Here is a 144,179-nt window from a genome sequence, read left to right as displayed (position 1 = left end):
AATCTCAAAAACGATAGAATGATCTCTGTTCATTTCCAAGGCAAACCATTCAATATCACAGTAATCCAAGTCTATGCCCCGACCAGTAATGCCGAAGAAACTGAAGTTGAACGGTTCTATGAAGACCTACAAGACCTTCTAGAACTAACACCCCCAAAAGATGTTCTTTTCATTATAGGGGACTGGAATGCAAAAGTAGGAAGTCGGGAAACACCTGGCATAACAGGCAAATTTGGCCTTGGAGTACAGAATGAAGCAGGGAAAAGTCTAATAGAGTTTTGCCAAAAGAACGCACTGGTCATAGTAAACACCCTCTTCCAACAACACAAGAAAAGAGTCTACACATGGACATCACCAGATGGTCAACACCGAAATCAGATCGATTATATTCTTTGCAGTCAAAGATGGAGAAGCTCTATACAGTCAGCAAAATCTAGACCAGGAGCAGACTGTGGCTCAGATCATAAACTGCTTATTGCCAAAAAAAAAAAAAAAAAAAAAAAAGGGAAGTAGCTCAGTCGTGTCCGACTATTTGCGACACCGTGGACTGTTGCCTACCAGGCTCCTCCGTCCATGGGATTCTCCAGGCAAGAATACTGGAATGGTTTGCCATTTCCTTCTCCAGGGGATCTTCACGACCCAGGGATCGAACCCAGGTCTCCCGCATTGGAGGCAGATGCTTTAACCTCTGAGCCACCAGAGAAGTCCTAGCTTATTGCCAAATGCAGACTTAAATTGAAGAAAGTAGGGAAAACCACTAGTCCATTCAGGTATGACCTAGATAAAATCCCTTATAAGTATACAGTAGAAGTGACAAATAGATTTAAGAGACTAGATTTGGTAGACAGAGTGCCTGATGAACATGGACAGAGGTTCGTGACGTTGTACAGGAGACAGGGATCAAGACCATCCCCATGGAAAAGAAATGCAAAAAAGCAAAATGGCTGTCTGAGGCGGCCTTACAGATAGCTGGGAAGAGAAGAGAAGCGAAAAGCAAAGGAGAAAAGGAAAGATATTTCCATCTGAATGCAGAGTTCCAACGAATAGCAAGGAGAGATAAGAAAGCCTTCCTCAGTGATCAATGCAAAGAAATAGAGGAAAACAACAGATTGGAAAAGACTAGAGATCTCTTCAAGAAAATTAGAGACACCAAAGGAACATTTCATGCAAAGATGGGTTCGATAAAGGACAGAAATGGTATGGACCTAACAGAAGCAGAAGATATTAAGAAGAGGTGGCAAGAATACACAGAAGAACTGTACAAAAAAGATCTTCATGACCCAGATAATCATGACGGTGTGATCACTCACCTAGAGCCAGACATCCTGGAATGTGAAGTCAAGTGGGCCTTAGAAAGCATCACTACGAACAAAGCTAGTGGAGGTGATGGAATTCCAGTTGAGCTATTTCAAATCCTGAAAGATGGTGCTGTGAAAGTACTGCGCTCGATATACCAGCAAATTTGGAAAACTCAGTAGTGGCCACAGGACTGGAAAAGGTGAGTTTTCATTCCAATCCCAAAGAAAGGCAATGCCAAGGAATGTTCAAACTACCGCACAATTGCACTCATCTGACATGCTAGTAAAGTAATGCTCAAAATTCTCCAAGCTAGGCTTCAGCAATACGTGAACCGTGAACTTCCAGATATTCAAACTGGTTTTAGAAAAGGCAGAGGAACCAGAGATCAAATTGCCAATATCCGCTGGATCATCAAAAAAGTAGGAGAGTTCCAGAAAAACATCTATTTCTGCTTTATTGACTGTGCCAAGGCTTTTGACTGTGTGGATCACAACCAACTGTGGAAAATTCTTAAGGAGATGGGAATAGCAGAACACCTGACCTGCCTCTTGAGAAACCTGTATGCAGGTCAGGAAGCAACAGTTAGAACTGGACATCAAACAGCAGACTGGTTCCAAATATGAAAAGGAGTATGCCAAGGCTGTATATTGTCACCCTGCTTATTTAACTTACATGCAGAATACATCATGAGAAATGCTGGGCTGGAGGAATCATAGGCTGGAATCAAGATTGCTGGGAGAAATATCAATAACCTCAAATATGCAGATGCTGCTGCTAAGTTGCTTCAGTCATGTCTGACTCTCTGTGATTCCATGGATGGCAGCCCACCAGGCTCCCTCATCCCTGAGATTCTCAAGGTAAGAACACTGGAGTGGGTTGCCATTGACTTTTCTGCAAATATGCAGATGACACCACCCATATGGCAGAAAGTGAAGAAGAATTAAAGAGCCTCTTGATGAAAGTGAAAGAGGAGATTGAAAAAGTTGGCTTAGAGCTCAACATTCAGAAAACTAAGATCATGGCATCAGGTCCCATCACTTCATGGCAAATAGATGTGGAAACAGTGGAAACAGTGGCTGACTTTATTTTTCTGGGCTCCGAAATCACTGCAGATGGTGATTGCAGCCATGAAATTAAAAGACGCTTACACCTTGGAAGGAAAGTTATGACCAACCTAGACAGCATATTAAAAAGGAGAGACATTACTTTGCCAACAAAGCTCCATCTAGACAAGGCTATTGTTTTTTCAGTAGTCATGTATGGATGTGAGAATTGGATGGTGAAGAAAGGTGAGTGCCAAAGAATTGATGCTTTTGAACTGTGGTGTTGGAGAAGACTCTTGAGAATTCCTTGGCCTGCAAGAAGATACGACCAGCCCATCATAAAGGAGATCAGTCCTGGGTGTTCGTTGAAAGGACTGATGTTGAAGCTGAAACTCCAATACTTTGGCCACCTAAATGCAAAGAGCTGACTCATTTGAAAAGACCCTGATGCTGGGAAAGATTGAGGGCAGGAGGAGCAGGGGACGACAGAGGATGAGATAGTCAGATGGCATCACCCACTCAATGGACATGGGTTTGGGTGAGCTTAGGGAGTTGGTGATGGACAGGGAGGTCTGGCCTGCTGCGGTTCGTGGGTCGCAAAGAGTCGGACTCAACTGTGTGACTGAACTGAACAGAACTGAAGCTAATGTTATTTCCATTTAATATATATGATTACAGAGAACATCAACCAACTTCAATTTTAACTTAATTGAAACATTGTTCTGACAAACTGATTTCAACAGTAATTATATTTTGTAATTTGTAAGTTGTATTATTACTTTCCAAGATATTTAAATATGATAAACTCTTGAATTGATAGCAAATTGAGTAGATTAACAATTATTTCTTGAATTAATATATTACTTTTAAATAAAATAGAATATGGATACACAAATTACTAAACATGATTTTAATATTATACACTTTCACTTTAAATTTTTATCAATTCTATGCTACTTAAAGGTAATATATGTGGTCTGTTATTGATCATTTTCACGGCACTTTGAGAAGTGGTAAAAGAGTTAGCTTTTACCACTTGTGTAGCTGCAGAAAACTGTGTTCTCTGTTTTAATGGCCTCTGCAAAAATCCTGGTAGGTGACAGTTGACAATTATGCATTTCTCTGAAAAATAGAAGATGTATTAGTCAAAAGTTATAATTAATATGAATGATTGAGATTATATATTCAGAGCAATAGTGGCAGGGAAGTAAATTGTACATGTTTCTGCTTTTCAAGGCAAAACAGTTGTTCCATTGTTACAAAACATAAGTCAGATTTTCAAAGGTTTATTATTGTTATTATTTTATTGTTAGTGGTGTCCAGACCTCATTACATGCTGAAGTTTTACTGAAGACACCAACATGTTTTCCTTTATGTGATATAAAATTATGAATAAAAATAATAATTTTATTACTGAATCAATTAAAAAAATATTATTATTATTCTATCCATGCCATTTTACCACTTTTTTTGGCTGTACTCTATGGAGCAAGTGGGATCTTAGTTCCCTAACCAGGGCTCCAATCCCTCTACCCCTGCCCCTTCATTTTTAACTACTGGACAGTGAGAGAAGTCCCTTCTGAGTCATTTTAAACATAAACACATTATGTGGGGTAACATATGTAAAATATTATGTAAATAACATCTTGAAACAAATTATTTTGAACACCAGTATCAATCGATGGCTCAGCAGTAAAGAATCTGCCTGCTGTTGCAGGAGACAGAGGAGATGTAGGATCTATGCCTGGGTTGAGAAGATTCTTTGGAGGAGGTGTGGCAACCCACTCCAGTATTTTTGCCCGAAAAATCCCATGAACAGAAGAGTCTGGTGGGCTACGGTCCATCGGTTCATGAAGAGTAGGACACAACTGATGCAACTTAGCAGGCACACCAAGTGAGAGAACACTCAGGACTGATCTCCTTTAGGATGGACTGGTTGGATCTCCTTGTACTCAAAGAAACTCTCAAGAGTCTTCTCCAACAGCACAGTTCAAAAGCATCAATTCTTCTCCACTCAGCTTTCTTTATAGTCCAACTCTCACATCCATACATGACTACTGGAAAAATCATAACCTTTACTAGTGGACGTTTGTTGGCAAAGTAATGTCTCTGCTTTTTAATATGCTGTCTAGATTGGTCATAACTTTGCTTCAAAGGAGTAAGTATCTTTTAATTTCATGGCTGCAATCACCATCTGCAGTGATTCTGGAGTCTCCAAAATAAATTCAGCCACTGTTTCCACTGTTTGCCCATCTATTTGCCATGAAGTGATGGGACCAGATGCCATGATCTTAGTTTTCTGAATGTTGAGCTTTAAGCCAACTTTTTCACTCTCTTCTTTCACTTTCATCAAGAGGCTCTTTAGTTCTTCAATTTTTTGCCATAAGAGTGGTGTCATCTGCATATCTGAGGTTACTGATATTTCTCCCAGCAATCTTGCTTCCAGCTTGTCCTTCATCCAGCTCAGCATTTCTCATGTACTCTGCATATAAGTTAAATAATCAGGGTGACAATATACAGACTTGACGTACTCCTTTTCCTATTTTGAACCAGTCTGTTGTCCCATCTCCTGTTCTAACTGTTGCTTCCTGACCTACATACAAATTTCTCAAGAGATAGGTCAGGTGGTCTGGTATTCCCATCTCTTTAGAATTTTCCACAGTTTATTGTGATCCACACAGTCAAGGGCATAAAGACTTAAATTTCTGAAATGAGAAACGAAGTGGGAACACTACTACTGATTTTATAGAAATAATGTTATGACTGAACAGTGAACAACTCTACACTAATAAATTTCATAACCAATGTTAAATGTACAAATTCACAGAAGCACTCAATTACCAAGACTAAATCATTAAGAAATTGATGATTAGAATAGACATCTTCTAATAAGAGAATTGAATCAGCTATCAAAAACGCCAAAGGAAGAAAAACTTCGCTACTGAGTTCTGTCAAGTCTTTCAAAAGAATCAGAACCGATTTTTCTCAATCTCTTTCAACATCTAGAAATGCAATATTTCTTGATCAACTTTAGGAGGCTAGCAATACCTTGATACACAAATCGGGTAAAGATAGTAGAAGGAATGATGGAAGAAAGGAAGGAAGGAAGAAATGAAGAAAGGAAGGTAGTGAGGGAAGGAAATACCTGTTATCACTACTTCTATTCAACATAGTGTTAGAAGTCTCAGTGAGAGCAATTAGGCAAGAAAAAGAAGTAGAAGTCATCCAACTTGAAAAGGAAGAAGTAAAATTATCTCGATAAGCAGGGAGTATGATCTTAAAGAGACTAGAAAAAATCCACAAAAAATCATTAAACTAAGAAATGATTTCAGCAAATAGGAGGATACTTAGAAAAGAAAGCTAATAAAACTTAGCACATTTATGTAGTTATAAAACTATCACCCATAATCATCTCTGCAACATTTTCACATTCCAAACTGAAACTTTGAATAAATTAAAGAAAAACTTCCAATTGCATACTCCACATAGCACCAGAATATCACTCTTTAACTTTTTGTTTTCATGGGTTTAATTATTGTAGAAACCTCATGTAAGTGATATCCTATAGTATTTGTTTTTTGTGTCTGGCTTCATTACTAAGAGTAGTGTTTTCAAGGTTCATCTATGTTAAAAGATACATGGAACTGTTATAAGTTGTTTTATGGCTGACTATGTGCACATATATTGTATTACATTTTGGTTATTCATTCAACCATTGATAAACTTTTGAATTGTTTCTACACTTTGCTAATATGAATATGCTGCTCTGAACATGAGAATGCAAATATTTGTTTGAGTCAAACAAATATTGAACTGCTGTCAGTTCAATCCCAGAAGTGAAATTACCAGAGCATATTGTTGTTGGATACAGATTTTCAAGGAAATAACTTACAAAACATTTTACTGAATACACCAATTTTTAACTTTTCTTTTTTTATTTATTTATTTTTATTTTAATTGGAGGCTAATTATTTTACAATATCGTGGTGGTTTTTGCCATACATTAACATGAATCAGCCATGGGTGTACTTGTGTTCCCCATCCTAATCCTCCATCCCACCTCCCTCTCCATCCCATCCCTCAGGGTCATCCCCGTGCACCAACCCTGAGCACCCTATCTCATGCATCGAACCTGGACTGGCACTGTATTTCACATATAATATACATGTTTCAATGCTATTCTTTCAAATCATCCCACCCTTGTCTTCTCCCACAGAGTCCAAAAGTCTGTTCTTTTTTTTTTTTTCTTTTTTCCTTTATTTTTTTATTTTTTATTTTTTTATAAATTTATTTATTTTAGTTGGGGGCTAATTACTTTACAATATTGTAATAGTTTTTGCCATACATTGACAAGAATCAGCCATGGGTTTACATGTGTTCCCCTTCCCGGACCCCCCACCCACCTCCCTCCCCCTCTCATCCTTCTGGATCATCCCATTGCCCCGGCCCTGAGCCCTTGTCACATGCATCGAACATGGAATGGTGCTCTGTTTCACATATGAAAATACACATGTCTCAATGCCATTCTCCCAGAACGTCCCACCCTCACCTTCTCCCTCAGAGTCCATAAAATTGTTCCATGCATCTGTGTCTCTTATTCTGTCTCGCATATAGGGTTATCGTTACCATCTCTCAGATTCCATATATATGCATTAGTATACTGTATTGTTGTTTTTCTTTCTGGCTTACTTCACTCTGTATAATGGGCTCCAGTTTCATCCATCTCAGTAGAACCGGTTCAAATGTATTTTTTTTTTAATGGCTGAGTAATATTCCATTGTGTATATGTACCACAGCTTCCTTATCCATTCATCTGCTGATGGACATCTAGGTTGCTTCCATGTCCTGGCTATTGTAAACAGTGCTGCGATGAACATTGGGGTACACGCGTCTCTTTCAATTCTGGTTTCCTCGGTGTATATGCCCAGCAGTGGGATTGCTGGGTCATATGGCAGTTCTATTCCCAGTTTTTTAAGGAATCTCCACACTCTTCTCCATAGTGGCTGTACTAGTTTGCATTCCCACCAACAGTGTAAGAGGGTTCCCTTTTCTCCACACCCTCTCCAGCATTTATTGCTTGTAGACTTTTGGATAGCAGCCATTCTGACTGGTGTGAAATGATACCTCATTGTGGTTTTGATTTGCATTTCTCTAATAATGAGTGATGTTGAGCATCTTTTCATGTGTTTGTTAGCCATCTGTATGTCTTCTTTGGAGAAATGTCTGTTTAGTTCTTTGGCCCATTTTTTGATTGTGTCGTTTATTTTTCGGGAATTCAGCTGCAGAAGTTGCTTGTATATTTTTGAGATTAATTGTTTGTCTGTTGCTTCATTTGCTATTATTTTCTCCCATTCTGAAGGCTGTCTTTTCACCTTGTTTATAGTTTCCTTTGTTGTGCAAAAGCTTTTAATTTTAATTAGGTCCCATTTGTTTATTTTTGCTTTTATTTCCAATATTCTGGGAGGTGGGTCATGGAGGATCCTGCTGTGATTTATGTCGGAGAGTGTTTTGCCTATGTTTTCCTCTAGGAGTTTTATTGTTTCTGGTCTTACGTTTAGATCTTTAATCCATTTTGAGTTTATTTTTGTGTACGGTGTTAGGAAGTGTTCTAGTTTCATTCTTTTACAAGTGGTTGACCAGTTTTCCCAGCACCACTTGTTAAAGAGATTGTCTTTTCTCCATTGTATATTCTTGCCTCCTTTGTCGAAGATAAGGTGTCCATATGTGCGTGGGTTTATCTCTGGGCTTTCTATTTTGTTCCATTGATCTATATTTCTATCTTTGTGCCAGTACCATACTGTCTTGATGACTGTGGCTTTGTAGTAGAGCCTGAAGTCAGGCAGGTTGATTCCTCCAGTTCCATTCTTCTTCCTCAAGATTGCTTTGGCTATTCGAGGTTTCTTATATTTCCATACAAATTGTGAGATGATTTGTTCTAGTTCTGTGAAAAATACCATTGGTAGCTTGATAGGGATTGCATTGAATCTGTAGATTGCTTTGGGTAGAATACTCATTTTCACTATATTAATTCTTCCAATCCATGAACACGGTATATTTCTCCATCTGTTTGTGTCCTCTTTGATTTCTTTCATAAGTGTTTTATAGTTTTCTATATATAAGTCTTTTGTTTCTTTAGGTAGATATATTCCTAAGTATTTTATTCTTTTTGATGCAATGGTGAATGGTATTGTTTCCTTAATTTCTCTTTCTGTTTTCTCATTATTGGAGTATAGGAATGCAAGGGATTTCTGTGTGTTAATTTTATATCCTGCAACTTTACTATTTTCATTGATCAACTCTAGTAATTTTCTAGTAGAGTGTTTAGGGTTTTCTATGTAGAGGATCATGTCATCTGCAAACAGTGAGAGTTTTACTTCTTCCTTTCCTATCTGTATTCCTTTTATTTCTTTTTCAGCTCTGATTGCTGTGGCCAAAACTTCCAAAACTATGTTGAATAGTAGTGGTGAAAGTGGGCATCCTTGCCTTGTTCCTGACTTTAGGGGAAATGCTTTCAATTTTTCACCATTGAGGATAATGTTTGCTGTGGGTTTGTCATATATAGCTTTTATTATGTTGAGATATGTTCCTTCTATTCCTGCTTTCTGGAGGGTTTTAATCATAAATGGATGCTGAATTTTGTCAAAGGCTTTTTCTGCATCTATTGAGATAACCATATGGTTTTTTTCTTTCAATTTGTTAATGTAGTGTATTACATTGATTGATTTGCGGATGTTAAAAAAACCTTGCATTCCTGGGATAAAGCCCACTTGGTCATGATGTATGATCTTTTTAATATGATGTTGGATTCTGTTTGCTAGAATTTTATTAATGATTTTTGCATCTATGTTCATCAGTGATATTGGCCTGTAGTTTTCCTTTTTTGTGACATCTTTGTCTAGTTTTGGAATTAGGGTGATGGTGGCCTCATAGAATGAGTTTGGAAGTTTACCATCTTCTGCAATTTTCTGGAAGAGTTTGAGTAGGATAGGTGTTAGCTCTTCTCTAAATTTTTGGTAGAATTCCGCTGTGAAGCCGTCTGGTCCTGGGCTTTTGTTTGCTGGAAGATTTCTGATTACAGTTTCGATTTCCGTGCTTGTGATGGGTCTGTTAAGATCTTCTATTTCTTCCTGGTTCAGTTTTGGAAAGTTATACTTTTCTAAGAATTTGTCCATTTCTTCCAAGTTGTCCATTTTATTGGCATATAGCTGTTGGTAGTAGTCTCTTATGATCCTTTGTATTTCTGTGGAATCTGTTGTGATCTCTCCATTTTCATTTCTAATTTTGTTGATCTGATTCTTCTCCCTTTGTTTCTTGATGAGTCTGGCTAATGGCTTATCAATTTTGTTTATCTTCTCGAAAAACCAGCTTTTAGTTTTGTTGATTTTTGCTATGGTCTCTTTTGTTTCTTTTGCATTTATTTCTGCCCTAATTTTTAAGATTTCTTTCCTTGTACTGACCCTGGGGTTTTTCATTTCTTCCTTCTCTAGTTGCTTTAGGTGTAGAGTTAGTTGATTTATTTGATTTTTTTCTTGTTTCTTGAGGTACGCCTGTATTGCTATGAACCTTCCCCTTAGTATTGCTTTTACAGTGTCCCATAGGTTTTGGGTTGTTGTGTTTTCATTTTCATTCGTTTCTATGCATAATTTTATTTCTTTTTTGATTTCTTCTGTGATTTGTTGGTTATTCAGAAGCGTGTTGTTTAGCCTCCATATGTTGGAACTTTTAATAGTTTTTTTCCTGTAATTGAGGTCTAATCTTACTGCATTGTGGTCAGAGAAGATGGCTGGGATGATTTCAATTTTTTTGAATTTACCAAGGCTAGATTTATGGCCCAGGATGTGATCTATCCTGGAGAAAGTTCCATGTGCACTTGAGAAAAAGGTAAAATTGATTGTTTTGGGGTGGAAACTCCTGTAAATATCAATTAAATCTAATTTGTCTATTGTATCATTTAAAGTTTGTGTTTCCTTGTTAATTTTCTGTTTAGTTGATCTATCCGTATGCGTGAGTGGAGTATTAAAGTCTCCCACTATTATTGTGTTATTGTTAATTTCCCCTTTCATACTTGTTAGTATTTGCCTTATATATTGTGGTGCTCCTATGTTGGGTGCCTATATATTTATGATTGTTACGTCTTCTTCTTGAATTGATCCTTTGATCTTTATGTAGTGTCCTTCTTTGTCCCTTTTCACATCCTTTATTTTAAAGTCTATTTTATCTGAAATGAGTATTGCAACTCCTGCTTTCTTTTGGTCTCTGTTTGCATGGAATATGTTTTTCCATCCTTTCACTTTCAGCCTGTGTGTGTCCCTAGTTTTGAGGTGGGTCTCTTGTAGACAGCATATATAGGGGTCTTGTTTTTGTATCCATTCAGCAACCCTTTGCCTTTTGGTTGGGGCATTCAACCCATTTACATTTAAGGTAATTATTGATAAGTATGATCCCGTTGCCATTTACTTTGTTGTTTTGAGTTCGTGTTGAAACATCCTTTCTGTGTTTCCTGTTTAGAGAAGATCCTTTAGCATTTGCTGGAGAGCTGGTTTGGTGGTGCTGAATTCCCTCAGCTCTTGCTTGTCTGTAAAGCTTTTGAATTCTCCTTCATATCTGAATGAGATCCTTGCTGGGTACAGTAATCTGGGTTGTAGATTATTCTCTTTCATTACTTTAAGTATGTCCTGCCATTCCCTTCTAGCCTGAAGGGTTTCTAGTGAAAGATCAGCTGTTATCCTTATGGGGATCCCCTTGTGTGTTATTTGTTGTTTTTCCCTTGCTGCTTTTAATATTTGTTCTTTGTGTTTGATCTTTGTTAATTTGATTAATATGTGTCTTGGGGTGTTTCGCCTTGGGTTTATCCTGTTTGGAACTCTCTGGGTTTCTTGGACTTCTGTGACTATTTCTTTCCTCAATTTAGGGAAATTCTCAACTATTATCTCCTCGAGTATTTTTTCATGGCCTTTCCTTTTATCTTCTTCTTCTGGGACTCCTATGATTCGAATGTTGGGGCGTTTCATATTGTCCCAGAGGTCCCGGAGGTTTTCCTCATTTCTTTTGATTCTTTTTTCTTTTTTCCTCTCTGCTTCGTTTATTTCCATCATTCTATCTTCTACCTCACTTATCCTATCTTCTGCCTCCGTTATTCTACTGTTGGTTCCCTCCAGAGTGTCTTTTATCTCCTTTATTTCATTATTCATTCTATATTGATTCCTTTTTATTTCTTCTAAGTCCTTGATAAACATTTCTTGCATCTTCTCAATCTTTGTCTCCAGGCTATTTATCTGTAACTCCATTTTGCTTTCAAGATTTTGGATCATTTTTATTATCCTTATTCTAAATTCTTTTTCGGATAGATTCCCTATCTCCTCCTCTTTTGTTTGGCTTTGTGGGCATTTCTCATCTTCCTTTACTTGCTGAGTATTTCTCTGCCTTTTCATCTTGTTTAGATTGCTGTGTTAGGCGTGGCCCTTCTGTATTCTGGTAGTATGAAGTTCCTCTTTGTTGTGGAGGTTCCTCACTGCGGTTGGGGTTGGACAGGTGGCTTGTCAAGGTTTCCTGGTTGGGGGAGCTTGTGTCGGTGTTCTGGTGGGTGGAGCTGGATTTCTGCTCTCTAGAGTGTAATGGAGTGACCAGTATTAATTTTTGAGATGTCTATGGAGTTGGTGTGCCTCTGGGCAGCCTGTATATTGATGCTCAGGTCTATGTTCCTGCGTTGCTGGAGAATTTGCGTGGTATGTCTTGCTCTGGAACTTATTATCTCTTGGGTGGAGCTTGGTTTCAGTGAATTTATGGAGGCTATTGGATGGTCTCTTATTAATTAATGTTTCCCCTGGCTTTCAGTCTTATTCTTGCAGTAGCCTCAAGACCTCTCCTTCCATACAGCCTCAATAATAAAACTTTTAGGTTAATGGTGAAAAGATTCTCCACAGTGAGGGATACCCAGAAAGGTTCACTGAGTTACATGGAGAGATGAGGTGGGGGTGGCGGGGTGGGTTGAGGTGACCAGGAGGGGAAGAGGGGAATTCAAATGTGGAGAGAGCAATCTAGCCAGTAAGCACTTCCCTCTGTGCTTTCCACAGTTTGGAACCCTCAGAGTGATTCACAGAGATACATAGAGAGGGGGGAGGAAGGTAACAGAGGTGAGCATGAGTAGAAAGGGAGGAATTAAGAGGGGAGAGAGAGATCTGGGCAGTATCCTGTTCCTGAAGTGTTCTCCGGTACCCAGAACACCCTCAGAGATTCACAGAATTGGGTTGAGAAGAGAAGGAGGAGGGTGGGAGATAGAGGTTCCCTGGGGGAGAAGAAAGAGCATCAATAGGGGGAGAGAGTGATCAGGCCAGTGATCACACTCCTGAGTAAAAATGGGTCCTAAAGATTGGGTTCTTAAATGTACAAAGTTGATATCAAATATGTAAAACACAGATTAAAAATCTAGAGTAGAGGTTAGACTCTTATAAAACTTACAATCTAAAAAAAAAAAGAAAAAAAAAAGAAAAAAGGGAACAGTGTAAAAATAAAAAAAACAGTAAAACAGTAAAAAAAAGAAACAGTAAAAAAAATGTAGAACAGGAAAAAAAGCATTAAAAAAAAAAGAAAACACAAAAGGTATAAGATATATGTATGTAGTTTGCTTCAAAAATAGGGTTTTTTTTTTTTTTTGCAAGTTAATAGTGGGTTATGAAAATGAAAGTTAAAGGTGTACTAGAGGACTTGAAGAAAAAGGAAAGAAGAGAAAAAAAATTTTTTTTAATTAAAAAAAAAATTTAAAAAAAAAAAATAATAATAATAGTAAAAAATATATATATCCCGGACTTTCTCTGGAGCTGTTGTGAGCAGTGTGGGATCTGCTCAGTTTTAGATAGATCCTTATTCCTGCTTATACTTTTCAAGATCTGTAGGTCCTTTTTAATGCAGTCGGTATTAACTACAGGGATCTTAATCTGCTGGCCTGTCCCTTCCAAAGCACTTCCCTCTGTTTATTTGGCTTCTGTTTGGAGATCTCTTCAGTATCTAATTTCCGCCCTGCAACAAAGCGGTGGAGGTGATCTCTTTAGGTTCGCTTGTTCAATCGTGCTGTGGGGAGGAAGGAACACTGCAATTCTGGCGTGTGTGTGGTAAGCTCGCAGTGTCTCGGCCGCACTGGGTTCGCCCCCGCTCACGGCGTGTGTGCTTTCCCCGTCTACCCTGCTCAGGCTTCAGGTTACTCGGCCGGGGAGCGGGCCCTGAGCTGCGTGCACTTCCCAGGTCTAAGCCGCTCAGGTTCAGGCTCCCGGTTACTCCACAAAGGCGCAGACTCGGTTTTGCCCGCGGCTTGTGCCGTTCCCGGTCGGAGCTGCCCAGGCGGCCAGGAGTTTGGCGAGGGCGCTGTCCCCTGTTGGGGCGGTGCGGCTTATCACCTCCCTGGTCCCCGCCTCGGTTTACGGGCGCGCCCGGCTCCGGTGTGCTTTGTGTCGGTTCTGGGGAGCTGGTCTCTGGCTGCGACCCTCCCGGCTGCTGTCGACCCTCCGGGATCTCAGGCAGTCTTTGCTTAAAAACTGGCAGCCTGTTTGCAGTTTGGTAGGGGGTGCCCTCTCTGGAGCCGAGTTTGCCCCTTTCCGGCTCTGGCGGGCCCCGCCTGCCCGCTGTGTCCGGCGGGGGATGGGGCGGTCCACAGCCGGCTAGCTCTCCTCTGGTATCGCTCAGTCCTTTGTTCTGTGAGCGGGCCGGCAGTGCCTTAGAGTTGGGCTTTTCGCGGGATAGTTCTCTCTCTCTCGCTGTCCCACAGTTTAGGTTACTATCTCACGTTAGCTCCCTCAGATTGCCCTCGGGGCACTCGGGCCCGGTCCTTACCCTAGGCAATGCCGCCCGCTCCTCTCCGTTCAGCCCCCACTTGCTGGTGGCGGATGATGCGAGCGTCTGGGGTTCTTTGCTGGGAGTTGCTTTAGGCACGTAATCTGTGGATTTTATTTATTTTTTCCTCCCAGTTACGTTGCCCTCCGAGATAAAAACTCCTCCCCCACACCCGCCGGTGAGAGGGTTTCCTGGTGCTTGGAAATTCCTCCTCTTTTACGACTCCCTCCCCGGGACGGGTCTCCGTCCCTAACTCTTTTGTCTCTCTTTTTATCTTTTATAATTTCTCCTACCTCTTTTGAAGATAATGCGCAGTTTTTGTGAAAGCCTGACGTCCTCAGCAAGCCTTCAGAAGTAGTTTTGTGAAGTTTGGTCAGCGTTCAGATGTTCTTTCGATAAATTTGTGGAGGAGAGAGTGGTCTCCCCGTCCTATTCCTCCGCCATCTTAGCCCCGCCCTCCCAAAAGTCTGTTCTTTACATTTGTGTCTCTTTTGCTGAATGCACCATTTTACATTGCCACCAACAATGTACAATTTTCTCCATATTCTTGTTAATACTTGTTATTTTTTCATTATGATTTATTTGTGTGGGGGGTTGTTGATAATTATCATCATAGTAAGTGTTTCATTAAGGTTTTGATTTTATTTTCTTAATGACTAATCAAGTGGAGCACCTTTTATATGGACATTCTTTTTTTTTTGTTTTGTTTTTGTTTTTTTTATTTTATAAATTTATTTATTTTAGTTGGGGGCTAATTACTTTACAATATTGTAATAGTTTTTGCCATACATTGACATGAATCAGCCATGGGTTTACATGTGTTCCCCTTCCTGGACCCCCCACCCACCTCCCTCCCCATCCCATCCTTCTGGATCATCCCATTGCCCCGGCCCTGAGCCCTTGTCACATGCATCGAACATGGAATGGTGCTCTGTTTCACATATGACAATACACATGTCTCAATGCCATTCTCCCAGAACGTCCCACCCTCACCTTCTCCCTCAGAGTCCATAAAATTGTTCCATGCATCTGTGTCTCTTATTCTGTCTCGCATATAGGGTTATTGTTACCATCTTTCAAATTCCATATATATGCATTAGTATACTGTAATGAAGCAACAGACAAACAATTAATCTCAAAAATATACAAGCAACTTCTGCAGCTGAATTCCCGAAAAATAAACGACACAATCAAAAAATGGGCCAAAGAACTAAACAGACATTTCTCCAAAGAAGACATACAGATGGCTAACAAACACATGAAAAGATGCTCAACATCACTCATTATTAGAGAAATGCAAATCAAAACCACAATGAGGTATCATTTCACACCAGTCAGAATGGCTGCTATCCAAAAGTCTACAAGCAATAAATGCTGGAGAGGGTGTGGAGAAAAGGGAACCCTCTTACACTGTTGGTGGGAATGCAAACTAGTACAGCCACTATGGAGAAGAGTGTGGAGATTCCTTAAAAAACTGGGAATAGAACTGCCATATGACCCAGCAATCCCACTGCTGGGCATATACACCGAGGAAACCAGAATTGAAAGAGACGCGTGTACCCCAATGTTCATCGCAGCACTGTTTACAATAGCCAGGACATGGAAGCAACCTAGATGTCCATCAGCAGACGAATGGATAAGGAAGCTGTGGTACATATACACAATGGAATATTACTCAGCCATTAAAAAAAATACATTTGAATCGGTTCTACTGAGATGGATGAAACTGGAGCCCATTATACAGAGTGAAGTAAGCCAGAAAGAAAAACAACAATACAGTATATGTACATTCTTTAGAGAAATATCTTTGCAAACACTTTGCCCATTTTCAAATCAGATTCTTTTCTTTGTTGTGGTTGAAGTGTAGGCATTTCTTTTTCAAAGAATAATTATTCTTTTTATTTGATTGAATCAGGCCTTAGTATTGCATGCAGGATCATTGATCTTCAGTATGGCATATAGGATCTTTAGCTTTAGTGTCTGAGATCTTTAACTGTGGCAGGCTAACTTTTACTTGCAGCATGTGGGTTCTAGCTCCCTGACCAGGGATTGAACATAGGCCCCCTGCATTGGTAGCACAGAGTCTCAGCCACTGGACCAGCAGTTAAGTTCTTGTAGGCATTCTCAATGTCCTTTGGATATTCATCCATTATCAAATATGATTTGCAAATATATTCTACTTTAAGAGTTTATTTTCACTTACTTTATAGTGTCCTTTGATGCACAATGGTTTTTAATTTTTATGAAGTCCAATTTACTTATTTTTCCTTTTTCCACCTGTGCTTATGGTATCAGTCTTATTAGTGATATCCTGGAAAGTGCAGTGCTGTGTCCATACCCTAATCCTCAGAGAGTTCCTCATCTATTATTGCCTCTCCCTACACAGATAAATATGAACCATCATTGAAGAGTCTCAGATGTTCTTGATTGAGAATTCTAGTTGAGTTGCTGCTATTCATTGCATGTTTATGAGGTGCCCACCATATCCAAAGTTAACCAGTGTTCTATCCCAAACACCTAGGATCCTCCTGAGAACCAGAGGACCCTGGTCTGTCCAAGTGAATCTTCTGTAGTTCAAGTGAGCCCTCCAATACCTGGAGTCCAAGTCCAAACCTGAATAAGAGAAAATGAATAAGCAAGAGGGATTGTTTGTATTCTGGATAAAACACCACAGTTCCAAAGATGAGTGTGTCAGTAGGGTGGTATTTCCATTTACAGGGAAGGGAACACACACCTTACCCATGGAGCAGTAACAGCTGAGGCTGATTTTGTTTTTATGGTAAGAATTAAAGAGTTAGCCTACAGAAAATGTTTTTCTCTAGGTTCTCTTTGTCTTATTGAAGTTATGAGAAAGACAAGACAAAGAATCTTACCCAAGGAATACAATGGTAATTGATCTTTATGGTTTAACAATTTTTCAGAATATAGAATGGTGAGAGATTTTTTTGTAAATTTTCTGTAAGAATTTCTTTTTTATAATTAATTTATTTTAATTGGAGGCTAATTACCTTACAATATTGTAGTGGTTTTTGCCATAGATCGGTACAAATTAGCCGTGAGTGCACATGTGTCCACCCCAATCCTGAAACCCTCTCCTACCTCCCCTGGGTTGTCTCAGAGCACCAGCTTTGAGTGTCCTGCTTCATGCATAGAGCTTGCACAGGTAATCTATTTTACTTTTGGTAATATATGTGTTTCAATGCTATTCTCTCACACCATCCCACTCTCACTTTCTCCCATATAGTCCAAAAGTCTGTTCTTCACATCTGTGCCTCTTTTGGTGTCACCCATACAGTGTCATCATTAGCATATTTCTAAATTCCATATATATACCTTAATATACTGTAGTGGTGGTTCTCTTTCTGACTTACTTCACTCTGTATAATAGGCTCCAGTTTCTCCCAACTCATTAGAACTGACTCAAATTTGTTCATTTTTATAGCTGAGTAATATTCCATTGTGTATATGTACTACAACTTACTTCTCCGTTTTTCTGCCAGTGGACATCTAGGTGGCTTCCATGTCCTAATTATTGTAAGCAGTGCTGCAGTGAACATTGCCATACATGTGTTTCTTTCAGTTCTGGTATCCTTTGTGTGTATGCCCAGGAGTGGGATTGCTGGGTCATATGTTTTTTGGGAATCCCCCACTGTTCTTTAAAGAATCTCCATATTGTTCTCCATAGAGGCTATACTAGTTTACTTTTCCACAAAGTGTAAAACGGGCCCCTTTTCTCCACACCCTCTCTGGAGTTTATGTTTGTAAACTTTTTGATGGCAGCCATCCTGACTGGCATCAGATGATACCTTATTATGGATTTGATTTGTGTTTCTCTGATAATGAGTGATACTGAGCATCTTTTCATGTGTTTGTTAGCCATCTGTATATCTTCTTTGGAGAAATGTTTGTTTAGGCCCACATTTTGATTGATTGTTTTTCTAGTATTGAACTGCATGAACTGCAGGTATATTTTGAAGAATAATTTATTTCAGTTGTTTCTTTTGTTATTATTTTCTCCCATTCTGATGGTTTCCTTTTCACCTTCTAGTTTTCTTCCTTGTGCAAAAGCTTGGAATAGGTAAATATCACACTGTTGCTGGAATCTCAACTGAGAATCAAAGGATATTCAATTCAGTTCAGTGCAGTAGTTCAGTTGGGCCCAATTCTTTGTGACTCCATGGACCGGAGCATACCAGACTCCCTCTCCATCACCAACTCCTGGAGTTTACTCAAACTCATGTCCATTGAGTTGGTGATGCCATCCAACCATCTCATCCTCTGTCATTCCCTTCTTCTCCTGCTCTCAATCTTACCCAGCATCAGGGTCTTTTCAAATGAATCAGCTCTTTCCATAATGAGACCAAAGTAGTAGATATTCAGCTTCAGCATCAGTCCTTCCAATGAACACCCAGGACTGATCTCCTTTAGGATGGACTGCTTGGATCTCCTTGCAGTCCAAGGAGTCTTCTCCAACACCACAGTTCAAAAGCGTCAATTCTTTGGTGATAAGCTTTCTTTATAGTCCAACTTTCACATGCATACATGATGACTGGAAAAACCATAGCCTTGACTAGATGAACCTTTGCTGGGAAAGTAATGTCTCCTTTTTAATATGTTATCTAGTTTGGTCATAACTTTCCTTCCAATGAGTAACTGTCTTTTAATTTCATGGCTGCAGTCACCATCTGCAGTGATTTTGAAGCCCCCCAAAATAAAGTCTGCCACTGTGTCCCCATCTGTTTTGCAATGAAGTGATGGGACTGGATGCCATGATCTTAGTTTTCTGAATGTTGAGATTTAAGCCAACTTTTTCACTATCCTCTTTCATTTTCATCAAGAGGCTTTCATCAAGATTTCTCAAGAGGCAGGTTAGGTGGTCTGATACTTCCATCTCTTTAAGAATTTTCCACAGTTTATTGTGATCCACACAGTCAAGGTTTTGGCATAGTCAGTCAAGCAGAAATAGATGTTTTTCTGGAATTCTCTTGCTTTTTTGATGATCCAGGAGAAGTTGACAATTTGATCTCTGATTCCTCTGCCTTTTCTAAAACCAGCTTGAACATCTGGAAGTTCATGGCTCATGTATTGCTGAAGCCTGGCTTGGAGAATTTTGAGCATTACTTTATTGATGTTTGAGATGAGTGCAATTGTGCAGTAGTTTGAGCACTCTTTGGCATTGCTTTTCTTTAGGATTGGAATGAAAACTGACATTTTTCAGTCCTGGGGCCACTGCTGAGTTTTCCAAATTTGCTGGCATATCGAGTGCAGCACTTTTACAGCATCATCTTTTAGGATTTGAAATAGCTCAACTGGAATTCCATCATGTCCAGTAACTTTGTTCGTAGTGATGTTTCATAAGACCAACTAGACTTCACATTCCAGGATGTCTGGCTGTAGGTGTGTGACCACACCATCGTGATCATCTAGGTCATGAAGATCTATTTTGTACAGTTTTTCTATGTATTCTTGCCACCTCTTCTTAATTTCTTCTGCTTCTGTCAGGTCCATACAATTTCTGTCCTTTTTTGAGCCAATCTTTGCATGAAATATTCCCTTGGTATCTCTGATTTTCTTGAAGAACTCTCTAGTCTTTCCCATTCTGTTATTTCCTTCTACTTCTTTGCACTCATCATTGAGGAAGGCTTTCTTATCTCTCTTGCTATTTGTTGGAACTCTGCATTCAAATGGGAATATCTTTCCTTTTCTGCCTTGATTTTCTCTTCTTTCCTTTTCACAGCTATTTGTAAGGTCTCCTCAGAGAGCCATTTTGCTTTTTTGAATTTCTTTTTCTTGGGGATGATCTTGATCCCTGTCTCCTTGTACAATGTCACAAACCTCCGTCCATAGCTCATCAGGCACTCTGTTAGGTCTAGTCCCTTAAATCTCTTTCTCTGTTCCACTGTACAATCATAAGAGATTGGATTTAGGTCATACTTGGATGATTTAGTGTTTTTTCCCTATTTTCTTCAATATAAGTCTGAATTTGGCAATAAGGAGTTCATGATCTGAGCCACAGTCAGCTCCCAGTCTTGTTTTCGGTGACTGTATAGAGCTTCTCCATCTATGGCTGCAAAGAATATAATCAATCTCATTTCAGTGTTGGCCATCTGGTGATGTCCATGTGTAGAGTCTTCTCTTGTGTCGTTGGAAGAGGATGTTTGCCATTATCAGTGCTTTCTCTTGGCAGAATTCTATTAGTCTTTGCCCTGCTTCCTTCTGTACTCCTAGGACAAATTTGTCTGTTACTCCAGGTATTTCTTGACTTGCTAGTTTTGCATTCCAGTCCCCCATAATGAAAAGGACATCTTTTTTGGCTGTTAGTTCTAAAAGGTCTTGTATGTCTTCATATAACATTCAGCTTCAGCTTCTCCAGCATTACTTGTCAGTGCATAGATTTATATTATCGTGATATTGAATTGTTTGCCTTCAAAATGAACAGAGATCATTGTGTCATTTTTAAGATTACATCCAAGTACTGCATTTCAGACTCTTTTGTTGGCATATAATAAATAAGTATTTGTGAAATTATATGAACAGTATACAACAGAAGTCAAACAAGCACCTTTTTTATATGAAGTATAGGGATATTAGGAATATATCTACCTAAAGAAACAAAAGACTTATATATAGAAAACTATAAAACACTGATGAAAGAAATCAAAGAGGACACAAACAGATGGAGAAATATACCGTGTTCATGGATTGGAAGAATTAATATAGTGAAAATGAGTATACTACCCAAAGCAATCTATGGATTCAATGCAATCCCTATCAAGCTACCAATTGTATTTTTCACAGAACTATAACAAATCATCTCACAATTTGTATGGAAATATAAGAAACCTCGAATAGCCTAAGCAATCTTGAGGAAGAAGAATGGAACTGGAGGAATCAACCTGCCTGACTTCAGGCTCTACTACAAAGCCACAGTCATCAAGACAGTATGGTACTGGCACAAAGATAGAAATATTGATCAATGGAACAAAATAGAAAGCCCAGAGATAAACCCACGCACCTATGGACACCTTATCTTCGATAAAGGAGGCAAGAATACACAATGGAGAAAAGACCATCTCTTTAACAAGTGGTGCTGGGAAAACTGGTCAACCACTTGTAAAAGAATGAAACTAGAACATTTCCTAACACCATACACAAAAATAAACTCAAAATGGATTAAAGATCTAAACGTAAGACCAGAAACTATAAAACTCCTAGAGGAAAACATAGGCAAAACACTCTCCGACATAAATCACAGCAGGATCCTCCATGACCCACCTCCCAGAATAGTGGAAATAAAAGCAAAAATAAACAAATGGGACCTAATTAAAATTAAAAGCTTTTGCACAACAAAGGAAACTATAAGCAAGGTGAAAAGACAGCCTTCAGAATGGGAGAAAATAATAGCAAATGAAGCAACAGACAAACAATTAATCTCAAAAATATACAAGCAACTTCTGCAGCTGAATTCCCGAAAAATAAATGACCCAATCAAAAAATGGGCCAAAGAACTAAACAGACATTTCTCCAAAGAAGACATACAGATGGCTAACAAACACATGAAAAGATGCTCAACATCACTCATTATTAGAGAAATGCAAATCAAATCCACAATGAGGTATCATTTCACACCAGTCAGAATGGCTGCTATCCAAAAGTCTACAAGCAATAAATGCTGGAGAGGGTGTGGAGAAAAGGGAGCCCTCTTACACTCTTGGTGGGAATGCAAACTAATACAGCCACTATGGAGAACAGTGTGGAAATTCCTTAAAAAACTGGGAATAGAACTGCCATATGACCCAGCAATCCCACTGCTGGGCATACACACCGAGGAAACCAGACTTGAAAGAGACGCGTGTACCCCAATGTTCATCGCAGCACTGTTTACAATAGCGAGGACAATGGAAGCAACCTAGATGTCCATCAGCAGACGAATGGATAAGGAAGCTGTGGTACATACACACAATGGCATATTACTCAGCCATTAAAAAAAATACATTTGAATCAGTTCTACTGAGATGAATGAAACTGGAGCCCATTATACAGAGTGAAGTAAGCCAGAAAGAAAAACACCAATACAGTATACTAATGCATATATATGGAATTTGAAAGATGGTAACGATAACCCTATTTGCGAGACAGAATAAGAGACACAGACGCATAGAACAGTCTTATGGACTCTGAGGGAGAAGGTGAGGGTGGGACGTTCTGGGAGAATAGCATTGAAACATGTATATTATCATATGTGAAACAGAACACCATTCCGTGTTCGATGCATGAGACAAATGCTCAGGGCGGGGGCAATGGGATGACCCAGAGGGATGGGATGGGGAGGGAGGTGGGTGGGGGGTCCAGGAGGGGGAACACATGTAAACCCATGGCTGATTCATGTCAATGTATGGCAAAAACTACTACAATATTGTAAAGTAATTAGCCCCCAACTAAAATAAATAAATTTATATATAAAAAAAGAATTATGTAAATGGCTTTTCTATGGCTTTTATAACAAATCACCACCAAATAAGTTTTAAAACAACAGCCGATTTATTCTCTCACAATCCTAGAGGCTAGAAGTCTAAAATGAAGGGATTGATAGGAGTATTTCATTCTATGGCTTCCTCTGAGGGAGAGCATTTTTCATGATTTCCTCATAGTTTTCAATGGTTTGCTGGTAATCTTTGCTTTTTTTTTTGGCTAGTACTTATAGGGGAAAGTGTATGAAAATTCTACTTCACAGATTCATTTATCCTATGAATTAGAAGTATTTTATATCACTGTAAAGCAATAAAGGGATACAATTTAATCACCTAGAAGAGTGACATTTAAACATTGCTTAATTTTACATTGAAGACATCAGGAACTTCTTGTTTACCACCAATGCTCTTGTTGCTTGAGAAACTTAATTGGCAATAGTGTAACAGAAAGAGGTTCAAAATATTAGGTTGTTCTAACTGCCTCTTACATTTGTACTAGATTTGCAAAGACTTATTTATTTTTATTTTCCTTTCTTTAAATCAGTAAATGACTGCATTTTCCCAGAATAATGAAGACTAAACATTGATCAGAGTGAAGTCAAGAGGTTAGGCCACGTTTAAAAGTGGTTTCATATATTCTGTCTTCTTGTCATCGGTGGTACAGTCAGTATGGAGAACAGTGTGGAGATTCCTTAAACTACTGGGGGTAGAAGTACCATATGACCCAGTAATCCCACTGCTGGGCATAAACCCCAAGGAAACCAGATTTGAAAGAGACACATTAATCCATTGTTCATTGCACCACTATTTACAATAGCTAGGACATGGAAGCAACCAAGATGTACATCAGCAGATGAATAGATAAGGAAGTAGTTGTTCATATACACAATGAAATGTTGCTGCTGCTGCTGCTAAGTCACTTCAGTCGTGCCCAACTCTGTGCGACCCCATAGACGGCAGCCCACCAGGCTCTGCCATCCCTGGGATTCTCCAGGCAAGAATAGTGGAGTGGATTGCCATTTCCTTCTCCAGTGCGTGAAAGGGAAAAGTGAAAGTGAAGTCGCTCAGTCATGTCTGACTCTTAGCGACCCCATGGGCTGTAGCCTACCAGGCTCCTCCGTCCATGTGATTTTCCAGGGAAGAGTACTGGAGTGGGGTGCCATTGCCTTCTCCAATGAAATGTTACTCAGCTATAAAAAAGAACACATTTGAGTCAGTTTCAATGAGTTGGATGAAACTGAAGCCTATTATACAGAGTGAAGTAATTCAGAAATAGAAAAACAATTAATGTATATTAATGCATATATATTAGAAAGAATTTAGAAAGATCATATTGACAGTCTTATGTATAAGGCAGCAAAGGAGATGCAAACAGAAAGAACAGAGTTTTGGACTCTGTGTGAGAAGGCAAGTGTTTGATGATTTGAGAGAATAGCGTTGAAACGTGTGTATTAACATATGTAAAATAGATGACCAGTGCAAGTTTGATGCATGAAGCAAGGACTTCAGGTGCTCTGAGACAACCCAGAGGGATTAGGTGTGGGGAGGGGGGAGGAAAGGGCTTGAGAATGTGTGGAAGACATGTATACCTGTGGCTCATTAATGTTGATGTATGGCAAAAACTGTCACAATATTGTAAAATATCCTCCAATTAAAATAAATTGGAATAATTTAAAAAGTGGAAAAAAAAGAGAAACATATGTGAAGTCTACAGGGTGATGCAACTATTCTCATGTTAAATATTGAATATATAATGAGATTTACCAGTAGGTTTCAGGAAGCTAGTATTACTCACTGAACTTGGTTGGAAGCCAGGTAAATTAATCTCCTCTGCCCTCACCTGCTGTAAAGGCCAATGTCCTCAGTTAACCCTGAATCCTTTTCTGAGTTCTCTGTGAGACTCTCAGTATACTCTTCACCAAAACACCCAGCAGCACACATTTTAGGTAGTTTGTTCCACAGCCTGGAAAAGCAGGAACTGTCTCTTTCAACTGTTTCTATTCACCTAATGCAGAGAGAATAATTCTAAAGCAATCCAGCAGACAGACCCTCTGCTATGCTGCAAGAGGTTTATGGTCTGTGAGTCACTTAACCCCTGGAGGGACAGCAGCATTAGTCATAGGGTGTGTGTATGTGAGAGTACACCTTTGATAGACAGGTACATAAGTGTTTTGTTAGCATATGTTTCCCTTTCTCACTAACAGATTTTCCCCAGGGTGGGTGGAAACCCAATTGTGTGCTCCTGGGTGTCAGTAGCAAACAGTGCAAGGAGACTGTTTTAGAATCCTGAGAGATCAGTATTCACAAGAAGAGTCCAGTTTTGCATGTCTTTATACATCTGTTTATTCTAATTTTGTAGGATGAAGGGTCTCAGCAAGGAAGAGAGTCATAAAGAGATGTATAATGGTGAAGTTAGCAGTGCTAGAACTCCAGGCTGTGGAAATTCATGGGCTCTGCCTTGAGGGACCTTGAGGTTCAGAACTTCTCTAAATGCCTAATACTGGTTAGACTTTATCCTGTCCAGTCAGAAATCCATCATTTCTGGGTTTGGAAGTCATTAGACCAGGAGACTGAAAACCTCAGACCCCTGAGGTATGGTGTGAATCTGTATAATTCCATTCAGCAGAGGATGGCAAACTAGGAATTAAACTTCAGAGATTTATGGGTAAAATGGATGCCCTTTCCCTGAATACCAAGCACCCCTGGGCTTGATAACTTACTTTCAGTTCAAGGCATGAATAGTAGAAACTGTCAAAGTGCTGACAAGCTGTTAGAAAGGACTATCTCAGAATTAGGGATTTACTGTTATAAATCCCTATCCTGCTCAGATCTTTCCTTATCCTGAGGACGTGCTGGGACAGTAGCCACCTAGCACACAAATCTGTGCCAACTGCCACCATCTTTATGGAGAGACTGTGGCCTGGCTTTGATCTAGCTGCCAGCCCCTGGGAGATAGTGTGCCCACTGCACCTTGGGAGGAGGACTTTATAGCCTTTCTTATAAGTGTTCCTGGTGTAGCACACAGCATGCATGGGGCACATGTGTAAGGGGAAGCAGTGCAAAACTCAGCACCTCAGAACCAGCTGTCCCTACCTTATACAGAGAGCTGGAATTTTACCTCAGATTCTTGGCAGAGATGCAGTTTGACTGCCCAGGGTGGGAACGGTGAAGGAGTCAGTGAAATGGTAGAATAAGATAAGAAAGTTTTCAGTAGTCTAGCCAAAAATGACAGCCAAAAGCTAGATAGGTGGTGGGTATGATGGTGACTTGTGGATGCAGGGCAGTGGGGAAGGTATGGAAAGGAGTTCTTTTAAAGACTTTCCCTGACATCTCCTTCACTAAGCAAGAGGCTCTGAAATTTATCTTTACCAAACTAAGGGCTAAATACGAAGTGCTCTAGCTTATTAAATTGGCTAACTCTTTTTTCAGGGATAATTATTTCACAATGTTGTGTTGGTTTCTGCCATCCATCAGCATGAATCAGCCATAGGCATATATGTATGTCTCCTCCCTCTTGAACCTCCCTTCCACCTCCCTCCCTATCTCACACTTATAGGTTGTCTCAAAGTTATGTTCCAGTTATTCTGATTGAAGTATCCCTCCAGACTTCTCAGTAATTGAGCACCCAGCTCTGGAGAAACAGTAACCAGAGGCATCCAGATTGGTAAAGCATGAAGTAAGATTGTTTCAAGACATACTCTTGTATATTGAAACTACTAAAAATCATGAAAAGACATGATTTTATAAATGAATTCTGTAAAGTGACAGTAAGGGATGCAGCTCAGCCAGATTGCAGCTCCTGTTGCATATTAATTCAGGACAGATAAACAGCACTCAAAATTTTAGTGAAGGGACCAGATTCTAGACAAGTGTTGAGGCTGGAAAAGTGAAATTCCGAAAGATATACACACTTGTTTTTGGCAAAGTAGGAGAGATTCTCAGAAATTCTACTTGGTTTGTTCTGGGGCACTTTAATAAAATGAGTATTGCAATACAGCAAGTCAGACACTTATTTTTATTTTTTGATTTCCCAGTGTGTATAAAATTTGTATTTCCGTTATATTGTAGTTTATTAAATGCAATATCACTACATCTAAAAGTCAATGTGCAACCCTTAATTAAAAATTATTTATTGGTAAAAACTTCCAACCATCAAGTGAGCCTTCAGTAAATTGTGCTGTAACATCAAAGATCCCTGGACACAGACCACCATAAGAAAGGTAATCATGAACATTTTTGAAATAGTTTTGAGATGAAACAGACTCCCAACTGCTTCTCTAGCACAGATAAATTTACTCAGGATTAGCAAAGAATTGATAATTTAGAATCCGCAGTTGTGTTTAAGCCAGATGTAACGCCCCCAAAGCAGAAGGAGACGGCAATTATAAAATGCAGAGACCAGCTGCCAGGCAGTAGAACACAGGATGCCTGAGGTTTCATCCAGAGTCTTTGCCAGGAAATAAAAGGTTGCTGGTCTGCTTGTGGGAGGTGTGCCGTGGTCTCAGGAAGTGAGGTTCCTTCTGATTGCCCCAACCTATTTAATTGAGGTGTCTGTTTATTTATTTTTTGCACAGGAGGCAAGAAGTGAGGAAATGACGTTGAAAGATGTTAATAATGAACTTGCAAAGTGGAGAACTGCCACAAACCTTCAATCTGCAAAAAGATGCAGTAGCTGTGAAATGCAATGAACAAGGTATGCCTGCACTGATGCTTACTCTCAATCATTTCAGTATAACACCGAAGTCCCTACCAAGGATAAGGTAACAAGAACAAACAACGAGTTATTACTATTTTCACCTGATCTTGAACTCGTCTTTTTAAATAGCAGAACATTTTCAAAGTTGCCCAAGTACTTTATTGTGATATTGCCCCTAGAAAACCACAATTCCCATTAAGCTGCACGCACAGCACAGTGAATATTCTTCCCTTCTTATAGCGCGCCCAGTTCCGTCCTAAACCCAAACACGGAGTGCAAACTTCGGCGGATCAATTTGCTAGCACCAGCAGTTCTTTCCACAGTGTCTGTCCTCTTCCAGGCAAAGTCACTGAGACGTTCTATTCTCTTTTTGACCCTGAAGCCGGGTTTAGCCTCAGACAATCCTCACTCTGTCGTCCAGGTTTATCCAGTAGAAGCAAACCACTCACTTGTCACGTGGAGAGCGCCGGATCAGCGATTGGCTGCTGGGGTTTGGAGGTTTGCTAGGTCCTGCGAGCTTCCGTCCTTTGGGTCAAAGGTGAGGGTTTAGATGCTTGCGTCACTTCTCCGCGACGCGTGCAGGCTAGGCAGCGCGGGGCAGAGACGTTGGCACCTAGGCTGAGAGAAGGTTGAGCCCATTCCGGACAGTTGACTGCACAGCCAGCAGCCCGAAGCCGGTCAGTGCTGGTTGCCACCGGGTGACGGGATTGGGGTGTGAGAGAGAATTTTACGTTTTGCACGTTTTCCTGTTCACTATCTTTGGTTTCTTTTAGTTAACTTTTCCTTCAGAGGGTGACAGTAGGAGGAGGATGTACGTGTGGGAGTAGTCGGGGGAGGAGGTTCAACTAGAATAAATGGAGTAGAGGGACCGCTGGGCCTTTGGGCGGTGTGCGCCGGTTAATTAGAGGAGGCGGTTCGGAACTGTCTTGTTTGTGGGGAAAGAGTGTGGGGCGCGGGTTCACCACATGTGACAGCCGCCTGCGGCGGATGCCTCGGAGTCCTCTGGGTCCCGTGAGGCATATATCCTCTTTCCCAGCCACTGATTTTCCCGTATTTCCTTCCTTGGCCGCCAGCCTCGGTCGACTGGGAACAAGGACTGCTTCTCAGCTTTCCGCTAGTGGGCGGGTCTTCGCCCTTCAGGGTGTGTTGCGGCAGCGTAGGCAAGGCTGTTGCGTACTTGGATAATGGCGCCGAGTCAGGGCTGCGTTGCGTGGTGTGTGTTTTCCGGTTCTCCTTTGCTGTCTGCCGTCAAGCGGATAGTAGGCATCGGTGGCATAACTATTAGAGTTGCTTGGTTTCGTGACCTGGGCTGTTGGCATCAGTCATGTGGACTACACTCGCGGCTTGGAGGGCTTCCCTCCTGGCTCGGAGCTAACGAGTTTGTGTGTTTTTTGCAGGCAGTTCTAATAATAGTAGAGTATTCTCTTAGCTCTTGTGTATTTGGGAATGTTTTAATGCCGTCTCTTATTTGAAAGATGGTGTTTGTGTTTATCCTACTTAAAAGTTAATTCATTATTTAACTCATGGGATGTATAGACAAATGGTTTTCATCAAAGGAGAGGAGGTTTTTTTTCCTGTTACTTCTTACAGTATTCTTGCCCTCTTCTCTCCTCTTCTGTGACTTACATTATATGTATGTTAGTATCACAAAAGTCTCTTAACTTCTGTTCATTTTTATTTATTCCTTTTTCTTTCTGTTTCTCAGATTATATTTTCAGTTGACCCGTCTTCTAAATTGCCGGTTTTTCTCCCTTCTAAATTCAGTTGTCCTACTTTTCAGTTCTGAATTTTTGTTTGGTTCATTTAGAAATAATTTCTATTTGTTTATTGATGGCTGTTATTTTGTTCATTCTTAGTTTCTTTTATTTCCATGACTTGCCTGTAGTTCTATTTTTCATTGCCTGACTTGTGACTTTATCATTTTCAACTGAATGTTTTGAATTTTGTAATGTAACTGTTGAACAAAAATGAATCCTGATTTAGATAACAAGAGACCTTATTCAAAGAGACTACTCTAATAGAGTACAATATGGAATGGTACATTCTCATACTGATTTAAGAAATGTAAAAATGTGTCAGAATCAGACAGTGACTTATTGAGAAAGGTAAGTAGGTTAATAGAAACTTCAGGGGAAATGAAACAAGACAGCATAATTGGCATGGTTGATGAGAGTTGTGTCTCAACTGATTCTTAGATTCTTTGGATGAGTTGTTAATAGACATGCTTTGCATTTTTCTGCTTAATCATGGATAATCCAGTATCTAGAAGTGTGGGAACAAAGAACCCTGCCCCTGGAGATAGAAGTTCAGTTTATACAAACCAGTGAGTAAGAAATGTGCAAATGTGAACCCTATATTCTGAAAATCATATTCTTCCTATATTCCTAGGGTTTATTGTTGCTTCTTTTATGAGTTGTAAATGTTTGTTTATTAATTTTTTTTTTCTGGTTCATATGGTGAGCTGTTTCGTAAAGATCATATTGTTTCTCCTGTGTTGTCTCTGAAGTCTTTTGTGGTAGCTTAGAAGACAGCCAGAAATTTGAAAGAGATTTCCTCAAAAGCCTGAACAACAAAAATAATGAAAAGTACACTCTGAGTTTTTGCAAATTGACTTTGTTTGGGGAACTTGCTTAACACTTAGGCAAACTCAGCCTAAATATGAACCTCCTTGCACACAGTCAGATACAAAAGTATATGGTCTCTGAAGTCTTTTCTGAACAGATATCCTGTCCTGGACATGCATGTGGCCTTTTACATTCTGTGGTATACCTGGCACCAATCCAGATCCATTATTCTTCCATGTTTCTTCTTTACTAGCCTCCTTTATCAGTCAGTCTGCTGCTTCCCTTGTCATTTGTTCCTTAGCCCATGTAGCTGTGACTGTTTCAACATTCCATACCAAGAAGTTATACAAACCCTGGCGATGTGAAAGCTTATTCTTGAGCTCCCCCTGGGGATCTGTCATATAGCCAGTTATCAGAACTCCTAAGAACAAGTTCTCTTACCCACTGTTCCTCCAGTGTGCCACACCAGATATGCTAACTGTTTCCAGGGTAGGGATTAGGGGACTGTAGGTAGGTAGAATAAAAAATTACAATATTCCTTAAGTAAAATGTAGCACCTTGCTTCCTAGTTAAGCTTTCTTCTGGTTGTTGGTTTTAATTGTTTTCTAGTTTCAACACAGTTTGGACAATTTTTGCCAGTGTAATCATTGTAATCATTGTGTAGTGTAGAAGTGGTGGTTTGGAGGTCCTTCCGTCACCATTTTCCTGAATTTTTTTTTTCGTATGGTATAATCAGTATACAATGTAATATAAGTTTCAGCTGTATGACATAGTGATTCCAAATTTTTAAAAGGTTATTCTTGTAGCTTATTTATTTTACAGCTAAGTAGTTTGTACCTCTTAATCCTTCAGCCCTATCTTGCCCCTTCCCTTTTTGCTCTCTCCACTGGTAACCTTTAGTTTGTCCTCTGAATCTGTGAGTCTGCTTTTTCTTTGTTTTATTCACTAGTTTTAATTCTAGATTCAACATATAAGTGACACTATGTTTTTCTCTTGATTTATTTCACTTTGCATGTCCTCTAAGTTCATTAGTGTTGCAGATAGCAAAATTTCATTGATTTTTTGGTTTGAGTAATATTCTATTGTGTATGTGTGTGTCACATCTTCTTTATCCACTCAACAGTTGATGGATACTAGGGTTGTTTCAGTATCCTGGCAGTTATACATAATGCTATGAAGATTGAGGTGCATGTATATTTTTGAATTCACGTTTTTTATTTTTTTTGAATATATACTCAGGAGTTGAATTCTTGAGTCATATGAGTCCTATAGTTTGTTGAGAAACATCCAAACTATTTCGTACAGTGGCTGCACCAGTTTACATGCCCACCAACAATGTAGGAGAGGCCCTTTTTCTCTACATTTGTTATTTGCAATTTTTTGATGATAGCATTCTGGCAGGTGTGAGGGAATGTTTCATTGTGCTTTTGATTTTCATTTCCTTTTCTGTGGTGCTGAGTATCTTTTCATGTATCTGTTGGCCATCTGTATCTTTGGGAAATTGTATATTCATGTCTTCTGGCCATCTTTTCACTAGGTTGTTTTACCACAACTAATAAGTGTGGCCAGACAGTTGAGACTCTCCTGAATCCCATCTGTTTATCATTTCAGCTGAAGTTGTGAAGAGATTTCCTTCTTTTATTAGTGAGCAACTCCAATTGGTGTGATAACTACCTGTCATGTAGTCATACACCAGGAATCCAGTGTGTTTCTTCAGGAAACCAAAGTAGCATCATTTTGGAGAGCATTTTGTATTTTTCTGATACTCCCTTGACTTCCTGATGAAACAGTTGATAATCTCTTATGACCTTTGCCCTGACCAGTAACGCCGAAGAAGCTGAAGTTGAATGGTTCTATGAAGACCTACAAGACCTTCTAGAACTAACACCCCCAAAAGATGTCCCTGTAATTATAGGGGACTGGAATGCAAAAGTAGGAAGTCAAGAAACACCTGGCGTAATAAGCAAATTTGGCCTTGGAGTACAGAATGAAGCAGGGCAAAGTCTAATAGAGTTTTTCCAAGAGAACGCACTGGTCATAGCAAACACCCTCTTCCAACAACACAAGGGAAGACTCTACACGTGGACGTCACCAGATGGTCAACACCGAAATCAGATTGATTATATTCTTTGCAGCCAAAGATGGAGAAGCTGTATACAGTCAGCAAAAACTAGACCAGGAGCAGACTGTGGCTCAGATCATGAACTGCTTATTGCCAAATGCAGACTTAAATTGAAGAAAGTAGGGAAAACCACTAGTCCATTCAGGTATGACCTAGATCAAATCCCTCTTGAGTATACAGTAGAAGTGACAAATAGATTTAAGGGACTAGATCTGATAGACAGAGTGCCTGATGAACTATGGACAGAGGTTCATGACATTGTACAGGAGACAGGGATCAAGACCAACCTCATGGAAAAGAAACGCAAAAAAGCAAAATGGCTGTCTGAGGAGGCCTTACAGATAGCTGGGAAGAGAAGAGAAGCGAAAAGCAAAGGAGAAAAGGAAAGATATTCCCATCTGAATGCAGAGTTCCAAAGAATAGCAAGGAGAGATAAGAAAGCCTTCCTCAGTGATCAGTGCAAAGAAATAGAGGAAAACAACAGATTGAGAAAGACTAGAGATCTCTTCAAGAAAATTAGAGCTATCAAAGGAACATTTCAGGCAAAGATAGGCTTGATAAAGGACAGAAATGGTATGGACCTAACAGAAGCAGAAGATATTAAGAAGAGGTGCAAAAATGCACAGAAGAACTGTACAAAAAAGATCTTCACGACCCAGATGATCACGATGGTGTGTTCACTCACTTGGAGCCAGACATCCTGGAATGTGAAGTCAAGTGGGCCTTAAGAAGCATCACTAGGAACAAAGCTAGTGGAGGTGATGGAATTCCAGTTGAGCTATTTCAAATCCTCAAAGGTGATGCTGTGAAAGTGCTGCACTCGATATGCCAGCAAATTTGGAAAACTCAGCAGTGGCCACAAGACTGGAAAAGGTCAGTTTTCATTCCAATCTCAAAGAAAGGCAATGCCAAAGAATGCTCAAACTACCGCACAATTGCACCCATCTCACATGCTAGTAAAGTAATGCTCAAAATTCTCCAAGTCAGGCTTCAGCAATACGTGAACTGTGAACTTCCAGATGTTCAAGCTGGTTTTAGAAGAGGCAGAGGAGCCAGAGATCAAATTGCCGGTATCCGCTGGATCATCGAAAAAGCAAGAGAGTTCCAGAAAAACATCTGTTTCTGCTTTATTGACTATGCCAAAGCCTTTGACTATGTGGATCACAGTAAACTGTGGAAAATTCTGCAAGAGATGGGAATACCAGACCACCTGACCTGTCTCTTGAGAAACCTGTATGCAGGTCAGGAAGCAACAGTTAGAACTGGACATGGAACAACAGACTGGTTCCAAATAGGACAAGGAGTACGTCAAGGCTGTATATTGTCACCCTGCTTATTTAACTTCTATGCAGAGTACATCATGAGAAACACTGGGCTGGAAGAAACACAAACTGGAATCAAGATTGCCTGGAGAAATATCAGTAACCTCAGATATGCAGATGACACCACCCTTATGGCAGAAAGTGAAGAAGAACTAAAGAGCCTCTTGATGAAAGTGAAAGAGGAGAGTGAAAACGTTGGCTTAAAGCTCAACGTTCAGAAAACAAAGTTCATGGCATCTGGTCCCATCACTTCATGGGAAATAGATGGGAAAACAGTGGAAACAGTGTCAGACTTCATTTTTTGGGCTCCAAAATCACTGCTGATGGTGATTGCAGCCATGAAATTAAAAGACGCTTACTCCTTGGAAGGAAGGTTATGGCCAACCTAGATTGCATATTGAAAAGCAGAGACATTACTTTGCCAACAAAAGTCTGTCTAGTCAAGGCTATGGTTTTTCCAGTGGTCATGTATGGATGTGGGAGTTGGACGGTGAAGAAAGCTGAGCGCCACAGAATTGATGCTTTTGAACTGTGGTGTTGGAGAAGACTTTTGAGAGTCCCTTGGACTGCAAGGAGATCCAATCAATCCATCCTAAAGGAGATCAATCCTGGGTGTTCATTTGAAGGACTGATGTTGAAGCTGAAACTCCAATACTTTGGGCACCTCATGCGAAGGGTTGACTCATTGGAAAAGACCCTAATGCTGGGAAGGATTGGGGGCAAGAAGAGAAAGGGACGACAGAGGATGAGATATTTGGGTGGCATCACCAACTCGATGGACATGGGTTTGCATAGACTCTGGGAGTTGGTGATGGACAGAGAGGCCTGGCGTGCTGCAATTCATGGGATTGCAAAGAGTCGGACACGACTGAGCAACTGAAGTGAACTGAATGTGGGAAACTTTTTCTACAGTAATGTAAGTTCATGCCCGGCTTCCATCTGAGAAGGGGCACACATGGTACCTTTCGGAATGAAATATGGATTATAATTGTTCAGGTTCCTAAAGTGAAACTTACAGTTGTGTTTTCCATTGGGCACAGATTTAAAGTGATTTGCAGTATGGCTCCCTAGCCAACTGGTAACACTAGGGTTTGCAGGTGACTAACTGATTCACATCCTTCTCTTCTAAAGACCTTCCTAAGGCCACATAGTCCAACTTATCCTGTCTGTGTCTGACACCAGGTAGATGGTGTTTGTCTATCCTTGAAATGACTTAGCAGTGTCTAGAGAAGCAAGGGTCAGAGAGATATAAGGTGATGATGGTAAGCATTTTGTTTAGGAAATGCAGGAGCTGGGACTTTCACTGCTGTTTCCGTTTGAGTGATAGATTGTCATCTGAGCTGTCAGAGAGCTACAGAAGGGTACATCTTTTTGTGATGAAGACTTTGAGGGTAGTTTTTAACCACATTGGATGGTTAATGTTAAATTTGTTAACAAAGTCTATATTTCCAGTAGCTATAATTTCAGTTTTTGTCCAGTCGTTTACCTACTCATGACGTCCCTTTTCCCACAAGGCTAGGTACTAGAGGAGGGAACTTTTATAAACCTTGCAGAGATCCATTGTGTCCTCCTCTTTGACTTGTAGGTCACCAGAGCAAGATTCCTTAGGCAGTTTACTTTATTAGTGGTCATTATCCACTTGGTTCACAGGTACACAACTATTTTAGTCTCACAAGACAGTCCAGGTAGCTGAAACCAAGTATGAATCTTCTAGGTACCAGTTTGGGTAGAGTATGCCACTTGAGCTCACATGGTTATGCTGTTGGGAGAAATAAAGAAGCAGCAGCCTAAAAGTGACAAAGATTCTTTGAATTTCTTTCACATTCAGTGCTGATTTTTTAAAAGCAGATTTATGTAACCCAGCACCTCTTTTGTACTGATCAGTGGCTCAGCATGCTTTCCACAGTGTGTAAATAAGATAAATGTGAGGGAGTTAACATCAGAATTGTTTTTTGCATCAATTTTTGAGAAGCAAGCCTAGTGGTCAGTAATTCCAGATGCCTGTGGATGACAGGGAGTATGGATGAAATAGCACAGGTACCTTGACTATCACCTTATGTTGATGGCTTTTGTGCTAAAATGTGTACCAGTTTTGTTGCAGGAAGGGGGACTCCTTCCAGAGCCTGCAAGTAGGCTCTTGTCTAATGCTTGGAAATGAATTGTCCAGGGAGACACACATTCTGACAAAGCAAGAGATTTTACTGAGAAGGGGAGTCTGGGCAGAAAGTGGAAGGGTAAGGGAACCTAGGAGAACTGCTGTGCCACATGGCTGGCAGTGTCTGATTTTATGGTAATGGAATTAGTTTTTGGGTTGTCTTTGGCCAGTCATTCTGACTCAGAGTCTTTCCTGGTGCTGCATGCATTGCTTAGCAAATATGGATGCCAGCAACAAGGACTCTGGGAGGTGGTCAGACATGCAGGGTCTCCCTTTAACCTTCTTCCAAATTCTTCCATTGGTGGTGGCTTATAGTTCCATGTTCCTTACCAGGACCTCTTGTTGTAAAATAACTTATGCAGATAATTACTTTGGTGCCTGGCGAGGATGGGCGGTTTCAGTCAGTGTGCTTCTCTTAACAGTTTCAGACTGCAGATTATCCAGGAGTCTGACCGCATAACTGTTCATGGGGTTGTCAATACTTTGGCCACCTGATGCAAAGAATTGACTAATTGGAAAAGACTTGATGCTGGGAAAGATAGACAGCAGGAAGAGAAGTGGACGACAGAGGATAAGATGGTTAGATGGCATCACCGACTTGATGGACATGAGTTTGAGCAAACTTGGGAGTTGGTGATGGACAGGGAAGCCTGGCGTGTGGCAGTCCACAGGGTCAAAAAGAGTTGGACACGACTGAGCTGACCACATGACAGATCATTTCAAGGGCTGTAGCGATGTAACCAAAATCAAGTGATTGGTGTGGCACATCAATCCCATGACCTGAAAAGGTTGTTAACTGTGGGTCACCCATGACCAGTAGATCTAAGGAGCCGTAAAGGCTGGATGCATTTAAGACTTTTCAGAATGAAGGGAATCAAGGCCCTGTGTGTCATGGCTTTCCCAGTCTGGAAACAAGTGGGTCAACTTTTTGTGTGTATCATATGTCTAACAGGCAGAGGCAGCCTTTGTATTAGGAAAGAATCCTTTACTTGGTGCCATTTATATGAATATGGGCACATAGCCACACTCAGTACAGACTGAAGTCCAGCCAACAATCATAGCCATCTGGGCAGTGCAGTCTTGATCAGTAGCTTGATTTTACTCAGTGTAAACATCTATGTGAGTAATCCACATGATTCTTTTAGTAGCTGTGATTTATTCCTACAGTTTGTGGTACCAAAAATGGAGTTCTTTTATATGCTTCTTCAGGTATTCCCAGTGAATTTAAGGTTCTTGCCTCATTGCAAAAAGAATTTGAGGACATGGCAGAAAGGTTAAAAAAGTGAGAATTTATTTGAGGAGAAGTATGTTCTCAGGGGGCTTTTCCACTAGCTCAGCAGGTAAAGAATCCACCTGCCAATGCAGGAGACTTAAGAGATTCAGGTTTGATCCCTGGGTTGGGAAGATCCCCTGGAGGAGGACGTGGCAACCCACTCCAGTATTCTTGCCTAAAAAAATCTCATGGATGGAGGAGCCTTTAGGGCTGTAGTCCATAGTGTTGTGAAGAGTCGAATATGACTGAAGCAGCTTAGAAGGCATGCACTTGGAGGGAGACCAGGCAAATAGGTGAGGAAGTGCTACTTGGGGTTTTTTGGCAATTCAGCTGTGAGGAGCATACAAAGGAAGGGGCAGAATACTCACAGGGAAAGAAGGAGTTTGAGGGTCCATATTCCCTGATTTTCATCCCAGCTCCAGTTTTCTGAGGTGGGGGTAGGGATTGCTGTCTGTATTTAGCTTATATCAACAGTGTCATGGAGTTGGTGTGTGACGAGTGCTTCTTTTCTGCAAGGCTGATTATATTGTAATGAAATCATTATGAGCAACATGTTACATTTGAATGCAGAAGATTCCTGCCATTTCCAAACCTTTCTTTGCCTTTGGGACACTTATCATCTAAACTGTATGATTTACTGTCAGTCTAGACATTCTTGCTTTTGTCTGCCCATGGACCCTTGTTGTTTATAAGATGTTTCATTTGTAATGGATGTAGGTATAGGCATTTGTACTGGGCTTAGATATGTAAGCAACATCTGGTCAGCTTGAAGCTAATTGATTGAGCTTCCTTGATGGACTGTGAACCCTGCCCCAAGCCTCTTCAGTTGAATTCAGACACCTCTTATCCCTACAGAACTAGATGGGACAGTGAGTGATTTGAGTAGCTGTTTCCAAAGAGCCATAAAAAATTGAGTTGGATTGCTCTTTTCTCCACAGTGACCCAGCTTACTTGGATGGGCTTCAAGTGGGGGTTGGAGAGAATTTGTCCCCGACCCTAGCCACCTTTCTGTGCAAGATAGCTAAAGTCAGAGTATTGCAGGAAGAGGGACCTGTTCTTAGGGCCTGAGTGTGGGCTCTTGTCTGATACTCAGAAATGTATTGTCCAAGGAGACACTTTTGCTGACAAAGCAAGAGACTTTATTGGTTTGGGGCACCCAGATTGGAGAGCAATATCGTAAGGGAACCAGGAGACTGCTGTGCCACATGGGTCGCAGTCTCAGGTTTTATGCTGATAGGGTTAGTTTCCAGTTTGTCTTTGGCCAGTCATCCTGACTCAGAGTCCTTTCTGGTGGTGCACACGTTGCTCAGCCAAAATGGATGCCAGCAGGGAATCTGGGAGGTGGTAGGAAACTTGACGACTCCTTTTGATCTTTCTCAAACTCTTCTGGTTAGTGATAGCTGATTAGTCCATGTTCCTTACCAGAATGTCCTGTCATAAAATAACTACTGTGAATGGTTACTATAGTGCCTGACCATGGTGGGTGGTTTTAGTCAGTGTGCCTCCCTTGACAAGGGGACACCCAGATACCCATGGACAAATCAGTGGATATGAAGAAAGATAGGTTCATGTCAGTACACAAGACATGTTTTCTTTTGTACTTTTGAGCGGCTTAGAGTACTTAGCCAGGGTCTTTACAGCTTGGCCTTAGCCTTTGCTTTTGCTTGAAGGTCAGACTGAGGGCCAAGCAGAGATAGTAAGATAAGTCTAATGTGGGACCTTTAAAATACTTGTATTCCTCTCCTTTCCCAGTTTCTCTGTGCAGATTTTTCTGTCTTGTTGGTTTTTCCTGGTCTTTGTCCCATATCTCAGGCTGCTGAGGTCAGTACTCAGGCTTTTTATACTTGTATCTAAAGCCTTCCCCAAAGCTTCTCTAGTGTTGATATTGTAAGAAGTGGGGTCCCCCTGGAGGGCTCCAAGAGTGTGCTCTTGTGTAAACACTTGGGAAAGAATGGTCTGAGGAGACATGTGATGACAAAGCAAGAGACTATTTTAAAAGTGCACCGGGGCAGAGAGCAGCAGGGTAAGGGAATCCAGGAGAACTGTTCTGCCACATGGCTTGTGGCTTGCAGTCTCCGGTTTTATTGTGATGGGGTTAGTTTCCAGGTTGCCTTTGGCCAATCATTCTGACTCAGAGTCCTTCCTGGTGGCACACGCATTGCTCAGCCAAGATGGATGCTGACCAGAGGGATTCTGAGAGGTGGTCAGACGTGGTGTTCTCTTTTGATCTTTTCTGAGCTCTTCTGGTTGATGGTGGCTTATTAGTTCCGTGTTCTTTATCAGGACATCCTATCCTAAAATAATTCATGCAAATAGTTACTGGGGAGCCTGGCCAGGATGGGTGGTTTCAGTCAGTGTGCATCTCCTAACACTGAGATAACGCTCCCAAGGGATAAACAGAGGCAGACTCCTATACAGGTTTCTTAGGGAACTGCCTGAAAGGTTGAAAGAGACTACAATCCTATGAAAATAATGTCTGCATTGTACCCACCGGCACTGGTAGCATCACTGAGCATGGGCCGCTGTTCTTACAGTCATTTCTGACCAGGAGTATGGAGAATGACAGACAGACGTTTAAAATCACATGGTGATCTCCAACTTTTATTTGCTAAGCCTTCCATTTGGGTTGTTGATTTTAATTTTCTTCTGTAGGCTTATAGGCGATTCCAGAGTTCTGCAGAAGTTGATTCTGATAGATTCTGCCAGCATATTTATTACTTATTAGAAGGTCAGAACCTAGGATTTTTTTCTGTTCCATGATTACAGTAGTTACTTCCTCTCCCTTTTTCTCCTTTGATTCTAACAAGCATTGTCTTTTTGTAAGTCACTGTGAAAGGGGGTAAAAAACTGTCATGATCATCTGCCAATTGATTGTACCATGTACACAAAGTAAAAACTACTTTTAAACGTGAGCAAAGTGGGAAGTTCCTTGGTGGTCCAGTGATTAGAACTCCACACTTCCACTGCAGGGGGGGCTTTGGTTCTTGATCCATTGGGAACCTAAGATACAGCATACCGCTTGGTGCAGCCAAAAAAAAAAAAAAAAGAGAAACCATGTGTGATTCCACTCTTAAGAAAATGAGCAAAGTGGGGTGGAAAACAGTGTTCTACAGCCTTGTTTTCCTCCCTTGACTACATTTGGTTTAACTCCTTCCTCCGTATTTTTTTTTTTCTGCTCTTTTCCTCTAGCTTATGGAGAATCACAATGGAAGAATCTAGAATTTGCCGAGTAGGAGTAAAACCAGATATGTTGCATCACTGTCAATCAAATGATATTCCTCAGTGTAATGACTCAAATTATGGTAGCACATCTAACAAGCATTCAGTGGAAGAGGATGAAAGCAGTAACATTACAACAAAGAGCAGGGATTTACTGAGCCCAGTGTACTGCACACAAGAGTCAAGAGAGGAACTTCCAGGGCCAGGAGCTGGAGCAGATCCCTCTGGTGGCCAACAAGATTCAGAGTGCCACAGAAACAAAGAAAAAATTTTAGGTAATAATCTCTGCTCAGGAGTTGGACATTTTCACATGGTGCTTGTTAAACTTATATTTTTCTGCAGCACTAGTAATGGTGGAACATGACCAGTTTTGAGATAGATGTTTAGCTAATACACCTGGTTTCTTTGGTCAGTCAGTATGCTTCACTCCAGCAATTACATGTGGGAGGTGAAAATAGCAGAGTAGAAAGCACAGTTCTGTATGCCTTTGTTCCTTCTCTCTGACTAAGGATTGTTTTCCAGAAAAATACTTGTTGCCAGTTTGGCAGAAGTAGTATTTGATTTGCCTTGTTGCTTGATCATTCAAAGTAATCTAATAATTACTATGAAAGCTGTATATTTGCTCACTTTATTAGAGAATATCCACTAAAATTTGGAAATGATATGTTATTTTACAGCTTAGAAAGTGTGTTAATAAGAGTAGTTTTACGGTTTGTCCTATAACTGCTTAATTTGACAGTTAGGATTAACAATGTAATATGTTAAATTTCATGAATGAAATCTGAAGCCCTTACTTCATCTTACTGGGTAGCTCCTCAGTTTTTCATTCCTGTTGTATCTAATGTTTACCTTGTTTAATTAGTGATTTGTGCATAACATTATAACTTGAAATTCTTTCTTAATCAACTTTTTGCTACTTTTTAAAGACTTTAAAATTTATATGAATATGCAAAGTATTTATAATTCCTTGCAAACAAGACAGATACCTGCCGAATCAATGACCCTAACACTTGTGCATAAAATACAGCTTCAGGTAGAAATCATTTAAATAGTTTAAAATATTCATAAAGTTGAAGTATATGTTACTGTTATGTCTACACATTGAAACATAGTTCCTTTTTTTTTCTATTATTTTATCTTGAACTGCAGGGAAAAAGCTTTCAGTACTAAAATCTTATCTGAATAAGATAGTCAGCTTTTTGACGTTGGACTGTTCTTCCTCTCTCCCACCTCCATAGCAGTCTGTAAAGTATATGAAGTATCAACTTTAGATTAAATACTAAAGAATTAGGTGAATACCACTCTGTTTGATGAAATACTCTACATACAAGGCTGAACAGTTTAGAAAATAAAAAGTTTTCTATCCTCAGGGTAAGAAATAGAATATTACTTCTAACGTTAAAGCATCATTTGCCTCCACCTATCTTAGTAACTTGTTTCCTCTGCTAAAGTTGTTAAGGCACTCCTGAAGAACTCTTGTTTTTGCTGTTTTAAGTGCTTAGTATTTAAGAGGTAGCAGTGTTGGTAAGTATAGAAATGTGGATGATAGTGAGGCTAATACATCAGTTTGAAAATAGCTTCTTTAATTTAGTAGGCGAGTCTCTGTCTCTATTTATAGCCTTAAGTTATAAATATAAGTTTTATGTAGAATTTCCGGACTGAATTAATGTCATCCTTCTGCTACCTTTTTTCTTTTATAAATCATTAGGAAAAGAAGTATTATTATTGATGCAAGCCTTAAACATTCTTTCAACTCCAGAGGAGAAGCTGGCAGCTCTGTGTAAGAAATATGCTGATCTTGTGAGTATTAAGGGAGTGAGGCACATATATAGCATAGCAAAATTTGTGTATATGCTTCATAAACTTTGAAAATGTAGTTTTGATATAGTTTTATGTTTAAAATTATATTACAGAATTGAGGGGAAGGGTCAAATTTCTTCGGAGTTACGCTGATTGTATGACTTAGTATTATGATATACTACTTAGAATACTATAATGCTTTTTGAGATGTATCCTGAAAGTCAGTCAGCCTTGGCATTTCCAGACTAGCTTTTTTTGTTTATATGTGTAATGCCTCTCACTTGAAAGAGACTGGTTCTTTTGGTTAAATTCAGGAGTTCTAGACTTGAAAGGAATGTTAGAGATAAAGGCTTTTGCCATTTTGATTGAATTTTTTAGTAACATGACAGTACTACATCTTAAGAAATATTTACTGAGAATATTCTGTTTGCTAGGTTGTATTCCTTTTTCCTTCTTCCAAAGAAGTTCACTCATGGGGTGTTTGTTCTAATTATGTTTTTTCAACTAGCACTCTTTTCCTGGAATTATGAGAGCACTCTCAACATGGAAACCTTGGTAGCCCCTTAAAATTTAAGAATGGAAAAGGCATAGAACCTTTGAAGAATAGTGGTGGGAAATTTTTGGAATAGTTGGTTCTAATGTAAATGCCAAAATCGTCGCATTTTGTGAAGCACTTAGGTGAATTATCACTGATAAACTATACATTTTCATCTGTCATTAAAAGTGACTATTCTGTATCATTCCTTTGTTTTGTCAGTAAGGACAGAGCTGAAACAAATCTTGTTAGTGTTTATTCAAGTGGCACATCTGTATCTGATTTTACACCCTGGTACCCTCTGATAGTTTTAGAAGTGGAAATGTCCAAGAATCAAAGAAAATGAAGTACCATCAAAACCAAAGATTCCGGCAGTCACTGTTGTTGCATTGCTGGCCTCAGAAGGAAAGTTTCCATTGGATACCAACATCTCATGGCATAGTGAATGATAGAAATCAAGAAATAAGTGGTAGAAAATAAGGCAGGGACATAAAAAAAAAGAAAGATGGAGAAAGAAATTTAGGGAAGAAAAGCAGCAAGAACAGTTTAGGTTGACTTACTGATGTGACAGCAGCAGCCAGCCATGAAAGGATTAAGGGGAAAAGAGCAAATTGAGTAGCATAGTGAGCTAGGCCAGTCTTTCTTAACCTCATACTCGTCACCCAGTGATCTTGTCAGATTGTCAATGCTGAGTCAGTAGATGTAAAACACATTTTACAGTAGATTTTAAGTGGTGATGGAGAAGATCGTTAAGATAGATTGCATTCTAACAGGTTCCCAGTTGGTGATCAAAACTACCAGTCCAGGGACTAAACTTTGAGAAATAGGAATCAAGTTATTTATTTATTTAGATATTTTCTGGAGGTGGAAGGATTTGGCAAGTGAGAGTTACTGCAATTAGTTGCAGAAGTGACACATTGGAGACTTGTCCAAGGAGTATATTCTGTTTGATGTTGTTTTATCCTTGTGGAGATCAGTAGTTCTCATGAATGATAAAAAGTAGATATATTTTAGGTTTAAGAATATGTTCAAAAACTGTCTCTTAAAAAACTTATTTTGTAAGTGGTTAAACCACCTTCGGAATATAACATCACTGTCACATTGAAGGATACGAGAGGCTGAGTCAAACTCCATCCCCACAATGGTGAACTACAATCAAAAGGGAACTAGAAAACCTGGATCTAGGGTTTGAACCCAACATCATTAATACCCAGCTTTTAAGGCCTGTACCTGAGAGAATACCCCCAAAATCTGAGTTTGAAAAACAACAGGGGGATTGCACTCATGTAACCCAAAGGGCTGTTGTAAACTGAGTAATGCCTCTTAAAGGGCTCCTGCACAGACTCACTCTTGCCATGGCTGAGGCCAGATGTAGGTGTTTAAAAAGCACCCTGACTTTATGTGAAAACCATTCATTTGCTAATCTTAGAAGGTAGGCCTGAAGAGTATGGGCTGGTTTTGATAGCTACTTTTTTTAATCTCTCGACATTTGTCTTCTCCAAGGGAGGGTGCCATTTTTGTACTCTATAAATCTTGCTAAAGCCAGTGGGAGGCATTTTCATGCTTTCCTTCTGTCACATTGTATAGTACCAGTACCTGTAGTACCTATACCTATACCAGTACCAGTACCTATAGTACCTCCCGAGGGAAACTTATTACATGTCTGGTGCTCTGGTTTTGCAACTGCCACTCAGGGGATTCTCTCTGACCACTTGGCCCTGCAGGGTAAAGTTTTGCATTCCTGGGTCTTGCGGGACTGTAACTGACAGTTGGATAGACAGCTCTTAGGATCCTACCACTTGCAGGGCACTGCACAGACAGAAGACTGAAACAAACCCTTAATCTTTTCAAGAAGGAGGATATTCTTAGAAAGTCCTGTCTGCTTGACCAGGAGCTTTTTTAGCTTGAGGGCCAGACTTCTGTTGTAACATACCTGTGAAGTTGCTCTCAGGGAACAGAAACTAGAAGACAGGAACTTTGCACGTTCCCTCTGCTTTGCATTAGCATGCTGCTGCCTTCCCCAAAGGTCCAGATCTGGTGCCTCAGTGTTTTTATCTTCTGCCAGGAGATGCATCTACATTGCTTTGTTCTGGGGACCACACTGATTATGTTTTTCTTTAAGGTTTTATTTTACTGTTTCACTCACATTTCTCTTTTCCTCATGTTGCTTGAGTCTCTGTGTTTGCTTATATACATACATACATGTGTACACATGAACATACAAACACGTGAACACACAAATTAGCCAACCCTGCCAGTCTTGGAGGAGTGGCCTCCTTTAGGAAATGAATCTTATTCAAACTTTGATGACTGCCGTCCAAGGAGATTACTTTAAATTGTTCCCAGTCGTTGAGTGTTTTCTAAGACCAGTCAGTGTCCCAAAGAGGGTAGCCAAAGTGGCTAGTGGATCACACAAGACTGTAATAATCACCAAAAAATTCTTAAACAGCTGTTGCCCCAGAGCACAACAAGAGGCAGTGAAACAGATAGTTAGGTCTTTCTGTGAAAGAGGCTGATTGATTAGCACATGTTCATAGCTGTGGCCTGAGGGCAGACTTCTGAAAAGACACACATCAGAGGCTAACCAAAACCTTTCAGAGACCTTGGAAGGGAAGGTCTTTTCTTTGTGCTTTCCTTTTGATGCTCCAAAATGCTAGATTCTGCGAGCGGAGAGTTCTTACATGTGTCTGGGACACTGCTTTTTTGGCTGCTGCATGTGGAATCTCCCCGGTGAAGACCTGGCTCTTTCCCAGGGAGGCTGGTGTTGCTGGGCCCCATGGGACACCAAGAGTCAGAGAGACAGCTGACTGCCACACCCACGGTACTGCACAAACAGCACACTGAAATAGCCTCTTCTTTCTGTGAAAGACATTGTTTGCGTGTCTCAGAATTTTGGTCCAAGGGCAGGCTTTTGGTTTTGCCCACCTCTAGAGGCCTACAGAATTGTTCCCTGGGGAAACAGACTGAAGGATGCTATCGTTGCCCTCTTGTCAGTGCCTCTCTACATGTTTCCAGTATCTCCAGAAAGGTGCTTATCCACTCTTATGGAGGCCTGAGTTTTACAACTGTTACCAAGGGGACACCAGCAGATGGCCTGTCTGAGTGGTCAGCACAGCTTAGCTTACCAGTGTACAGGACTGTGCATATTTGCATTCTCTGAAAGCTGCTGCCTTTCAGGGTCAGGCTTCTAATCAGCCTGAATGTAGGGGATGGTGAGATATCGGGCTACCCTCTTTGGGACACTGACTGGTCTTAGAAAACACTCAACGACTGGGAACAATTTAAAGTAATCTCTTTGGATGGCAGTCATCAAAGTTTGAATAAGATTCATTTCCTAAAGGAGGCCACTCCTCCAAGACTGGGAGGGTTGGCTAATTTGTGTGTTCACGTGTTTGTATGTTCATGTGTACACATGTATGTATGTATATAAGCAAACACAGAGACTCAAGCAACATGAGGAAAAGAGAAATGTGAGTGAAACAGTAAAATAAAACCTTAGAGAAAAACATAATCAGTGATAACCAATGGAGAATGGAGATAGATAATCTTCCTGATAAAGGGTTCAAAGAAATCATGGGAGAGATGCCCACTTGAGCTCAGAGACAGGTGTGTGAACACAGTGAGAAGAACTTCAGCAAAGACTGAAGATATCAGAATCACAGAACTGAAAACCTAAAAACACTGAAAACACACTAGAGCAGTTCAGTGGCACAGTAGATGGTATGAAAGAAAGGCCAGTGAGCTCTAAGCAAGGGCTGTGGAATTCACCCAAGCAGAGAAGCAAAGGAGAAAAAAATGGAAAAAGTGAAGGCAGCTTTAGGGATATGTGGGACAATATCAAGTAGATTAATGGTGGTCTTATCAGGGACCCAAAGACAGAATACTTTAAGAAAGAATGATTGTATAAATTTTCTTAACTTACGGAAGGAAATAGGCCAAATCCAAAAAAACTCACAGAATTCCAAATAAGGTGTACTAGAGGAACCTGCAACAAGACCCAATGTAATTAAAATGTCAAAAGTTAAAGACAGAGCAAAAGGTAAAGACTTAGGGCAGCAAGAGAAAAATAACCCATAGGCAGTCAGCAGATATTTCAGCACAAACTGCAGCTAAGAAGAGAGTGGTGCAATATAATCAAAGTCCTGAAAGAAAAAAATTCCAACCAAGAAATCTCTATCTGGTAGTAAAGGACAGAGAAAGAATTGTGCATGCAAAAAATTCTACAGGAGTTCAGTACCTCTAAGCCAGTCCTAATAGAAGTGTTAGAGGGATTTCTTTAGGTTAAAAAGAAAGGGCACTAATTATTATAAACAGGAATACATATGAAATTAATTGTATTCAACCATTTGAGACTGAATTTAAACATCAGCCTTCAACAGCATATCCAACTGCATAGATTTATCACAATTATGCAGAACATTCCATGAAAGAAACAGCAGAATCACACATTCTGAAGAATGCCTGGAACATTCTGGGGAGGAGAGGTTTTTTTTAGGCCACAAACAAGTCTTAATGAATGTAGAAAATTCAAATGTATCAATCAGGTTTCAGGTATAAAAGTAGAAATCAATTATGAGAAAAAAACTAGAAAATTCACAGATGTGTGAAATCAGAGGACACAAATAGATGGAGAAATATACCATGTTCATGGATTGGAAGAATCAATATACTAATGAAAGAAGAATCAATATACTAATGAAAATGAGTATACTACCCAGAGCAATCTATAGATTCAATGCAATCTCTATCAAGCTACCAACGGTATTTTTCTCAGAACTAGAACAAATAATTTCACAATTTATATGGAAATACAAAAAATCGAATAGCCAAAGCAATATTGAGAAAGAAAAATGGAACTGGAGGAATCAACTTGCCTGACTTCAGGCTCTACTACAAAGCAACAGTCATCAAGACAGTGTGGTACTGGCACAAAGACAGAAATATAGATCAAAGGAACAAAATAGAAAGTCCAGAGATAAATCCACACACCTATCGACACCTTATCTTTGACAAAGGAGGCAAGAATATACGATGGAGAAAGGACAATCTCTTTAACCGGTGGTGCTGCGAAAACTTGTCAACCACTTGTAAAAGAATGAAACTAGAACACGTTCTAACACCACACACAAAAAAAACCTCAAAATGAATTAAAGATTCATAAGACCAGAAACTATAAAACTCCTAGAGGAAAACATAGGCAAACACTCTCTGACATAAATCACAGCAGGATCCTCTATGACCCAGCTCCCAGAGTATTGGAAATAAAAGCAAAAATAAACAAATGGGACCTAATTAAATGTAAAAGCTTTTGTATGACAAAGGAAACTATAAGCAAGGTGAAAAGACAGCTATCAGAATGGGAGAAAATAATAGCAAACGAAGCAACTGACAAAGAATTAATTTCAAAAATATGCAAGCAACTCCTGCAGCTGAATTCCAGAAAACTAAACGACCCAATCAAAAAGTGGGCCAAAGAACTAAACAGACATTTCTCCAAAGAAGACATACAGATGGCTAGCAAACACATGAAAAGATGCTCAACATTGCTCATTATCAGAGAAATGCAAATCAAAACCACAGAGAGGTACCATTTCACACCAGTCAGAATGGCTGCTATCCAAAAGTCTACAGGCAATACATGCTGGAGAGGGTGTGGAGAAAAGGGAACTCTCTTACACTATTGATGGGAATGCAAACTAGTACAGCCATTATGGAGAACAGTGTGGAGATTCCTCAAAAAACTGGAAATAGAACTGCCATATGACCCAGCAATCCCACTGCTGGGCATACACACCAAGGAAACCAGTACTGAAAGAGACGTGTACCCCAGTGTGCATCGCAGCACTGTTTACAATAGCCAGGACATGGAAGCAACCTAGATGTCCATCAGCAGATGAAGGGATAAGAAAGCTGTGGTACATATACACAATGGAATATTACTCAGCTATTAAAAAGAATACATTTGAATCAGTCTAATGAGGTGGAGCCTATTAGCCAGGGTGAAGTAAGCCAGAAAGAAAAACACCATATATAGTATACTAACGCATATAAATGGAATCTAGAAAGTTGGTAACGATAACCCTATATGTGAGACAGCAAAAGAGACACAGATGTATAGAACAGTCTTTTCGACTCTGGGAGAGGGTGAGGGTGAGTTGATTTGGGAGAATGACATTGAAACACGTATATTATCGTACGTGAAACAGATCCCCAATCGAGATTCAATGCATGAGACAGGGTGCTCTGGGCTGGTGCACTGGGATGACCCAGAGGGATGGGATGCAGAGGGAGGTGTGAGGGGGGTGCAGGATGGGGAACACATGTACACCTGTGGCGGATCCCTGTCAGTGTTTGGCAAAACCACTGCTATATTGTAAAGTAATTAGCCTCCAATTAAAATAAATAAGTTTACAGTAAAAAACACCTAGTGAAGTGTCAATAGATCAGTGAAGAAGTCAAAAGACAGATCTAAACAGGAACAACCATGAGAAAATGAGAACATAACCTAAGAGATTTATGGTCTGCAGCAAAAGTAGTTATAAGAGCTAGGTTCTTGGTGATAAAATGCCTAACTCCAGAAATAATCTAACTTTACACTGCAAGAAACTAGAAAAAGAAGACAAATGAAACCCAAAGTTGTTATAAGGAAAGAAGTAACAAAAATTGGAATGAAAATAAATTGAAGAGACTCAGAAGACCATAAAAGACATGAATAAAATTAAGCTTTTATTTAAAAAAAAAAAAAAAAGATGAGCAAGTTGACAAATCTTTGGCTAGATTCATCAAAAAAAAAAGAGGATTAAATAAAATCATGTGAAAATGGAGACATTGCAACTAACATTACAGAAACAAAGGATTTTAAGAGATTGTTGTCTTCTGAAAACAAAAATGCTGAAACTAAAAGTTGAGAATTATGTTGAATTTGGTGGACTTTCTGAGAATGATACCCTGAAAGATTGTCTCTCACGTACTGCTGAGGGACTGCTTCTAAGAGCTATATGGGTGGAGCCAGGATGTATAGGAGTTTTATAGCAAAACATAAAAAACAACAAAAAATACCGAGGTCGTCAAAATATAATAAGAGTACAGTTAGTTAAAGAAAAGCATGCTTCTCAAGTTAATGAATTTAGCACTTTTCTATCTTTGGGAATAGGCATGAGCCTGGGCTGATTGAAATCATTCCTTTGTTAGGTACCTTAGCTATCTAGGATCACTATTCTGTGATCTATTTCACAGTCCCCTCAGGGTTCACTTTTAGAGGTGGCTGCAGTGGAGAAGGAAATGGCAGTCCACTCCAGTATTCTTGCTTGGAGAATCCCAGAGATGGCGGAGCCTTGTGGGCTGCCATCTATGTGGTCTCACAGAGTCGAACACAACTTAGCAGCAGCAGCAGCAGTGGCTTATGACTTGATGGCTTTTGTTTACTGATATGGTAGCATTCTTAGTATATTCTAAGTATATAGAATATACTTCTTAGTATATTCTAAGTATATAGAATATACTTCTTAGTATATTCTTAGTATAACCATACCATTATAACCAGTTATGTATTAGTAAATTGTATAGTTTAGAGGAAACGGATAAATTCCTAGAAACGAACCAACAAACAGAATAGGATCGTGAGGGAACAAAAAATTGAACATACCAATAACCAGTAAGAAGATTAAATCAGTAATCAGAATACTTTCCTACAAACAAAAGTCAAGAATAAAATAGTTTCATTTGTCAATTCTACCAGCCAGAGAAGTTTTAATGCCTGTCTTTTTCAAACTCTTCAAAAAAAGTTGTAAAGGAGGGAACTTTTATTTTTAAATCCAGGTCTGTAGTTACTGATGTTTTTTGGTATTTTTTTTATTGTTTTGCTTATTTTATTTTTGACTTGGTCTTCGTTGCTGCATATGTATTTTCTCTAGCTTCCACATACTCTCTAGTTGCCCTACACAGCCTTCTTGTTGCAGTGGCTTCCTGTGTTGCAGAATAGAAACTCTGGGGCACATGAGCTACAGTAGCTGCCACATGGGGCTCACTGCTGCTGTTGTGGAGCATGGGCTTAGTTGCCCTGAGGCATGTAGATTCCTCCTGGACAAGGGATTGAACATGTTTGCCCTGCATTGGCAGGTATTCTTAATAAATAGAACACCAGGGAAGTCCCAACGATGGAACACTTCATACCTAATTTTCTTAAATATATGCAGAGTATATCATGAAATACTAGGCTGGATGAATCCCAAGCTGTAATGAAGATAGCAACAACCACAGATATGCAGATGACATCCCATATCAGTAAGTGAAGAGGAACTAAAGAGCCTGTTGATGAAGGTGAAACAGGACAGTGAAAAAGCTGGCTAAAACCAAACATTCAAAAAAACAAAACTGGTGGCATCTGGTCCCATCACTTTATGGCAAATACGATGGGGAAAAAGTGGAAACAGTGATAGACTTTATTTTCTTGGGTTTCAAAATCATTGCACATGGAGACTGCAGCCATGGAATTAAAAGATGCTTGCTTCTGGGAAGAAAAGCTATGGCAAATCTAGACAGCATATTAAAAAGCAGACATATTACTTTGCCAAAAACGGTTCATCTAGTCAAAGCTATGGTTTTTCCAGTAGTCATGTGTGGATGTGAGAGTTGGACCATAAAGAAGGCTGAAGAATTGACGCGTGTGAACTGTGGTGTTGGAAAAGACTGTTGAGAGTCACTTGGACAGCACAGAGACCTAACCAGTCAGTTGTAAAGGAAATCAGTCCTGAATATTCATGGGGAGCACTGATGCTGAAACTGAAGTTGCAGTACTTAGGCCAGCTGATGCAAAGAGCTGACCCATTGGAAAAGACTCTGATGCTGGGAAAGATTGAAGGCAAGAAGAGTAGGAAGTGGCAGAGGATGAGAGGATTGAATGGCATCACCATCTCCATGGCTACAAGTTAAGAGCGCTGAAGCTGGTGAAGGACAGGGAAGCCTGGTGTGCAGCAATCTATGGGTTTTCAAAGAGTCAGACACAACTTGGTGACTGAACAACAAGCAGCACTGCCTTGTTACCCAAACCTCACAAGAACACCACAAGAAACTACAAGTTGGAAATTTTGAAAGTTGAAACTACAAGTTGAAATTTCCTGTGCAATAGGAGTAGATGAGGATGCTCATTCTCATCACTTACTCAGAACAGTACTGAGAGTCCTAGCCAGGTCTGTTAGGCTAGAAAGAGAAACAAAATGCAGAAAGATTGGAAAATAACCAAGGTAAAACTCACTATTTGCAAATGACATTATAATTAGATTGTACAGAATCCACTAAAATCCACTATCATAAAACAAAAGAAACCTCTCAGAACTAACAGACCAATTCAATAAAGTGCTAGATAAAAAAATCAACTTTTAACAATAACCCTATATGTGAGACAGAATAAGAGACACAGATGCATAGAACAGTCTTATGGACTCTGTGGGAGAAGGTGAGGGTGGGACGATATGAGAGAAGAGCATTGAAATATGTATATTATCATATATGAAACAGAACGCTAGTCCAGGTTCCATGCATGACACAAGTGCTCAGAGCTGGTGCAATGGGATGACCCAGAGGGATAGGATAGGGAGGGGGGGAGGAAGGGGGTTCAGTATGGGGAACATATGTAAACCCATGGCTGATTCATGTCAGTGTATGGCAAAAACCACTACAGTATTGTAAAGTAATTAGCATCCAACTAAAATAAATTAATTAATTTAAAAAATGAACACCCCCCCACCAAAAAAAGAAAATCAGCTGAACTTCTCTACAGTGATAAACCATTAGCAAGAGCTATTAAGAAAATAACCCTATTTAAAGTTACATAGGAAAAATAAAAGATCTTGGAATTAATGTAACCTAGGAAGTTATAATTTGTACACTGGAAATTGTAAGATAACTGACAAAAGAAATTCAAGAAGATGCTCATAAAAGGAAATAATTGTTTCATGATGTTGTATTGGAAGAATTAATTAATTAATAAAATCGGAATACTGCTCAAAGCAGTCTCCAGCCTTGTGAAAATCTGTATGAAAGTATCAATAACATTTTTAAAAATAAATTAATTTTAATTGCAGGCTAATTACAATATTGTGGTTTTTAAAAGGCAATGCCAAAGAATGCTCAAACTACCACACAATTGCACTCATCTCACATGCTAGTAAAGTAATGCTCAAAATTCTCCAAGCCAGGCTTCAGCAATATGTGAACCATGAACTTCCAGATGTTCAAGCTGGTTTTAGAAAAGGCAGAGGAACCAGAGATCAAATTGCCAATATCCACTGGATCATCGAAAAAGCAAGAGAGTTCCAGAAAAACATCTATTTCTCCTTTATTGAGTATGCCAAAGCCTTTGACTCTGGATCACAATAAACTGTGGAAAATTCTGAAAGAGATGGGAATACCAGACCATCTAACCTGTCTCTTGAGAAGCCTGTATGCAGGTCAGGAAGCAACAGTTAGAACTGGACATGGAACAACTACTGGTTCCAAATAGGAAAAGGAGTACATCAAGGCTGTATATTGTCACCCTGCTTATTTAACTTCTATGCAGAGTACATCATGAGAAATGCTGGGCTGGAAGAAACACAAGCTGGAATCAAGATTGCCGGGAGAAATATCAGTAACCTCAGATATGCGGATGACACCACCCTTATGGCAGAAAGTGAAGAAGAACTAAACAGCCTCTTGATGAAAGTGAAAGAGGAGAGTGAAAAAGTTGGCTTAAAGCTCAACGTTCAGAAAACTAAGATCATGGCATCTGGTCCCATCACTTCATGGGAAATAGATGGGGAAACAGTGGAAACAGTGTCAGACGTTATTTTGGGGGGCTCCAAAATCATTGCAGCCATGAAATTGAAAGACGCTTACTCCTTGGAAGGAAGGTTATGGCCAACCTAGATAGCATATTTAAAAGCAGAGACATTACTTTGCCAACAAAAGTCTGTCTAGTCAAGGCTATGGTTTTTCCAGTGGTCATGTATGGATGTGAGAGTTGGACGGGGAAGAAAACTGAGCGCCGTAGAATTGATGCTTTTGAACTGTGTTGTTGGAGAAGACTCTTGAGAGTCCCTTGGACTGCAAGGAGATCCAGTTAATCCATCCTGAAAGATATCAGTCCTGGGTGTTCATTGGAAGGTGTGATGTTGAAGCTGAAACTCCAGTACTTTGGCCACCTCATGCGAAGAGTTGACTCATTGGAAAAGACCCTGATGCTGGGAAGGATTGGGGGTGGGAGGAGAAGGGGACGACAGAGGATGAGATGGTTGGATGGCATCACTGACTCAATGGACATGGGTTTGGGTGGACTCCGGGAGCTGGTGATGGACAGGGAGGCCTGGCGTGCTGCAATTCATGGGGTTGCAAAGAGTCAGACACGACTGAGCGACTGAACTGAACTGAATATGCTGTCTAGGTTGGTCATAACTTTGCTTCCAAGTAGTAAGCGTCCTTCAATTTCATGGCTGCAATCACCATCTGCAGTGATTTTGGACCCCAGTAAAATAAAGTGAGCCACTGTTTCCACTGTTTGCCCATCTATTTGCCATTAAGTGATGGGACTGGATGCCATGATCTTAGTTTTCTGAATGTTGAGCTTTAAGCCAACTTTTTCACTCTCCTCTTTCACTTTCATGAAGAGGCTCTTTAGTTCTTCACTTTCTGCCGTAAGGGTGGTGTCATCTGCATATCTGCGGTTATTGATATTTCTCCTGGCAATCTGGATTCCAGCTTCTGCTTCCTCCAGCCCAACGTTTCTCACGAAGTACTCTGCATATAAGTTAAATAAGCAGGGTGACGTATTATACAGCCTTGACGTATTCCTTTACCTATTTGGAACCAGTCTGTTGTTCCATTTCCAGTTCTAACTGTTGCTCCCTGACCTGCATACAGGTTTCCCAAGAGGCAGGTCAGGTGGTCTGGTATTTCCATCTCCTTCAGAATGTTCCACCATTTGTTTTGATCCACACAGTGAAAGGCTTTGGCATAGTCAATAAAGCAGAAATAGAAGTTTTTCTTGGAGCAGGCAATGGCACCCCACTCCAGTACTCTTGTCTGGGAAATCCCATGGTCGGAGGAGCCTGGTAGGCTGCAGTCCATGGGGTCACTAAAAGTCGGACACGACGGAGCGACTTCACTTTCACTTTTCACTTTCATGCATTGGAGAAGGAAATGGCAACCCACTCCAGTGTTCTTGCCTGGAGAATCCCAGGGACGGGGGAGCCTGGTGGGCTGCCGTCTATGGGGTCGCACAAACTCGGACACGACTGAAGCGACCTAGCAGCAGCAGCAGCAGGAGCAGAAGTTTTTCTGAAACTCTCTTATTTTTATGATGATCCAGCGGATGTTGGCAATTTGATCTCTGGTTCCTATGCCTTTTCTAAAACCAGCTTGAACATCTGGAAATTCATGGTTCACATATTGTTGAAGCCTGGCTTGGAGAATTTTCAACATTATTTGACTAGCGTGTGAGATGAGTGCAATTGTGTGGTAGTTTGAGCATTCCTTCGCATTACCTTTCTTTGAGATTGGAATGAAAACTGACTTTTTCCAGTCTTGTGGCCACTGCTGAGTTTTCCATATTTGCTGACATATTGAGTGTAGCACTTTCACAGCATCATCTTTTAGGGTTTGAAATAGCTCAAGTGGAATTGCATCACCTCTGCTAGGTTTGCTCGTAGTGATGCTTCCCAAGGCCCACTTGACTTCACATTCCAGGATGTCTAGCTCTAGGGAAGTGTGAGTGACACACCATCTTGATTATCTGGGTCAGGAAGATCTTTTTTGTACAGTTCTTCTGGGTGTTCTTGTCACCTCTTCTTAATATCTTCTGCTTCTGTTAGGTCCATACCATTTCTGTCCTTTATTGAGCCCATCTTTGCATGAAATGTTCCTTTGGCATCTCTAATTTTCTTGAAGCTATCTCTAGTCTTTCTCATTCTGTTGTTTTCCTCTATTTCTTTGCACTGATCGTGGAGGAAGGCTTTCTTATCTCTCCTTGCTATTCTTTCAAACTCTCAATTCAAATGGGAATATCGTTCCTTTTTCTGCCTTTGCTTTTCACTTTTCTTTTCACAGGTATTTCTAAGGCCTCCTCAGACAGCCATTTTGCTTTTTTGCATTTCTTTTTTTGGGGGATGGTCTTGATCCCTGTCTCCTGTACAATGTCACGAACTTCCATCCATAGTTCATAAGACACTCTTGTGTATCAGATCTAGTCCCTTAAATCTATTTCTCACTAGCACTGTATAGTCATAATGGATTTGTTTTAGATCATACCTGAATGGTCTAGTGGTTTTACCCACTTCAGTTTAAGTCTGAATTTGGCAATAAGGAGTTCATGATCTGAACCTTCCTCAGCTCCCAGTCTTGTTTTTGCTGACTGTATAGAGCTTCTCCATCTTTGGCTGCAAAGAAAACAATCAATCTGATTTTGGTTTTGACCATGTGGCGATGTCCATGTGTAGAGTTTTCTCTTGTGTTGTTGGAAGAGGGTATTTACTATGACCAGTGCATTCTCTTGGCAGAACTCTATTAGCCTTTGCCCTGCTTCCTTCTGTACTCCTAGGCCAAATTTGCCAGTTCCTCCAGGTATTCTTGACTTCCTACTTTTGCATACCAGTCCCCTATAATGAAAAGGACATCTTTTTTGGGTGTTAGTTCTTGAAAGTCTTGTAGGTCTTCATAGAACCGTTTAACTTCAGCATCTTCAGCGTTACTAGTTGGGGCATAGACTTGGATTACCATGTTATTGAATGCATATATATTTTGGTGATATATATGTATAATTGTTTTATCTTCTTGAATTGATCCTTTGATCATTATGTAGTGTCCTTTTTTGTCTCTTTTTATGGCCTTATTTCAAAGTATTTTATCTGATGTGAGTATTGCCACTCCTGAATTTTTTTGGTCTCTACTTTAATGAAATATCTTTTTCCAGTCATTCACTTTCAGTCTCTATGTGTCCTTTCGTTTGAGGTGGGTCTCTTGTAGATACACTATATAGGGTCTTGTTTTTGTATCTATTCAGCCTGTCTTTTTCTTTTAGTTGGGGCTTTCAACACATTTACATTTAAGGTAATTATTGATAAGTATGATCCCGTTGCCATTTACTTTGTTGTTTTGGGTTCGAGTTTATAAACCTTTTCTGTGTTTCCTGTCTAGAGAAGAACCTTTTAGCGTTTGTTGAAGAGCTGGTTTGGTGATACTGAATTCTCAGCTTTTGCTTGTCTTTAAAGCTTTTGATTTCTCCTTCATATTTGAATGAGATCCTGTGGGTATAGAAATCTGGGTTGTAGGTTTTTCTCTTTCAAAGCTTTAGGTATGTCCTGCCTTTCACTTCTGGCCTGAAGAGTTTCTGTTGAAACATCAGCTTTTATCCTTATGGGAATCCCCTTGTGTGTTATTTGTTGCTTTTAATATTTGCTCTTTGTGTTTGATCTTCATTAATTTGATTAATATTTGTATTGGGTTGTTTCATACTGTTCATGGGGTTCTCAAGGCAAGAATACTGAAGTAGTTGGCCATGCCCTTCTCCAGTGGACCGCATTCTGTCAGACCTCTCCACCATGACCCATCCGTCTTGGGTGGCCCCACATGGCATGGCTTAGTTACACAGAAGAACTGTACAAAAAAGATCTTCATGACCCAGATAATCACGATAGTGTGATCACTCACCTAGAGCCAGACATCCTGGAATGTGAAGTCAAGTGGGCTTTGGAAAGCATCAGTACGAGCAAAGCTAGTGGAGGTGATGGAGTTCCAGTTGAGCTATTTCAAATCCTCAAAGGTGATGCTGTGAAAGTGCTGCACTCAATATGCCAGCAAATTTGGAAAACTCAGCAGTGGCCACAGGACTGGAAAAGGTCAGTTTTCGTTCCAATCCCAAAGAAAGGCAGTGGCAAAGAATGCTCAAACTACCGCACAATTGCACTCATCTCACATGCTAGTAAAATAATGCTCAAAATTCTCCAAGCAAGGCTTCAGCAATACGTGAACAGTGAACTTCCAGATGTTCAAGCTGGTTTTAGAAAAGGCAGAGGAACCAGAGATCAAATGCCAATACCCACTGGATCATCGAAAAAGCAAGAGAGTTCCAGAAAAACATGTTTCTGCTTTATTGAGTATGCCAAAGCCTTTGATTCTGGATCACAATAAACTGTGGAAAATTCTGAAAGAGATGGGAATACCAGACCATCTGACCTGTCTCTTGAGAAACCTGTATGCAGGTCAGGAAGCAACAGTTAGAACTGGACATGGAACAAGTGACTGGTTCCAAATAGGACAAGGAGTATGTCAAGGCTATATATTGTCACCCTGCTTATTTAACTTTTATGCAGAATACATCATGAGAAACGCTGAGCTGGAACAAACACAAGCTGGAATCGAGATTGCTGGGAGCAATATCAATAACCTCAGATATGCAGATGACACCACCCTTATGGCAGAAAGTGAAGAAGAACTAAACAGCCTCTTGATGAAGGTGAAAGAGGAGAGTGAAAAAGTTGGCTTAAAGCTCAACATTCAGAAAACTAAGATCATGGCATCTGGTCCCATCACTTCATGGGAAATAGATGGGGAAACAGTGTCAGACTTTATTTTTTTGGGCTCCAAAATCACTGCTGATGGTGACTGCAACCATGAAATTAAAAGACGCTTACTCCTTGGAAGGAAGGTTATGGCCAACCTAGATAGCATATTTAAAAGCAGAGACATCACTTTGCCAACAAAAGTCCGTCTAGTCAAGGCTGTGGTTTTTCCAGTGGTCATGTATGGATGTGAGAGTTGGGTGGTGAAGAAAGGTGAGTGCCGCAGAATTAATGCTTTTGAACTGTGTTGTTGGAGAAGACTCCTGAGAGTCCCTTGGACTGCAAGGAAATCCAATCAATCCATCCTAAAAGAGATCAATCCTGGGTGTTCATTGGAAGGTGTGATGTTGAAGCTGAAACTCCAATACTTTGGCCACCTAATGCGAAGGGTTGACTCATTGGAAGAGACCCTAATGCTGGGTAGGATTGGGGGCAAGAGGAGAAGGGGACGACAGAGGATGAGATGGTTGGATGGCATCACCGAGTCGAAGGATATGGTTTTGGGTAGACTCCGGGAGTTGGTGCTGGACAGAGAGGCCTGGCGTGCTGCAATTCATGGGGTTGCAAAGAGTCGGACAGGACTGCGTGACTGAACTGAACTGGGTTGTTTCACCTTGGGTTTATCCTATTTGGCACTCTCTGCGTTTCTTGGACTTGGATGGCTGTCCTTCCCCATTTTAGGAAGGTTTTCAACTATTATCTCGTCAATATGTTCTCATGCCCTTTCTTCTTGTCTTCTTCTTCTAGGACTCCTGTGATTTGAATGTGTTTAACATTGCCCCAGTGGTCTCTGAGGTTGTCCTCATTTGTTTTAATTCTTTTTCCCTTTTTCCTCTCTCCTTCATATTTCCACCATTCTATCTTCCACCTGACTTATCCTGTCTTTGCCTCAGTTATTCTACTGTTGGTTCCCTCCTGAGGGCTTTTGATCTTAGTTATTGTATTGTTCATTGTTGATTGACTATTTTATTTCTTCTAGGTCTTTGTTAGAGATTTCTTGCATCTTCTCAATCCTTGTCTCCAGACTATTTACCTGCAACTCCATTTTGTTTTTAAGATTTTGGATCATCTTTACTATCATTCTTCTGATTTCTTTTTCAGGTAGACTTCCTATCTCCTCCTCTTTTGTTTGGTTTGGTGGGCATTTATTGTGTTCTTTACCTGCTGAATATATCTCTGCCTTTTCATTTTATTTAGATAGATGTGTTTGGGGTGCCCTTTCTGTATGCTGAAAGTTTGTGGTTCCTCTTTATTGTGGAGATTGCTCCATGTGGTGGTACTGGACTAGTGGCTTGTCACGGGTCTGTGTTCTCGTGTGTGGAGCTGAATCTCTTCTTTTTGAGTGCAATGAAGTGTCCAGTAGTGAGCTTTGGAGTGTCTGTGGGTTAGGTGTGACTTTTCACTGCTTGTATTTTAATGCTCAGATCTATGTTCCTGCATTGCTGGAGAATTAGCATGGTATGTCTTGCTCTGGAACTTGTTGGCTCTTGGGTAGAGCTTGGTTTCAGTGTAGGTCTGGCAGCTGTTGGATTACCTCTTGTCATTTAATTTTCCTTGGAGTCAGGAGTATTCTGGTATTCTGAAATTTTGGATTTAAGCCTCCTGCCTCTGGCTTTCAGTCTTACTCTTACAATAGCCTCAAAACTTCTCCATCCGTACAGCACAGATGATAAATCATCTAGATTAATGGTGAAAAGATTCTCCACAATGAGGAACACCCAGAGAAGTTGGCTGTTACATGGAGAAGAGAAGAGGTAGGAGGGTGATAAAATGACCAGAAGGAGAATAGGGAGATTCAAAAGGGAAGAGAGCAATCTAGACAGTAATCAATTCCCTATGAGCTCTCCACAGTCTGGAACACTCAAAGAGGTTCACATAGTTACATAGAGAATAGAGGGGAGGGAGATAGACGTGACCGGGAGGAGAAGAGGGGGAAACAACAGGTGAAGAGACCAGTCTAGCTAGTAATCAATTCCCTATGTGCTCTCCATAGTCTAGAACACTCAGAGAGGTTCCAGAGCAGAGAAGACTTAGGAGAGAGATAGAGGTGACCAGGAGAAGAAGAGGGGAAGTCAAAATGGGAGACAGTAATCTAGACAGTTAACAGTTACGTAAGTTTTCTCCACAGCTCGGAACACCCAGAGAGATTCACAGAGTTAAGTAGAGCAGAGAAGGGGGAGAGAGGAGATAGAGGTGATCTGAAGGAGAAAAGGGAGAGTCGGAGGGGAGAGAGCAATCAAGCCAGTCAGTAGTCACACCCCTAAGTGAAAATGGATACTGAAGATAAGATTCTTAATGGTACAAAATTGATAACAAATACCAAAAAGCAAAAACAAACAAACAAAAACAAACAAACAAATACCAAAAAGCAAAGATTAAAAATCTAGAGTAGAGGTTAAACTCTCAGAAATACAGTATTAAAAATAGAAAACAAAGTCAGTTCTATTCCCAGTTTTTTAAGGAATCTCCACACTGTTCTCCATAGTGGCTGTACTAGTTTGCATTCCCACCAAGAGTGTAAGAGAGTTCCCTTTTCTCCACACCCTCTCCAGCATTTATTGCTTGTAGACTTTTGGATAGCAGCCATTCTGACTTGTGTGAAATGATACCTCATTGTGGTTTTGATTTGCATTTCTCTAATAATGAGTGATGTTGAGCATCTTTTCATGTGTTTGTTAGCCATCTGTATGTCTTCTTTGGAGAAATGTCTGTTTAGTTCTTTGGCCCATTTTTTGATTGGGTCGTTTATTTTTCTGGAATTCAGCTGCAGGAGTTGCTTGTATATTTTTGAGATTAATTGTTTGTCTGTTGCTTCATTTGCTATTATTTTCTCCCATTCTGAAGGCTGTCTTTTCACCTTGCTTATAGTTTCCTTTGTTGTGCAAAAGCTTTTCATTTTAATTAGGTCCCATTTGTTCATTTTTGCTTTTATTTCCACTATTCTGGGAGGTGGGTCATGGAGGATCCTGCTGTGATTTATGTCGGGGAGTGTTTTGCCTATGTTTTCCTCTAGGAGTTTTATAGTTTCTGGTCTTACGTTTAGATCTTTAATCCATTTTGAGTTTATTTTTGTGTACGGTGTTAGGAAGTGTTCTAGTTTCATTCTTTTACAAGTGGTTGACCAGTTTTCCCAGCAGCAATCCCACTGCTGGGCATATACACCGAGGAAACCAGAATTGAAAGAGACGCATGTACCCCAATGTTCATCGCAGCACTGTTTACAATAGCCAGGACATGGAAGCAACCTCGATGTCCATCAGCAGACGAATGGATAAGGAAGCTGTGGTACATATACACAATGGAATATTACTCAGCCATTAAAAAAAAATACATTTGAATCGGTTCTACTGACATGGATGAAATTGGAGCCCAATATACAGAGTGAAGTAAGCCAGAAAGAAAAGCACCAGTACAGTATACCAATGCATATATATGGAATTTGAAAGATGGTAACGATAACCCTATATGCGAGACAGAATAAGAGACACAGATGCATGGAACAATTTTATGGACTCTGAGGGAGAAGGTGAGGGTGGGACGTTCTGGGAGAATAGCATTGAAACATGTATATTATCATATGTGAAACAGAACACCATTCCGTGTTCGATGCATGAGACAAGGGCTCAGGGCCAGGGCGATGGGATGACCCAGAGGGATGGGATGGGGAGGGAGGTGGGTGGGGGGTCCAGGAAGGGGAACACATGTAAACCCATGGCTGATTCATGTCAATGTATGGCAAAAACTATTACAATATTGTAAAGTAATTAGCCCCCAACTAAAATAAATTAAAAAAAAATAAAAGAAAACAAAGTCAGTCACAAAAACTATAGGAAACATATATATGAAACTTGCTTTAAAAGTAAGGTCTTTTTTTTTTTTGCAAGATAATAATAGGTTATAAAAGTGAAAATTAAATATTAAAGAACTTAAACTAAAAACTTCTAAACAGTAAAAAATTATAGTAGTAAAAATACATCTAGGAATTTCTCTGGAGCCTTTGACGGCAATGTGGGGTCAGTTCAGTTTCAGATAATTGTTTTTTCCAGCTTATACTTCTCCAGGTCTATGGGCCCCTTCCAGTGCTTAGTCAGTATTAACTACAGGGTTTTAATCTGTTGCACCTGTCATTTTCACAGCAGTTCTGTCTTGTTTGTTTATTTTGGCTTCCTCTGTTTGCAGGTCTCTTCAGTGTCTAATTTCTGCCCTGACACAAGGAGGTGAAGGTGGTCACTTATTTAGGTTTACTCGTTCAATTGTGTTTTGGGAAGGGAGGAACCCTGCAAACATATCACTGGCGTGTGCTTTTCCCGTCCACACTGCTTAGGCTCCATGTTGCCCGGCAGGGTCCATAGCGGGCCCTGTGTTTCATGCATTTCCCAGGTCTAAGCTGCTCAGGTTCAGGTTCTCGGGTACTCCACAAAGGTACAGACTTGATTGGGCATGTGTTTTGTGCCCTTCCCACGTGCGAGCAGCTCAGGTGACCAGGTGCTTGGCGAGTGCACACTCCCAGGTGAGCCGTGCATATTAATCATCTCCTTGTCCCTGTGGCTCAGTTTCCCGGGTGCACCGTGAGAATGTCGTCACAGGTGTGCTATGTGTCTTCTCTGGGAGGGGGGGGGCGGGGGGAGCTGAGCTCAAGATTGCAGCCCTCGTGGCAGATGTCAACTGTCTGGGATCCCAGGAAAACTTGGTCAGCAACTGGGAGCCTGCTCACAGTTTGGTGGATGATGCCATCTCTAGGGCTGAGATTGCTCCTTACCTTCTGGCTCTGGCTGTTAGAGGCCTGTATCTCTGCCTCTGGTGAGGGAGGGGCACGTCTGCAGCAGGTTAGCTCTCCTTTGGTATTTGCTCAGTCCTTCGTTCTATGAGTGGGCCAGGCTGCGTCTTAGGTTAGAGCTTTTCTCAGGAAAGTTCTCTTTTTTTTTTTTTCCCCTCTCTCTGGCTGTTCCACAATTTGGGTTGATATCTCATTTTAGCTCCCTCCTGTTGTCCTCAGGGCGTTCAGGCCTGGTCCTTACCCTAAGCATGCAACCTGCACCTCCCTGTCTAGACCCTGCTCATTGGTGGCTGGCACAAGCATCTGGGCAACTTCTCCACTGGGAGTTGCAGTTAGGCACGTGTTTTGTGGGTCTTTTTTTTTTTTTTTCTCCAGGTTGTGTTCCCCTCTGAGATTCCAAAACTCCCCACAGATCTGCTGGTGAGAGGATTTCCTGCTGTTTGGAAACTTCTCCTCCTTTAAGACACCCTCCCCAGGATGAGTGTCCATCCCTAACTATTGTCTCACTTTTGGTCTTTTATATTTTCTCCCACCTCCTTTCGAAGAGAATAGGCTGCCTTTCTGGGTGCCTGGTGTCCACCACCAGTGTTCAGTTGTTTTGTGGAAGTTGCTCAGCGTTCATATGATCTTTTGATGAATTTGTGGGGGAGAAAGTGCTCTCCCCATCCTGTTCCTCCACCATCTTAGGACTGTCCTCCCAGTGTATTAATTTTATATCTGGCAACTTTACTATGTTCATTGATTAGCTCTAGTAATTTTTTGTAGTGTCTTTAGGGTTTGCTATGTAGAGGGTCATGTCATCTGCAAGCTGAGAGTTTTACTTCTTTTCCCATCTGGATTCCTTTTATTTCTTTTTCTTCTCTGATTGCTGTGGCTACAACTTCCAAAATTATGTTGAATAGCAGTGGTGAGAGTGGGTACCCTTGTCTTCTTCCTGATTATAGAAGAAATACTTTCCATTTTATGCCATTGAGGACAATGTTTGCTGTGTTTATCTTAGATGGCTTTTATCATGTTGAGTTATGTTCCTTCTTTGCCTGCTTTCTGGAGAGTTTTTTTATCATCAAAGCATGTTGAATTTTGTCAGAGGCCTAATCTGCTTCTATTGAGATGATATGTTTTTTATTTTTCCATTTCTTAATGTGGTGTATTACATTGATTTGAGAATATTGAAGAATCCTTGCATCCCTGGAATAAAACCCCCTTTGTCATAATGTTGATCTTTATAATACGTTGTTGGATTCTGTTTGCTAGAATTTTGTTGAGGATTTTTGCATCTATGTCCATCATTGATGTTAGCCTACAGTTTTCTTTTTTTGTGGAATCTTAGTCTGGTTTTGGTATTAGGGTGATGGTGGTCTCAGAATGCGTTGGCAGTTCACCTTCCTCTGGCAGTTCACCTTCCTCTTGAGAAGGATTGGTGTTAGCTCTGCTTTCAATTTTTGGTAGAATGTAGCTGTGAAGCCATCTGGTCCTGGACTTTGGTTTGTTGAAAATTTTTTGATTACAGTTTTGATTTCTGTGCTTATGATGGGTCTGTTTTATGTTTTCTGTTTTTTCCTGGTTCAGTTTTGGAAGGTCATACTTTTGTCAGTTTGTCCATTTCTTCCCGGTTATCCTTTTTATTGGCATATAGTTGCTGACAATAGTCTCTTATGATCCTTTGTATTTCTGTGTTGTCTGTTGTGATTTTTACTATCTTTATTTCTAATTTTATTGATTGGATTCTTCTCACTTTAATCTGGCTAATGGTTTGTCTATTTTGTTTATCTTCTGAAAGAACCAGCTTTTAGTTTTGTTGATTTTTCTATAGTCGTCTTTATTTATTTTTCAGTTATCTTTGCTCTGATTTTATTCTTTCCTTACTTTTAACTTTGGGGTTATTCAGTTTTTCTTTTTCTAAAGTTGCTTTAGGTGTAAAGTTACGTTATTTATTTGATGTTTCTTTTTTTCTTTAAGTATGCTTATATTGCTGTGAACCTTCCCCTTCACACTGCTTTTACTGATTCCCATAGGTTTTGGGTGTGTTTTCATTTGTTTCTATGCATAATTTGATTTCCTTTTTAATTTTTCCATGATTTGTTGATTAATCAGAATCCTGTTGTTTAGCCTCCATATGTTTGTATTTTCAAGTTTTTTTTTCCCCCTGTAGCTGACATCTAATCTTACCGCATTGTGATCAGAAAGGATGCTTGAAATGATTTCAACTTTTTTGAATTTACCAAGTGTAGATTTATAACCCAGGATGTGATCTGTCCTGGAGACTATTCTGTGTGCATGTGAGAATTGGTGAAATTCATTTTTGCGGGGTAAAATGCCCTAGAGATATAAATTAAGTCTAACTGGTTCATTGTATCATTTAAAACTTGTATTTCCTTGCTAAGTTTCTGTTTGATTGCTATTTCCATAGGTGAGAATGGGGTATTAAATTCTTCCATTATTGTATTACTGTTAATTTTCCCTTGCATACTGGTTAGTATATGCCTTACTTATTGAGGTGCTCCTGTGTTGTGTGCATGTATATTTATAACTTTTATCTTCTTTTTGGATTGATTCTTTGATCACTATGTTGCGTCTTTGTGTCTTTTCATAGTCTTTATTTCAAACTCTGTTTGATCTAATATGAGTATTGCTACTAGTGCTTTCTTTTGGTTTTCATTTGGATGGAATATTTTTTTCCTGTCCTTCACTTTCAGTCTCTATATGTCCCTTGGTTTGAGGTGAGTCTCTGGAAGGCAGCATATATAGTGGTCTTGTTTTTGTATCCATCTGGCCAGTCTTTGTCTTTTGGTTGGGACATTTAAGCCATTTACTTTTGAGGTAATTATTGATAAGTATGAACCCACTACCATTTACTTTGTTGTTTGGGGTTCAATTTTATAAGCCTTTTCTGTGTTTCCTGTCTGGAGGAAACTTAGACATAAACTTAGGCATTTGTTGAAGATCTGGTTTTGTAGTGCTGAATTCACTCAGCTTTTGCCTGTCTGTAGAGCTTTTAACTTCTCCTTTATATTTGAATGAGATCCTGTGGGTATAGTAATCTGGGTTGTAGGTTTTTCTCTTTTATCACTTTAAATATGTCTTGCCATTTCCTTCTGGCCTGAAGAGTTTGTATTGAAAGATCAGCTGTTATCCTTCTGGGGCTCCCCGTGTGTGCTGTTTCTTGCTTTTTATCTTCCTGCTTTTAATATTTTTTGCTTGTGTTTGATATTCCTTAGTTTGGTTAATGTATTCAGTGCCGTTCAGTCATTCAGTCGTGTCTGACTCTTTGCGACCCCATGAACCACAGCACACCAGGCCTCCCTGTCCATCACCAAGTCCCTGAGTCCACCCAAACCCATGTCCATTGAATCGATGATGCCATCCAACCATCTCATCCTCTGTCGTCCCCTTCTCCTGCCCCCAATCTTTCCTAGCATCACGGTCTTTTCCAGTGAGTCAGCCCTTTGCATCAGGTGGTCAAAGTATTGGAGTTTCAGCTTCAACATCAGTCCTTCCAGTGAACACCCAGAACTAATCTCCTTTGGGATGGACTGGTTGGATCTCCTTGCAGTCCAAGGGACTCTCAAGTGTCTTCTCCAACACCACAGTTCAAAAGCATCAATTCTTCGGAGCTCAGCTTTCTTTATAGTCCAACTCTCATATCCGTACATGACCACTGGAAAAACCATAGCCTTGACTAGACGGACCTTTGTTGGCAAAGTAATGTCTCTGCTTTTTAATAAGCTATCTAGGTTGGTCACAGCTTTCCTTCCAAAGAGTAAGCGTCTTTTAATTTCATTGCTGCAATTACCATCAGAAGTGATTTTGGAGCCCAGAAAAAGAAAGTCAGCCACTGTCTTTGGGTATTTCACCTTGGGTTTACCCTGTTTGGGACTTTCTGGGTTTCTTGGATTTGGAGCTGTTTCCTTCCCCATTTTAGGGAAGTTTTTGACTATTATCTCCTCAAGTTTTTTCTCATGCCCTCTCTTTTGGTTTTCTTCTGAGACACCTGTGATTTGTATGTTGGGGCTTTTAATATTATCCCAGACGACTCTGAGGTTGTACTCGTTTGTTTTAATTCTTTCTCTTTTTTTCCTCTCTACTTCATTTATTTCCACCTCTCTTCCACCTCATCCTGTCTCCTGCCTCAGTTATGCTATTGTTGGTTCCCTTCAGAGTGATTTTGATCTCAGTTATTGCATTATTCATTATTGATTGACACTTCCTTATTTCTTATAGGTCCTTGTTAACGATTTCTTGTATCTTCTCAATGCTTGTCTCTAGTCTTACTTACCTGTAACTCCATTTTATTTTCGAGATTTTGGATCATCTTTACTATCATTCTTATGATTTCTTTTTCAAGTAGACTCCCTATCTTCTCTTCTTTTGTTGGTTTGTGGGTTTTTATCATGTTCCTTTACCTGCTGAATAGTTCTCTGCATTTTCATTTTGTTTAGATTGACATGTTTGGGATGCCCTTTCTGTATGCTGGAAGTTTGTGGTTCCTCTTTGTTATGGAGTCTGCTTCCTGTGGGTTGGGTTGGACTAGTGACTTGTCAGGATTTTCTGCTTGGGGCATCTTGCATCTGTGTTCTCATGTGTGGAGCTGGATGTCTTCTCTCTGGAGTGCAGTGAAGTGTCAAGTAGTAGGTTTTAGGGTGTCTGTGAGTTTCGCATGGCTTTGGGTAGCCTGTCTTTTAATGCTCAGAGTTGTGTTCCTGTTTTGCTGGAGAATTAGTTTTGTTGTCTTGCACCAGAACTTTTTGGCTTTTGGGTGGAGCTTTATTTCAGTGTAGGTATGTAGTTTTATGTGAGCTATTGTTTATTAATGTTCCCTGGAATCAGGAGTTCTCTGATATTTTCAGATTTTGGAGTTAAGCTCCTGTCTCTGGCTTTCAGTCGTTCTCTTACAGTAGCTTCAAGACTACTCCATCAATACAGCACAAATGATGAAACATCCAGGTTAGTGGTGAAACAGTTCTCCACAGAAAGAAACACCTAGGAAGATTCAGTTACACAGAAGAGAGAAGAGTGAGGAGGGAAATAGAGGTGACCAGGAGGCGAAGAGGGGGAAGTCAAAAGGGGAGAGAACAGTTTAGCCAGTAATCAGTCCCCCAGGTGTTTTCCGTGAACACTTAGCCATAAACCTCCACAGATTCAGAGTTAAGTAGAGAAGGGAAGGAGAATGAAGGTGATGGAGGTGACCTGGAGGAGAAAAGGGAGAGTCAAAAGGGGAGAGAGCAATTAAGCCAGTAAACAAACCCCTAAGTGAAAATGGATCTGGAGATTAAATTGTTTTAGGTAAAAAATTGATAAATAGGAAAAAGCAAAGATTAAAAGTCTAGCCTAGAGGTTAGACTGTCAAAAATTCAAAAAAGACAAAAAAAAAAATCAGAAAAATTAAAAAAAATATATATATAGGAAATTAGCTTTAAAAATAGGATATATTTTTTTTGCAAGGTAATTGTAGATTCTAAAAATGAAAGTTAAAGAAAAGTAATAAAGAACTTAAATTTTTTTTCAAAAAAGTAAAAAGTGATAATAGTAAAAATATATCTAAGAATTTATCTGGAGCTGTTGTGGGCATTGTAGGGTAAGTTCATTTCGGATAGTTCCTTGTTCCAGCTTGTGCTTGTTCTAAAGGTCTGTAGGTCCCCCTCCAATGCACAGTGAGTATTATTTGCAGGGTTTTAATCTGTTGCCCTGGTTACTACCAGAGTGGTTCCCTCTTATTTATTTTGGCTTCCTCTGTTTGCCTGTGTCTTCAGTGTCTTTAATTTCCTCCCTGTCACAAGGGGGCGACAGTGGCCATTTATTTAGACTTGCTCACTCCGTTGTGTTGAGGGAAGGATGGACACTGCAAACAGATACAACGAGCATGTGTGAGTAGTGCTTAAAGTGGATGGATCTCACTGGGTTTACCACAGCCCAAGGCAATGTGTGCTTCCCAGGTCTACACTGCTTAGACTCCATGGTGCTCTGCAAGGGCACTGTCCCAACTGGGCCCTGTGTTTCTTAGGGCCCTTTTTTCTGTGAGTTCACCAGGGGTCACCCTACTGTGTTAGAGCCTTTCAGGGGAAAGGCCTTTTTCTTGCTGTCTTCCAATTCCAGGGTTTGTATTCAGTTCAGTTCATTTGCTCAGTCATGTCCAAATCTTTGTGACCCCATGAACCGCAGCACTCCAGGCCTTCCTGTCCATCACCAACTCCCTGAGTCCACCCAAACCCATGTCCACTGAGTCGGTGATTCCATCCAACCATCTAATCCTTCGTCATCCCCTTCTCCTCCTGCCCTCAGCCTTTCCCAGCATCAGCGTCTTTTCCAATGAGTCAGCTCTTCACACCAGGTGGCCAAAGTATTGCAGTTTTAGCTTCAGCATCAGTCCTTCCATTGAACACCCAGCCATTTCCTTCTCCAATGCATGAGAGTGAAAAGGGAAAGTGAAGTTACTCAGTTGTGTCCAACTCTTTGCGACCCCGTGGACTGCAACCTACCAGGCTCCTCCGTCCATGGGAGTTTCCAGGCAAGAGGACTGGAGTGGGGTGCCATCACCTTCTCCTACTAGTATGTGAAATGAGTGCAATTATGCAGTAGTTCGAGCATCCTTTGACATTGCCTTTCTTTGGGATTGGGATGAAAACTGACCTTTTCTAGTCCTGTGGCCACTGCTGAGTTTTCCAAATTTGTGGCATATTGAGATCAGTCTCCTTTAGGATGGACTGGTTGGATCTCCTTTGTATCCAACTGGTTTTTCCAACCACTGGAAAAAACATAGCCTTTACTAGACAGACCTTTGTTGGCAAAGTAATGTCTCTGCTTTTCAGTATGCGGTGTAGGCTGGTCATAACTCTCCTTCCAAGGAGTAAGCATCTTTTGATTTCACGGCTGCAATCACCATCTGCAGTGATTTGGGGGCCCAAAAAAATAAAGTCAGCCACTGTTTCCACTGTTTCCCCATCTATTTGCTGTGAAGTGATGGGACCGGATGCCATGATCTTAGTTTTCTGAACATTGAGCTTTAAGCCAACTTTTTCACTCTCTTCTCACTTTCATCAAGAGGCTTTTTAGTTCTTCTTCACTTTCTGCCATAAGGGTGGTGTCATCTGCATGTCTGAGGTTATTGATATTTTTCCCGGCAATCTTGACTCCAGCTTGTGCTTCCTCCAGCCCAGCATTTCTCAGCATGTACTCTGCATAGAAGTTAAATAAGCAGGGTGACAATACACAGCCTTGACGTATATCTTTTCCTATTTGGAACCAGTCTGTTGTTCCATGTCCAGTTCTAACTGTTGCTTCCTGACCTGCATACAGGTTTGTCAAGAGCTAGAACAGGTGGTCTGGTATTCGCATCTCGTCCTGAATTTTCCACAGTTTATTGTGATCCACACAATCAATGGCTTTGGCATACTCAATAAAGCAGAAAAAACTTTTTCTGGAACTCGCTTGCTTTTCGATGATCCAGCGGAAGTTGGCAATTTGATCTCTGGTTCCTCTGCCTTTTCTAAAACCAGCTTGAACATCTGGAAGTTCGTGGTTCACGTATTGCTGAAGCCTGGCTTGGGGAATTTTGAGCATTACTTTACTAGTGTGTGCTGCTACGTCGATTCAGTCATGTCCGACTCTGTGCGGCCCCATAGACGGCAGCCCACCAAGCTCTTCTGCCCCTGGAATTCTCCAGGCAAGAACACTGGAGTGGGTTGCCATTTCCTTCTCCAATGCATGAGAGTGAAAAGGGAAAGTGAAGTTGCTCAGTTGTGTCCAACTTTTCGCGATCCCGTGGACTGCAGCCTACCAGCCTCCTCCGTCCTTGGGAGTTTCCAGGCAAGAGGACTGGAGTGGGGTGCCATCGCCTTCTCCTACTAGTGTGTGAGATGAGTGCAATTATGTGGTAGTTTGAGCATCCTTTGGCATTGCCTTTCTTTGGGATTGGGATGAAAACTGACCTTTTCCAGTCCTGTGGCCACTGCTGAGTTGTCCACATTTGCGGCATATTGAGTGCAGCTCTTTCACTGCATCATCCTTCAGGATTTGAAATAGCTCAACTGGAATTCCATCACCTCCACTAGCTTTGTTCCTAGTGATGCCTTCTAAGGCCCACTTGACTTCACATTCCAGGATGTCTGTCTCTATGTGAGTGATCACACCATCATGATTATCTAGGTCATGAAGATCTTTTTTGTACAGTTCTTTTGTATATTCTTGCCAACTCTTCTTAATATTTTCTGCCTCTGTTAGGTCCATACCATTTCTGTCCTTTATCGAACCCATCTTTGCATAAAATGTTCCCTTGGTATCTCTAATTTTCTTGAAGAGATCTCTAGTCTTTCCCATTCTGTTGTTTTCCTCTATTTGCATTGATCTCTGAGGAGGCTTTCTTACCTCTCCTTCGTATTTCTTGCAACGCTGCATTCAAATGGGAGTACCTTTCCTTTTCTTCTTTGCTTTTTGCTTCTGTTCTTTTCACAGCTATTTGTAAGGCCTCCTCAGAGCCATTTTGCTTTTTTGCATTTCTTTTTTTGGGGGATGTCTTGATCCCTGTCTCTTGTACAATGTCACGAACCTCTGTCCATAGTTCATCAGGCATTCTATCAGATCTAGTTCCTTAAATCTATTTCTTACTTCCACTGTATAATCATAAGGGATTTGATTTAGGTCATAGCTGAAATGTCTAATGGTTTTCCCTACTTTCTTCAATTTAAGTCTGAATTTGGCAATAAGGAGTTCATGATCTGAGCCACTGTCAGCTCCCGGTCTTGTTTTTGCTGACTGTATAGAGCTTCTCCATCTTTGGCTGCAAAGAATATAATCAATCTGATTTCGATGTTGACCATCTGGTGATGTCCATGTGTAGAGTCTTCTCTTGTGTTGTTGGAAGAGGGTGTTTGCCATGACCAGTGTGTTCTCTTGGCAGAACTCTGTTAGCATTTGCCCTGCTTCATTCTGTACTTCAAGGCCAAATTAGCCTGTTCCTCCAGGTGTTTCTTGACTTCCTACTTTCGCACTCCAGTCCCCTGTAATGAAAAGGAATCTTTTTTGGATGTTAGTTCTAAAAGGTCTTGTAGGTCTTCATAGAGCCGTTCAACTTCAGCTTCTTCAGCGTTACTAGTTGGGACATAGACTTGGATTACCGTGATATTGAATGGTTTGCCCTGGAAACGAACAGAGATCATTCTGTCATTTTTGAGATTGCATCCAAGTACCGCATTTTATCCTCTTTTGTTGACCATGATGGCTACTCCATTCCTTCCAAATGATTCCTGCCCACAGTAGTAGATATAATGGCCATCTGAGTTAAATTCACCCATTCCAGTCCATTTTAGTTCACTGATTCCTAGAATGTGGACGATCACTCTTGCCATCTCCTGTTTGACCACTTCCAATTTGCCTTGATTCATGGACCTAATATTCCAGGTTCCTATGCAGTATTGCTCTTTACAGCATCAGACCTTGCTTCTATCACCAGTCAAATCCACAACTGGGTATTGTTTTTGCTTTGGGTGAATCCCTTCATTCTTTCTAGAGTTATTTCTCCACTGATCTCCAGTGGCATATTGGGCACCTACCAACCTGGGGAGTTCCTCTTTCAGTATCCTGTCATTTTGCCTCTTCGTACTGTTCATGGGGTTCTCAAGGCAAGGATACTGAAGTGGTTTGCCATTCCATTCTCCAGTGGACCACATTCTATCAGACCTCTCCACCATGACCCATCCATCTTGGATGGCCCCACATGGCATGGCTTAGTTTCATTGAGTTAGACAAGGCTGTGGTCCATGTAATCAGATTGGCTAGTTTTCTGTGATTATGGTTTCAGTTTGTCTGCCCTCTGATGCTCTCTTGCAACACCTACCATCTTACTTGGGTTTCTCTTACCTTGGATGTGGGGTATCTCGTCACTGCTCTTCCAGCAAAGCTCAGCCACTGCTCCTTACCTTGAATGTGGGGTCTCTCCTCACGGTCGCCCCTCCTAATCTTGAACGCGTAGTAGCTCCTCTTGGCCCTCCTGCACCTGTGCAGCTGCTGCTTCTTGGACATGGGGTTGCTCCTCTCGACTGCCACCCCTGACCTTGGATGTGGGGTAGTTCCTTTCCCTGTTGTACAAGGGTCAACTGTAATTTGAAAAGAATGAAAAAACAAACTAATAACACCTATGTTAAGAGTATGTAGGAAAATAAACTCAAATTAAGCAGACATTGTAAGCAATAGAAGGAAGTGAAAAGTAAATGAAATAGAGAAAAGAAAAAGCATAGATAATCTACAAGTCAAAAGTTAGTTCTTTAGAGAGATGAATAAATTGAGACAGCTGTTGCATTTTCATTTTTTTATTGAAGGATAATTGCTTTACAGAACTTTGTTGTTTACTGTCAAAGCTCAACATGAATCAGTCAAGGGATACATATATCCCCTCCCTTTTGAAACTCTCTCCCATCTTCCACTCCATCCCATCCCTTTATATTGATACAGAGCCCCTGTTTGAGTTTCTTGAGCCATATAGCAAATTTCCACTGGCTATCTATTTAACATATGGTAATGTAAGTTTCCATATTATTTCCATACATCTCACCCTCTTCTCTCCTCCCCCAGTGTCCATAAACCTATTTGCTATGTCTGTTTCTCCATTGCTGCCCTTCAGTACCATTTTTCTATATCCCTTATATATACATTACAGTATAATATTTATCTTTATCTTTTTGACTGGCTTCACTGTGTATAATAGGTTCTAGGTTCATCCACTTCATCAGAATTGACTAAAATGCATTTCTTTTTAAGGCTGAATAATATTTCATTGTGTGTGTGTACCTCAACTTCTTCATCCATTCATCTGTAAATGGACATCTGTGTTGCTTCCATGTTGTCTAGCTGATGTAAATATTGCTGCAGTGAACAATGGGATACATGTGCCTTTTTCAATTTTGGTTTCCTTAGGGTATATGCCTAAGAGTGGGACTGCTGGTGCATATGGTGGTTTTATTCCTAGTTTTTAAAGAACTGTCCATACCATCTTCCATAGTAGCTGCATCAGTTTGCATTCCCACCAACAGTGCAAGAGTGCTCCCTTTCTCCACACCCTCTCCAGCATTTATGGTTTGTAGACTTTTTGATGATGACCATTCTGTGTGACATGATATCTCATGTTAGTTTTGATTTGCATTTCTCTAATAACGGGCGATGTTGAACATCTTTTCATGTGTTTGTTAGCCATCTGTATGTTTTCTTTGGAGAAATGTCTGTTTAGGTATTTTTCCCCATTTTTTTATTGGGTTGTTTATTTTTCTGGTATTGAGTTGGATGAGCTCCTTGTATATTTTGTAAATAATCCTTTGTCAGTTGTTTCATTTGCTATTATTTTCTCCCATTCTGAGTGTTGTCTTCTCACCTCGCTTATAGCTTCCTTTTCTGTACAAAAGCTTTTAAGTTTAATCAGGTCCCACTTATTTACTTTTGCTTTTATTTCTATTACTCTAGTAGGTGTATCAGAGAGGATCTTGCTTTGATTTATGTCATTGAGTATTCTGCCTATGTTTTCCTCTAAGAATTTTATATTTTCTGGTCTTAATATTTAAGTCTTTAATTCATTTTGTGCTTCTCTTTGTGTATGGTGTTAGAAAGTTTTCTAATTTCATTCGTTTACATGTAGCTGTCCAGTTTTCCCAGCACCATTTATTGAAGAGGCTGTCTTTGCCACATTGTATATTCATAATGAAGGAGGAGGAAGGCATTCCTGCTAGTTTTAGCTGAGTTGATCCGTCAGCATTAAAGGAAATCTGGGCCCCATCTTAGCAAGCAGATATCTTCTAGTCAATAAAACAGGGCGATTGGTGTCTGGATACATTCAGCAGGAGGCTTCCTGTTTGCTGTTTTCAGTCTTAACATGAATTCTATGTTCCTTAACAGCACCTGAATGCAGGTGCCAGAGAGCTGGCAAGCCAGCTTTCAGGGATAATAGAAATTCATGTATCTCATTCGTGTGGAAATTCCATATGGTGAACAGCAGCCATTTACAACACTCTTCCCTTCTGATATGTAAAGTAACTTTTACAACCCACTCTCTTGAGAATGTTTCTAGCCTCTGGCTTTCTGGATGACTTGTTAGATTTTTGATCCCTGTCTCTGCTAAAAAGGGCTATCTTGTAAGAGAGTATATATATATGCCCACAATATGTTAACTAAACACCTTTGTTCCACCAGAGCACTGGTCCCCGTGTCTTTCTATCTCTCTCCCTGCCCCTCCCTTTCAGGCTGTTTCCACGGGGCACAGATGTCCGCCATGTCTACTTACTTGCCCAGGCTTTCAAAACCTCTTCGAGAGGGTGCCCTGAGCCTACGTAGATAGTGCTAGCTCTTTGTCCTAGAGTTATATTGGCATACTGTATAAACCAGGGAATATTAGCCTCTTTTCTTCCTTCTTCCACTTTCTTATCGATCGATTCTGTACCCCCACGTTCCAGACCATTTAAAGGGCCACAACAATGGGTAGGTAGAGGAATTTGTACAGTACTCTGGCCCAGCAGAGTTGGCTTTCTCGAGTTCCACAAAACAGCCTGTGGGTCTGGGTGTCTGTGGTCCTGATGATGGTAGTTTCTTTTCCTGAGAAAGGGGGCTATCTGGTGGGTATCCACTAAATGCTTATTGCCTGTATCCACCATAAAGTGCACTGGATGGTCCCCTACTTGAATTCTGACTGTAGACTCTCTGGGGTCCAGTTGGAGAGAGGCTGGTCCTCTCTAGTCGGTTTCTACTCCAGCCAACCTGATCAGATTAGTGCTGGGTGGCTCGGGTTGATATTGGCTTGGTGGGCCTGCTGCCTTGGTTTTCTTCTTAGGGCAGCTTGTGCACTCATTTTTCCAGTGTCCCTTTTCTTTGCAGTAGGCACACTGATCGTGGCTAAGGGGAACTCTCCTTTTCAGATCAGGTCCCTTTCCTTGCCTTTTGGGGTGGTCGTGCGAGGGATGCAGGCTTTGACAGGGCAACTGCCAAAGCTTCATCATCTTTTTGCTTCATCATCTTTTCTGCTTCTTGGCATGCTGTTTGGTCACAATTGACAAAGACTTTGTTGGCTATCTCTAGAAGTTTTGTGGCATTTTTACCTTTCAAGCCCTTCTAACTTCTGTAACCTTTTTGGATGTCTGATTGGACCTGTCCCACAAAGGCTGCATTTATCATCTGTTGATTTTCAGGGTCTTCAGGATCAAAAAGGGTGTAGACCCAAAAGAGAAGGCAATGGCACCCCACTCCAGTATTCTTGCTTGGAAATTCCCATGGACAGAGGAGCCTGGTAGGCTACAGTCCATGGGGTCGCTAAGAGTCGGACACGACTGAGCGACTTCACTTTCACTTTTCCCTTTCATGCACCGGAGAAGGAAATGGCAACCCACTCCAGTATTCTTGCCTCGAGAATCCCAGGGACAGCGGAGCCTGGTGGGCTGCCATCTGTGGGGTCGCACAGACTCGGACATGACTGAAGCGACTTAGCAGCAGCAACAGGCCCAAAAGGCCTCAAGAACCTTTCATAGAAATCGTCTAGGCTTTTATCTGGTTTTTGTAGCATCTCAGTGGTCTTAGCCATGTTATCAGGCTTCTTTGCCCTGGCTTTCACCCTCTGTACAGGAGGGCCTGTCGATACCTCTCCAGCTGGCTTCTTTCTTAACCCTCGATATTGGGGTTCCAGCAGGGCTTTTCCTCCAGAAGTTCTCCGGAGCCCAGTTCTCTGAGTCTAATTGACCCCCTCTGTCATTGGCCTGGAGCCATTTTTGAGCCTCTGTCATGACTTATTGGAGCTCCTCTGTATTGACTAGGGTGACAAGCTGCCGGCAGTCTACCCAGGTGGGACAATGGATCTGGAAGATGGATTCTAAGAGAACAACCAGTGCTTGGTGCTTTTCAGAGTACAAGGAGGAATGATGTTTCCAGTTGAGATCAGTCATGGAAAAAGGCTGGCAGTAAAAAGTGGGTTTCCCCTATTGTAGGGGACCATTGGCAGCAGAGTCCTGTGGTCCTTGAGTCTCTCATAAGGGCATTCATAATGCTGAGGCAGCTAATCTCTGAGCTGACATGTGGTGCCTGCCCTTCAGTTCTGGGGTGGCTGGCCATGGGGGCATAATAGCTTCAGGAGCATCAGGAAGAGGAAGTGAAATGGAAGGTAGTGGACTGTCTGGCAAATGTGATCTGCTGCTCTTGATGAGGAGCTCTGGGGATGTAAGGTGGGGCCACTGGAGGCATTTCTTCAACCTCACCCTGGAGAATAGGCAGTTCTTCTCTTGGCATGAGGTCCTTTTCTTCAGTTGAGTTACTTGGATCTTACACTGTCCCTGACCTGTGGCATAGAATAGAACCCAAGAAGGCCTTAACTAGGCAATTTTCAACCATTGATCAAAATATTGGAATTGGTCTGGGTGGCTGGAATCTCCCGTTATGACTCTGTGCACCGCTTGGGCAGTGGGCACATGTAAGGTCCTTTTCTGGAGGCCATCCGACCCCAAGGGAGGGCCACTCCAAGGTACAAAGAGTGTGCAGTTTTTCAGGACTCAATTTTAGACCATAATCCCCAGAGAATCTTTTCTTAACATTCTTAACCATACAGTCTAAGACAGTGAGTTTAGAAGTCAAATTACCCTTTATGTGATGGTTCCCACCCCGAGGCTGTATTGCACAACAAAGGGAAACACTTTCCACTCCCCCTTATGGAGATTTAGACACCTCTAAGCATTGGCAGGTCAGTATAAACCCTCAACAGGGACCAGCCTCTCAGGGAGGGATTAAATCCTCCAAAGGCTGGCACTACCCTGAGCCATATGAGGTCATAAGGGAGCCGCAGGTTAGGACCCTCTCAGGCTCCATAATTGGAAGATGGTGGAGTCCAGGGCACTCACTTGATCACTCTCTCATACACATCAGAATTGACAGACCACCCAAGGGAACAGACCCTGGAACTCGCTTCTGCTTTTCTTCTGAGTCTGTTCAGAAAGTGGCGTGGAGGGAGGCCAGCCTGGCTTAAGTGAGAGTTGGGATCCAGCAAATGGCCTGGAGGCACCTATCCCTTCCCTGACAATAGTGGCACAAGGGGCTAGCTTGGTTGTCGGTTTTCTGGCCAACACACCAGAAAATGTTATAGAAACCATTGTGGCTGAAGAAGACAAGCGGCACTCAAAGATGCAGAACAGCAGGATTTATTTAGCATGGGTGCTGGCCCAGCAGAGTCACCTCCAAAGGCTGAATGCCCCGACTTTGTTCTGAGTATCTTTTATGCATGGTAAACTTCCCTATCAAACAGCTCAGATCCCTCCCCTCCCCAGGTAGCCCAAGATGCCAGAGATGTAAGGAGCAAGCAAGATCACAGAGGCAAAAGCGCTGATTGATGAGTTGCAACTGTTAAAACAAGATAATGAAAGAGAAAGTGGGAAAGCAAAAGGTTGTTACTTGAATTGGAGGCTTTGATCTCGCTCCTAGCTCAAGACTTTTTTTTTTTTTTTTAATTTACTGTGTTTTTACTGGTAGCTGTAAGATTTGTACTTTCATATATTTCCCTGTTACTTGGTACCTTTGCATTTCAGCTCAAAGAAACCATTCAACATTTCTTTAAAAAGGGCAGTCTAGTGGTGATAAACTCCTTTAGCTTTTGCCTTTCTGGAAAATTCTTTGTGTCTCCTTCAGTTCTGAAAGGCAAATGGTTAAATACTCATGGTTGCCTTTTTTTTTTTTTAATCACTGAGTATATTATGTCTTTCCCTGCTTACCTAAAAAGTTTCTACTGAAAACCTGATAATTTTGTAGAGTTTCCCTCACATGTAAATAACAAGTTGTTTTCCTCTTGTAGCTTCTTGATTCTGTCTTAACGTTTTAACTTTTGACATTTTAATTGTCTTATGTCTTGCTGTGAGTCTTTGGACCTCTCTTATTTAAAACTTTTTTGGCCTCCTGGATTTGCATCCCTTATTTCCTTCCACAGGTTTGACCCTTTTTTCTTCTGGACCTGTTTATAATGCGCATGTTGGAGTGCTTGATGTTGTCTCAAAACTCCTATAATCAGTCTCTACTTGTTTTTATTCCTTTTTTTGCTATGATTAGGTGAATTCCAGTGCCATATATTGTTCACTGGCTCTTTTCATGCCTCAAATAATTTGTTGCTGATTTTTTTTTCCTTATTTAAAAAAAATAATTTAGAGGCTAATTACTTTACAATATTGTAGTGGTTTTTGCCATATATTGACATGAATCTGTTGCTGATCTTTTTATTGTGTTTTTGCAGTTTAGTTATTTTATTCTTCAGTTGTATTGTTTCTAGGCTTGTTTGTTACTTGTATAACGTATTTTCCGTTAAAAATTTTCACTTCAGCTTTCTATTCTTCAGAGCTCAGTGACGATCTTAGTGTTGTTACTTTAAAGTTTGTATCATGTAAACTGATTATCTCTTTCAGTATTTTTTTTTCTGAAGTTTTATCTTTTTCTTCTATTTGTAATCTATTCCTCTGTTTTTTTTTTCTTTGACTCTCTGTGTTGGTTTCTTTGCATTAGATAAATCAACCCTCCTGTCCCATTCTTCCCATTTGGAAGGTGTCACTTCATGTTTGAGATGTTAGCCAAACAAACGCATAGGCTAAAAGTTGAGAATTACATTTTTATTTGGTGGACAAAACTGAAGATCTTAGATATCTCTAGAAGACTGCTGTTAAGAGGTAAGGGAAAAGAGAGGATATATAGGAGTTTTTGCAACAGAGACCAGGTAGCTGGAAATCAAAAGATTACTGTTATTTAGAAAAAAGCAGATACATCAAGTTTTAATGAGTGTAGTGCTTTTTCCTGTATTGGAAGATGTAAGAGTCTGGGTTGGTTGAAATCATTCTTGTGGTATCCATCTTAGCTACTTAAGACTAGTGTCCTGTTTTTCTCCATCCTGAATCTATTCAGGGTTCACCCTGAGCGGTGATGGCTATGATGGAGGGCTAGGCTTGTTTCCCTGAGCGGTGATGGCTATGATGGAGGGCTAGGCTTGTTTGTCTCCATCCATAGTTCCCTCAGGGCTTTCTGTTGGGTGACTGCACTGACTGATGGCTTGAAGGCTACAACACCCTTTGTTTGCTGATATGGCAGGTGAGATTTTTCATTTCACAGAGATAAAACTTGTGATTGAACTTTGCCTCAACTCTTGTTTGTCTCTCAAATGTTTCTTATTTTCCAAGCAGCCTACTTTCTTCTTAGTGAGTCTCAAGTCATTTAAGTGTACCAAGACCTGTCACCATCAGAAAAGGACAGATTTCATTTATCAGCTAGATTCAATGTGATTGATAGCCAGGCACTTGGGGCAGCAGCTTTAGAAACATGTAAATATACCTTTTTAATGGGAAGAATAGGAGATGGGGATTGCTTTCTGAACACTGAACGCTTGATGAAAGCCAGCTCAGAACTGTTTATTTTTTACTACCATCCTGTGAACACATTCTGCTGGCCACTGGGGCCATGCTATCAGGATAGTATGGTAGCCACAAAAGCTGGTGCATCGGACATGAAGCTTTCGGAGACATTTTCTGGCCTGTAGTAGAGGAAGATCATGAAAATAGTTCCTGTGATTCTCCATGGTCTCTAAGGGCGATTATATTTGACCCTTGATTATATTTAGAAATCTGCCCCTTCAGGCCAAATCTTGTTTCATGTGTAAATGGGTTACACTTAGGTGTCTGTGTCTTTATTGTGCTTGAGTTAGAGGTTAGCCAGCAGAAAGTATTTCTTGGTTTGTAACAGACCCCCAGGACCCACAAGTGCAAACCCCACTGGTTCCAAGAGCTAGGCAGTTAAGGGGCATCCCCTGTGTGACAGCCACAAAAATTGGAGGGCCAGGCAGTCTCTCTTCTGGAAGATGAGATACTGGTGATCTTGTGCAAGGTAGTGGGAGATTCACAAGCTTGCTTCCCCAAGGCTGCCTCGGTGGGTCTCTGCATGAGTGCCAAACCAGAAGCCTGCCCCTCACTCCAAAGCCATGAGTATCTTACAAGCCTCTTTCAAATACAGACTGGGCCTTACTGTATGCTCTCCCTCTGCTGGGTGGCTCCTGGGCTTGGGTAGTCCATATATGTATAACAACTGTTTTTCAGTTCCATTATAGCTTTGTAAGTTTTTCTAGGATCCAAGCCCCATTTACTTTCACATCTACATGTTTTGAGATCTTGTCTTTCAGGTACAGGTCTTAAAAGTTGAGGTGCCTGATGTAAGGTTCCAGTATGCAATTGTAGATTCACTGTGTCACTGGGAGGAGGAGGTAGGATCCTGCTATGTCTTCATGTTGAACCAGAGGTCTGACACCATCATCCATAAAGCCTTCATTCTGATGAGGGCTTTCCACCAGCTTTTAACTTGAGATGCAACTGAATCATGTTTTTACCCATTCTGCCAATTTCTGTTTTTCACTGAAGTTTTGTTCTTATACATTTAAAGAAACTGTTCATAAAAATCGACTTCTACTATTTTACTCTTTGTTTTCTGCACTGCTCTTTTTTAGTTACTGGAATTTTTGTAGTAAATCATTTTAGTTTCCTTAGTTAATTCATTTTTAGTCTGTTTTATATCCATTTTTTGGTGGTTATAATGAGGACTGCATATGACATTCTGAAGTTACTAACACTATTTTAGCATTTATTTCACAAGTATACAGAAACTCTCATATGCACCTCTGTTAGCACCTTTCACTTATTAATGTCACAAATTTAATGTTTATTCATTATGTGCCCAATATACCCTAATTATTTTTTAAGATGTATTATCTCTTATTATCTTTTTAAAAAAATCATTTTTTATTTATTTTATTTTTGGTATGCTGGGTCTTTGTTGCTGTGTGAGCTCTTCTGTGGTTATGGTGTGTGGGCTTCTCATTGCAGTGGCTTCTCAAGTGCACTCAGACTTCAGTAACTGCGGCACGTGGACTCAGTAATTGCAACTCTTGGTCTCTAGAGCACAGGCTTAGTTGTGGTGCTCTGTCTTAGTTGCTTCATGGTATGTTGTATCCTCCCAGATCAGAGACTGAACTCATGTCTTTGGCATCAGCAGGTGGATTCTTTACCACTGAATCACCATGGAAGCCCCATGGAGTGTATTAATATTTCATTTTTGAAGGACATTTTGGCTAGATGTAGAGTTCTCAGTTGAGGGTCTCCCTTTCCAGCATTTTTAAAAGCTCCTGACTTCTGATCTCCCAAGATTTATGCTAAGGAATTTTCTGATTATGTTAATGAGGATCCTTTTTATGTGGTAAATTTGGCATTGGGCAGTTTTATGACTGTTTCACTGTGACTGTAGGAGTTTATCATCCTTGGAGTTTGTTGGGCTTGCACATTCATATCTTGGAATGAGATTTGGGAAATTTTTCATCATTATTTCTTCAAATAACCTTTCTGCCCTCTTCTGTCTGTTTTCTCTGTGTGGTATCCCACACTGCATGTATTGGCCCACTTGATGGTGTCCCACAGATTCCTTAGCGCTTAGATTGCTCCTCAGTCTATATTAATTCCATTTCCCTGGAGTTGATAATTTCTGTTCTGCAGCTACACTGATTCTTTGTCATCTTTGATCAAATAAGATTTTTAATCCCTCTAGTGAATTTTTTGTTTGTGGTACTCTTCTGCTCTAGATTTTTTTTTTTCCTTTTGGTTCCTTTCTTTGGTTTCTGTTGTTGATTTTTTTCGATTTTACTCATACATTGTTTCTTGACTTTGTCTGCTTCCTTAACCTCTTATGCATTTTAGCTACAGTTATTTTAAAGTCTTTCGTGATTCTACTATCTAGTCTTCCTCTTGGACAGTTTGGTTGATTGGTCTTGTGTCTTTGAATGGTCCATACTTTATTTCTTTGTATGCCTTATGATTTTTGTTATTAACTGTACATTTGAATCTTGCAGTGTAATATTTGTAGATATGAGATTCCCTTTACCACCGTTTGTTGTGTTTGTATTGTTTTGTTTTGTTTGTTTTAAAACGTCTCTTGCTAGAGATCAGCCTGAGATGAAAATCTAATCTAAGGTGTTCTCAGATCATCTTTGATCCTGAGCTTTAGTGATGATTTTCTAAATTTCCCAAATGGGATTGGTTTTGTATGTTTTAGGGCTTAAATATCTGGCTCTTCAAAGGGAATAAAAAGGATAAATGAAGGGGAAAATGATAAAATGGATCCTATTTCCTTCAGTCCCCCACATACCTCTTCACATGGAGGTGTTTGCAATAGTGGTGACTCTTGTCTGTGTCTTCCTTGTTACGATCAAATTGTTAGTTATAAATCGACAGTCAGAGCACAGATCTCTGACATTTTGGAGGCCTGAGTCTTTATGGCTTATCTTGGCTCTTGTTAGCCACTCCAGGAATTTTAATATGACCACTTGCAGTAGAGCTGTGGAATGGAAAAATAAGAAGCTGCTACACTGCTACTGGTTTAAATGAACCAAAATTAATCACAGTTTACTGACCACTTATTTCTCTGGAAATTGTAAGCCTTTGTATAGACTTCACAGTTCTAAAATAATTATATCACTTTGTGTCAATGCAATTATCTGGGTATGGAAATAGACCTGTTCACTGTGCTATTTTCCATGATGACATTTCAGCTTCTTGATCCTTGACTGTGCCCTTCTGGCCATCCACTGCTCTGGTCACCTCATGTATCAGAGGACTGTAAGTCATAAGTACAGATACTCTGTTCAGACTGTCACCATTGATTTAGCATGCTTTTTGAAGAATTCTCACTGCCTTTGGTTTCTGTGACTGCTGCAGCCACTTCTACATTCACTCTACTTTCTCTTTGCCAATACCACTGTCTTTGTTTTTTCCCTTAGGTTTCATACATTATGAAAATCACTCTCTTTGGAAATATTTCTTACCTTCTTTGTTCATTCTGCCTGTGTATCTGAAAATATAACTAGGAAGATGATAATGTAATTGAGTCTTCATTTATCCTTTGGTAATTTTAATACTTCTTACTCCACAGTCATTATCCTGTTATAAAAATGCCACAGTGAGATACCATTTTTTGTTAAATATTAACCCTCAAATTTTCTGTACCTCACTCTGCAGCATATGACTATGCCTTTTATTCCTTAGAGCACAGAGAAACCATCAGTTTGTCAGTCTCCATGTCAGATATGTCATATTAATTGCATTTATGTCTCTCTTCTGGAGTCTCTTATTCAGTATTTTTAATCATTAATGTTTGTTTCAGTGTCTAGTACCTAGTCTATTCAGTGGAATATATCTCCATTAGTGGAATGTCAGTCTTCTGATCTGCTATATTATTATTTTTGTTATTACCATTACCATTGAAAATTATAATTAAAATCTGCAGATTGGGATTTTATTCATCATCTGGTGGTATATGAGCACTTTGGAGTACCTGAAAAAAGAGTCTTAGTTACAGATAATTCGTTCAGAATCTATAGTAATTTGTGTGCTCTTCTCATTGGGCTTCTATGGTTTCTCAGCAGTAAAGAATCCTCCTGCAATGCAGAAGGCCCAGGAGATTGGAAGATCCCCTGGAGAAGGGAATGGCAACCCACTCCAGTATTCTTGCCTGGAGAGTTCCATGGACAGAGGAGCCTGGACAATTACAGTACATGGGGTCACAAAAAGTTGGACATAAATTGGAAAATTCTTCTCATAGTCTGTCAGTTCAGTCCAGGTCAGTTGCTCAGTCGTGTCCAACTCTTTGCAACCACATGAACCACAGCACGCCAGGTCTCCCTGTCCGTCACCAACTCCTGGAGTCCACCCAAACCCATGTCCATTGAGTCGGTGATCCCATCCAACTATCTCATCCTCTGTCGTCCCCTACTCCTCCTGTCCTCAATCTTTCCCAGCATCAGGATCTTTTCAAATGAGTCAGCTGTTCGATCAGGTGGCAAATATTGGGAGTTTCAGCTTCAACATCGGTCCTTCAAATGAACATCTAGGACTGATCTCCTTTAGGATGGACTGGTTGGGTCTCCTTGCATTCCAAGGGACTCGCAAAAGTCCTCTCTAACACCACAGTTCAAAAGCATCAATTCTTTGGCACTCAGCTTTCTTCGAAGTGCAACTCTCACATCCATACATGACTACTGGAAAAACTGTAGCCTTGACTAAATGGACCTTTGTTGGCAAAGTAATGTCTCTGCTTTTGAATATGCTGTCTAGGTTGGTCATAGCTTTCCTTCCAAGGAGTAAGTGTCTTTTAATTCCATGGCTGCAGTCACCGTCTGCAGTGATTTTGGAGCCCAGAAAAATAAAGTGAGCCACTGTTTGCCCATCTATTTGCCATGAAGTGATGGGACCGGATGCCATGATCTTAGTTTTCTGAATGTTGAGCTTTAAGCCAACTTTTTGACTCCTCTCTCACTTTCATCAAGAGGCTTTTTAGTTCTTCTTCACTTTCTGCCGTAAGGGTGGTGTCATCTGAATGTCTGAGGTTATTGATATTTCTCCCAGCAATCTTGACTCCAGCTTGTGCTTCCTCCAGCCCAGCATTTCTCATGATGTACTCTGCACAGAAGTTAGACAAGCAGGGTGACAATGTACAGCCTTGACGTACTCCTTTTCCTATTTCGAACTAGTCTGTTGTTCCATGTCCAGTTCTAACTGTTGCTTCCTGACCTGCATACAGGTTTCTCAAGAGACAGGTCAGATTGTCTGGTATTACCATCTCTTTGAGAATTTCCCACAGTTTATTGTGATCCACATAGTCAAAGGCTTTGGCATACTCAGTAAAGCAGTAATAGATGTTTTTCTGGAACTCTCTTGCTGAAGATATAAAAGCAAAAGCTTTTTTTTTTTTCCTGTAGTAATTTGAATGAAGCTCTTTGTAATAGCTGTAAATATTTTGCCTGTAAGGACACTTCATAGTTTTCCTGTATGTATCATTGTTGCACTTGGAATGCTTGATGAGTGAACACTTAATTCTTAAAAGTTTTAATGAAATGTCAGTAAGGCTGCCTTTTTATCTGTTAATATAAAATAGAAGAAATTGCTCTAACTCTAAAATTGCCTTCTTTACTCACTAAGACTGCTGAGTGCTGCTTATTTTTTCAACAAAATATCCTTTGCATGTTCTTATAGAAAAGTAAAACTAGCAGGTATTGATTTGTAACAAGTTTTCCCAAGAGATTTATTTTTCTTTTTAATAAAATAATAAACAATGAAATTGGTTTTCTTCTTGTATTAAATGACTTGTGTACTTTCTTATGACAGCTAATTAAGAGAAGTAAAAAAGTTCCATGATTGTAATTGGTATTTTTCCAGCTTTAATTTAAAAATTCTTACTGCTTTATGAACCTATAGTGCTTATTAATTTTAGCTGGAAGAGAGCAGGAATATTCAGAAGCAAATGAAGGTTTTGCAGAAGAAACAAGCCCAGATTGTGAAAGAGAAAGTCCATTTGCAGCGTGAGCACATCAAGGCTATCTTGGCAAGAAGCAAACTTGAATCTCTTTGTAGGGAACTCCAGCGTCACAATAAGACATTAAAGGTGAGTTGGTTCCATTTTCATTTTTTTTTAGAGATACTTAGACTGATTTTATAATCACTGCATATCTGTTTGAGGTAAATCCTTGCATCGTTTGCTTTAGTGGGAGTTAGTTATAATAATGGCTGCTGGTTGATAACTTCTGGGTTCAGTTGCTCAGTTGTGTCTGACTCTGAAACACCATAGACTGCAAGGCTTCCCTGTCCTTAACTATCTCCTGGAGTTTGCCCAAACTCATGTCCATTGAGTTGGTGATGCCATCCAACCATCTCATCCTCTGTTGGCCCCTTTCTCCTTCTGTTTCAGTCTTTCCCAGCATGAATGTCTTTTCTCATGGGTTGGCTCTTCACATCAGGTGGCCAGAATATTGGAGCTTCAGTTTCAGCATCAGTCTTTGCAATGAATATTCAGGGTTGATCTTTAGGAATGACTGGTTTGATCTCCTTGCTGTCCAACGGACTCTCAAGAGTCTCCTCCAACACCATGGTTTGGCACTCAACCTTCTTTGTAGTCCAGCTGTTACATCTATATGTGACTACTGGAAAAACCTTAGCTTTGACTAAATGGACCTCTGATGGTAAAGTAATGTCTCTGCCTAGGTGTGTCATTGTTTTTCTTTCAAGGAGTGAGCATCTTAATTTCATGGCTGCAGGCACCATCAGCAGTGACTTTGGAGCCCAAGAAAATAGTCTGCCACTGTTTTTTCCCAGTCTGTTTGTTGCGGAGTGATGGGATGGGATGCCATGATCTTAGTTTTTTGAATGCTGAGTTTGAAGCCAGCTTTTTCATTCTCCTCTTAACCTTCATTAAGAGGTTCTTTAGTTCCTCTTCACTTTATGCCATAAGGGTGGTGTCATCTGCATGTCTGAGGCTGTTGATATTTCTCCCGGCAGTCTTGATTCCAGCTTATGAGTCATCTAGTCCAGCATTTTACATGATGTACTCTGAATACAAGTTTAATAAGCTGGGTGACAGTATACAGCCTTGATGTACTTTCCCAGTTTTGAACTAGTCCATTTTTTCATGTCTGGTTCTAAATGACAAGTTAGCCTTGCCTTTTCTTTTGCTTGGGGGTAATGCTGTGTGTGTTGTCATTGTATATCAAAGATTCATTCTTTCTAGTCAGTGTTTGTTTTCAGACTCAGGGAAGAGCTCCTTAATAATAATTCATAATTGATCACAGGGAAATCAGACTGTATTGATACTTATGTCAATAACTGCCCTGCTTAGAAATTTTAAGGTTGACATATATTCTTCTAATCATTGATGTAGTTTTGATTACTATGTCCTCCTTGGATAGTGAGTGAAGTGGCTTGGATGAAATAAATTATAAACTTCAGTCAAAATGAGTTTAAAGGGAAAGCAGGTTGCAGAGCTCTACTGTGGATGCTAATTGGTTAGTCCTCTTTACTATTCTCTGCACATCTTCAACTATTTAGTTGCCGATTACTTTAGAATAGCACTTATCCCTTAGCTGATATAAGGAAGGTAGTAAAGGAAGAGGGACCAGGTATCAGAATTTTTGTCAGTAGGGAAAGGACAAAGAGTAGAGAGGCTCTAGAAAGCATCTATCTCTGTAATGGGAACAGGTCTGTCTTTAGCAGTCATTAAAGAGTTGGAGTATGATTTTGATTAAGCATACTTGACATATGATTACCCCTGTTTCTGCAAATTCCAAGTATCTAGAATATAGATATTCAGAATAACGTTGAATATTCACTGGATATTCACTGGAATATCCTGAAAATTTTGGAATATTCATTGGAATATCCTGAATATTCACTGGAAGGAATGATGCTGAAGGTGAAACTCAAATACTTTGGCCACCTCATGTGAAAAACTGACTCATTTGTAAAGACCCTATTGTTAGGAAAGATTGAAGGTGGGAGAAAAGAGGCGACGGAGGAGGAGATGGTTGGATGCCATCACCGACTCAGTGGACATAAGTTAAAGTAAACTCTGGGAGTTGGTGATGGACAGGGAGGCCTGTGTTGCTTTTAATCCCCTTTGCTTTGCTTTTTTTTTTTTAAATATAAAATGAAAATTTTGTTTTGTTGTTTAGTCACCCAGTTGTGTCCGATTCTGCGACCCTATGGACTGCAGTACACTGGGCTTTCCTGTCCCTCACCATCTCACTGAAGTTTGCCCACATTCATGTGCATTGCATTGGTGATGCTGTCAGCCCTCTCATTTTCTGACACCCTCTTCTCCTTCTGCCCTCAATCTTGCCTAGCATCAGGGACTTTTCCAGTGAGTCAGCTGTTTGCATCAGATGACCAGAATACTGGAGCTTTAGCTTAAGTGTCAGTCCTTCCAACAAATATCAGGGTTGATTTCCCTTAAGATTGACTGATTTGATCTCCTTGCTGTCCAAGGGACTCTCAGGAGTCTTCTCCAGCACTGCAGTTCAACAACATCAATTCTTTGACTTTCTGCCTTCTTCACAGTCCATATGGCTCTTACAACCAAATGTGACTTCTGGGAAGACCGTATGCTTGACTATAGGGACCTTTGTTGGCAGAGTAATGTCTCCTGCTCTTCATCACATGTCTAGGTCTGTCATAGCTTATGTTCCAAGAAGCAGTCGTCTTCTGATTTCATGGCTGCAGTCACCATCCACAGTGATTTTAGAGCCAAAGAAGAGGAAATCTGTCACTGTTTCCATCTTTTCTCCTTCTTTCTGCCATGAAGTAATGGGCCAAGATGCCATGATCTTAGTTTTTTTTTTTTTTTTAATATTTAGTTTTAAGCCGGCTCTTTCACTCTCCTCCTTCACTTTTATCAAGAGGCTCTTTACTTCCTCTGCTTTCTGCCATTACAGTGATATCATCAGCATACCTGAGGTTCTTGATTTTCTCCCACTTATCTTGATTCCAACTTGTAATGCATCCAGCTCGGTGTTTCTCAGGTTGTGCTTAGCATATAGGTTAAATACATAGGGTGTATAATAGACAATCCGGTCATACTTTTGTCAGTGTTGAAGCAGTCAATTGTTCCATACAGGGTTCTGATGTTTACTTCTTGACCCACAAACAGGTTTCTCAGGAGACAGGTTAGATGACCTGGTATTCCCATCTCTTTAAGAGGTTTCCACAGTTTGTTATGATCCACACGGTCAAAGGCATTAGCATACTTGATGAAACAGAGGTAGACTGTGTGGATAGACTCCTTACTTGTACTTTGGTGGTGCTTTAGTCGCTAAGTCCTGTCTGACTCTTGTGACCCCATGGACTGTAGCTGGCCAGGCTTCTCTGCCCGTGGGATTTTCCAGGCAAGAATACTGGAATGGATTGCCATTTCCTTCTCGGGGGATCTTCCCAACCCAGGAATTGAACCTGGGTGTCCTGCACTGCAGGCAGATTCTTTACTGACTGAGGTGTGAGGGAAGCCCTTGTACTTTCCGTGTACTTTAGTAGTATAATAAATATCTAGATGGTCAGATAGCACTTTATTCATCACAGGGCTGTTTGTGTGTCTCTGATTACTCTGTCTGGTTTGAATAATATCTCTCTGATTACTCAGTCTGCTTTGAGAAATCTGCTTGATTTCCAGCAAGAGATTTCTGCCCATAGACCAGAAGGGAGAAGGCGTTTTAGTTCATAAGCATCACTTGGGGCAGCATTGAGGGTCCATAGCAGCAAGCTTCTTTTTGTTCATTTGTTTACTTTTAGCAATATAGTTTTACACTATTAACAAAAATTATTTTGGATAATAAGGAAGAAAATATGCAGCAGGCAAGAGAAGAAGAAGAAAGATGTAAAGAAGCAACTGCACATTTCAAGTTTACTTTGAATGAAATCCAGGCACAACTAAAACAACATGATGTACACAGTGTCAGACTCCACCAGGAAAACATTGAACTGGGACAGAAACTTAAGAAGCTTATTGAACAGTATGCACTGAGGGAAGAGGTAAAGGTGTTTCTCGTGTTTAGATATCTTGTTAGTACCAAAAGCTTTTTGCCCCTTCATACAAATCTAAAACTGTCACAAGACAATTTTAGAACTTCTGCACATGTGTAGTGGAAGGCAGGCTTATATCTTAGGAAAAGATTGTGCACCGTGTGAACTGAATTATCATCCTTTGATATCCCAGAAGTCACTGGATTGGATATGTAAGGTAATTTCTAGGAGACAATATTAAGTAGTAATTGTTTCTCATGTGATACTGGAAGAATGGTATTTTATCACAGAGGTTGTTTTTCCCTTATCTAACCTAATAACATAGGTTGTATTTACATGTATATACAAAATATACAAGTAGACATTTGCGTGTGTGTGTGTGTGTAAACATTTGGCAGTCAAATGCCCAATACTCCAGACTTCTGTGATCATCTGTACCATGTACAGTACCATTGCTTTCCCCTTTCTATGTTGTGTTTAGGAGAAGAAAATAGAACTGTCACTCAGTGTTGTTGGCACATCCAGTGAAATAAAAACTTCATAGGAATGATCTTTGGAATCATAGGAATGATCTGTAGAACCTGGTCATTCAAATTACTTTACAAACTAGTCTGTAAGTGTTGTCTAGGTTAAAGAGAAAATTGTTGACAACCTGCTTATGTTACTTTCACAAGCTAGATGTGCATCATGAGAGGCTTTGAGCTTTGAGTTTTCCAAAGGCTGCATGCCCTGACTTTAATGTGCTTTAAGCTAGTAAAATGCTGCTTCTTTAAGTGTTATGAACCTTATAAAATCTTCATCTTAGATACAAAGATAAAAACTTGTAACTAAAAACAAATATGTCTAGTTAAAATGGTAAGTTTATTTTACTACCAAAAAAGAAAGATTTGTCCAGTTTTCAGTCAAATTTCGATGTCTCAATTTATAGTTTAATGTATAAAACTTGAAAATATGTTTAGTATCTTTCAACCATTTTTTTTCTTTCAACAGTTTTATTACTTTCATAATTTGAAAATTAAAAGTGGAATCCATCAGTTAACTTCACCAGTTATTCACGTTTGCATCTAATAACTTTAAAGATCTACTTTGAAGCAAATCCAAGATGTCATATTATTCCGCTCCACTATTTAAAAACATATCTTGAAGTGGCAAGACTTTTTTGTGAAGCAGAAGGCAATACCATTTCATACCTTAAAATTTTATAACAACTTAAACATTAAGGTTCACATTTTTCCATCTCCCACCATGTAAGATTGTTTGAATCAGATCCAGATAAGGTTTATACATTTCATTGATTGTGATGTCTCACACCTTTACAATCGATCAGTTTTCTTCTCTTTTTTTTCCTCTCATAACACTGTTTATTTCAGATGCAGTTTTTAAGCATATGCAGCAAATTTTCTTTTTTTTAATATTTTTATAGTCAAATTTTTAAGAGGAGTCTTTTTAAGTTTTATTCTGAATAATGAGTCTATCTAGCCATTAATGTAGCAAATTTGAAAAGTGTGTGTTCAAGTCATATTACTTGTAAGTCTTATTTAAGATATCACTGAATTTCCTCTTCCTTTGTGTAAAGAAGGATATAACTTAATAAGTAAGCTGTTTACAATCAAGACAGATTTTGTACAGTCCTCAAATTTTTTTAACTTTCAGAAAAGTTTTTTAAATTATGTTTTATAAATCTGCCTATCTTCTTTTCTGGGATCTTGTAATGAAGATAGTTACTATTTCTCTATCTGAGAATGGTGTTCTGATTGTGTTATTGTGTATAAATACAACATAACAATTTAGGTTGAAAATGCTAATGACCTCTCTTACCAGTGTCTACTAATATGCCAGTTACCAAGTTCTTTACTTTAACCATTACATTGATTTTTACAGCAATTCTGCAAGGTAGATGTGGTTACCAACCTTTGTAGGTAAGAAAACTGATTCTTCAATGGAAAAAATTTGTCCAAGATCTTCCACTGGGCATTTGACTTCCTACCATTATGATATGCCACTATATACTAATACCTACACTATGAAATTTGGGAAAATTTAACGAGAAAATTGTTTAAGAATCCTATGTTTTTCAGTCTTTTTCTTGATAGTTTGAGCTAGTTTTCAATACAGAGCAGAAATATGAAATACAAACTATTACTGAATAGTTCACCTTGAATAAGGACATAAGCATACAGAAGTAGGCACAGGGGATCTTTCCTGTAAGCTTAGGATGGTTTGCAAGGAGATGTAAATAGATATTTCTTCAAGCATACACAGAAAGACCCAGTGTTACTATGTATCATAATGTTGGTAGGAGCAACAGAGAGCCAGGTTACTATATCTTATGTTAACATATCCTTACTAGTTTGTCCCCTTTCCTTAAGTAATAGAAGAAATTATATTTTCTCTGTAGCATATTGGTAAAGTGTTCAAACAAAAAGAATTGCAACAGCACCTTGTGGATGCCAAACTTCAGCAAACAACACAACTTTTAAAGGAAGCTGATGAAAAACATCAAAGAGAAAGAGAGTTTGTAAGTTGCATATCTTAAAGCAATTGTCTCTTCAAAATTGTTAAACAAAGCCATTTAAAACTCTTACACTTATTCAGCATTTTACATTTATACTGGGACAAGTAATTTGTCTTTTTACACCTTATACTGAGAAATGTTAGACTATATTTTGTTTTTTATTTCTGATGAAATTTTCACATTAAAAAAAAATGAACTGTTACACCAAGTTCAGTGAATAGACCTGCAATGTTTGATTTTTCTGTCTACACTATTATATTGATTTTCAGGTAGTGATAAGCAGGTTCAAGATTTGTGTAAGTAATCAGCAAATTTGGGCCTGAGAGCTAGGAGCAATTAAATTTCACACCAACCTTACCAAAAATTGGTCTCCTACATTCTGTTTCATTTTTTATAAATAGGTAAATATTTGTTTAATTACTCTGATATAACTTTCTGATGAAATTTAACAGAATTCTCTTATTCCCTAATCATAAACTATTCCCTGAATCTGTTTGGATTATTTTGCTTGTCATTATTAGTGAACATAGTGAACGTCTAATATTTATCATACATAAATTACATATGCTTAAGTTAAATTAATAAAGTGAGAAATGATTATAATAATGTGAACTGTTTCATCTAGCACTTTGTTCAAGTAGGCTGAGCCCTGAAAGTAAACATGGTGTGACATACATGTATGAACATTCCTGTGTATCCCTCCTTACATGAACAACTCATGTTTAGTGTGAGTCTAGTGTTTACAGAGATGCATTTTTCACGCCATGGACCTTCCATTAAACCCATAGACAATATCCATTACACAGCGGAAGAAACAGTTGCTGTTTCTGGTTTGGAGTAGAAATTAGGAGTCTGCACGCACATAAACAACATGCGTACATACGTGAATCTAGTCTCTGATTGGTTTAAGGATCTATTAAGGCTTATTTGCATTTTGTGTGACATTAATTCAAAAATTCAAGGATTGGATTTCATATTGCCCAATATGCAAATTTATTGTTTGATTTTCGTAAAAACAATGGTGCGCTAACTAGGTGCTCCTCTGTTCCACTTGTAAAAAAGGTAGTAAGAAACTCAGTCTGCTTTCATTGCCTCACTACATAGCCTGTCCACCTGCCTCTTCATACCTGTCGAGCTGCAGATGAGCTTTCTGAACAGTCTAGATAAGGTCAAGATTCCTCACTCTGTTTCCTGCTTCAGGGTGTAGATATCTAATTATTTTCACCTATAACAGAACAATATAACCTAATTTAATTGTTAAATTAACAATTTAATTAAATTAAAATTTAATTTTATTGTTTTAACAGTAAAACTCAGAGTTGTATAAACGTTTGTGTGCCTCTCAGGTACTTTTTGTACTTAAGAGGTTTATAGATGATTTCTGTATTCCTTGGTATTAATGACGGTTTAAACAGATCTGGAATAGAGGTAATTGACAATTGATATAATAGGATGTTTCACTGATTGACTTAGAATAATGAAAATAATACTAGAGTAATGAAAGGCTATAGTATTTGGTTTTCTGACATTTTAGTCATATGTGTAATTACTATTAGTATTTTACTGGAATGTTTCTGTTTTCTAGTTGTTAAAAGAAGCCACAGAATCAAGGCACAAATATGAAGAAATGAAACAGCAAGAAGTACAATTAAAACAGCAGGTAACGACAGTAGAGCTTAGCAGAATTTTTGAATCTCCTGGTTCCCAGCCAGAGCCAGAATTGAACTGAAAAAACAGATCTTTTGTCCTCTTGAAATTTTCCTCTTCACATAAGGTGACTAATTGATCATGTTTTGAATAGAATTTTTCTCTGTAAGTCCTGTACTTAGGCAAATTGGTATGTCTGATCAGACTGTTTTCATTGTCCCCCTTCTACTATCTAGATTTTTCACCAGTATCTTTTTAGTTTGTTCTGTGAGGAAAACAACACAGGCAGAGTGTACTATTTTTTTATGTAGAGTTATTTTCACATCCAGGTGCTGTTGTGCATTTATTCTTTTTAAAAAAGAATTGGGATTCTCTTTGTTTTTCATTGTCCTCTAGTGTCTTTAAGTTGATTGCTTTGTATGGAATTAAGAGAGCACATGCTGCATCTTTGCTTTAAAGGAAAGATACAGGAAATATTGTGCCTATCTCTGAAAGTTTTAGCAATGGTTATCTAGTTTTGATAGAGAGGTGCAGTTAGGCATTTATTTGATATATGTATGACTTAACTTTCTTTTAAGTTAAACCAATCACATTCTGTTGAAAAAATATATTACCTGTTAAGACTTCATTATATACTGTTTAAGCACTCTTTCTTTTAAAATATGCTAATATATTAAGAATGGCATGCATTTTCATGGGCAGTCTTTGGGAATATTTTATAATGGTGTTATGAAAAAGTGAAAATTGAAGAGGATTCAAATGTTATAGGTCTGTTGAATTTCCCACTGTCAGATTTAAGTACTTTATATTAGCCATATATACTCAGTGGTTCATATAAATGGAGAAGAGAGTAGATGTAGAGAATGTATGAAGAGTTTGTATTTACTTTAGGATATGATCTTTAATGTGAATGTCATTGATAATTTCTGCAGGTTAAATCACAAGAGGACCTGTTTACCAACCTCACAGACCATCTCTGGTTCTTGTATAATGTTATCAGTGGAGTTTCTATTGTCAGAGACTTACGTCCCTTTGGCTAGTCTTATCTAATCATTAGTCTGTTTTGTTTATTGTCACTTGCTTCCTAAGTGTGGCTTTGTTTCCCAAGTGTTGGGCTCATTGTGTGTTCTTACTATGTCAGTTTTCAGCCTTTATTGATGATTTCATTGTCTTTACTGTTTTGTAATCTAGGCACATAATTACAACTGTGTGATAATTACCAATTGCTAACTACTTACAACTGGCCAGCATTGAAGTCAAGTAGGAAAAAGTACTTGGATGTTCCATTTTTAATAAGAATGGACCATGGCTAAAACTGCCATAACTTCTAATCTCTGTCAAGTGTGTTTGCACGACTCCTTCCTGTTCTGTTTGATGTATTTGAAAAGCATCACTAATGCTATCTCTTAGGCTCAATTTAGTATTTTCTACTTTTCTTTAGCAAAACAGTCAATTTTCTGGACTTCTGTTTCCTCTTCCCGAATATAATACACTTATATTTACATGGTCTCTAAACTGTTTTTTCTTCATTCACATAAAATAATTAAACAAATGCTTTAGCCATTATTTTCTCAGCTAGATAATAATTATTTGAGGGTGAATTTTGCAATTGATGTCTCTACCTCTTTTAGCTTATTTTTTTCTCAGCCATACTCACATTAAGTTCTTTCTGTTTCATTCAGACTATTCTTTGACTTCTGTTTTATTTTCCTGCCTAGTACAAGGAAAGACATAGCCTTGATAGCAAGCTAATAATTATACAGGTTGTCCTCTAAAACAGTCATTTTTTCCAAGGGCAGTTTTTCAAAAACAAGTAGAAGGCTAGTGAATGACGTGTTACAGTTGTATAAAAAATATAAACTACATAACTCTGTGGTTTATTTTATAACTGATGGAATGGAGCTACCACATGTTTGTACACCTTAAATACGTACAGTTAGATTAAACCAACAAAGTTTCATCTCAGTGCATTTCAGTGAGTTACAAGAATTTTAGGCATTTATGCCTGCCCAAAGATTTATTATGTGTTTGTCTTCACTTTTATTGCTTATAGCAAGTAACTGATATTTAACCATATTATATTCTTTTGATAGTCTTTGGGATTTTATATTGCATATCTGAAACTCAGAATATTTGATACTTTTTTCTGTAGCTTTCTCTTTATATGGATAAGTTTGAAGAATTCCAGACTACCATGGAAAAAAGCAATGCACTCTTTACAACCTTCAGGCAGGAAATGGAAAAGGTATTTACCTATTTTCAGTAGAATATCACTACTGAATTTGTAAGAGATTATTTTAAACAATTACTATTTGGATGGAGTTTACATTAGTCTGGTTATGAATTTAATTTTATCTTTTTAACTCTTCTGCTGACTTACTTAGAAATTTTGCTCAGAAATTACCTCAAATGGCTACTGATCTTGACACTCTGAAAATTAAATTTTTATCCTAAGGACAAATTGTTGTTAAAAATAGATCTTTTAAAAAAGAGTTGCTTCAGGTGATCACACCCAGTCCTTTCACAAAACATTTGTAAGTTATTTTTTAAAATCCAAGCCAAGGAAAGCAGTAATATATTGTGTTTGCAGTAGATTATTTATGAGGACCTAGTTAATGTGTAGAATGGTTTTCATGTTTTAAATTTTATCTTTATATGTATAATATAGAAGGACACCTCTACAAAATGTAGAAAATAATTAAAATGTCATGTAGAGAAGTTTTGGGTCACTCTAGTTCAAAATATGGCTAAAGGGCAGTTTTAAAGTGTATAAGATATGCCTTTTTTTCAGATTACTAGGATCTGTTAGTTGCCTTGTATAAATTCATCGCACCAAGCTCTCTTCCACTTCCCTTAAAATTGGGTTTTTTATTCTTGTTGTTTTTAATGGAGAATAAGTAACAGTAGGGCATGATATTTTGCGAGCATTTGATAGATATTAGTCATCAGTTCAGTTCAGTTCAGTTGCTCAGTCATATCCGACTCTTTGCAACCCCATGAATTGCAGCATGCCAGGCCTCCCTGTCCATCACCAACTCCCGGAGCTTACCCAAACCCATGTCCATCGAGTCAGTGATGCCATCCAACCATCTCATCCTCTGTCATCCCCTTCTCCTCCTGCCCCCAATACTACCGAGCATTAGGGTCTTTTCCAATGAGTCAGCTCTTCGCATGAGGTGGCCAAAGTATTGGAGTTTCAGCTTCAACATCAGTCCTTCCAATGAACACCCAGGATTGATCTCCTTTAGGATGGATTGATTGGATCTCCTTGCAGTTCAAGGGACTCTCAAGAGTCTTCTCCAACAACACAGTTCAAAAGCATCAATTCTGCGGCGCTCAGCTTTCTTCACCGTCCAACTCTCACATCCATACATGACCACTGGAAAAACCATAGCCTTGACTAGACGGACTTTTGTTGGCAAAGTAATGTCTCTGCTTTTCAATATGCTTTCCAGGTTGGCCATAACCTTCCTTCCAAGGAGTAAGCGTCTTTTAATTTCATGGCTGCAATCAACATCAGCAGTGATTTTGGAGCCCAAAAAAATAAAGTCTGACACTGTTTCCACTGTTTCCCCATCTATTTCCCATGAAGTGATGGGACCAGATGCTATGATCTTAGTTTCTGAACGTTGAGCTTTAAGCCAACTTTTTCACTCTCCTCTTTCACTTTGATCAAGAGACTCTTTAGTTCTTCTTCACTTTCTGCCATAAGGATGGTGTCATCTGCATATCTGAGGTCATTGATATTTCTCCTGGCAATCTTGATTCCAGCTTGTGTTTCTTCCAGCCCAGCGTTTCTCATGATGTACACTGCATAGAAGTTAAGTAAGCAGGGTGACAATATACAGCCTTGACGTACTCCCGTTTCCTATTTGGAACCAGTCTGTTGTTCCATGTCCAGTTTGAACTGTTACTTCCTGACCTGCATACAGGTTTCTCAAGAGACAGGTCAGGTGGTCTGGTATCCCCATCTCTTTCAGAATTTTCCACTGTTTATTGTGATCCACACAGTCAAAGTCTTTGGCATGTCAATAAGGCAGAAATAGATGTTTTTCTGGAACTCTCTTGCTTTTTCAATGATCCAGCGGATATTGGCAATTTGATCTCTGGTTCCTCTGCCTTTTCTAAAACCAGCTTGAACATCTGGAAGTTCACGGTTCACGTATTGCTGAAGCCTGGCTTGGAGAATTTTGAGCATTACTTTACTAGCATGTGAGATGAGTGCAATTGTGCAGTAGTTTGAGCATTCTTTGGCATTGCCTTTCTTTGGGATTGGAACAAAAACTGACCTTTTCCAGTCCTGTGGCCGCTGCTGAGTTTTCCAATTTTACTGGCATATCGAGTGCAGCACTTTCACAGCATCATCTTTCAGGATTTGAAAGAGCTCAACTGAAATTCCATCACCTCCACTAGCTTTGTTCATAGTGATGCTTCTTAAGGCCCACTTGACTTCACATTCCAGGATGTCTGGCTCTAGGTGAGTGATCACACCATTGTGATTATCTGTGTTGTGAAGATCTTTTTTGTACAGTTCTTCTGTGTATTCTTGCCACCTCTTCTTAATATCTTCTGCTTCTGTTAGGTCCATACCATTTCTGTCTTTTATCAAGCCTATCTTTGCCTGAAATGTTCCTTTGATATCTCTAATTTTCTTGAAGAGATCTCTAGTCTTTCCCAATCTGTTGTTTTCCTCTATTTCTTTGCATTGATCACTGAGGAAGGCTTTCTTATCTCTCCTTGCTATTCTTTGGAACTCTGCATTCAGATGGGAATATCTTTCCTTTTCTCCTTTGCTTTTCACTTCTCATCTATCTGTAAGCCCTCCTCAGACAGCCATTTTGCTTTGTTGCATTTCTTTTCCATGAGGATGACTTGATCCCTGTCTCCTGTACAATGTCACGAACCTCTGTCCATAGTTCATCAGGCACTCTGTCTATCAGATCTAGTCCCTTAAATCTATTTGTCACTTCTACTGTATACTCATAAGGGATTTGATCTAGGTCATATTAGTCATGATTATTACTAAATCTTTTAGGCATAGTGGTTTGGAACACATGCCTGTCAGTCAAATTTCTTTTACCAGTAACTCCTGTCGTTTACCGTAGACCATAGAAAAGTTGTTTAACCTTGCTATGCCTTTTTATTCTTTTATTCTTAAAAACAAAAACTTTTGAGTGCTATATGTCAGACAGTGCTTGGCTATGTTAAGCCCTCTGTTTACCACCTTGAGGTGTTTTTAAACCGAGTAATATGGAGAATTAAATGAGCGGTAGATTGGTTATGCCTGACACACCTCTCAGTTGAAGTTCTGATCAAGGGACATGGTGATAATGTTAGGTGGACTCGAGCATGTGTGTGCTCATCATGAACGACAATTTTAAGACGGAGACTGTAATTTTGATACCTCCTGGAGAATCCTCTGGACTGGAACACATTCCTCATCTGCTAGTTGCTGTAAAGGTCACTCTTGGTCAGCATTCAAGCCATATACATAGCCTTTCTCTCATTTTGTGGATAATAAAATGACATGACATGGGGAACTAACTTTATCTTACCCTTGTTTCCCTCAACCATGCCATACTTAGTATCTATCTAGAACAGAGCTGATGTAGTAAAATAATGTTAGAAACAAAGGTGATTGACTAGCATATCTAAATCTTATTCTGAATTTCTGAAAACTAAGATTTTGTAGCATCGGATCTTATGTTTTGAAGCATTGAATCTTTAACAACATCTGAAATAAATTAGTCTTATGAGTTTGTGAGGAGATTAAAACTAAGGATTCAATAATTTAAATACTGGGATCACAAAGAGTCAAACACGGCTTAGCAGCTCAACTACAACAACAAAAACGAATCTCTATTCTTCTAAGACTCCTTTACCACTTTGAGAGAAGGAGGTCAGCAAGAGATGATCTCTTGTTGCCTCCAGCAGGAATGAATTGCACTCCAATCCTAACTGAGAGAGTTGAGGGTGTTGTATTGAAAGATTCCATATTCTGCTGCTTCTCTGAAACGGAGAAAATCAAATTTCTTTTCCTCATAATGTGCAACTCTCAACTTTCTTTCCTACTGTTCCACCAAAGGGGCTTCTGTTAGTTTCGCTGGCAACAAACTATCACAGCCACTTTTTATAAAGATATAAATAGCTATCAACTACTTGATGGAAGTACACTGTTGCATGATGAGAAGAACGTTATAAAATGGTTCTGTGGTGACTGACAGTTTAGAATTTAAATTTGCAATTGTGTTGGTTCACAGATGACAAAGAAAATGAAAAAACTTGAAAAAGAAGTGATAATGTGGCGTACCAAATGGGAAAATAATAATAAAATACTTCTGAAAATGGCTGAAGAGGTGAGGAAGTTCACATGACTGAATAGCAAATACTCACTTATTTCATTATGGAGGCAGGTTAAAACTTGTGTAAGTTTGCTAAGTTACTGCAGTTTTGATTATACATTTTCTTTCTTGCAGTAATTTAGGTGGTCTTACAGAGGTATTTAAACTTTTTGCCTTAACTAGTTAACTCAAGTTTGTGTTGTAGACAACTGTAAAGTATTTAAGTTTTGCTTTGTTCCATAGCATACTTGAGAATAAATATAACTGTTTAAAATACTACTATGTAGTGACATTCAAGACGTGATAAAAAGTAGTTTACAGGTTGACTCAGATTACTTAGTTTTGTGAACAGTAACCTAATTTGTGTTTCATATAAAGGTTTCATAAATTTTCTCTTTGTTTCCCAGAAGACTGTCCGTGATAAAGAGTACAGGGTCTTTCAGATAAAGCTGGAACGACTAGAGAAGCTGTACAGAGCTCTTCAGATGGAAAGAAATGAGCTCAATGAAAAGGTGGAAGTCCTGAAAGAGCGGCTCTCTGTAAAAGCATCAGTTATAGATTTAGCAACGCCTATGATACAGCCCTGCACTGCTCTTGATTCTCAGAAAGAGGTGATCACCCACTCGAAAAGAGCTCCAGGAGGCAAACTGGGGATTGAGTCCAAAGGAGCAAATGAAACAAAATGCAGCTCAAAAGACCCTTTTGATGTGATCCCTTCTGGGCATTGATTCTGTTGACTAAGATAAAGTATGATCACTGTATTGAGAGATATATTTTTTGTATATTTTTATGTAGTAGTTCCTATTCCTTTTGTGATGAAAATTTTCTTAGTTTTTCTACCATATATGTATTTTCTTAGCTGTTGGACTATATGATACAGGAGACTGCTTAGCCTTCTGCATTGTTTTGTATACATTTTATACTCCTTTATTGTATACATTTGCCTTATTTTTCCTTTATTGGAATGCATGTGCTCATTGCCTTGTCCTTTTAATACTTCTGTTTATTTGCTCATTGCCTTATCCCTGACTCTTGAATATAATTATCAGAATTAAAGTGAGAATTATTCTGATAATGGTTCCTCTATGTAAAAATTAATACTAATTTAAACTCTAGTTCACTAATATAAAAGAGAGAAAATAGTAAAGATGATTACTTTTGACCAGTAACTCATGTAAAAGCCAGGTGAAAATAAAAGTGCAGTGTGGGATATGAAACAAGCAAAGCATGTTTGATTCAGATTAGTTTTTGATAACATTTTCATCAAACATTGACAAATTGAGATAACTGCAAATTTTCACTCCTACAAAATTGTGGCAGAATATGTGTACGAAATATCATTTGTTTGGAAAGTGTTATATTCAGACAAGTCACTGGACAAAGGCTGAAAGTTTATGAGACTTAAAAATATTTATATATTTGTTTTAGTTTTACATTGGAACAGATGCCCGAAGGAAAAAAATCAGTATTTTAGGTGTTTGCATTTACAATGGGAAAATTTCTGAAGTTTGAATTTTGTTCTTTACTTCATTAGTTTGATGTAGAAAGGCTAAATAACCTTGCTTGTATGTTTCTGTCACACTGGTGTAAAAGTCCTTAAAAATTGAATTGTCTCATAGGAAAGAGCCCATAATGTGAAATAGTTATAAATTTCCATCACTGACCTTGATGATCAAGGGTCTGGACAGTGAAGCAAAGAACATATATGAAAATTGACTAATTAATCTGCAAAATGTAACAAAACCAAATACAGTTCTTTAACTGTATTTTTTATAGTACCTCCTTTAGTTACTAAAGGGCTTCTCCTTGGCTTATCCTTCTCCAGGGCATCCTAGTGGCACAGACATTTAAAAAAACTTAACCTCCCAGTGCAGGAGATGCAAGAGATGCCCGTTCAGTCCCTGGTTCAGAAAGACCCCCTGGAGAAGGGCATGGCAACCCACTCCAGTATTCTTGCTGGAGAATTCCATGGACAGAGGAGCCTGGTGGCTTACAGTCCATGGGATCTTAAAGAGCTGGACACAACTGAACGAGTACCACTTCAGTTATTAAATGAAAATACTGGACCCACTTCAGTGAGAGAGAAAAATAAAGATAGAAAAAATAAAGGTATGTGCTAGAAATTAAGATTTTTCTTAAAAGTGATATGATCGATGATATTTCACTAGCACCCTGCTGCTTATAAGATATTGACATTTAAGGTTAAGGTAGTTGTGTTGCCTGCCACACTTCTTTGTGGCATTTGTTTCTGTGGAAGGTAAATCTTGGGCTGAATTCAGTGTGGTTGACAGGATTTAATGTACTGTTTTGGTTATATTAGGTATAGTAGATATTGTGTGAAATAATATAGCTATTCGATGTAGATTCTATGGGATGTATTTGGTTTCTGTTCAAAGTTTTCCCTCTGGCTGTCACTGTACCACCTTTGATTCTTCAACCTTTGTTTGAAAATACTTTAGCTGGCTGATGAAAAGTTGCCATAGAATTAAAATGTGCTTGCTTTACCATTTTATGGAATCTTCTGGAGTATAAACTCTAGAGTGGCAGTGGATACCAAGGTATACAAAAAACAAGGGTATAGAATAACTTAATTGACCATTATATTTTAAGTTGTGTAGGATGACATTTTGTGGTTAGAAGACCAGTTTTTTTTTTTGACTCTCACTTTACATTTCTCAGGTGCTGGAGAATTATCTACCTCTTTCAAGCTGTAAATAGAAAATTACTGAAAACAAACTGCTAGATACACTCTTCTATTTTTATAACATACGTTTTTCTGAGGATAAAAGATTAATGAGACAGTCACTTTGCTTTTCGAAGGTGTTTTGTAGATATTTCACAAATGTGAATTTTACCTGCTCTGTTAGAGTAAATCTGTGATGATTAACGTAACAGTCTCTGTGTATTCTTTACACTTAATGTGACTTCATGTGACAGTGATCAGCTGCAAACATAACTGTAAAATTATTTCTCTGCCCTTGGAAACGTAGGTAATTACAGCATCATTTAAGTAAGTTGGGGTGAAGGAGACCACTCCCCAACTAACCGGCAGAAGTCAGTTTTTTTAGCCAACTTCTGTTAACGCCTTAGTTTCTTTTCTTTTTAAGTTTGTGTTTTAGGGGACTTCCCTTGTAGTACAGTGGTTAAGACTTTGCCTTCCAGTGCAGCTGGTGCCAGTTCAATCTCTCATTAGGGAAACAATACTGCAACAAATTCAGTAGAGACTTTAAAAGTGGTCAACATCAAAGAAAGGAAAACATCTTTAGAGTAGATGTTTAGAAGGTATCTATAGTGTGACATCTGCCAACACTTTGAATTTCTCTGGTTTTAGATGACCTTAGTAAGGAATGTCTGTATGTGGGGTTTTAAAGACTACTACTGATTGAATTGTATTTTTGATAATCAAAAATTAAGTTTATCTGATTTTATATAAGAAAGCAAATTTTTATTTTTGTTTGAACAACCTGGAATCCAGTATTTCTCTTGGGTATCCAGATAAGTCACTTGATTAAGCAATAGATATCAAGACAGCTATTGTGCAAATGGTGTTGGAAAACGTCAAGAATCAGCCACTTTATGGAAACAGCTAAAATTGTAAATGTTTTATGTAAAACATTTGTACAAAAGACATTTTCTATAAAATGAAAATAATATTGTTTACTTTATTGTAAATACTGGTGAACAGTGGTCAATAAATAGTTTTATATTCCTTAAAAAAAAAAATGAGAACACGACACAGCTCTGCAGCCGAGGAGAAACCTAAACCCTCAATTTTTGTGCTCGGCTGGCATGGCATTGGAAAATGGAAACTGATGCCTAGGGGCATACTATAAGGAAGGATACTTTTGAGGATTATTTATTAATTAATTATATTTAAAATTAATTATATTTTTAAGTAGATTTACTCGGAGGCCTGGAGAGCACCTTATTTCCTGGGTACAGTGCATATATGACCCTGGAACTGCTGGAATCCTCATAGATGCTGCTGCTGCTGCTGCTAAGTCGCTTCAGTCGTGGCCTACTGTGCGACCCCACAGACAGCAGCCCACCAGGCTCCGCCATCCCTGAGATTCTCCAGGCAAGAATACTGGAGTGTGTTGCCATGTCCTTCTCCAGTGCATGAAAAGGAAAAGGGAAAGTGAAGTCGCTCAGTCATGTCCGACTCTTAGCGACCCTATGGACTGCAGCCTACCAGGCTCCTCCGTCCATGGGATTTTCCAGGCAAGAGTACTGGAGTGGGCTGCCGTTGCCTTCTCTGCCTCATAGATGAGGAGGATGCAAATAAATTTGGCACTTTGAGCAGTGATTCTTTAGTGCAACAGGCTTTCACATACAAAAGCCAGGGTCCTGGAGCCTCAAATCTTTGAGAAGTTGCGATTGAAGAGTGTCTTAAGACTATCCTTTAGAATCTACCTGACCTAGAAGTGATCGGTCATGGTATACGTCAGAGGACTGCGTTCAGAGGTTGAAGGAGGAGGCCATGGAAAGTGCCATTTTTGTGGGACATACAGATGAAATGTTGCAAGATGCCTCTCAAAGTACAGATAAAAAGCAAGACTTTAAAAAATGACTCCTCCAAGTTAGAAACATGTTATCTTAACTCTTATTAAATGCGACAGACACTTCCATTAATGAAGTGGTTCATAAAGCCCAGCAACTAGGAGATTTGAGAGAATGGGGTTTTGAAAGAAAGGAAAACAGAGACTGGAACAAAAGTCATACAGAGTATCTAGAAAAGAGGTGTCCATGGCTCTTATTAAAGAGCAAGTCCTTAAAGATAAAATTGATGAAACACCTACTACAGAACTGTGGGCTATGTACCATAAAAAATAAATAAATATTAGATGTCAGGAAAATGCAATGTACCTTTATAGATAAGGAAAATGAGGATGGGGAAAGAGAACCAAAGGGAAATAATCCACTTTATGATGATAAAGATGAGTCTTAAATACTCAGATTTGTAGATAAATGCTCAAATATTCAAGACTGTGGAAAGATGTGAGAAAGAGTGAAAGGAGACAAATGACTTGTGAGCCAGGACCTGGTAGGTTCTTGGGCTAGGGGAGATATGCAGCCTCTTGTTAAAGTAAAAATTTTTTGGAAAAATGGCCCGCAAATGACTGGTAGGGCATTAATTGATACCAGAGTGGAGGCCTCTTTGATCTTTGAAAATCTCAAAAGTTTTCAAAGACAGAGAATGATAAAACTGTGCTTGGAAAGCAGAAGATTTATGAATTTAAATTGATTTGAAAATAGGGCAGTTAACTCTGTTGACTAAAAAGATGCACAACTTGAGAGCTGTGAGTTAAGTTTTATTTGGGACAAAAGGAGAACTGCAGACCAGGAGAATAGCACCTTAGATCGATCAGAGAGACTGCTCCAAAGATGTAAGGGTAAGGCCAGTATAAAGGTTTTGGTGAAGGAGGAGTTCAATGCAATCAGGAGCTTATTTTACAGAGATTTTCTGCTAGTCAATACCAATGTCACCATGGAAGGGTTTAGTGTTTTCCTAGATATGAAGAACCCCAACTCCAGTGTTCTTGCCTGGAGAATCCCAGGGACGGGGGAGCCTGGTGGGCTGCCGTCTGTGGGGTCACACAGAGTCGGACACGACTGAAGTGATTTAGCAGCAGGAGCAGATATGAAGAAATAACGGTTCTATGTACCTTATGTGCTGTCTTGCATATAAAGGTCATTGTTACCATCTTTCTAAATTCCATATGCGTGTGTTAATATACTGTATTGATATTTCTCTTTCTGGCTTACTTCATTCTGTATAATAGGCTACAGTTTCATCCACCTCATTAAAACTGACTCAAATGTGTTCTTTTTCTTATAGCTGAGTAATATCCCATTGTATATATGTACCACAATTTCCTTTTCCATTCTTCTGTTGATGGACATCTAGGTTGCTTCCATGTCCTAGCTATTGTAAACAGCACTGCAGTGACCACTGGGATACATGTGTCTCTTTCAATTCTGGCTTCCTTGATGTGTATGCCCAGCAGTGGGATTGCTGGGTTGTATGGCAGTTCTATTTCCAGTTTTTTAAGGAATCTCCACACTATTCTCCATAGAGGCTGTACTGGTTTGCATTCCCACTATCAGTGCAGGAGGTTCCCTTTTCTCCACACCCTCTCCAGCATATATTGTTTGTAGACTTTTTTATGGCAGCCATTCTGACCAGTGTGAGATGGTACCTCATTGTGGTTTTGATTTGCATTTCTCCGATAATGAGTGATGTTGAGCATCTTTTCATGTGTTTGTTAGTCTCTTGTATTTCTTCTTTGGAGAAATGTTTGTTTAGTTCTTTGGCCCATTTTTTGATTGAGTGGTTTATTTCTCTGCTATGAGCTGTATGAGCTGCTTGTATGTTTTTTAGATTAATTCTTTGTCAGTTGCTCCATTCGCTGTTATTTTCTCCCAATCTGAAGGCTGCATTTTCACCTTGCTTATAGTTTCCTTCATTGTGCAAAACCTTTAAGTTAACTAGGACCCCGTCTATTTTTTCTTTTGTTTCTACTACTCTGGGAGGTGGATCATAAAGTATCTTCTGTGACTTATGTAAGGGAGTGCTCTGCCTATGTTCTCCTCCAAGAGTTTTATAGTTTCTGGTCTTCCACTTAGATCTGCACTCCATTTTTATTTTATTTCTGTGTATGGTGTTCGAAAGTGTTCTAGATTCATTCTTTTACAGGTGGTTGGCCAGTTTTCACAGCACCATTTGTTAAAGAAATTACCTTTTCTCCATTGTATATTTTTCCCTCCTTTGTAAAAAATAAGGTTTACATAGGTGTATGGGTTTATCTCTGGGCTTCTATTCTGTTCCATTGATTGATATTTCTGTCTTTGTGCCAGTACCATTCTGTCTCGGTGACTGTAGCTTTGTAGTATAGGCCAAAGTCAGGCAGGTTGATTCCTCCAATTCCCTTCTTTCTCAAGATTGATTTTCTATTTGAGGTTGTATTTCCATACAAATTGTGAAATTACTGGTTCTAAATCTGTGAAAAATATCATTGGTAGCTTCATAGAGATTGTGTTGAATCTATAGATTGCTTTGGGTAGTATACTCATTTTCACTATATTGATTCTTCCAATCCATGAACATGGTATATTTCTGATTCTTCAGTATTCACAAATCAATCAATGTGATACACCAGATTAACAAATTAGAAGATAAAAACCATATGATTATCTCAAAAGATGCTGAGAAAGCCTTTGAGAAAATTCAGTACCCATTTATGATTAAAAAAAAAAAAAAAGCTCTCCAGAAAGTAGGCACAGAAGGAACATACCTCAATGCTGATACAAGTTCTGAAACAAATTCTGAAAAAGTTCTGAAACAAGGCAGAAGAATCAGGCTGAATCTGCTCTGAACTCTGGCCAGCTTCCCAGTACCACTACATTCTGCACTCAATCCCACTGAGGACCTACTCCAGTTTCTCTTTCTCCATAGAATGAGATAATATAAAGACAGTTCCATTTCTGTCATTTCCCTGTCAAAGATGCAAAACATGAATTTCATCGTGAGGAAAATCTGGATAAGCCAAAACTGAAGAGAATTCTACAAAATAACTGGCCTTGAGTTTTGGTATCCAAGTAATACTGGCCACATAGAATGAGTTGGGAAATGTTCCTTTCTGTTTCTATTGATATATTTAGAATGTATTTATGGAGAACTGGCGTGACTTTTGATGTAAATATTTGGTAAAATTTACCAAAGAATCTGTCTGGGTCTAGGTATGGAGGGAAGGGGGCGTTTGGAAGTTCATTGGGGAAGAAGTTTAAAAATTACTAAGTCTATGTCTTTGCTATTCAGATTTTTATTCTTGAGTCAATTTCAGTCATTTGTGTATTTCTAGAAATTCATCCATTTCATCTAATTTTTCTAATTTATGCCATGGTATTTCCTTAAAATTATATTTATTTCCCTAAAGTTGGCAGTAATTTTTCCTATTTTATTCCTAATTTTAGTAATTTGAATCCTCCCTTTGATCAATAATGTTAAAGTTGTGTCGATTTATTGATCTTTCTAAATAACCAGCTTTTGACTTGCTGATTCTCTCTGTGGCCTTCCTCTTCTTTATTTCATTTATTTTCCTCCAATATTTATCGTTTACTATGTCTGCTTGCTTTGCTATATACACTAACTTAGGTGCGCTGTGTTTTGTCTTCATTATTCTCAAAGTACATTTGACCATTAAACAACAGGAATATGAACTGTGCAGGTCCACATATACAAGGTGGGTTTTTGTTTGTTTGTTTTTTGTTTAATTTCCTATACTAATAGTAGATCTGCAGTGAAATCATGGTTGTGAAAGAAACACATAGATGGAGTGCCCACTATAATTTATACACAAATTGTTGACTTCAGAAACAGTGGATGTCCTAAGCCCCATATTGCTTAAGGGTCAACTGTATTGTCTTCTGTTTCTTGTGATTCTTTCATCCTTTAATTATTTAGGAGTACGTTCTTAATTTCCAAATATGGATCTGTTTCTCATTTTTTTAAATTTTGTTTTCTAAATTCATTTTATTCAGAGGATATATATGATTTCAGTCCTTTCATATTTATTTAGTTTTGTCTTATGTCCTAGCATGTAAGTTATCCTGAGATGTTTCATGCGCTCTTAAGAAGAATGAGTACCTTGCAATGGATAAATTGCTGTACAGATGTCTGTTCGGACCAGCTGGCTTATATTATCATTCTCTGCTTTATTTCATAGTTGATATTCTTCCTAGTCTTCTATCCCTTATTGAAACTGGATTAGAAAGTCTAACAATTATTATTCAATGGTCTATTTCGCTTTGCAATTCTATCAGATATCTTTTGCCTCCATACAGTTTTGAGTTGTTTTGTTAGGTGCGTATGTAATCGTTATGTGTTCCTAATAGAGTCTCACTTTTATCATTGTAAAATGTCCTTCTTTATCCCTAATAACAGTTATTAATAAAAATCTTTCTGGTTGACATTAGTACAGTATAGCCAATTCTTTTCTTTGGTTGATATTTGCGTGATATATAAATTTTAGTCATTTCACTCAAAATCTACATCTTTGACTCTAAATTTGTCTCCCACAAATAAGCATAAAGTTGGATTATTGATTTTTTTTAATCTAGTCTCCAAGTGACTGCTATTTGATTAGATTTTCAATTCATTCATATTTTGTATCATTGTAAATGTCAAATTTATGCCTTTTTGTTGTTTTTTGTGAAATTCACTTTTTTGCCCTTTTTATTGCCTTCATACATACATGATTGTGGAGAAGGCAATGGCACCCCACTCCAGTACTCTTGCCTGAAAAATCCCATGGATGGAGGAGCCTGGCTGGCTGCAGTCCATGGGGTCACTGAGTCAGACACGACTGAGCGACTCCACTTTCACTTTTCACTTTCATGCCCTGGAGAAGGAAATGGCAACCCACTCCAGTACTCTTGCCTGGAGAATCCCAGGGACGGGGGAGCCTGGTGGGCTGCCATCTGTGGGGTCGCACAGAGTTGGACATGACTGACGCGACTTAGCAGCATATACATGATTGAGTTCAGCAATTGTTTTGCTTTCATGATGTAGTTTAGATTTTATTTTCTTAGTGACTCCACTAGGACTTCCTGTATACTTGTTAACTTATTAGCTCTAATTCAGGTTTATACAAACTTAATGACAGTGAGAATAAACAGCAACATCCTGGGAATCACTGAGCTAAGATGGATGTGAATTGGTGAATTTAATGCAAGTGGCGATTATATTGACTACCATAGGCAAGAATGTCATAGAAGAAATGGAGCAGCACTCATAAATGCAGTACTTGGGTGCAGCTTCCAAGTTGATAGAGTGATCTCAGTTCATTTTGAAGGCAAGCCATTTAGCCTCACAATAATTCAAGTCTATGCCCCTGTCAGATGCAAAAGAAGCTGAAGCTGATCAATGCTAGGAACAGCTAGAAGACTCCTAGAACTAACACTAAAAACAGATGTTCTATTCATCATTGGGGATTGGTATACAAAATTAGGCAGTCAGTTGATAAGTGGAGTAATAGGCAAGTTTGGTCTTGGAGAACTAAATGAAGCAGGGCAAAGCTTAAGTGAATTCTGCCAGGAGAATGCACTGGTCATAGCAAATACCTTTTTTCATCAGCTCAGTAGACAACTTTATACATGAACATCACCAAATGAACATCACAAAATTAAGTTGATTGTATTCTTTGTAGCCAAATACAAAAAAGTTGTATACAGTGAGCAAAAATGAGACCCTGAGTTGAATGTGGCTCAGTTCATCAGGTTTTCGTAGGAAATTTCAGGCTTGAACTAAAGAAAGTGAGGAAAGCCACCAGGCCAGACAGGTACCACTGGAATCAAATCCCTATGAATATAGGTAACAGTCAAGATAGTAACAGATTTCAGTGATTGGATCTAGCTTACAGTGTACCTGATGAACGATGGATAGAGGCCCATACTATTGTACAAGAGGCAGTGAACGAAGCCATCCCAAAGAAAAAGACAGAAGGCAAACTGGTTATCTTAGGAAGCTTTACAAATAGCTGAAGAAAGAAGAAAGCAAAAAGAAAGTGAGAAAGTTAAAGATATATCTAACTAAGTGCAGCGTTCCAAAGAAGAGCATTCAGAGACAAAAAGAAGATCTTGAAAGTCTTGAAGAAGGTCTTCAATGAACAGTGGACAAGTCTAGAAGAAAACAGAAGGGGAAAGCTGGAGACCTCTTCAGAAAAACCAACTATCAAGGGAACATTTCACTCAAGATAAAGGACAGAAATGGTGGAGAGCTAGTAGACCCTGAAGAGATCAAGAAGAGATGGAACGAGTACACGGAAGAACTGTATGAAAAGATCCAAATGAACAACTGTATGAAAAAACCCAAATGAACCAGATTACTATGATGGTGTTGTCAGTCACCCAGAGCCAGACATTCTGGAGTGCAAAGTAAGAGCACTTTAGGAAGCACTGCTGTTAGTAAAGCTAGTGGATGCAATGTAATTCCAGTAGAACTATTCAAAAGCCTGGAAGATGATGCCATCATGGTGTTGCATTTAATATGTCAGCAAACCTAGAAGACCCAGCAGTGACTACAAGATTGGACTGGACACAGGACAGGGCACAGGTCAGAGAACTGGACACAGGAAAGTCCACAGGTCAATCTTCATCCCAATTTCCAAGAAGGGCAGTAAAATATATCTGCGAACCATCAGACTACTGCACTTTTCTCCAATGCTAATAAGGTCATGCTAAAAAAACTTGCATGCTAGGCTTTAGCTTTGTGCAAACCAAGAACTTCAAGATGTTCAAGCTGTGTTTAGAAAAGAAAGAGGCACCAGAGATCAAATTGACCACCTTTGCTGCATTACAGAGAAAGCAAGGGCATTCCAAAATAATATCTCCCCGTTTCATCAATTGCATTAAATCCTTTGACCTTGTGGATCATCACAAACTGTAGAAAAGTCTTCAGGAGGTGGGAGTACCAGACCATCTTACCTGCCCCCCAAGAAACCTGTATGTGGTTCAAGTTGCAACAATAAGAACTCTGTAAGGAAAACTGATTTCTTCAAGATTTAAAAAGGTGTATGACAGGGCTGTCTGCAGTAACTCTGTTTGTTTAACCTGTATGTTGAGCACATCATGAGAAATGACAGGCTGGCTGATTTACAAGCTGTAATCAAGATAGGCAGGAGAAACTTCAGTAACCTCATATATACAGATGATACACGCTAATGGCAGAAACTAAAGGAAAACTTAGATCCTCTTAATGACTGTGAAGGATGGAAGTGAAAGAGCCATCTTAAAATTTAAAATTAAGCAAAAATATGGCATCTGGCCCCATTACTTCATGGCAAATAGATGGTGAAAGGTGAAAGTAGTGGCAGATTTTCTCTCTTTGGGTTCTAGTATCACTGAGGATGGTGACGGCAGTTGTAAAACCAAAAGGCGATTGCCTCTTGGAAGGAAAGCAATGACAAATCTGTAAAGTGTGTTGAGAAGCAGGGACATTACCCTGCCAACAAAGGTCCTTATGGTCAAGGCTAAGGTATTCCTAGTGGTCATGTAAAGCTGTGAGAGTTCAGTTCAGTTCAGTCACTCAGTCGTGTCCGACTCTTTGCGATCCCATGAATCGCAGCACGCCAGGCCTCCCTGTCCATCACCAACTCCCGGAGTCTACCCAAACCCTTGTCCATCGAGTCAGTGATGCCATCCAACCATCTCATCCTCTGTCGTCCCCTTCTCCTCCTGCCCCCAATCATTCCCAGCATTAGGGTCTTTTCCAATGAGTCAACACTTCGCATGAGGTGGCCAAACACAGTGTCTCAGATTTCCTATATTAATGACAAAAATGAAAAACAGAAGAAGTAACTGTTCCTCCTGATTCCATGTATCTTTAGTTAACTGAGTTCTTTCTCTCTATGACTTTTGTTTTTGTTTTTAAATTATATTGGAAGGACAATTGCTTTACAGAATTTTGTTGTTTTCTGTCAAACCTCAACATGAATAAGTTATAGGTATGTGTATATATACCCTCGCATATCCCTCCCCTGCACACCCATCTAGGTTGATACAGATATTTGAGTTTCCTGAACCATACAACAAATTCCCATTGGTTATCTATTTTACATATGGTAATCTAAGTTTCCATGCTACTTTTTCCATAAATCTTATCCCCTTCTCCACTCTCCGCATGTCTATGATTCTATTCTCTATGTCTGTTTCTCCTTTGCTGCCCTGTAAATAAATTCTTCATAACCAATTCTCTAGATTTGGTATATACACGTTAGAATATAATATTTATCTTTTTCCTTCTGACCCACTTCACTCTGTACGATAGGTTCTAGGTTCATCCACCTCATGAGAACTGATTCAAATGCATTCCCTGTGTGTGTGTGTGTGATTTTATTTTATTTATTTATTTATTTATTGTTTGTTTGTTTGTTTTTCCTTTTTTTAAAATAAATTTATTTATTTTACTTGGGGGCTAATTACTTTACAATATTGTAGTAGTTCTTGTAATATATTGACATGTGAACCCCCCTCCCCATCCCATCCCTCTGGGTCATCCCATTGCCCCAGCCCTGAGCATTTGTCTCATGCATCGAACATGGAATGGTGTTCTGTTTCACATATGATAATATACATGTTTCAGTGCTATTGGCCCAGAACGTCCCACCCTCACTTTCTCCCTCAGAGTCCATAAGACTGTTCTATGCATCTGTGTCTCTTATTCTGTCTCTCATATAGGGTTATTGTTACCATCTTTCAAATTCCATATATGTGCATTAGTATACTGTATCTGTGTTTTTCTTTCTGCATACTTCACTCTATGTAATGGGCTCCAGTTTCATCCATCTCAATAGAATTGATTCAAATGTATTTTTTTAATGGCTGAGTAATATTCCATTGTGTATGTGCACCACAGCTTCCTTATCCATTCGTCCGCTGATGGATGTCTAGGTTGCTTCCATGTCCTGGCTATTGTAAACAGTGCTGCGATGAATTTGGGGTACATGCGTCTCTTTCAATTCTGGTTTCCTCGGTGTGTATGCCCAGCAGTAGGATTGCTGGATCATATGGCAGTTCTAGTCCCAGCTTTTTAAGGAATCTCCACACTGTTCTCCATAGTGGCTGTACTAGTTTGCATTCCCACCAACAGTGTAAGAGGGTTCCCTTTTCTCCACACCCTCTCCAGCATTTATTCCTTGTAGACTTTTAGATAGCAGCCATTCTGACTGATATGAAATGGTACCTCATTGTGGTTTTGATTTGCATTTCTCTAATAATGAGTGATGTTGAGCATCTTTTCATGTGTTTGTTAGCCATCTGTATGTCTTCTTTGGAGAAATGTCTGTTTAGTTCTTTGGCCCATTTTTTGATTGGGTCGTTTATTTTTCTGGAATTCAGCTGCAGGAGTTGCTTGTATATTTTTGAGATTAATTGTTTGTCTTTTGCTTCATTTGTTATTATTTTCTCCCATTCTGATGGCTGTCTTTTCACCTTGCTTATAGTTTTCTTTGTTGTGCAAAAGCTTTTAATTTTAATTAGGTCCCATTTGTTTATTTTTGCTTTTATTTCCAATATTCTGGGAGGTGGGTCATGGAGGATCCTGCTGTGATTTATGTTGGAGAGTGTTTTGCCTATGTTTTCCTCTAGGAGTTTTATAGTTTCTGGTCTTAGGTTTAGATCTTTAATCCATTTTGAGTTTATTTTTGTGTATGGTGTTAGGAAGTGTTCTAGTTTCATTCTTTTACAAGTGGTTGACCAGTTTTCCCAGCACCACTTGTTAAAGAGATTGTCTTTTCTCCATTGTACATTCTTGCCTCATTTGTCGAAGATAAGATGCCCATAGGTGCGTGGGTTTATCTCTGGACTTTCTATTTTGTCCATTGATCTATATTTCTATCTTTGTGCCAATACCATACTGTCTTGATGACTGTGGCTTTGTAGTAGAGCTTGAAGTCAGGCAGGTTGATTCCTCCAGTTCCATTCTTCTTTCTCAAGGTTGCTTTGGCTATTCGAGGTTTCTTATATTTCCATACAAATTGTGAAATGATTTGTTCTAGTTCTGTGAAAAATACCATTGGTAGCTTGATAGGGATTGCATTGAATCTATAGATTGCTTTGGGTAGTATACGCATTTTCACTGTATTAATTCTTCCAATCCATGAACACGGTATATTTCTCCATCTGTTTGTGTCCTCTTTGATTTCTTTCATCAGTGTTTTCTATGTATAAGTCTTTTGTTTCTTTTTTTTATTAGTTAATTTATAAGCATATTTCCAAGCTTTACAAACATACATATATGTGATGAAATATATAACTATATAATATTACTGTTATAGAACTATAGATTTATGAACATAGTGTGTATGTATATAGTACACACACACACACCCCTACTTACTGGTGATAGAATGATTAATGACCATAAAGTTCTCCCATACTGGTATGTATTCCTCTGTGACACAAGGCTTTTCTGCTTCTCCCACCTATTTCTCCACCTCTTGAGTCTTGGCTAGCCTTGTGGTTTGCTTTGCCCAATGAATATGATGGATATGATGTGTTCTGGAGTTTAGTCTTTAAGAAGACTTCAAAGAATGCTTTCCCACAGCTGCCATGTAAGGAAGCTGGTCTAGCTTATAGGAGGGTGAGAGAACCAAGACACCCCCATCACCACCAACCAGCTATCTTGGAAGTACTAACCTAGCTGACGGTTGAGCTGAATGCACCTGCAGAGGAACCAGAGTCACTAAGCTTGAAGTGGTTAGTTTTGTAGCAGTAGATATCTGAAGCCATACCTGTTTTCATTTTGGACATCTGTGTTGTCTCTAGTCTTCTATTACGAACAATATTGTGACAAATATCTTGTACATAATGTATACTGCTTAATTTTGACAAATAATGCCAGATTATTTTCCAGAAATATTGACACAGTTCTTACTGACATCATTACAATCTGAGAGTAACTATTTACCTCAGAAACTATCACTGATGTTTTTCTTTGACTATAAAATCAGCTTTAAAAAGTTTCTTGTGGTGCTTCATTCTGCATTTTCCTAACTACTTGTGAAGCTGAGCATCTTTTCATATATTTGTTGGTCCTTTTGATTTTTCAGGTCTTTGAATTGCTTATTCATAGCTTTACTTATTTTTTCCTGTTGGATTTTTTCCTTATTGACTTGTTGGTTGCCTTTGATATATTCTGGATATAATCCTTTAGCTTTGTTTGCCAATATGTTTTGTCAGTCTGTCTTCTGTTTTTTGTCTTAGTTTATGGTATCATTGGCCACACATTTTCTTTTGGTCTTTCATATTATCTATATGTCTATCTTTTCCCTATGACTTCCAGTATTCTAGTCTTGAGAATATCTATCCTGTTCTGGGTATACAAATTTTTTTCTGGATTTTCTTCTGATCTTGTATTGTCTTTCCTGTCAATCAGAAATCACCTTCAGTTGCTCTAGAAATCAAAAAGAGTGGTAGAAACAAACTGGGTGTTGGGCATTTTCCTTAAGTACAAGTCTTTTGTTTCTTTAGGTAGATATACTCCTAAGTATTTTGTTCTTTTTGTTGCAATGGTGAATGGTATTGTTTTCTTAATTTCTCTTTGTTTTCTCATTATTGGAGTATAGGAATGCAAGGGATTTCTGTGTGTTAATTTTATATCCTGCAACTTTACTATATTCATTGATTAGCTCTGGTAATTTTCTGGTAGAATCTTTAGGGTTTTCTATGTAGAGAATCATGTCATCTGCAAACAGTGAGAGTTTTACTTCTTCTTTTCCCATCTGTATTCCTTTTATTTCTTTTTCCACTCTGATGCTGTGGCCAAAACTTCCAAAACTATGTTGAATAGTAGTGGTGAAAGTGGGCATCCTTGCCTTGTTCCTGGCTTTAGGGGAAATGCTTTCAATTTTTCACCTTTGAGGATAATGTTTGCTGTGGGTTTGTCATATATAGCTTTTATTATGTTGAGGTATGTTCCTTCTATTCCTGCTTTCTGGAGGGTTTTTATCATGAATGGATGTTGAATTTTGTTAAAGGCTTTTTCTGCATCTATTGAGATAATCATATGGTTTTTATCTTTCAATTTGTTAATGTGGTGTATTACATTGATTGATTTGCGGATGTTAAAGAAACCTTGCATTCCTGGGATAAAGCCCACCTGGTCTTTTTAATAGGATGTTGGCTTCTGTTTGCTAGAATTTTATTAAGGATTTTTGCATCTATGTTCATCAGTGATATTGGCCTGTAGTTTTCTTCTTTTGTGGCATCTTTTTTCTGGTTTTGGAATTAGGGTGATGGTGGCCTCATAGAATGAGTTTGGAAGTTTACCATCTTCTGCAATTTTCTGGAAGAGTTTGAGTAGGATAGGTGTTAGCTCTTCTCTAAATTTTTGGTAGAATTCCTCTGTGAAGCCGTCTGGTCCTGGGCTTTTGTTTGCTGGAAGATTTTTGATTACAGTTTTGATTTTCATGCTTGTGCTGGGTCTGTTAACATCTTCTATTTCTTCCTGGTTCAGTTTTGGAAAGTTACACTTTTCTAGGAATTTGTCCATTTCTCCCAAGTTGTCCATTTTATTGGCATATAGCTGTTGGTAGTGGTCTCTTATGATCCTTTGTATTTCGTGTAGTCTGTTGTGATCTCTCCATTTTCATTTCTAATTTTGTTGATCTGATTCTTCTCCCTTTGTTTCTTGATGAGTCTGGCTAATGGTTCGTCAATTTTGTTTATCTTCTCTAAAAACCAGCTTTTAGTTTTGTTGATTTTTGCTATGGTCTCTTTTGTTTCTTTTGCATTTATTTCTGCCCTAATTTTTTAGATTAAAAGCAGAGACATTACTTTGCCAACAAAAATACGTCTAGTCAAGGCTATGGTTTTTCCAGTGGTCATGTATGGATGTGAGAGTTGGATGGTGAAGAAAGCTGAGCGCCGAAGAATTAATGCTTTTGAACTGTGGTGTTGGAGAAGACGTCCCTTGGACTGAAAGGAGATCCAATCAATCCATCCTAAAAGAGAACAATCCTGGGTGTTCATTGGAAGGTCTGATGTTGAAGCTGAAACTGCAATACTTTGGCGACCTCATGTGAAGTGTTGACTCATTGGAAAAGACCCTAATGCTGGGTAGGATTGGAAGCGGGAGGAGAAGGGGACGACGGAGGATGAGATGGTTGGATGGCATCACCGACTCGATGGACATGGTTTTGGGTAGACTCCGGGAGTTGGTGATGGACAGAGAGGCCTGGCGTGCTGCAATTCATGGGGTCGCAAAGAGTCGGACACGACTGAGCGACTGAACTAAACTGAACTGAACTGAACTAAACCTGGGGTTCTTCCTTTCTTCCTTCTCTAGTTGCTTTAGGTGTATAGTTAGTTTATTTATTTGATTTTTTTCTTGTTTCTTGAGGTATGCCTGCATTGCTATGAACCTTCCCCTTAGCATTGTTTTTACAGTGTCCCATAGGTTTTGGGTTGTTGTGTTTTCATTTTCATTTGTTTTTTTTGTTGTTGTTGTTGTTGTTTTTATATAAATTTATTTATTTTAGTTGGGGGCAAATACTTTACAATATTGTAATAGTTTTTTGCCATACATTGACATGAATCAGCCATGGGTTTACATGTGTTCCCCTTCCTGGAACCCCACCCACCTCCCTCCCCATCCCATCCCTCTGGGTCATCCCATTTTCATTTGTTTTTATGCATATTTTGATTTCTTTTTTGATTTCTTCTGTGATTTGTTGATTATTCAGAAGCATGTTGTTTAGCCTCCATATGTTGGAATTTTTAATAGTTTTTTTCTTGTAACTGAGGTCTAATCTTACTACATTTTGGTCAGAGAAGATGGCTGGAATGATTTCAATTTTTTGGAATTTACCAAGGCTAGATTTATGGCCCAGGATGTGATCTATCCTGGAGAAAGTTCCGTGTGCACTTGAGAAAAAGGTGAAATTGTTTGTTTTGTGGTGGAAGGTCCTGTAAATATCAATTAAATCTAATTTGTCTATTGTATAATTTAAAGTTTGTGTTTCCTTGTTAATTTTCTGTTTAGTTGATCTATGCATATGTGTGAGTGGAGTATTAAAGTCTCCCACTATTATTGTGTTATTGTTAATTTCCCCTTTCATACTTGTTAGTATTTGCCTCATATATTGTGGGGCTCCTATGTTGGGTGCATATGTATTTATAATTGTTATATCTTCTTCTTGGATTGATCCTTTGATCATTATGTAGTGTCCTTCTTTGTCCCTTTTCACAGCCATTATTTTAAAGTCTATTTTATCTGAAATGAGTATTGCGACTCCTGCTTTCTTTTGTTCTCCGTTTGCATGAAATGTGTTTTTCCATCCCTTCACATTCAGCCTGTGTGTGTCCCTAGTTTTGAGGTGGGTCTCTTGTAGACAGCATATATATACTGTCTATATATACCCGTATATATACGGGTCTTGTTTTTCTATCCATTCAGCCAGGCTTTGTCTTTTGGTTGGGGCATTCAACCCATTTACATTTAAGGTAATTATTGATAAGTATGGTCCCGTTGCCATTTAATTTGTTGTTTTGAGTTCGTGTTTAAACATCCTTTCTGTGTTTCCTGTTTAGAGAAGATCATTAAGCATTTGTTGGAGAGCTGGTTTGGTGGTGCTGAATTCCCTCAGCTCTTGCTTGTCTGTAAAGCTTTTGAATTCTCCTTCATATCTGAATGAGATCCTTGCTGGGTACAGTAATCTGGGTTGTAGATTATTGTCTTTCATTACTTTAAGTATGTCCTGCCATTCCCTTCTAGCCTGAAGAGTTTCTATTGAAAGATCAGCTGTTATCCTTATGGGGATCCCCTTGTGTGTTATTTGTTGTTTTTCCCTTGCTGCTTTTAATATTTGTTCTTTGTGTTTGATCTTTGTTAATTTGATTGATATGTGTCTTGGGGTGTTTTGCCTTGGGTTTATCCTGTTTGGGACTCTCTGGGTTTCTTGGACATCTGTGACTATTTCCTCCCCCATTTTAGGGAAAATTTCAACTATTATCTCCTCGAGTATTTTTTCATGGCCTTTCCTTTTATCTTCTTCTTCTGGGGCTCCTGATTCGAATGTTGGGGCGTTTCATATTGTCCCAGAGGTACCTGAGGTTTTCCTCATTTCTTTTGATTCTTTTTTGTTTTTTCCTCTCTGCTTCGTTTATTTCCACCATTCTATCTTCTACCTCACTTATCCTATCTTCTGCCTCCGTTATTCTACTGTTGGTTCCCTCCAGAGTGTATTTTATCTCCTTTATTTCATTATTCATTATATATTGACTCTTTTTTGTTTCTTCTAGCTCCTTGATAAACATTTCTTGCATCTTCTCAATCCTTGTCTCCAGGCTATTTATCTCTAACTCCATTTTGCTTTCGAGATTTTGGATCATTTTTCTAAATTTTCTAAATTTTCTAACTCATTTTCTAAATTGGATCATTATTCTAAATTCTTTTTCAGATAGATTCCCTATCTCCTCCTCTTTTGTTTGGTTTGTTGGGCATTTCTCATTTTCCTTTACTTGCTGAGTATTTCTCTGCCTTTTCATCTTGTTTAGATTGCTGTGTTAGGCGTGGCCTTTCTGTATTCTGGTAGTTTGAAGTTCCTCTTTATTGTAGAGGTTCCTTACTTTGGTTGGGTTGGACGGGTGGCTTGTCAAGGTTTCCTGGTTGGGGGAGCTTGTGTCGGTGTCCTGGTGGGTGGAGCTGTATTTCTTCTCTCTAGAGTGCAAAGGAGTGTCCAGTATTGAGTTTTGAGATGTCTATGGATTTGGTGTGCCTCTGGGCAGCCTGTATGTTGATGCTCAGGGCTATGTTCCTGCGTTGCTGGAGAATTTGCGTGGTATGTCTTGCTCTGGAACTTATTGGCTCTTGGGTGGAGCTTGGTTTCAGTGTATATGTGGAGGCTATTGGATGGTCTCTTATTATTTAATGTTTCCCCTGGCTTTCAGTCTTATTCTTGCAGTACCCTCAAGACTTCTCCATCCATACAGCATCAATAATAAAACTTTTAGGTTAATGGTGAAAAGATTGTCCACAGTGAGGGATACCCAAAGGTGTTCACTGAGTTATATGGAGAGGTGAAGGGGGGGGGGTGTTGAGGTCACCAGGATGAGAAGAGGGGGACTCAAACGTGGAGAGAGCAGTCTAGCCAGTAAGCACTTCCCTCTGTGCTCTCCACAGTCTGGAACCCTCAGAGAGGTTCACAGAGATACATAGAGAGGGGGAAGGAAGGTAATAGAGGTGAGGATGAGTAGAAAGGGAGGAATCAGGAGGGGAGAGAGAGATCTAGGCAGTATTCTGTTCCCAAAGTGTTCTCCAGTGCCCAGAACACCCTCAGAGATTCACAGAATTGGGTTGAGAAGAGAAGGAGGAGGGTGGGAGATAGAGGTTCCCTGGGGGAGAAGAAAGAGCGTCAGTAGGGGGAGAGAGTAATCCAGCCAGTAATCACACTCCTGAGTAAAAGTGGGTACTAAAGATTGTATTCTTAAATGTACAAAATTGATATCAAATGTGTATAACAAAGATTAAAAATCTAGAGTAGAGGTTAGACTCTTATAAAAAAATACAATATAAAAAAAAGAAAAAAGAAAACAGTATAAAAAGAAAAAAAACAGTAAAAAAAAAAAAAGAAACAGTTAAAAGAGTAAAACAGGAAAAAAAAAAAGAAAACACAAAAAGTATAAGATAATGTATGCTGCTGCTTCTGCTGCTAAGTCGCTTCAGTCGTGTCCGACTCTGTGCAACCCCATATATGTGTGCAGTTTGCTTTAAAAATAGGTTTTTTTTGTTTTGTGTGTGTGTGTGTGTGTGTGTGTGTATGTGTTTTGCTAGGTAATAGTGCGTTATGAAAATGAAAATTAAAGTTGTAATAGAGGACTTAAAGAAAAACGAAAAAATAAAAATAAAAAAAATGATAATAGTAAAAATATATATCCTGGACTTTCTCTGGAGCTGTTGTGAGCAGTGTGGGGTCTGTTCAGTTTCAGATAGATCCTTGTTCCTGTTTATACTTTTCAAGATCTATAGGCCCCTTTCAATGCAGTCAGTGTTAACTACAGGGCTTTTAATATGTTGGCCTGTCACTTCCAACGCGCTTCCTTCTGTTTATTTGGCTTCTATTTGGAGGTCTCTTCAGTGTTTAATTTCTGCCCTGCCACAAAGGGGCAGAGGTGGTCTCTTTAGGTTGGCTTGTTCAGTCGTGCTATGGGGAGGGAGGAACACTGCAAACCAGTATCATTGGCATGTGTGTTGAGAGCTCGCAGTGTCTCAGTCACACTGGGTTTGCCCCGGCTCATGGCTTGTGTGCTTTCCCCGTCTACCCTGCTCAGGCTTCAGGTTACTCGGTCGGGGAGTGGGCCCTGAGATGCGTGCACTTCTCAGGTCTAAGCCGCTCAGGTTCAGGTTCCTGGGTACTCCACAAAGGCGCAGACTCGGTTGGGCCCGCAGTTTGTGCCATTTCCGGTCAGAGCAGCTCAGGCAGCCAGGAGTTTGGCGAGCGCACTCTCCCCTGTTGGGGCGGTGTGACCTATCACCTCCCTGGTCCCCGCCTCGGTTTACGGGCACACCCGGCTCCGGTGTGCTTTATGTCAATTCTGGGGAGCTGGTCTCTGGCTGTGACCCTCCCGGCAGCTGTCGACCCTCCAGGATCTCAGGCAGTCTTTGCTTAGAAACTGGGAGCCTGTTTGCAGTTTGGTAGGGGGTGCCCTCTCTGGGGCCGAGTTTGCGCCTTTCCGGCTCTGGCTGGCCCCGCCTGCCCGCTGTGTCCGGCAGGGGATGGGGCGGTCTGCAGCCGGCTAGCTCTCCTCTGGTATCGCTCAGTCCTTTGTTCTGTGAGCGGGCTGGCAGTGCCTTAGATTTGGGCTTTTCGTGGGATAGTTCTCCCTCTCTGGCTGTCCCACAGATTAGGTTGCTATCTCTCATTAGCACCCTCAGATTGCCCTCAGGGCATTCAGCCAGTCCTTACCCTAAGCAGTGCTGCCTGCTCCTCTCTGTTCAGCCCCCACTTGCTAGTGGCGGATGCGAGCGTCTGAGGTTCTTTGCTGGGAGTTGCCTTTAGGCACGTAATCTGTGGGTTTTATTTATTTTTTCTCCCATTTATGTTGCCCTCCGAGATTTGAAATCTTCCTCCAATCCCGCCAGTGAGAGGGTTTCTTTGTGCTTGGAAATTTCTCCTCTTTTACGACTCCCTCCCTGGGATGGATCTCTGTCCCTAACTCTTTTGTCTCTCTTTTTATCTTTCATAATTTCTCCTACTTCCTTTCGAAGATAATGCGCTGTCTTTCTGGATGCCTGACATCCTCCGCCAGCGTTCAGAAGTAGTTTTGTGAAGTTTGCTCAGCGTTCAGATGTTATTTTGATAAATTTGTGGGGGAGAGATTGGTCTCCCCGTCCTATTCCTCCGCCATCTTAGCCCCACTCCCCAAAATTGTCAAATGCATTCCCTTTTATAGCTGAGTATATTACATTGTGGAAATGTACCACAACAATTTTATCCATTCATCTGTCAGTGGAAATCTGTGTTGCTTCCACATTCTAGCTATTGTAAATATTGCTTCAGTGAACAATGGGATACATGTGTCTTTTTCAGTTTTGCTTCCCTCAGGGTATATGCCAAGGAGTGGGATTGTTGGGTCATATGGTGGTTTTATTCCTAATTTTTTAAGGAATCTCCATACCCTCTTCCATAGTGGCTGTATCAATTTACCCACCGACCAAGAGTGCAAGAGCATTCCCTTTCCTCCACACCTTCTCCAGCATTTATCGCTTGTTGACTTTTTGATGATGGCCATTCTGACCGGTTTGAGTGATACCTCATTGTAATTTTGATTTGCATTTCGCTAATAATGAGCAAAAGGCAGTGGCCCCCCACTCCAGTACTCTTGTCTGGAAAATCCCATGGATGGAGGAGCCTGGTAGGCTGCAGTCCATGGGATAGCTAAGAGTTGGACAGTACTGAGCGACTTCACTTTCACTTTTCACTTTCATGCGTTGGAGAAGGAAATGGCAACCCGCTCCAGTGTTCTTGCCTGGAGAATCCCAGGGAGGGCAGAGCCTGGTGGGCTGCCATCTATGGGGTCGCACAGAGTCTGACACGACTAAATTGACTTAGCAGCAATAACGAGCAGTGTTGAGTTTCTTTTCATGTGCTTGTTAGCCATCTGTATGACTTCTTTGGAAAAATGTCTGCTTACGTCTTTTCCCCACTTTTTGATTGGGTTGTTTGTTTTCCTGGTATTGAGTTATATGAACTGCTTGTATATTTTGTAAATTAATCCTTTGTTGGTTTTTCATTTGCTATTATTATCTTCCATTCTGAGGGTTATCGTTTCACTTTGCTTCCAGTTTCTTTTGCTGTGTAAAAGCTTTTAAGTTTAATCAGGTCCCAACTGTTTACTTTTGTTTTTATTTCTATAACCCTAGGAGGTGGGTCATACATGACCTTGCTTTGATTTATATCATCGAGTGTTCTTCCTATGTTTTCCTCTAAGAGTTTTATATTTTCTGGTCTTAACATTTAGGGCTTTAATCCTTTTTGTGTTTATCTTTGTGCATGGTGTTGGGAACTGTTCTAATTTTATTCTTTTACATGTAGCTGTCCAGTTTTCCCAGCACCATTTATTGAAGAGGCTGTCTTTCCCCCATTGTATATTCTTGCCTCCTTTGTCAGAATTAAGGTACCCGTAGGTGCATGGGTTTATTTCTGGACCTTCTGTCTTCTTTTGGTCTATATTTCTGTTTTTGTGCCAGTACCATACTGTCTTGATGACTGTAGCTTTGTACTATAATCTGAATTGAGGAAGATTGATTTCTCCAGCTTCATTCTTCTTTCTCAAGAAAGATTTGGCTATGCGGGGTCTTTTCTGTTTCCATAGGAATTGTGAATTGTTTTTTTTTCTCTAGTTCTATGAGAAATGCCATTGGTAATTTGATAGAGATCACATTGAACTTAGATTGCATTTGGTAGTATAGTCAGTTTCATAATACTGATTCTTCCTACCCAGGAACATGGAATATCTCTCCATCTGTTTATGTTGTCTTTGATATATTTCAGTAGTGTCTTATAATTTTCTGTGTGCAGTTCTTTTGTCTCCTTAGGTAAGTTTATCCCTAGATATTTCACTACTTTTGTTGCAATGGTGAATGTGATTGATTTCTTAAAATCTGTTTCTGTGTTTTCATTGTTAGTATATAAAAATGCAAGTGATTTCTGTGTATTGATTTTGTACCCTGCAACTTTTCTGAATTCACAGATTAGCTCTATTAATTTTCTGATACTGTCTTTTAGGGATTTCTCCATACAGTATCATGCCATCTGCAAACAGTGAGAGCTTTACTTCTTCTTTTCCTATCTGGATTCCTTTCATTAATTCATTTATCTTTCTTCTCTGATTGCTGTATCAAGGACTTCCAGGACTATATAGAATAAGTGGACACCCTTGTCTTGTTTCTGATCTTGGAGGGAATGTTTTCAATTTTTCATCATTAAGAATAATTTCTACTGCACACTTTTCATATACGGCCTTTACTATGCTGAGGTAGGTTCCTTTCATGCGCATTTTTTGAGTTGTTTTCATCATAAATGGGTGCTGAGTTTTGTCAAAGCCTTTTTCTGCATCTATTGAGATTATTATATGGCTTTTATCTTTCAATTTGTTAATATGGTGTATCACATTGATTGATTTGTGTTTATTGAAGAATCATTGCATTCCTCAGAGAAACCCAACTTGATCACAATGTGTGAGCTTTTTTTGTGCTGCTGAATGCTGTTTGCTAAAATTTTGTTGAGCATTTTTGCATCTATGTTTATCAGTGATACTGGCCTGTAGTTTTATTTTTTGTGTGTTGTCTTTGTCTGGTTTTGGTATCAGGGTGATGATGGCCTCTTAAAATGAGTTTGGAAGTGTTCCTTCCTCTGCGATTTTTTTGAAAGAGTTTTAGAAGGATAGGCATTAGCTCTTCGCTAAATGTTTGATAAAATTCTCCTGGGAGGAGATCTTGTCCTGGTTTTTTTTTGGGGGGGGTAGGTTTTTGATCACAGCTTTAATTTCAGTGCTTGTAATTTGGTTGTTCATAATTTCTGTTGCTTCCTGGTTCAGTCATGGAAGATTGAACTTTTCTAAGAATCTATCCATTTCTTTCAGGTTATCAATTTTATTGCCATATAGTTGCTCTTAATAATCTCTTATATTCTTTATAGCTATGCATTGCCTGTTGTAACCTCTCCTTTCTCATTTCTAATTTTGTTGATTTGATTTTTCTCGTTTTTTTTTTTCCCCTTGATGGATCTGGCTAAAGCCTTGTTAATTTTGTTTATCTTCTAAAAGAACTGCTTTGGTTTTATTAATCTTTACTACTGTTTCTTATGTATCATGTACTGAAGTGCTCCTATGTTGAGTGCATAGATGTTTTCAATTGTTATGTCTTCCTCTTGCATTGATCCCTCGATCCTTCTGTAGTGTCCTTCCTTATCTTTTGTAATATTCTTTATTTTAAGGTCTATTTTGTCTGATATGTGGATTGCTACTCCAGATTTCTTTTGCTTCCTATTTGCATGGAATTTATTTTTCCATCCTCTCTCTTTCAGTCTATATGTAGCTTGAGGTTTGAAGTGAGTTTTTGTAGACAGCATATATATGGGTCTAGTTTTTATATTCATTCAGCCAGGCTGTGTCTTTTGGTTTGAGCATTTAATCCACTTACATTTAAAGTAATTATTTGTATACTTGTTCCTATTGCCATTTTGTTAATTGTTTGCCAAGGATTTTGTAGATCATTTTCCTTCTCTTGTATTTCTTGACTTTATAAGTCCCTTTAACATTCGCTGTAAAGCTGGTTTGTTGGTACTGAATTCCCTTAACTTGTGCTTGTCTGAAAAGCTTTTTATTTCTCCATCAATTCTGAATGAGTTACTTGTTTGTAGATTTCTCCCTTTCAGTACTTTAAATATATCATGCCATTCCCTCTGGCCTGCAGAATTTCTGCTGAAAGAACAGCTGTTAAGCGTATGGGATTGCCCTTTTATGTTACATGTTTCTTCTCGTTGCTTTTATTATTTTTTTCTTTCTGTTTAGTCTTTTTTAGTTTGAGTAGTATGTGTGTTGCCACGTTTCTCCTTGGGTTTATCCTATATGGGACTCTTTGTGCCTCTGATTGACTATTTCCTTTTCCATGTTGGGGAAATATTCAACTATATCTCTTCAAAAATTTTCTCATACGCCTTCTTTTCCCCTTCTTCTTCTAGGACTCCTATAATTTGCATGTTGGTGCATTTGATATTGTTTCAGAGGTCTCTGAGACTATCCTCCTTTCTTTTTTATTCCTTTTACTTTATTCTGTTCTTCAGGAGTTATTTCCACTATTTTTTCTTCCAGGTCGCTGATTTGTTCTTTTGCTTCAACTGTTTTGCTATTGATTTTTTCTAGAGTATTTTGGTAACTGTGTTGTTTATGTCTGTATGTTTATTCTTTAATTCTTAGGTCTTTGTTAATTGATTGCATATTCTCTACTTTTTTCCCAAGGTTTTTGACCATCTTATCATATTTCTGAATTCTTTTTCAGTTAACTTGCCTAATACCTCTTCATTTGCATAAACTTCTGTGTTTCTAGTTTGTTCCTTCATTTGTGTAGTATTTTTCTGCCTTTTCATTATTTTTTTTTTAAACTTATTGTGTTTGAGGTCTACTTTTCCCAGGTTTCTTGGTTGAATTCTTTCTATCTTTTGGTATCTACTCTCCTAAGTTTGGTCCAGTGGTTTGTGTAAGCTTTGTGAGATTTTTGCTGAAAAATTTTTTTTGTTTGTTTTTCCTCTGATGGGCAAAGCTGAGTGAGGTGGTAATCCTTCTACTGATGATTTGATTTATATTTTTGTTTTGTTTGTTTCTTAGATGAGGTGCCCTGCACAGGGTGTTACTGGTGGTTGGGTGATGGTTTCCTTTGTGTGAGTTCTCACTATTTGATACTCCCTAGGGTTAGTACTCTGGTAGTCTAGGGTCTTGGGGTCAATGCTCCCATTTTGGAATCAACAGGGCTTGATCAACAGGGCTTTGTCTCTGGCCAGGAGTGAAGATTCCTCAAGGGGTTTGTTATGCCATTAAGTGAGATTAAAATAATTATCCAAAAAATCAGAAACCAAAGATGAACCCCAGAAAAATGGCAGTTGCAAAATCAGGCAAATATAAATTAAAATAATGAAACACACACACACACACACACACACACACACGTGCGCGCGCACACACATATATATATGCCCAATGAGGAAGCTCAAACAATACAACAAAAATAAAGTAAAGTAGACTGGCTTGGTAAACAAAGGAAATAAAAAATTCTACTTACCAATTAGGAACAAAACTAACTGATGCACAAACTGGAAAACAAGCTACAGCAATAGGCCATGTGGGGAATAAAGCATTGAAAAGAAAACTAACAAATATGTTGAGAGGAAAGGAAAGAAAGAAAGAATAGATATGCAAAGTGAAATAAAGGTAGATGAAGAAAATTTATATACTTTAAAGATTAACTGCAAGGGGTAAAGAACAATAGGGAAGGCAAACAAAGGAAGAAATGTAGAAAAATATAATAGATTTATTAAATTAAAATTATAGAAAAGAGAATAGAAAAAAATGGAAGAAGTAAGAAAAAAAGGGGGAAAGAAGAGGAAAAATCCACAGAACTACAAATGCTCAATGTAGAGGCAGAGGTTTATAACAATAAAAAGTGTGACTGACTATACACATATACATATACACCCATAAGAAAAATCAAAACAGTCCAACAAAAAGAAATACAATAGATTGACCCTGTGAAGAAAGGAAATCAAAAATTATATCTATCAGAGCAAAACTACCTAAAGCATAAGTGGGAAAGCAAAACTAAAGCAAGGTGCCAAGTCGGGGAATAAAGCAATGGAAATAAAACTAACAAATATGTTGAAAGGAAAGGAAAGAAAGAATAGATATGCAAAGTAAAACAGAGATAGATAAAGATTATATGGATTAAAGATTAACTGCAAGGGGAAAAGAACAGTAGGAAAAGCAAAGGAATAAATGTAGAAAAAGGAATAAGAGTTTTAAAAAATTAAAATTAATAAAAGAGAGAGACAAGGAAACTTCACAGAACTGCAAAAGTCCAAGGTAGAGGCAGAGGTTTATAACAACAATAAAAAATGTGACTGAGAAAAATAGCTCACAAAATTAATTAGACTTCATAGTACCAATAAAATTGACAACTGCAACAGAGAGGGGAAAAAAGAAGAAAGAAAAAAAAATCCAAAAGAATCTACAGAACAAGTCAAAGCATAAGAATAATGAATGATTTTCTTGAGTTACTGCTGTCAGAGTCCTTTCCCTCCCTGGGAGTCACACTCCAACTCACCTCCCTAGGATGCCCTCCAACACTGTGCTCATCTCTGAACTTGCTGTGGTGGCAGCTCAGATTCTAATCTGGTCCAACTCCTGTGTGCTCTTGCCTCCAATGTGCAAAGCTGTCAGAATTAGTACGTTTTCTTCTGTGGAAGCTCTCAATGACCTTCTATATATTCTATAGACACAGAATCTGGCTAGTTGATCGTGTGGATTTAATCTGCCGCTTATGCAGTTGATGGGAAGGTTTTGGGTCTTCTTTCTTAGCCACAGTGCCCCTGGATTTCAATTGTGGTTTTATTTCCACCTCTGCATGTGGGTCATCCACTGGGGTTTGCTCCTGAGGTTTCCCTGGAAGAAATGGGTTTGCCCCTGTGAAGGCCAGGTGTAAAGGTGGTGCATCTGCTTGGATCACAGGAGTTCTGGAAGCACCATGTACTCAGGGGAGTTGACAGTTAGGGCAGCAGGAAATATAGTGCTCTAGAAGGATATGGCAATATGTTTTGGCCATTAAGCTCCAGTATTCTTGCTTGGAGAATGCCCCACCCCAGGTGCCCTTTCACAAGCCTGACAGGCTACAGTCTACAGGGTCACAAAGACTCAGATACTACTGAAGCAACCCTGAGTGCATAGATGCAAGACTTCAGTTGTTGTTGTTTCTGTGGTAGTTCTGGTCCAGTATGCATGAAGGTGGCACAGCTGCTTGGTTTATGGGGACCCTGGCAGTGGCAAGTGTGCAGGGACATGGATTGCCTCTGCCACCAGAGTTATGGTCCTATAAGTGTCTTTTTTCCAGCCTCTTGTAGCTGGCGATCAGAAGGTCTCTTTGGCTAGTCTTTCTCTGTAGCTCCACCCATTCAGGCACTTTGAGTGTTCCATTGCCTGAGGTCTATCTCTGTTGTTTGGTACATCAGGCACATAGAGGGATCCCCCTATCTGGGGTCCTAATCTGTAGATTCACATGTCAAGTTCTTAAAGGGGCACCTGGGTGGGGTCCTACTCTGTAGTTGGGTGCATCAGTCATTAAAGGAGCAACCTGGGTGGGGTCCTGCTCTGTAGTTCAGTACATAAGGCATTTGATGCACCAGCTTCTCTATTGTTTAGCTGCTGATGCTGGTGTAAGGGGAGAGAGAGGCTATGCTGATGGCTCCAACCCTGATGCGTGACTTAGCAGTAGTGCCTTACTTCCATGACTGCAGGGCTTTCCTCCACAGGGATTTCCTACCACAGTCTCCTCCCTCACATCCTCTTGATCTGTCTCTCTGCATTCAACAGCATCCCTCTCCAGGGATTGCTCCCCAATCCCTAAACCCCAGCTCCAGTTGTCTTGATGATTATTGCTTTGTAGTACAGACTGAAGTCAGGCGGGTTGATTCCTCCAGTTCCATTCCTCTTTTTCAAGATTGCTTTGACTATTAGACTTTTTTTTTTTTTGTATTTCCTTACAAATTGTGAAACTGTTAGTTCTCTGAAAAGCACCATTGGTAGTTTGACAGGGATTGCTTCGAATCTAAAGATTGGCCTGGTTAGGAGACTCATTTTCACTATATACATTCTTGTGGCCCATTAATATGGTATATTTCTCCATCTATTTGTGTCATCTTTGATTGCTTTCATCACTGTTTTATAGTTTTCTATATATAGGTCTTTTTTTTTTTAATTTTTTCTTTACCATATTGTATTGGTTTTGCCATACATTGACATGAATCCATCATGGGTGTACATGTGTTCCCCATCCTGAACCCCCCTTCCCACCTTCTTCCCCATCCCATCCCTCTGGGTCATCCCAGTGCACCAGCTCTGAGCACTCTGTCTCATGCATCGAACCTGGACTGGCAATTCGTTTCACATACGATAATTTACATGTTTCAGTGCTATTCTCCCATATCATCCCGCCCTCGCTCTCTCCCACAGAGTCAAAAAGATTTCTATACATCTGTGTCTCTTTTGCTATTTCGCATACAGGGTTATCATTACCATCTTTCTAAATTCCATATATATGCATTAGTATACTGTATTGGTGTTTTTCTTTCTGGCTTACTTCACTCTGTATAATAGGCTCCATAAAATTGTTCTATGGTGAGGGTGGGACGTTCTGGGAGAATAGCATTGAAACATGTATATTATCATATGTGAAACAGAACACCATTCCATGTTCAATGCATGAGACAAGGGCTCAGGGCCGGGGCAATGGGATGACCCAGAGGGATGGGATGAGGAGGGAGGTGGGTGGGGCGTCCAGGAAGGGGAACACATGTAAACCCATGGCTGATTCATGTCAATGTATGGCAAAAACTATTACAATATTGTAAAGTAATTAGCCCCCAACTAAAATAAATAAATTTATTAAAAAAAAAAATAGGCTCCAGTTTCATCCACCTCATTGAAACTGATACAAATATATTCTTTTTAATGGCTGAGTAATGTTCCATTGTGTATACCTACCACAGCTTTCTTATCCATTCGTCTGCCAATGGACATCTAGGTTGCTTCCATGCCCTGTCTATTATAAACAGTGCCGCGATGCACATTGTAGTACACGTGTCTCTTTCAATTCCGGCTTCCTCAGTGTGTATGCCCAGCAGTGGGACTGCTGGATCATATGGTAGTTCTATTTCCAGTTTTTTAAGGAATGTTCTCCATAGTGGCTGTACTAGTTTGCATTCCTACCAACAGTGTAAGAGGATTCCTCTTTTGTTTCTTTAGATAGATTTATTCCAAAGTATTTTATTCTTGTCATTGCAATGCTGAATGAAATGGTTTCCTTAATTTCTTTTTCTGTTTTCTCATTGTTAGTCTATAGGAATGCAAGGGATTTCTGTGTGTTAATTTTATATCCTTCAACTTTACTGTATTCACTGATTAGCTCTAGTAATTTTCTGGTCAAATCTTTAGGATTTTCTATGTAGAGGATCAGGTCATCTGCAAACAGTGAGAGTTTTACTTCATTCCAATCTGGATTCCTTTTATTTCTTTTTATGCTCTGATTGCTGTGGCTAAAACTCCCAAAACTATGTTGAATAGTAGTGGTGAGAGTGGGCATCCTTGTCTTGTTCCTGACTTCAGGAGAAATGCTTTCAATTTTACACCATTGAGGATAATGTTTGCTGTGGGTTTATTATATGTGGCTTTTATTAGGTTGAGGTATGTTCCTTCTACACTTGCTTTATGGATGATTTTTATCATAAATGGATTTTGAATTTTGTCAAAGGCTTTCTCTTCATCTATTGAGGTAATCATGTGGTATTTATCTTTCAGTTTGTTAACGTGTTTTATCACATTGATTAATTTGCGAATATTGAAGAATCCTTGCATTCCTGGGATAAAGCCCACTTGGTCATGATATATGATCTTTTTAATATGTTATGGGATTTTGTTTACTAGAATTTTGTTGAGGATTTTTGCATGTATGTTCATCAGTGATATTGGCCTGTAGTTTTCTTCTTTTGTGTGTGGCACTTTTGTCTGGCTTTGTTATTAGGGTGATGGTGGCCTTATAGAATGAGTTAGGCAGTTTACCTTCCTCTGCAATTTTCTGGAAGAGTTTGAGTAGGATAGGTGTTAGCTCTTCTCTGAATTACTGCTGGAATTCACCTATGAAGCGATCTGGTCCTGGGCTTTTGTTTGCTGGAAGATTTCTGATTACAGTTTAGATTTCTGTGCTTATGATGGGTCTGTTAAGATTTCCTATTTCTTCCTGCTTCAGTTTTGGAAAGTTTTCCTTTCTAAGAATTTGTCCATTTCTTCCAAGTTGGCCATTTTCTTAACATATAGTTGCTGATAGTAGTCTCTTATGATCCTTTGTATTTCTGTCTTTTCTGTTGTGATTTCTCAATTTTCATTTCTAATTTTGTTGATTTGATTCTTCTACATTTTTTTTTTCTTAATGTCTCTGGCTAATGGTTTGTCTATTTTATTTATCTTCACAAAGAACCAGCTTTTAGCTTTGTTCATTTTGGCTACGGTCTCTTTTATTTCTTTTGCGCTTTTTTTCTGCCTTAGTTTTTATGAGTTCTTTCCTTCTACTAACCCGAGGGTGCTTCATTTCTTCCTTTTCTAGTCTCTTTAGGTGTAGAGTTAGATTATTTATTTGAATTATCTCCTGTTTCTTGAGATAGGCTTCTATTGCTATAAACATTTCCATTAACACTGCTTTTACTGAATTCCACAGGTTTTGTATTTTTGTATTTTCATTCGTTTCTATGCATATTTTGATTTCTTTTTTGATTTCTTCTGTGATTTGTTGGTTATTCAGAAGTGTGTTGTTTAGTCTCCATATGTTTGTCTTTTTAATACTTTTTTTCATGTATTTGATATATAATTTTACCACATTGTGATCAGAAAACATGTCTGAGATTATTTCAATTTTTTTGAATTTACCAAGGCTAGATTTATCTCCCAGGATGTTATCTATCCTGGAGAATGTTCCATGTGCACTTGAGAAAAAGCTGAAATCCATTGTTTTAGGGTGAAATGTCCTATAGATATCAATTAGGTCTAACTGGTCCATTGTATCATTTAAAGTTTGTGTTTCCTTGCTACTTTTCTGTTTAGCTGATCTATCCATAGATATGAGTGGGGCATTAAAGTCTCCCACTATTATTGTGTTACTGTTAATTTACACTTTGATACTTGTTAGCATTTGCCTTACCTATTGCAGTACTCCTATGTTGGGTGCGGACAGGGCAATGGCACCCCACTCCAGTACTCTTGCCTGGAAAATCCCATGGACGGAGGAGCCTGGTAGGCTACAGTCCATGGGGTTGCTAAGAGTCGGACACGAGTGAGCGACTTCACTTTCACTTTTCCCTTTCATGCACTGGAGAAAGAAATGGCAACCCACTCCAGTATTCTTGCCTGGAGAATCCTAGGGATGGCAGAGCCTGGTGAGCTGCCGTCTATGGGGTCGCACAGAGTCGGACATGACTGAAGCGACTTAGCATAGCATAGCATAGCATATGTTGGGTGCATATGCATTTATAATTGTTATATCTTCTTCTTGGTTAGATACTCTGATCTTTATGTAGTGTCCTTTTTTGTCTCTTTTCACGTCCTTTAGTTCAAAGTCTATTTTGTCTAATATGAGTATTACTACTCTTGCTGTCTTTTGGTCTCCATTTGGATGAACTATCTTTTTCCAGCTGTCCACTTTCAGTCTGTATGTGTCCCCAGGTTTGAGGTGTCTCCTGTAGACAGCATATATAGGGGTCTGTTTTTGTATCTATTCAGCAAGTATTTTTCTATTGGTTGGGGCATTCAATCCATTTACATTTAGGGTAATTATTGATAAGTATGATCCCATTACCATTTACTTTGTTGTTTGGGGTTCGACTTTATAAAGCTTTTTTGTGTTTCCTGTCCAGAGAAGACCCTTTAGCATTTGTTGAAGACCTTGTTTGGCGGTGCTGGAATCTCTCAGCTTTTGCTTGTCTGTAAAGCTTTTGATTTCTCCTTCATATTTGAATGAGATCCTTGCTGGGTACAGTAATCTGAATTGTAGGTTTTTCTCTTTCATCACTTTAAGTATATCCTGCCATTCCCTTCTGGCTTGAAGAGTTTCTATTGAAAGATCAGCTGTTATCCTTATGGGGATCTCCTTGTGAGTTATTTATTGTTTCTCCCTTGCTGCTTTTAATATTAATTCTTTGTGTTTGATATTATTGATTTGATTAATATGTGTCTTTGGGTGTTTCACCTTGGGTTTATCTTGTTTGGGACTCTCGGATTTTCTTGGACTTGGATGGCTATTTCTTTCCCCACTTAAAGGAAGTTTTCAACTATTATTTCCAAGTATTTTCTCATGGCCTTTCTTTTTGTCTTCTTCTTCTGCAATTCCTAAGATTTGAATTTTGGGGCATTTAACATTGTCCCAGAGGTCTCTGAGGTTGTCCTCATTTCTTTTAATTCTTTATTCTTTTTTCCTTTCTGCTTCATTTATTTCCACCACTCTATCTTCCACGTCACTTATCCTATTGGTGTCTCAGTTATTCTACTGTTGGTTCCCTTCATAGTGCTTTTGATTTCAATAATTACATTATTTATTATGAATAATTATTAATTGACTCATTTTAATTTCTTCTAGGTCCTTGTTAAACTTTTCTTGCATCTTCTCAATACTTGTCTCCAGACTATTTATCTGTAACTCCATTTTGTTTCCAAGATTTTGGATCATTTTTACTATCATTATTCTGAATTTTTTTTTCAGACAGGCTCCCTGTCTCCTCCTCTTTTGTTTGGTTTGGTGGGCTTTTATCATGTTCCTTTACCTGCTGAATATTTCTCTGCCTTTTCATCTTGTTTAGGTTGCTGTGTTTGGGATTGCCTTTCTGTATGCTGAAAATTTGAGGTTCTTCTTTATAGTGGAGGTTCCTCCCTGTCGGTGGGGTTGGATGAGTGGCTTGTCAAGGTTTCCTGGTTAGGGAAGCCTATGTCGATGTTCTGGTGGATCTCTTCTCTCTGGAGTGCAATGAAGTGTCCAGTAGTGAGTTTTGAGGTGTCTGTGTGTTTGGTGTGACTTTTGGCCATCTGTTTTTTTGTGCTCCCTGTTATGTTCCTGTGTTGTTGAAGAATTTGTGTGGTATGTCTTGCTCTGGAAGTTGTTGGCTGTTGAGTGGGGCTTGGTTTCAGTGTAAGTATGGAGGATTTTGGATGAGCTCTTGTCAATTAATGTTCCCTGAAGCCAGGAGTTTTCTGCTTTTCTATGAATTTAAGACTCCTGCCTCTGGATTTCAGTCTTATTTTACAGTAACCTGAAGACTTCTCCATCCATACAGCACCACTGGTAAAACATCTAGGGTAATGGTGAAAATATTTTCCTCAGTGAGGGACACCAGAAAGGTTCGCAGAGTTACTTGGAGAAGAAAAGAGGGATGAGTGAGATAGAGGTGACCAGGAGAAGAGGGGGAATCAAAATGGGAGAGAGCAATCTTGCCAATAATCAATTCCCTATGTGCTCTCCACAGTCTGGAACACTCAGAGAGGTTCATGGAGTTACATGGAGAAGAGAAGATGGAGGAAGGAGATAGAAGTGACCAGGAAGAGAGGAAGGGGAGTCAAAAAGTGAGAAACCAATCTAGCCAGTGATCAGTTCCCTAAGTGTTCTCCACAGCCCAGAACACCCAAAGAGATTCACAGAGTTAAGCAGAAATGAGAAGGGGGAGGAAGGAGATAGAGGTTACCTGGGGGAGGAAAAGGACATTCAAAAGGGGAGAGAGCAATCAATCAGGTAATCATACTCCTAAGTAAAAATGGGTACTGAAGATTGGATTCTTAAAGGTATAAAATTGATAACAAATACCAGAAGCAAAGACAAAAAATCTAGACTAGATTTTTTAGAGTATAGACTAGACTCTCAAAAATACAATATTAAAAATTGTCACAAAAGTTATAAATATTATATATATATATATATATATATGAAATTTGCGTTAAAAATAGGGTCTTTTTTTGGCAAGGTAGTAGTAGGTTTTAAAAATGAAAATTAAGGGAATAATAAAGAACTTAAAAAAATGATAACAGTAAAATATACCTAGGAGTTTCTCTGGAGCTGTTGAGTCCACTGTGGGATCAGTTCAGTTTCAGATAGTTCCTTGTTCCAGCTTATACTTCTTCTCAAGGTCTATAGGTCCCTTCCAATGTAGGCAATGCTACCTACACAGTTTTAATCTGGTGCACCTGTCACTTTCAAAGTCGTTCCCTCTTCTTTGTTTATTTTGGCTTCCTCTGCTTGCAAGTCTCTTCAGTATCTAACTTCCGCCCTGAAACAAGGAGGCAAAGGTGGTTATTCATTTAGGCTCATGTTTTAAGTTGTGTTGCTGGGAGGGAGGAAAACTGCAAACAAATATTACTGGCATGTGTGGGGAGTGCTCGCAGTGTCTGGGCCACATTGGGTTTGCCCCCTCTCAGGGCATGTGTGCTTTCCCAGTCTACACTGCTCAGGCTTCAGGTTGCTCTGCAGGGGAAGTGTCTAAGGCAGGCCCTGGATTGCCTGCACTTCCCAGGTCTAAGCTGCTCAGGTTTCAGGTTCTTGGGTACTCCACAAAGGCACAGACTCGGCTCATCCTGCATTTTGTGCCCTTGCCAGGTCCGAGAAACTCAGGCTACCAGGTGCTTGGCGAGCACACTCTCCTGACGGGAGGGGTAAGTCTTGTCACCTCCCCCGTCCCAGACATTCAGTTTCCTGGGTGCGCAGCAGGAGCGCAGCCTCAGGTGTGCCATATGTCTCCTCTGGGGATCTGATCTCTCTCTGTGACCCTCCTGGCAGATGTCAACTGTCCAGGATCCCAGGAAGACTTGGTTAGCAACTGGGAGCCTGCTTGCAGTTTGGTAGAAGATGCCATCTCTGGGGCCAAGTTTGCCCCTTGACATCTGGCTCTGGCCATCGCCTGCCTGCCTCCCTGCCTCTGGCAGGGAACTGGCTAGTCCACTGCCAGCTAGCTCTCCTCTAGCATTCACTCAGTCCTTTGTTCTCTGAGCTAGCCTGGCAATGCCTTTGGTTAGAGCTTTTCACGGGAAAATTCTCTCTCTCTCTTTCCTCTTTTTTTTTTTTTTTGGTCTCTCTCTCTGGCTATCCCACAGTTTGGGTTGGTATCTCACTTTAGCTCCCTCAGACTGCTCTCAGGGCACTCAGTCCCAGTCCTTACCTTAAACACTGCAGCCTGCGCCTCCCTGTTCAGCCGCAGCTTGCTGGTAGCAGACATGAGCATCTGGGCTACTTTTCTGCTCGGAGTTGCAGTTAGGTGCATAATCTGTGTGTTTTATTTATTTATTTTTTCTTTCAGCTTTATTGCCCTCTGAGATTCCAAAACTCCCCACAGGCCCGCCAGTGACAGAGTTTCCTGATGTTTGGAAACTTTTCCTCTTTTACGACTCCCTCCCTGTGACGGTCCTCCATCACTAACTCTTTTGTCTCTCTTTTTATCTTTTATATTTTGCCCTACCTCCTTTTGAAGACAATGGGCTGCCTTTCTGGGTGCTTGGTGTCCTCTGCCAGCTTTCAGAAGTTGTTTTGTGATATTGTTCAGTGTTCAAATGATCTTTTGATGAATTTCGGGGGAGAAAGTGGTCTCCCCATCCTATTCCTCCACCATCTTAGGACAGCCCCCTAACAAAAACTCTTAACATTCTCAACATAGATGAGAAGATCCTCAGCCTAAACAAAGCGTCACAAAAAAACCTAGAGAGTAGAGGTGAATAATAAAAGGTTTAAGGTGATAAAAGTCTCCCAACAGTAGTGTAGACAGTGTGTTCCACACGAGAGAGGAATAATTTTTAACACTCACTCAAAAGAATCTTTTTCTAGTTATATTCATAAATTAAAGGAAATAATAATGACTGTAAAACTGTAAGAAAAAAAAACTTCTTTGAAAGATATATTTAATCAGCCCCAACTAACATAATTGTAATTTTTTAGTCCATAATGTCAAAATAACTGACAATTAGGATATTTTATGTTCCAACATAAAAGATTTTGTACTTTTCAAGCTAAAAAGTTTGTACCTTGCAGTGAATAGTTTGTTTCACTGATTTAGACATAAATGAATGCACATTGTGTGTCTTTACCTTGGCAAAGACCTGTCCTCAGAAAACCATAATTAAAAAACAAAGATGGCTCAAAGAATTGGAGAGATATGCCATGTTATTTTAAGGAAAAAGTAAATATTGGGACAATTACTATACTACCCAAAGCAATCTACAGATTCAGTACCATGTCAAAATACCAATAGCATTTTTCACAGAATTAGAACAATTTATAGAAACACAAAAGACCCCAGTTAGTCAAAGAAATCTTGAGAAATAAAAACAGAGCTGGAGGAATCAGTCTCCCTGATGACAGACTATACTTCAAAGCTACAGTAATCAATAAACTATGATATTGTCACATAAACACAAATATAGGTTAATGGTACAATAAGGAAAGCCCAGAGATAAAATCTGTACACCTATGATCTCTTAATCTATAACAAAGGAGGCTAGAACATACAATGGAGAAAATACAGTCTCTTCAATAAGTGGTGTCAGTAAAACTGAACAGGTACATGCTGATGAATGAAATTAGACCACTATCTGACATCATACACAAAAATAAACTCAAAATGAATCAAAGATCTCATGTACAATCAGACAGTATAAAATGCTTAGAGGAAAACAGGAAAACACTCTGACATAAATCATAAATTTTTTTGAGCCATCAGGTAGAATAATGAAACTAAAAAGAAACAAATGGGACATAATTAAACATCAATGCTTTTGCACAAAAAAAAGAAACTGTAAAGAAAATTAAAACACAATCCTCAGAATGAGATAAATTATTTGCAAAGTAACAAAAGACTGGTCTTCAAAATACATAAAGATCTCATGTAGCTCAATTTCAAAAAACTAAAAACAAACCAAACAATCAAAAAAGTTTGTAAAGACACCACTGTTGGTCCAGTGGTTAAGAATCCACTGCCAATGCAGGGGACATGCATTTGATCTCTGCTCTGGGAAGATTCCACAAGCCAAAGGGCAGCTAAACCCATGTACTACAACTACTGAGTCCACACACTGCAACAACTGAAACCTGCATGCCCTAGATCCTTTGCTCTGCAACGAGAGAAGCTACCACAATGCGAACTCTTCATACTGTAACAAGAGTGTAGGCCCCAGTCAGTGCAACTAGAGAAAAACCCATATGCATCAAGGAAGACACAGTATAGCCAAAAATTAATAAACAAAATTAAAAAAATAAACAAAACAAAACAAATAGGCAAAAGATCTACATAGATATTTCTCCAAAGAAGACACACAGATGGCCAAGAGGTACATGAAAAAATGCTTGAAATTATTATCAAGCCTAATTATTAGAGAAATGCATATAAAAATATAGTGAGGTATCATGTCACACCAGTCATAATGGTTACCATCAAAAACTACAAATAACAAATGCTAGAGAAGCTGTTGATAAAAGGAAAGCCTGCTACACTGTTGGTGTGAACGTAAGTTGATACAGCCACTATGGAAAACATGGAAATTTCTCAGAAAAGTAAAACTAGAATTATCATATGATCCAGAAATCCCATTCCTGGGCATAAACCCAGACAAAACTGTAATCTCAAAAGACACATGTACTACGATGTTCAGAGCACTACTATTCACAATAGCCAAAATATAAACACACCGTAAATGTCCATTTATAGATGAATGGATAAAGAAGAAATGGTACATATGTAAAACGGAGTAGTACTCATCCGTAAAAACTGAAATGATGCCATTTTCAGCGGACCTTTACTCTAACAGCAACCTTAAAATGCTTGCTCATGGACACAATATTTGCAAGAGTGCTGAATTCTAACCAATCAGTTCAGTTCAGTTGCTACGTCGTGTCTGAACCCTTGAGACCCCATATGTTGCACCACTCCAGCCTCCCTGTCCATCGTCAACTCCGGAGTCTACTCAAGCTCATGTCTATTGACGCTGTGATGCCATCCAGCCATCTCATCCTCTGTCATTCCATCTCCTTCTGCCTTCAATCTTTCCCAGCATCAGAGTCTTTTCAAATGAGGCATTTCTTCACATCAGGTGGCCAAAGTATTAGAGTTTCAGCTTCAGCATCAGCCCTTCCAATGAATATTCAGGACCGATTTCCTTTAGCCTGGATTGGTTGGATCTTCTTGCAATCCGAGGGCCTCTCTTCAGTCTTCTCCACCCACAGTTCTAAAGCATCACTTCTTCCATGCTCAGCTTTCTTTATAGTCCAACTCTCACATCCATACATGACCACAGGAGAAACCATAGCTTTGACTAGATGGACCTTTGTTAGCAACGTAATGGCTCTACTTTTTAATATGTTGTTTAGTTAGGTCATAGCTTTTCTTCCAAGAAGCAACCATCTTTTAATTTCATGACTGCCATCAGCATCTGCACCATCTAACCAATATCCACTCTTAACAATTTGCCAGGGGTCACATAGGTGAAAAAAAACGAAGTAAGCTCCGGGAAGCTAACAGAGGATATGAACAGGTAAACCCAATTCTGTGTTTTTGTGGGTTTTTTTGTTGTTGTTGTTGTTGTTAACAGATGGCAATTTGCACATAGGGTGAATTCTAAGAGGTTCAAACATCTAAGCTGCGAGGAGATTATTACCCCTGCCTGAGGATAGAAAAGGTAACTGTCAAAAGCTGGACAGCATCAGTAAGTGGTAGAGTAATATTAGTACAGTGGATGCTTTAGAGTACTGGTGAGATGCACCTAGTAAGACCCACTAGAGCATGACTAGAAAAGTATACTCCCATGAGAGAAAAATAAATAAATAAAGAGGCAGAGACAGTATGACAAATAAGATCCTCTCCTGGGATATTTCAGAAATGAACAGGTTTCAAACACCACACAACCCCACACTGGGTCCTGTGACACCATTCAGAACATCAAAGAGATTAAAGAAAAGATAACATATCTAGACAGAAGAAGGGATAAAGAAATATGATATTGGTAAATAATGAACTTTGAATCAAGGACTGAAATATGAATTTAAGCCTTCTTCAGAGATAGACATAAATCCAGAGAATTGTTGCGTGGAGACAAAAAGAGAAAGAAGTGTGACAGAGATACACAAAGAAATATGACTCCAACGTTATGAAACTGCAAAAAAAAAAATGCCGTTTTCAGGGATACACAGGAATTTAGAGCAAATCCCAATAAGTAGACAAGGGTGGATTAAAGAGATATCTCAGCATATACCTTCCAGAGGGGATTAAAAAACACATTGATGGTGATGAGTACCCAAACAAAAGTGAAACGGACTGACACGCCTGGCACACCTACAGTTAGCAAAGGGTGTCGGTGGGTGAGAGGCCAAAATGTGAAAGTTGTAATAAACATATACCCACAAACACCTATGCAGCTCATAATCCACATGGATCTCCTGTATCAAGAGACATGTGCTCAATAGATTCTGAAAATATGGCTGTGACTAACCACAGCTGAATACCTCTAGGTATCTGTGGAAGGGAATGAGAAACTGTTTTCCTGTAACAACTACAACAGTGTAAATAGTTTTAAATAAGAAACAAAGTTTCACTTAAAGAAAAACCTCAAAGAGTAAAGAGACAAAAGCTTTTAATAACTTCCTATGTCTTCCTTTAATTTAAAATCAGGCATGGGATAACCTCACCGGTTGCTGTTACCATAGTAACAAGAGGAGGGAATGAAGAACTGCTGCCTTCCTTGTGGACATTTTCTCTAACAGCAACCTTAAAATACTTGCTGATGGACACACAATTTGCAGGAGTGCTGAGCTCTAACCAATAACCACCCTTAACAAATTGCCAGGGCTCACAAAGAGAGAAAAAAGTAAAGTAAATGCAGGGAAAGCTAACAGGAAGAGAATACGAACAGGTAAACACAATCCTCTGTTTCTTTAAAAAAAGTACATGACAATTTGGACATAGGGTTAATTCTAAGAGATACAAACATCTAAGCTGTGAGGACATTGTCACCGCTGCCTGAGCATGGAAAAAGACCACTGTCAAAAGCTGACCATAGCATCAATGGAAGAGTAATGTTACTACAGTGGATGCTTTAGGGTACTTGTGGTATGGACCTGGTAAGAGCCACTATGAACATGACTAGAAAAGTGCACTCCAATGAGAGAAAAACAAATAAATAAAGAAGTGGAGACAGCACAATAAATCATATTGTCTCCTGGAATATTTCAGAAATGAACAGATTTTGAACACCACACACCCCACACTGGGTCTTGCAGCACTGTTCAGAACATCAAAGAGATGAAAGTAAAGATAGCGTACCTGGACAGAGGAATGGATAAAGAAATGTGACAGAGGTCTAGAATGAATTATGAATCAAGGATTGAAATATGAAAGTAGGCCATCTTCAGAGATAGAGATTAATGTAAAGATCATAATACTGAGCGAAGGAGGGTCAATTCTAGAAACATCATGAGATCTAACGAAGAGGTGGGATAAAAAAACCCAAGGCAGTGAGCACCCACACAAAGGTAGAGTGGACATCCAACCCGGCAAGTAACTTATTAGTAGCAGAGGACCATGGTTTATCGGATGGAAGGGAAATATCTCGAGCTTGGCATTAATTTCTTCCCAAAGATATGTATAAAATACGAATGCAACTAAACCTATTTCGGCAAGAGGGGTAGACAAAACACATTCTAATGATATTATAGGTGTGGCCAAGCACAGCTGAATTCATCTAATACTCTCAGTGCCACGGAACCAGAATCTGTACACATAAAGCAAACTCATCACTGTCCTCAACTTAAAGAGAATAGGAACACTTACTTCAAAAATCCAAGAGTGAGGAGACACCAGGGTTCATGGCATCCCCTGGCTCATTCTATTCTAGTGTACAACTAAGCCTGAGAAAAAAACTCTCAGGCGGCTGAGCCAACCTCAGAGAGTAGGGAATAAAAAAGCCTTGCAGGGTACAGGCTTTTCTTTAACTTCCCCCTGAAAGCTATTGCTGATGGACATCTGATATTCACAAGGCCACTGGACTCGACATGACACCTATCCTTGAACATGTTGGGTGTCACACATCCAAAGAAAAAAAAAAGTGAAAAAGAAAAACCAGGACAGTCTCAGGAAGAAAATATCAACAGTTACATACAGCACAAAACGCTAGAAGAAGAAGAAGAAGAAGAAGAAGGAGGAGGAGGAGGAGGAGGAGGAGGAGGAGGAGGAGAAGCACTGAATATTCTCAAAGGCTTCTGGGCTTTAAAAGATACCTAGCCTTCAAAAATTGCTAGCAGGCTCCTATGAATAAAAAAT

General features: G+C 39.4%; 1 protein-coding gene across 21 annotated transcripts; it reads left to right on the top strand.

Moving 5' to 3' along the window:
* Positions 1-27,906: 27,906 nt before the first annotated feature.
* On the top strand, positions 27,907-103,426 carry LOC145537796 (gamma-taxilin-like). 21 transcript variants are annotated; one of them, XR_014076424.1, is made up of 11 exons: positions 27,907-28,009; positions 39,958-40,262; positions 41,696-41,787; positions 85,967-86,137; positions 89,851-90,045; positions 92,435-92,554; positions 94,137-94,211; positions 96,351-96,443; positions 100,459-100,554; positions 100,947-102,648; positions 103,219-103,426. XR_014076424.1 is itself a non-coding variant. In XM_081568650.1 (10 exons), the coding sequence occupies exons 2-10, from the start codon at positions 39,974-39,976 to the stop codon at positions 101,265-101,267; spliced, it is 1,449 nt and encodes a 482-aa protein (XP_081424776.1). In that variant the 5' UTR covers positions 27,907-28,009; positions 39,958-39,973; the 3' UTR covers positions 101,268-103,426. The 21 variants fall into 21 exon arrangements, 19 of the variants coding, with proteins under 19 accessions (XP_081424776.1, XP_081424774.1, XP_081424773.1 ...); XR_014076425.1 differs by having other exon boundaries at positions 27,907-28,013; XM_081568650.1 differs by having other exon boundaries at positions 100,950-103,426.
* Positions 103,427-144,179: the final 40,753 nt, after the last annotated feature.

Source organism: Giraffa tippelskirchi, chromosome Y (genome assembly GCF_054371585.1).
Source record: "Giraffa tippelskirchi isolate mGirTip1 chromosome Y, T2T-mGirTip1v1.2.pri, whole genome shotgun sequence".
Lineage (NCBI taxonomy): Eukaryota > Metazoa > Chordata > Mammalia > Artiodactyla > Giraffidae > Giraffa > Giraffa tippelskirchi.
This window is presented reverse-complemented; position numbering and strand designations above follow the sequence as displayed.

Excerpts from the sequence above, each read along its gene's own strand:
- LOC145537796 (XM_081568644.1), top strand. The coding sequence starts at position 28,517 with ATGGCGCCGAGTCAGGGCTGCGTTGCGTG. Across the intron at positions 41,788-85,966 it reads GTAAGAAATATGCTGATCTT|CTGGAAGAGAGCAGGAATAT; the intron begins GTGAGTATTAAG and ends TATTAATTTTAG. Across the intron at positions 92,555-94,136 it reads ATCAAAGAGAAAGAGAGTTT|TTGTTAAAAGAAGCCACAGA; the intron begins GTAAGTTGCATA and ends TCTGTTTTCTAG.